This window comes from Myxine glutinosa, chromosome 1 (assembly GCF_964187855.1).
Source record: "Myxine glutinosa chromosome 1, kmMyxGlut1.1, whole genome shotgun sequence".
NCBI classification, from domain to species: domain Eukaryota; kingdom Metazoa; phylum Chordata; class Myxini; order Myxiniformes; family Myxinidae; genus Myxine; species Myxine glutinosa.
In genome coordinates, this window is record NC_136261.1 from 427067452 (window position 1) to 427211630 (window position 144179).

Below are 144179 nucleotides of genomic sequence, written 5' to 3' on the forward strand. Positions count from 1 at the left end.
CCCCCCTCCTCCACATGCACACCCCAACCCCTCCCCACACACACACATATCCACCCCCCCCCCACCCACACATCCACACACACACATCCCGACAAACACATCCCTACACACACATCCCCTCACACACATTCCCACACATCCCCCCTTCATACACACACACACACACACACACACACACACACACACACACACACACACACATCCCCCTCCCCCACACGCACACCCCTCCACACATACACACACATATCCAACCCCCCCTCCTCCACATGCACACCCCAACCCCTCCCACACACACACATATCCACCCCCCCCCCAACCCACACAGACATCCATACACACACATCCCCCCACACACATCCCCCACACACATCCCCCCACACACATCCCTACACACACATCTCCTCACACACACACACATCCCCACACACAAACCCACACCCACACACACATCCCCCCCTTCACACACACACACACACACACACACACACACACACACACACACACACACACACACACACACACACACACACACAAACACACATCCAACCCCCCTTCTCCACACGCACACCCCTCCACACATACCCCCCCCCCCCCACATACACACACACACACACACACACACATCCAACCCCCCTCCTCCACACGCACACCCCAAACCCCCCCCCCCCCACATACACACATATCCACCCCCCCCCACACCCACACACACAAGCACCCCCCACACCCCTCCACACATACACACACACACCCCACCTCCACACATAAACACACACACATCTGCCCACCCCTCCATACGCACACCACAATCCCCCCCCCCCCCCCGCACACTCACACACAAATCCACCCCCACCCCCCAGCCCCCCCCCCACACACTCACACACAGACAGACATCCACACACACACACATCCACACATCCACACACACACACACACACACACACACACATTCCCACATGTGTATACACCCCCACCCCCACACAGACACACACACACACACACACACACCCCACCTCCACACATACACACACACACATCTGCTCCCATTCCATACGCACACCCCAACCTCTCCCCCCCCCCCCCCGGACGGGGACACACACACACACACACCCACACACACACAGACATCCACACACACGCACATCACACATCCACACACACACACATCCCCCATCCCCCTCCCCCCCCCACACACACACCCCACATCCTCTCCCACACAAACACCATCCCCCCCCACAACCCACCCCACACAACACACACACGCATGCCCCATCCCCCACCCACATACACATCTCGTTTTTTCATTTCTGTTCCTTACAATTCTATCCCTCTCTTCACACACACACACACACACACACACACACACACACACACACACACACACACACACACACACACACACACACACACACACACACACACACACACACACAATTGTACAGTATCGGTTGTCCTAAAGTTAAATAATTTAAAGGATTGTTGTAAATGATGTTAATTTTACAACATCCCATATTCAACTTAATGTAAATTGTAAACCTCAAACATAGTTTCTCTACCTAAAGCAAGAGCCTTAACCCGTAAGCAATTGACTAGTTTCCCGACTGCACGGATCATCAGCTGGGTAACGTTCTTCCTCGAGGTTTCATCCTTCCAGCCCAGGACCTCTCCAAACGGCGGATCCACAACCTCGATCATGGATCCACATCAATTGATGGTAAATTAGTGGATCCACAACCTCAGTTGTGTCCAGGCAGTCAGTCAACCCATCAATGCAACCTCACTTATCCCAACTTTACTTGCAATAGGATTTAATGTGTTATCATATATTCATAACTTTCCTTACACACTCTATAATATGATAATGTCATTAAATCATTCACATCTTACCCTTCAACACATCAATCGACCAAACAGCATGACCACACACCTACCTTTCTATCAAACTGCACTTCGAATGTTCAAACTGTCATTTATAACGGTTTTTGGCATGCTGCCGTATCCTAGCAACCACTGATTCCTAGCAACATTAATTTGTCGTATATTTAATTATTATATTGTACTGTATTTACATAAAGATCTCATGAATAACATTATATTGTACTGTACTTGTATTATATTGTACTGTAATATAATATTATATTGTACACGTCGAATGTTCAAACTTGTCATTTATAACGGTTTTTGGCATGCTGCCGTATCCTAGCAACCACTGATTCCTAACAACATTGATTTGTAGTATATTTAATTATTATATTGTACTGTATTTACATAAAGATCTCATGAATGATATTTTTACTATTCGTATTGTATTTCACTAATTCGATTTGGTGTCGTTTTGTGATTTTAAAGAAAACTTTTAATCGACCGACTGTAGCTCCCTGCGCTAACATACGTCTGACTAGTTGTTGTAATCTATTGGCCAGTTCAGAGCTGTGTGTGGTTGCTCTCAGTCCTAATTATTTCACCTGCAACCGTACCATAAAATAGCTTTTTGGGAATGTTGCTGTCTAAGAAAGGCATTCGGACAATGTGGAATGGAAATGCATCTCGTTTATCAAATAATTTGGTGTGAAATTTATTATTATGGATGTCAATTTGTAATTCCAAAAAGGAAACTGAAGTGGAAGTTTGGTTTTCCTTTTTTAATTTAAGGTCTTTTGGATATATGTCACCATGAAGCTGCTCAAATATAAATCCATCATTAATTGCCAACAAATCATCAATGAACCTGAAGATGTTTCCGCATCTTCGTGCAGTTGTTAATTTATTCCTGCACATGTTCTGGACCCAATCAAACTCGTACATGTGCAGAAACAAATTTGCAAAGAAAGGGGCGGATCCGAACCCATGGGTATGCCCACTGTCTGCTGGAGTATCTTGTTGCCAAATGTAAAGAAACTGTTGTTTAGCATAAATCGAATACTTTCTTTGAGTTTACTTTTTGAACAACTGCATGAATATTGATTATCCTTTACAGACCAGTGTGCTCTGTTTTGATATTCATTAATGTATACTCTATTACCTCCTGCAAATGCTTTATCTATTGCTCTGTCCAATGCGGTTACCAGCTTGTCATGTGGAATGTTTGTGTACAATGTGGAAAAATCAAAGGTTGAAAGACATTTTGCTTTACCCTTGTTATTAATGTTGTGGACACTGTCGATTACCGGTTTGGAATTGTCAATGATCCAGAATTTCTTAATACCAGAATAAAACTTCACTTTTTCATGGTAGTTTTTAAAGCATTTATAGATTAGTTTTATTTCATTGCCGCTGTAATACTGCCCGACAAAGGTTTCAAACTGCATTCTCTGCTTGCGATGATGAACCTCATCTTACAAGGGTGTTTGTGCATTTTTGGGATCCAGTAAATGAATGGTAATTTATGGTGTTTATCCGGAACTAGCAGTCTTCTCACCATTGAGTGATTTGTATGGTGTTGTATCAAGTCTGTTTTGTTATCGTTACTTATTTTGTAGATCTTTGAAATTCCCGTGTCGAAGCCCAATTCTTCCAAAAGTGTTTGAATGTGGAATGTTTTACATACAAATGCAATATTATTATTTGCTTTGTCAATTGGAACAATAACACATTGTGTTTGAAGCTGCCTTAAGCAATCACGTGTCTCTGGATTGTTTAAAATTGCCTTCGGATTATTGATTCGAACTTTTCTTTTCAAATCAACAACTCTCCTTTTCACATGTTTCTCCACCTCCTCCAACCATAAAGCCATTTGTGTGTTTGGTACTTTATGTTTATCAATTTGTTCTCTCATCCAATCGCCCAGTCCCGTCATTGTAAGTTCCATTGCTTTATTCCAGTTTATTCTTTTATTTTCTCTATAATTTGGTCCCTTTGTAAGTAATGCACGTAATCTTTTATCTTTCACTATTCTGAGATCACCTGTGATGACGTGTTTATGATGTGGATCTTTGAATGTGGAATGTTCACAATTACAATGACGTGTGTTATTTAACCATTCCTCCACATCTATAGATTGCACAGTGTCCTTGTAGTTGAAGATCTTTCCCCGAATTGAATTTCCCAAAGTGTACACAACTCTTGGTCACTCTCTCTGTTGTATTGTTTCTGGAAGTTTACTCCACACTTCCTTATGTTGAAGTATTTTCTCGATATTTATCATTTCCACCCCTTTGTTATCAAACATAATTTTGATGATATCATTGTCTTTTCTACGATCCACTTTTTTAGGTTTCTCTTTGTACATTTTATGATCAATCATGTCCAGAATTGCTTCCATGTGTTGGATTGGGAGTTCCTCTTGATCGTCCTCTTCCATTAATCTGTTCACGATTTGCCAAACTTCTTTCAGTTTTTTTTTTTTTAAAGTATTGATCTTAATTCTGCTGCCGTTAAGTAATGTGCAGATATTGGATTTGTTAAGATCTAACCATTCATTTACAATTTGTTGTGGTGTGTCTATAATTGGACATTTACGTCCATAGTTATGTACACTGTGTCTCTGAGAGTCTCGTGGTAAGGTGTTAAAAACAGAGGCGATGATGTTTTGTCCATTTTGCTGTGTATATGTGTCATTAATTCTTTCATTTAATCCATAAGGGTAAGCAGTTCTTAATTCTTTAATCCAGAAAAGTTCTCTGCGCTTACGTAATTGTGTTATTGTTTTATCTTCCATCCCATTCTTTTTACGGCCATTTCCGCTTATCTTTTCTATAACCTGAACACTGAAGCTCGCATTTTCACAATATCCAGAAGTAAAATGATGGGTAAGTAGTGGACAACCAGTAGTTCGATCTGGGTTTTTCATGCCGCTCCTATGTGCATTCATTCTCACATAACATCTCTGCATTGTTTCACCAACATATTGCATCGCACATTTGCTACAGGTCAATAGGTAAACTATATTTGAGGTTTTACATGTAATTAATTCTTTGGTTTATTTTAACTTGTAACATCTAGTCTAGCCGTTACTGTACAATTAATCATATTGTTTGTGGTAAATATAAGACAAGTTTTGCAATTGCAAATCCCACATTTACGCACTTTGACTTCGGACAAGTGTTCCTGATTGGCTAACCCAGAATGGCCACCTCCTACAGCCTGGATATCTGAGTTAACTACAGCATTACCTTGTCGAGGAACACAAATCCTCTAAGGAGGGTTAGTCCCCAGGGAGGCTAGTTCAGCTGGGGGCTGCCCTGCTTTACCTTTCATTTTGTATCATTTCATCATTTTCATGTTTTGAAATGTCGTTGAACAAACATAAAATATCATATAAATGTAGTTTAACAAACACATTAAAATCACATCAACATAGAAGAAACATATAAATATATGAGAAACAGTATAGTGGATTTTCCACCAAAAGATAATGACAAATTATCTTTGTAAAGTGAGACTTTGTAAAGAGACTGTGGAAAGTGGTTTTGTTCATCATGGTCATTTGTTTTGTTCAAAGTTCATCAAAGACACACACACTCTTACCTTTGGACACTGCTCGATCGATACGTTTTCCAGACTAAAGTCCAGGTGCGCTAAAAACGAGTTTGTTACCTGGTAAAAAGTCAGCCAAGTTTTAGGAATCCTTTTTAGCGTCACACGAATGTAAGTACAGGTGGGCATCGTGGGGAGTGGCGCATTTATTGTATATCAATAAATTATAAATAAAAAAAACGGGGAATATCAATTAATTATCTCATCATTTCTACCTCAAATTGAGTGCTACGTCACATAATGTCGGACATGAATTTACATTGATCATTTCACAGGGAATCACAGGTAATCACAGGATTTTTTTGATTCGATGAAAACTGTTATAATGCAAATATACAATGTATTATGCAAAAGTACAATGTATTATGCGAGTATCCTTGATGCATGTGTACACGTCACGAGATGTTGTTACGGGTGTTAACTTGTTGCACCGTAACACATACACCGCCTAGTGAGTGATAATGGCATGCATGGCAATACAGTGGTGACGTACTTCCTGGCTGCACGTTAGACATGACTTGCTTGAACTGACATCGGCTCCGTGTCGGCTGGATCTGAAACATCCTGGGTTTTGTAGATCAGTTTTAAAGTTCATCAAAGATACGGGGTTGGCAGTGTGAGTCTCTAGTTTTTCTAGTGTAAACCTCCTGGTTGTTTTGTTTGGATGTTAGGGTGCGTGGCGTATATAGAGCCTCGCGGCTCTGAAAGCGCCATTAAACCTTAAAAAAGAAGAAGAAAGAAGAAGGCTCCATGTCCTTTTCCACAAGCGGCTGATAAAGTGATCCGTTCTGATCTTCTGAGGAAAAGGTGTGTTCGAGATTCTCATTTTATTGTTAATACTGAGAAAGATCTTCCGTAAAACGATCATTTGAAGTGATTCTTCATCATATTAATAGAGAGATTGTGGCGGACACAAAAGCCCACTGGCGTGGTGACATCATTCCGCGCACCAAGTGGGCGGTGGCCACTCCCGAGGGGTAGGCGTGGCCTCATGATATACACCGGGCACGCAGCCCAGAGCGCGCGAGTGTTACAGTGAGCTCCTGAAATAAAGACGCTTATAAGTTACCGCTTGTCCACTTCCTCCTTGCTCGCAAGCAGCGCGCGTAACGCTGCGCTTTACTGGTGACCCCCTTGACGTTGGATCTGCCGGAGCGATCCTTCCACATGCGACGCCATTGCCATGGCCAATTTCATCAAACTTCCCGAATTTTGGGAGGCTCAGGCCGAAGTCTGGTTCGTCCAGGCTGAAGCCCAATTCCAGCTTCGGCGCCTCACCGGCGATGACACGCGCTATTGCCACGTCGTCGCCTCCCTCGGGCCCGGCACAGCCGCTCGAGTTGTGTCCATCCTTCGCCACCCACCGGACGGCCACAAGTACGAGGCACTCAAGCGGCTACTCCTAGCCACGTTCGGCCTCACGGACGACGCACGGGCCGACCGCCTCCTGGATCTCCCCGAGCTCGGTGACACGCGCCCGTCGGTCCGAATTGACCATATGCTGTCACTGTTGGGCGACGAAGCCCCCGGTTCTCTATTCCGGGCGCTTTTCCGTCGCCAACTTCCAGCGCAGGTTCGCCTCGCGTTGGCCGGGACCGGGCTAACGGAACCCCGAGCATTGGCAGCCGAGGCGGACAAGTACTTCGCCGCTTCGGACACGTGGGCGAGAGTCGGCTTGGCCATCACGGCCCTCGTGGCTGATGCTGCTGATGCTGCTGCTGATGCTGCTGATCCACAGCATCAGCTTATACAGCATACGCAGCATGCTGATATGCACCTCGTGACTGCCGCCACGCCCCGCCCACCGCCGCGGCAAAAACCGCCACCGCGGGGAAACCTGCCAACTCCACCGGCCTGGCGGAGCCAGCCGCGCTCCTCCAGCTCCACCACCTGGTGCTGGTTCCACGCCAAGTTCGGCCACGAAGCTCGGCAGTGTCATCTGCCATGCTCCTTCAACAGGTCGGGAAACGCCTGGGCCGGCGCTCAATAGTGGCGATGAGCGCCGGCCGTTCGAGCAGCCTGCTGTTCATAACGGACACCTTCTCCGGGCGCCGTTACCTGTGCGACACGGGAGCGCAGGTGAGTGTCGTTCCCGCCGGCATGTCAGACAAGCACGCCGCGGGTGGGGGCCCCGCGCTGCTTGCCGCGAATGGGACGCCCATCCGTACATACGGAAAACGCTGCCTCTCTCTGCGGTTCAGAGGGCAGGTTTTCCGATGGACGTTCGTCACCACCAACGTGCCCATGGCACTGCTTGCTGCGGACTTCCTGTGCGCTAATGGGCTCCTGGTCGACGTCAAGCGCAGACGTCTTGTCCAGGCCGAGACGTTCAGCTCGCTCGCTTGTGCGTTGCCCAGCTCAACGAGCCGCTTGCCAAGCGGCTTGCCGAACGGTTCGGTTCCGGCCACGTTGGTCTGTACGCTTCCGGCAGCGGACGCATTCACCCGCCTCCTCGCCGGCTTCCTGGCCCTCACGCGGCCCACCTTCTCGGCGGGGGCCGTCAAGCACGGGGTGGCCCATCACATCCCCACCGTCGGGCCACCGGTCTACGCCCGGGCACGTCGCATCGAGCCGACGAAGCTGGCGGTGGCAAAAGTGGAGTTCGCTACCCTGGAGCGACTCAGCATCGTTCGGCGCTCAGAGAGCGCTTGGGCGTCGCCACTGCACATCATGCCGAAGCCCGGCAGGGGATTGCGACCGTGCGGGGACTATCGCCGTCTCAATGATGCCACGACTCCCGACCGCTACCCCGTCCCCCACATTCAGGACTTTTCCGCCCGTGTGGCGGGCATGTCCTTCTCGAAGGTGGACCTCATACGCGGCTACCATCAGGTCCCCGTCAGGCTGGAGGACGTCCCGAAGACGGCGGTCATCACGCCATTCGGACTCTTCGAGTTCCTGCGCATGCCCTTCGGTCTGAAGAATGCGGCTCAGGCGTTCCAGCGACTGATGGACAGCATCCTGCGTGACTTGGATTTTGTCTACGTCTACCTGGACGATATCCTCGTCGCCAGCACGTCCCGCGAAGAGCACCTACGCCACCTCTGCACGCTCTTCGAACGCCTGGGCTAGCATGGCCTGATTGTGAACCCCGCAAAGTGCCGGTTCAGCGCCACCATAATCGATTTTCTGGGGCACCGTGTCACCAGGCACGGAGCCGTCCCCCTGCCGGCCAAGGTGGAGGCGGTGAAGGGGTTTCTGCACCCCCGCACGATCAGAGGGCTGCAGGAGTTCCTGGGCATGGTGAACTTTTACGACCGGTTCCTGCCCCGTATCGCCCAGCTCCTGCGCCCCCTGCACGAAGCTCTCCGAGGTAAGCCGGGCAAAGGCGACGTTACCTGGACCGAGCAGATGGACACGGCGTTCAGGGGCGCGAAGCTCGCCTTGGCTAACGCCACCATGCTCGCGCACCAGGCGCCCGATGCACCGATCGCCCTCACCACCGATGCCTCGGACTACGCAGTGGGCGGGGTGCATGAGCAATGGGTGCGTGGAGCTTGGCAACCGCTGGCGTTCTTTAGCCGGCAGCTTCGCCCGCCCGAACGCCGTTACAGTACCTTCGACCGCGAGTTGCTCGGGCTTCACTTGGCGGTCAGGCACTTCCGCCATCTTCTCGAGGGCCGTGCGTTCACTGCCTTCGTCGACCACAAGCCACTGATCTTCGGGATGGGCAAGGTCACCGAGCCGTGGTCGGCCCGGCAGCAGCATCACCTCTCGGCCGTGTCCGAGTACACGACGGACATCCAGCACGTCGCGGGGAAGGACAACCCGGTGGCGGATTGCCTTTCCCGGGCCGTCGCCCACGCAGTCCACCTCGGCATCGACTATGCCCGGATGGCAGCGGACCAGGCCGCTGACCCCGACGCCCAGGCCTTGCGGACCGCCGTCACCGGCCTCCGCGTCACCGAGTTGGCGTTCGACGGCGTGGGCACGGCCCTCTTGTGCGACGTCTCCCTCGGGTGTCCTCGCCCCATCGTGCCCACGGGCTGGCAGCGCCAGGTGTTTGACGCAATCCACGGCCTGTTCCACCCGGGCGTGAGGGCCTCCCAAAGGCTGATCGCCGACAAGTTCGTCTGGCATGGCCTCCGGAAGGCCGTCCGCGGCTGGGCCAGGACGTGCCTCGCACCAAGGTGCACCGGCACACCCAGGCCCCGTTGGCTCCATTCACGGTGCCGGAACGCCGGTTTGACCACATCCACGTGGACATGGTGGGACCTCTGCCCCCCTCGCAGGGTTTCACCCACATCCTCACCATGGTGGACCGCACCACCCGGTGGCCAGAGGCCGTGCCCTTGGCGTCGACAACGGCGGCCGATGTCGCGCAGGCTTTCATCGCCACCTGGGTCGCCCGGTTCGGCGCCCCCTCAGACATCTCGTCCGACCGCGGCCCCCAGTTCACCTCGGAGCTCTGGGGGGCGGTCGCGCAGAGGCTCGGGGTCCGGCTGCACCGAACCACGGCCTACCACCCCCAGGCTAATGGCCTGTGTGAGCGATTTCACCGCTCATTGAAGGCCGCGCTCCGGGCCACCCTCCGCGACGGTGGCTGGGTCGACAGGCTCCCCTGGGTCCTGCTGGGCCTCCGGACGACGCCAAAGGAGGACCTGCGCGCATCTGCGGTGGAGTTGGTCTTCGGGCAACCGCTGCGGGTGCCGGGCGAGTTCCTCCCCGACTCCACAGCACCATGGTCCGCGGCACAGCAGCGCTCCGCTCTGAAAGAGACCACCCAGAGGTTCGCCCCTGTGCCAACGGCATGCCACGGGCACCCACCGACGCACGTCGCCCCGGAGCTTCGCACAGCGGAGTACGTCTTCGTCCGCCACGATGCACACCGGACACCACTGCGGCCACCGTACGACGGGCCTTTCCACGTGCTGGAGACCGGGGCGAAGCACTTCACCCTGGACATCGGCGGTACTCCTGACCGCGTTTCGGTAGACCGCCTCAAGCCGGCCCACCTCGACGTGGACCATGGACCATCCACCGCCAGTGGCCCGACCCCCACGTCGGGGCCGCCCCCCTGCGGGCGGACCCCCGTCACCGCCCAGCCCCGCCGCCACGCCACCCCCCGGTCCTGCACCCATCCCAGGGGCAGCCAGGGGCATCCCACCTGGCATCCCTGCACCCCGGACGACGCCGATCGCCAGGGGGCGCTTTGGCCGGGTCATTCGTCTGCCCCACAAACTGGCCCTCCAGGTGCGCGGGAATTCTGGGGGGGGGGGGCACGTGTGGCGGACACAAAAGCCCACTGGCGTGGTGACATCATTCCATGCAACAAGTGGGCGGTGGCCATGCCCGAGGGGTAGGCGTGGCCTCATGATATACACCGGGCGCGCAGCCTGGAGCACGCGAGTGTTACAGTGAGCTCCTCAAATAAAGACGCTTATAAGTTACCGCTTGTCCGCTTCCTCCTTGCTCGCAAGCAGCTATAAGATAGAGCGAACATTATTCTACTTCATTACCTTTGAAACTAATCCTGGTGTTGGCTTCATGGTTAATGTGGCTGCTTTAAGATGTTACTGTTCGGGTGACGTCGTTTAAATAACACAAGGTGGGTTGACTCAGCGCGTCATCCTTTTGAAGTCGGCAAAATGAGTACGAGCCTCCTGGAAACATGGGGCACTGCATCAGCGTTGGGGGAAACTGGAAATGGGTTGTTTTTGGGGGAAATGGTCCGAGATTATGGTGACATAAATAATCAATTTTCAACCGATTCACTTGATGTGTGTTTAGATATTGTTGCGGATATGGGATTTGCAACCATCCATATCCGCTTGTAAATATTCCCCTATTTCCTCAATACTTCCCAACTATCCCCAATCCCCCATTCCCTAGTTCCATTTTCTGTAAACAACACTCTGTAGACCCGACCTCCCCCTAGTTCCCCCATTAAATGTCGTGCCCAGGTTCACCGCATCTCATGTAAGACAACTATAGGACATCTTACTAGTTATTCTTAGTCTATGTCAGTTAAGGACTCGTTTCCATTAATTCTGACCCTTCGTTGCACCAGAATGTGATTGTATGGCACCGTTAGGAAGTTTAGGACCTCCCAATACCTCCCCGCAGCTCTTCCTCACGGTTCAGCAACAACAACAACAACAACAGCAACGGCAGCGGCGTGCACAGGGAGTGCGTGTCCTCACTCCGGCTTGGTTGGTAGGGGGTGTTGGGAGGGCATGAGGCCTTCCCAACGAGCTGCCATCGAACATGTGCTCGACGGGGTTACAAAATAGGGGCTCCCTGTCAGCTCCACGTCAAGGGCGGAGCCCGGTAACCCCCGCACCCAATGGTAGCGGCGGACCGGCCCCAGGGGGGCGGAGCCAACCAGCCGAGGGCATGTCACTCCCCGCTGAGCATGCGCAGGAAGAGGGAGGTGACGTCAGATGCGCGCTGAGCTTGGAGCAAGCAAGACGTACCCTCCGAGCGCTGTGAGGCCTCCCCGCATCTTCTGGACTGGACCGTGCTTTATCCTGTCCCCGAGCCAAGGTGCACCTTGTGTCGTCGAACTACCTGTCCCTCCCTGCCATCAATCCCTGTGTAAGTCAGCCTTGTTCCGTTTGTCTGTGGTCTGTCTGGGGTAAGATAAGACGGTAATTAAGTGCCCATCTCTTCTGTGTCTTTACCTCACTCTGCCTTGTAATCTACCCCTTTTCTCCACCACTGTAATTATACCCTCCTCCGGAGGTCTTGAGAACTGTACCCCTTGCGTCGTTTCCTCTTTCCCAGTCGTCGTGTCCTTTCTATCGTTGATTTGGCATAGCGCGATTTGGTCAATGTCTGGGTGGAATCGGGGTCTAGTCGGGGAATAACTGTTCGGTCGTGGCAATACCACCACTCGGTAAATAACATCTAAACCGCGTCCGTAACAATTGGTGTCGGGAGTGAGATACGGACCCGAAGCGTGCTTAACGCGCTCAAAATTACAAGTAACCGAAATTTGATTTTGTTTTACAAAAAACCCGAATTTTGAAAGTCGCGCTATGGGAGATCAAGACTGCTGGGTTCCGGTAGAGGAGAGTGAGGCAGGGTCGATCCAGGACCAAATTGAGGGACATGAGAGCGAAGCAGTGAGGGCGGCAGGTTCGCAAAATGGCATCCTCGCGCACGAGGTTACGGGCGCGCAAAATGGCGCCTCGCACATGGCTACGGCGACCGCGCCCGCGACCGTAGCAGCGCCGCTGGTGGATTTGAACCTTTTTTTTATACAAATGAAGGCCCTTATGGACAAGAATAGCGAAGAAATGGAAAGCAGAATGATGGGGGTAATGGGGAACCGGATGGATGCTCAGAGTGAGCAAATGAGGGCTGATAGTGAGCGATTGGGGGGCAGAATGGGGGGCAAAATGGGAGAAATGGGGGAACGGCTAGAAACTAAATTAGAGGGGTTAGACAATGGGATAGAAGGGGTGAAACATGGGTTAACGGGGGTAGAAAACAGAATGGCCGCTCAAGAGAATCAAATAGAAGGGGTGAAACATGGGTTAACGGGGGTAGAAAACAGAATGTCCGCTCAAGAGAATCAAATAGAAGGGGTGAAACATGGGTTACTGGGGGTAGAAAACAGAATGGCCGCTCAAGAGAATCAAATGGAAGGGATGAAAAAGGGGTTAGAGGGGTTAGAAAACAGTATGGAAGGCAAATTGAGGGACATGAGGGACCAAGCGGAAAGGGAAGTTTAAAAAATGGGGCAGCAGATAGAGGGGGTCAGAATGGGGGTAGAAACTAAATTGGATGCTCACAGGGAGGAAATGGAGCAGATGAGGGTGGCATCTGGGCAGGAGATGCAAGTGATGGGAGAGGAGATCAGAAGAGGTGTGAGTGAGGAGGTCGGAGGAGTGCGCGAGGAGGTGAGGCACTGTAAGGAGCGCATGGAGAAGGAGGTGAGAAAGGGGACTGTAAAATTGCAAGGTGGTATAGAGGAGTTGACGCTGGGAGTAGAACAACTGACAGTGGGACAAAAGGAGTTGGGGGATCAGGTAAAGAAGAACACAGCGGTAATAGAGGGTTTAAAATCGACACAGAAGGAGATGAAAAAGGACGTAGGGGTAATTAAAAAAGAGTGTCAGACGGTACATGAGGACCTGACGAGGAAAATGAACAAGGTGGTAGAGGTGATGGAGGTTAAGGACCGGCAGGTGAGGACGCACATAGAAACGGTCAAGGTGGCCTTAGAGGACGAGCTTGAGGAGACGCACCGGGAAATAAAAGAGGTGAAGCAGAAATTAGAAGAAGTGGAAGAAGGGGTAAGCGAAATTAAGAAGCGATGGAGAGGGGATAAGAAAGAGATCAAAGAGGAACTAAAATAATTGGTCCAAAGTCTGTGTTTGGATCGTGATGATGTGCTCATTAACCGGATGAGGGATTCGCAGGTGATGGAGGAGAAGCGAAGAGAAAGAGGACCCGGTGTAAGTGGTGACCAATATGGTCGTGCGTATGATGCGCCAGGTGATTTAATAAGCTTGGGGGTCGAGATGGACCCGGGTGTTCGTGAGAGGCCGTTGGTGAAGTGTGCGACAGGTCTGGTGTGCGAAAAAGGAGGTGTGCGAGAAAGTCCAACTCTGGGGTGTGTGAGGAAAAAGTGCGTGCCAAGGAGTGAGGGTGCTGTCGAGAGTGAGTCGGTCGTAGCGCGTGTGCGAGGGAGCACATGGAAGCGTGGAGTGAGGAGTGTTACAGAGGATGTAACGGAAGAATGCACGCCTGTGGTGAGTGTTACAGGGGATGTAACAGGAGAGGATGCGCGAGCAAGGTGTGTAATGGACGGGTGCATGGGGAAAGAGTGCGCTGTCAAAAGTAAGGAAGAGTGTACACCTGTGGTGAGTGTTACAGAGGGTGTAACGGGAGAGTGTGCGTGAGAAAGGTGTGTAACGGATGGGTGCATGAGGAAAGAGTGCGCTGTCGAGAGTAAGGGTGAGTGCGCTGTCAAGAGTGGAGGTGAGAGTAGTAAGAGTGACACGGAGCGTCAGTTGGTTGTGACAGGTGAGAAAGGAAGCACACCTGGAATGGTAGAGCGTGCGTGGGAATGCACGCTGGAATTGGTAGTGAGGCACGTGGTTGGGTGTGCGAGTGAGAGCACACCTGTGATCGTCACAGAGGAGGTGACCGAGGAGGGGGCGTGAAGAGGTGTGTTGGTGAGGTGTGCGAGTGACGAATGTGTGCCAAGGTGTTCGGTGGTCAGGTGTGTGACCAAGTCTGTGAGTGGAATGAGTGTACCTGGGTGTGTAAGAGAAGGTGCAATGACCAAGAGCAGGGAAACGGCTGGATGTATGAGCGAGAAAGGGGTAGCGTATGCGTGTAAGCATGCAGGTGAGGCATCGACGGTAACTGGGTTAGCGGTTAGAGCGACTTATAGCCGAATCGGGCCCTCGGTGCGTGCCGGGCTTAGCGTGCCGCGAGAACCAGCGGGGATCCGAGCCACGGCGGGTTCGAAAGGACCGCCGTACATGATCCACGCTGGGCCTCGCTTTGAACGGCCGCGTCCGTGCTCCACTAGGCGGAGCGGGCAGCCCGATAGGAAGGGTCGTCATGGCGACCACTTTTTGTTGAGGCATTCCGGCAGGTCGAGATCGGGCCATGGGATGGCTCCGTGCCGAGATGGTGCGTGGGACCTCAGCCCGGGTAAACCTCCTTCCCTGCACCGAATGCGGGACGTATCCAGCCGCTGGCACCAAACAACCCGCATTCATGGCTTGGCTGTACGAAGCCAAGCTTTAGAAGTGAATTGGCGCACCGAGAGGCATTCGTAAGTAGACTGTAATGACGAGGATAGTGTTTTGGCCCCGAAATTAGAAAAACAAAATTTGATGATTAGCAAAGGATTGGCAGTAATGATTGGCAGATGATGGGTAGTGATTGGCAAATTTTTTATTTGTTGAAATTTGATGTGCAAAATTGGTAGTGGGAGATGCCCGATGTGGTGGGATGGCAACTCTGTCATCCCTCACAAAACGGGGGCAAATGCGCTATAGATTATGGGGTGTATGGCAGTGAAAACTAGCCCGGGTGGGTTAGGATATTGTGTGTAGGGCCCTAGAAGATGACATTAGGTAATGTTAAGGTTAGTTAGTGACTGATACCTGTAGTGGGGACGCAGGTAGCTTAGTGTGGATGATAATGACGTGGGAGCGCAATAGTTTAAAGGGAAGACGGAGAAGCGCAAGTTTCAGAGGGGAGTAGTTAGATGAGATGATGCTGTGTGAGAACTGGACAGGTGTGTGGAGCAGTGTATGAGTAGTGAGTGTTGTGGATCAGCGCAAATGCGCTTGGGGGAGAGAAGGGTGCAGGCGGCACCAAGTATGAGAGCACAGGTGTGCAAGTACAGGTGTGTGGAATATATGGAGCAGAGAATGAGTGGTGTGGAGAGAGTTGGAGTAAGTGGTACGGAGTGGTGTGCATGGTGCGAAGGTGTGGATGGGGGAAGAGTGGACCCCTTTTCACGAGTACCCGGAGAGGGTAGTTTAAAGAATAGTTAGAAGGTTTAGGTAAATTGTGGTTGGATATTGGCATTTGTGGTACAGTTGCAGAATGGTATTGTGGATGGGTGCATTGGTGTGGTGAAATTGGCTGGTCGTGTGGCCTGTTAGTATGAGTGTGAATGGTTGGGCACTCCGCCACTGTTAGATGTCAGCCAGGTGAGGCCGCAGGTGGGCTCTGGGAGCCGTTAGTGTCAGTGGGTGCCTGAGGATCCTGGGTGTGGATCGGGCAGCCCGTGCCAGAGAGGGCACTGAGGGGGTGACAGTGCGAGAGGGCCTTCCCCAGTTAGTTAGGTTAGGGTGAGGAGCAGGTGAGCTCGGTAGGCAACAACAGTGGTGGAGGTGTGCAGGTGGGCGGACCAGCTAGGAGCGTCACACGACCCAGCCACCGAAATTGTGCGGGGGCACCGAGTGATGAATCGGGGGAGTGAGACCCAAACTTGAGAAGCACCACAGTTTGGTCAATGGGAATTGGTTTTTAGAACCCATAGTGTAAGTTGGCCAATGGATTGGCAGGGAAAGACCCCGGGTAATGTAAAGTTGTTAAAGTCATTTAGGAAATAGTTAGGATTGATGAACCTGTCGCACCATACGCAGCCACTTACCTGAGGTGATGATGATGACTCCACACCTGTGTTTTCTTTGTTTTGTGTTGCAGGAGAGAAGAATTGCTGTTTGGATTTGTGAGACGCATCACGACGTGGATGAGACATTGGGGTGATTCCATCTCTCCCTCCTTAGGAGGGACTGATGATGAATTGGTGATGGCAGATTTTGATGTTGAATTGGTGATGGCAGATTTTGATGAGAGTTGGAAATGGCAAATTTGATTGGTTAGGAGGGAGAGAAGACGAATTTGGTTTATGGGAGGAACGGGGAAGACAGTAGGGACATTGGTGATGTGTAAAGTAGATGTTTATGGGTAGTGTTGTGTTTTGTGGATACAGTAAGGGGTAAGGGAGGGGCAATGTAGGTCACCTGGTGGCAGGGGGGGGGGGCATACGGTAGGAACATACCTGTCTCACCTGGTTCCCATGTGCCCCCAGTGTGCATTACCTTACATTGCGTGCACTTTTGCGCCCTTACCACCTTACTCACTTGTCTTCTTTTGTCTCCCACCTCCGAGGATCTGGCTTTGGGGCAGAGAGTGAGGAGAGAGAGGTGCTGGCTCCGCAGTTGTGGGCCTGTACTTCCGCTGCTTGCTGCCTGGATCGATACACCATATGGACCGCAATTTTTGTGGCCGCCCACAATGGACCGCAGTTCTTTTGCGGTCAAGCACCACCCGTGGATGGACCTCTGGGTCAACGTGGCACCTATGCCATACAGGTGAACCACTTTTAGTTGGCCCCCCTGACGGCCACAATTCAGAAATGGACGCGGTTGGCGCCTATCTTTATTTCTAAAGAAGCCAGAAGGCCAAGTGCACTCCATGAAGGCAAGACCAGCGGCAGAACATCGGCCGGCTGCGACACCACCGGTGACCATGGACACTTAATTGTGCATTTTTATGAACACTTTATTGGTGCACCGGATGGTGCTGACTGTGCGTAATGGGGTGGTGCTTTTGGTGCTTGGACGGTGTGCTCTGCACATTATTAAAGGCCGTAGGGCCACAGGGCACTCGTGGGTTGGTGTATCGATGCTGGCATGCGTGCTCTCCCTATGCATAACATCTGCATGTGTTCCTCAAAGAACAGGTCCTGGATCGTAGTGTAAATATCAGTCTTGTATAAATGATGCTCCCTACCGGCTGTATGTTTAGTTTGAGGATGCTTTCCGCAATTCGGTTATCCTGTGGGTGTGTTTCTGTTAGGAGAAGGGTGCAACGTCGCAGGGGGACATATTTACTCATTTGTGAACATCTGTAAAACTGTCGCACTCAGGGTTGAGTTAATAGTAGAGGGAACTACATCTGAGTGCCACACTAAAGTAGGTAAAAATTTATCGGGTCGGGTCGCCCCGAGGTAGAGAAGGGTGCAATGTTGCGGATATGGGATTTGCATCCATCCATATCCGCTTGTAAATATTCCCCTATTTCCTCAATTCTTCCCAACTATCCCCAATCCCCCATTCCCTAGTCCCATTTTCTGTAAACAACACTCTGTAGACCCGACCTCCCTCTATTTCCCCCATTAAATGTCGTGCCCAGGTTCACCGCATCTCATGTAAGACAACTATAGGACATCTTGCTAGTTATTCTTAGTCTATGTCAGTTAAGGACTCGTTTCCATTAATTCTGACCCTTCGTTGCACCAGAATGTGATTGTATGGCACCGTTAGGAAGTTTAGGACCTCCCAATCCCTCCCCACAGCTCTTCCTCATGGTTCAGCAACAACAACAACAACAACAGCAACGGCAGCGGCGTGCACAGGGAGTGTGCGTCCTCACTCCGGCTTGGTTGGTAGGGGGTGTTGGGAGGGCACGAGGCCTTCCAAACGAGCCGCCATCGAACATGTGCTCGACAGGGTTACCAAATAGGGGCTCCCTGTCAGCTCCTCATCAAGGGCGGAGCCCGGTAACCCCCGCACCCAATGGAAGCGGTGGACCGGCCCCAGGGGGGCGGAGCCAACCAGCCGAGGGCGTGTCACTCCCCGCTGAGCATGCGCAGGAAGAGGGAGGTGACGTCAGATGCGCGCTGAGCTTTGAGCAAGCAAGACGTACCCTCTGAGCGCTGTGAGGCCTCCCCGCATCTTCTGGACTGGACCGTGCTTTATCCTGTCCCCGAGCCAAGGTGCACCTTGTGCCATCGAACTACCTGTCCCTCCCTGCCATCAATCCCTGTGTAAATCAGCCTTGTTCCGTTTGTCTGTGGTCTGTCTGGGATAAGATAAGACGGTAATTAAGTGCCCATCTCTTCTGTGTCTTTACCTCACTCTGCCTTGTAATCTACCCCTTTTCTCCACCACTGTAATTATACCCTCCTCCGGAGGTCTTGAGAACTGTACCCCTTGCATCGTTTCCTCTTTCCCAGTCGTCGTGTCCTTTCTATCATTGATTTGGCATAGCGCGATTTGGTCAACGTCTGGGTGGAATCGGGGTCTAGTCGGGGAATAACTGTTCGGTCGCGGCAATACCACCGCTCGGTAAATAACATCTAAACCGCCTCCGTAACAATATATTCTTGGAAAAAATGCCAGGAGCATAGAAAAGGCTTCTTTATATGTTACTAGAGACAGTGCCGGATTAAGCCTCGGCTGGCCCTAAGGCACATTTTGACATTTTAGAGAATGGCCTGAACAATTTAAATTAGATATGGGGCTCATGGAAATGGACCCCAGACAAAAGATGAACTGATTCATGAACAAAATATTTAATACATAAAAAAGACAAATATTTCATGTGAAAAGAAACTACTTTCAAACTAGTTTAGTCTATACAATTTGCAGTGTATGAATATATGCATGACAAAACACGCACAGGTTTGGCACTTTGCTTTACAGTTTACTAGATTGTTTAAAATAATAAAAATTGACGAAAACTGCTTGTCCATTTTTGTGGCCCGAATTTTTGGCTGGCCCTAAGGCACATGCCTTGTCTGCCTAATGGTTAATCCGGCACTGAGTCTAGAGAAATACCCGTGCTACGCACGGGTGGGAGGCCAACAGCAAAGATGCAATGCAGATACGGTGAATGCTAAAGCATTAAACCAATAAATTCCACATTCCTGCAGCACCTTCAGTCGCACGTCAGACATGGACAGCAAGCTCGTGAAGGACTTCCATGAAAAACGTACCTGTTCGCAAACAAACGGGGACGTTCACGTACAGAAACATCGATCATGGGTCCATGGTGAATCTGCACATGGCGATGGCAAAATATCAGAAATTGAAGGCTTTTTTATTTTAAACGATTCATATAAACATCCGTTGAATCATATCACACGCAAATCATCAAAATCTAAACAGTATCTTTAGAATTTCAATAAAAGCCACATCACTGTTCATATCGGTAAATATTATTCCATCGTGTTTCAAATCGTGATCGATACACTATGATCGTGATGATCGTGATCGTGAATCGTGATCGATAATAGTGTTCACAATCATCGTGATCGATAATAGTGTTCACAATCGCTATGTCGTATGTACTCCCGATACGTGTACCAAATTCCCGATATGTGTAACTGTACCAAATCAACAGTTAAAAGGATTTTGAGCCTATAGGTGTTACGGCCTTGGCAAGATCGATGGAGACAGCGATCTGTTAGATCTGATCCTCCTTCATGCCGAAGTGCAGATCCTCCTTCATGCCACATCCGAACGATGCAGCTGTGCAGCGATCGGTGCAGTCGTTTGTGTGGCACACAGTGCAGCGATCGGTGCAGCCGTTTGTGCGGCACACGGTGCAGCGATCGGTGCAAACGTGGACTCCCACACTGCCACATCCTGCTGATACTTGCTCCCGCATGACGTTATTTTCCCGGGTGTCGCACAAACGGCTGCACCGATCGAGATTTAACGGATGTTTATATAAATCGTTTAAAAGAAAAAAAGCCTTCAATTTCCGATATTTATCCTTTTCATTTGGGCCTCCCAATTGAAGCCCTGCCCGTAGGGCAGGTACCATTGCTAGATGTAAGAAGACGTCACAATGAACGTCATGCAAACGCGAATGTTATGCAGGAGTCCAAACCTGAGAATGCTAGAGACTAAAGCTGAAATTGGGAAAACTAAATAGCCTATTTTACTCCTGGGGATCCCAGGATTATCCATCTAAAATATATTTGCGATCTGTTCAGCAGTTTTTACGGTACCTTCAAACGGACAGACAGACATTTGGTGAATTATTGTAAGATGTGCCATCTGACATACCATAGAAAATAGGGGACATGTAAGGACATTCAGAAATCTCGTGTGCATGCTGGACTACTCTTGTATTCTTAGGAGGAACCAAGGAATGCTCTAGAAAAGTTCATATAAAGCGGCGCCCTCCATCTGGCAAATAAAATACATTTGCTTCTTCATGCAGCTGTGTGAATCAAATTGGCATTTCTCCAAATAATTAATGCTAGAAGATTGGACAGCCAGCTTAACGTGCATCTGTGGGCCCAGATTAGACAGCTTAAAGGTGAATGTGCATATCTGTAGACAATCCTACAAGCCCTTACCACATTGGACTAAATAAAAATCAAACTTCTCTGTTTCATAAAATACACAGTTTTGTCGAAAAAAGGGGATTATGTTGATATAAAAAGGTGTGTGTGTGTGTGTGTGTGTGTGTGTGTGTGTGTGTGTGTGTGTGTGTGTGTGTGTGTGTGTGTGTGTGTGTGTGTGTGTGCTAAATGTGGCGTATCATTTATTTATCATGGTAAAAGGTACATATTTCATTTATCGCTCATTTTGGGAACTCAAATGGTTAGTGTCATGTTCAAATTTGATGTGACGGTAGATACGATCTGGTGATTATGTCACGGCCGACACATTTTTGCATGGCTTCGGCACCTCAAGATTTGGCACAACACCACTGTGTACATGACTCATAATGATGCTGAAAATCAGGCTTAAGAATGAATACGTTTTAAATACGAACAAAATGCATTTTGTTCATCATACAAGACTTTATTCAAGACTATATAAAATACTTGAAAAAGAAAGGAGAAAAAAATTATTCAACCCAGATTGGCCTTTGAAACCACAATCCCCAGCTTGAAAATCTGATGCCTTATCCATTAGGCCAATAAAGGTGCGCCAATTTGATTCATAGAGCTGCATGAAGAAGTAAATGTATTTTATTTGCCAGATGTAGGGCGCCCCTTTATATTAACTTTTCAAGAGCATTACTTGGTTCCTCCTAAGAGCACAAGGGTAGTCCAGCATGCACACAAGATTTTTTTGAATGTCCCTTATTTTCTATAGTTTGCCACACGGCACCTACCATATAGAGGGGTCTTTTCTATGACCCTGGCATTTTCCCCAAGAATGCCCCTTCTTGTAACATGTTAGAATGATAAGGTAGTGCCATAGCCGCTGGATAAAATGGTGGTAAAACCTGGAATTTTTAAAAATTGACACCTTCAAACTTTCATTTAAATTCAATTGTATACTTTAATATTGTATAATACAAATCGCCTTCATAATACTTTCAAGAACCGTGATATATATCGATATTTAGCATAAGAAGGCCTGGCATGTAAGAGGCACAGGAGTGGGGGTGAAGAAGACTCTGCTAATATGGATATGTTGCATGAAGCCGATTGACACTTTGTTCTATGTTGATCAATAAAACGTCCATCTTCTGAACTGCGACTCAATGTCTGCTTGTTACAGCGTACAAGGCCATACTGGTGATGGATGAGACTGCTTCAGTAGCGCTAAACTTCTGGATTTTTTTTAAACGATCTTTAATATCATTATTTTATTAAAATTGAAGTATGTACTTGAACACTTGGTGAGGCCTCATCGAAAATATTGTTTCCAGTTTTGGTCACCACAAGTCGGAAAGACATAGCTACGATCGAAAGGGTTCAGCACAGGCCTACTAGATTGATTCTGGGCCTAGCTAGACTCAACCAGTTGGAGCACCTGAAGGAGACGGCTTTACACATTAGAAAGGAGGCAGTTATTATGAGATGTGATATATACACAAAGAATTAAGTTAAGCACCCCCCCCGTTTTTTTACAACCTCGCACATTACAAGTTTGTTGTCGTCAAAACAGTGTAATATACCCATGATATTGCTATATTTTCTGGAGAAGTGATATTATGGTCACATAAAAACATAACAATCATGCCGTTTTCAATATTTTATTCTGAATAATTTAAGGTGAAATTTTTTGGGAATTTTAGGCATATTTTCACCTCAATTTAAGTATGGAGCTATAGGTCCATCACGGACAGTGTGGATGACGTTTATGTTTTCTAACGTACAGTCATTGTTCTGAGAAGACCTCTAGCGATCTTTGCGTCAATAACGTGTGTAGGACCCACGTGATCGGATCACTGACTCAACCAATCACTTTTTTTCACTTTGATCACTCAATTTCATCAATGGATAATTGCTAATGTCATACCAATCATTATTTGATCTCACATACCTTAGAATATATGCCAATGTATACATATACACAAAGAATATATATTAGGGGGTGCTTACCTTAATTCGTTGTGTAGGGGTGCTTAACTTAATTCTTTGTGTATATCTTTAAGGTAATTAAGGGTACAGACGAAATAAGTGCAGAATATACTTCAGCAGAGACAGTGACAGGATCAGGGGCCATAGCCGAGTAAAGAAAAGAAGAGTTAATATGGCAGTAAGGTAATGGTCTTTCACTCAGAGAGTAGTTAATGCATGGTATGGTCACCTCGAAAGGCAGTGGCAACAGAATCAACATATAAGTTTAAATTAGGATTAGATAGGTACCTGGAAGCTTTTGAGATAGAAGAGTATCCGGATTTTGGCAAGACGTTTGTGTAGTTCTATTGATTTTTTTTTCTGTACAACATCGAGGCTCCTGTAAGACCTAACACATTAAACACACATTAGCACATAAAACAAAAAAAACATAACCAGACACATAAAACAATAAAGGGAGTGGGAGACACGATGAGGGAGAGAGGGAAGCACACAAGCACAACAGTAGGAAACTCTGGATCTCTGGCCTCTGGAACAAACTCCCTCACTCTCTTCAATCCCACTCCACCGTCCAGGTCTTTTAAACAGCTGTTCACCACCATCTCTTATCCTCCCCCATCCAAAACCTTGATCTTTTCTACCCCCGCTAATTTCGGTCCCCTTGTGTTATATACCTCTCCCCCCCATCCCCCTTCCCACGCCTACTCCTCCCAAGCCCTCTCCCTCCCACACTTCTCCCTGCTCTCAAATGTTGTGGTTGTGTGCTTCCCCTTCTCTCCCCATATTGTCTTCCGCTCCCTCTTTTTGTATATTTTGTTTGTCTGGTTGATTTGTTTGTGAAATAAATGTTAGCTCTTCCACGAGCCTCGATTCAGTATACTACAAAAAATATTAAAAAAAAAAAATGAGACATCGGGAGATCTGTGGAAGGAGGAGGGGCAGGGTGGGGGAGGAGGAGGGAAGGGGTACACAGAACAAAACAAATTGATACTACTCGGAATTCCAGGAATGAAGTCGGAGATTGAAATAGGTGGATTTAGGGTGCATTAACGGGGGTAGAGAAGATCAAGGTTTTGGATGAGGAAAGATAAGAGATGGTGGTGAACAGCTGTTTTAAAGACCTGGAGGGATGAGTGGGATTGAAGTATGAATTGTGAGTATGGATTATAAATGGATGGAATTGAAGTATAGATTGAGATTGTGTGCATCTGAGTGAAGTGGTGTCGTGTCTGCGGGGGGAGGGGAGGGGGGTGGTCTCATCAAGGGGTGGTGTGTGATCGATGTTGTCTGTTTGTGATCTAAGAAGGGGCATTACCCAAACCTCACCCCACCCAGCCACCTCTGTTGAAAACAAAACAAAACACAAAAAAACCCCTTTTTTTCTTTTTTTAAATGAAAATAATTAAAATAAATGTATTTCCCCATTTGTATTTGACGCGCTTGGGATATCTCTGGTCATGCCACATCATCTAAGGCACATTTCTCCCCTCATTCCCCAAATGAAATTGCATTGTTTTGGGGGATAAACTTGAAGTGGCGCAGCATAATGGGCCGAATTGTCTCGTCCAGTTTACTCTCGGTTTATTTTTGTCTCTGTATATAAAAATTCACATTCATTAGATGCTGATTGAAAAGCAAACTTACAAAATGGGACACAGCGGGTGAACCAACTGTATGCAAAAGCCCGCATTTATTGGATAATAATTTATTGGATTGTCAATGGATATGACTCGTAAAAATTCCAAACAGAGTAAGGAAAATAACATGCATAACCTTTTCTTTCTTAACACAGGCATTGTATCCCTGGCAGGTCATCGTGAAATGGAGAGCTTCTTAGAATGGCTCAAGTCCCGAGGCCTGAGAGCAGAAACAGCCCAAGCAGTGATCGATAAGCTTGGAATTGAGAATCAGAAGGTTATTCGAGCTTGTACTGAGTCGGATCCATTGCAGACCGAGCTCCTCTCTCTCGCCAAAGAAAAATTACAATTTGCAATGTATGCTGACCTCTGTAAATTTATGAATTCTTTTTCTAAGCTGCAAGATGTCCAGATTGCGGGTTCTTCTCTTTTGGGAAGTATTTCCATCAACTTGGAGAATGTTATTCGGGAACTTTCCAGTTTCTGTGAAAAGATTTTTGGATCCCCAAATGTGCACCGGGACAACGTTTCTGATTTCTCTGGAATCGGGTTCAGTGATTTCTGCAGTCTCCGCTCTCATGATGATGGATCAAGACCCACGTCTGGTAAGTAACTTTTTCAATACAACATCACATGTCAACAAATATCTTGGTCTGCCACCATTGTTTTTTTTTGTGTACTTTTAACTTGTGTAATCTCTCTTGGTGCAGTTTTGTATTGTCTAGTATGAATGTATTTTTGATTTAGGTTACAAGATAAATTTTACCTCACCTGGAACATATTTACGGGGAGCTTTAGGGAATGGCGCGTCATCAGTCCGTCCTTAGACACTTGCAACTTCTTCTCCGAAACTGCTGATGGGATTGTGACCAAACTTGGCTAAGATTATATTTTGTGTGTTGGAACTCAAGTTTGTTCATGGTATTAATAAATAATCGAGGTCTCGGGGGGTCTACCGGGGGTCAAAGTGGGTCCAGGTTTGACCCACCCAGGCCCCAAAATTAGAATTACGCAAACGATTTTGATGAAACTTGACCTCAACGTTCATCACCTGTGATGTACCAAAGTTTGTTCAGGCATTTGAAAAATCGGGATCTATTTCCCCTATTTTTTTTTTTGGGAAACGGCATTAAATTCCATTAGTCCATGGGCTGGGGTGGTTTCTGTGTGACTTTTATGTGCCCTAAGTTTCTCTTCATATTATTGAAGTAGACCATGTGGGACATCAAAAAAGTGAGGGTGGACATCTGGGAGCCTGGTCGGATTTGAGAAAATGACGTCACAATATCAAGCTTTTGCGTTCATGAGGCGACCAAAAATTTGGGGTAGGGGAAACTAAAATGCTTATAACGCCACAACCATACATGATATAACTGCAAACTACCATTCAAAATATTTGTTTTTATTCACTCTATATGTGACAATATGTAATTATCTGATTATTATGCAAATTTGCTGTCCAGAGGTCAAAAGGTCATGGAAATCGGGGGTTGCTTAAAATCTGACCCACCAGAAGAAAAATGTGAGTTACAGGCTGCCTGTACTACTTGAGAATGTTTCCTGGCTGTCAGAGGTTGCCAAGACATATCTCGATCACATGATATGCATTGTATAAGAATTAACCCTTTTGTAATGTAAACATCAACTTTGATAAATGGTGCTATTTCAGACATGTCAGAAATTCCAGTTTTCCCATCGTCTAAGTGTACATTATTCATACCATACAGGTTGGTGATTGTTTTGTAAACCTCTTTTAGATTATTAATATACATATTAGCAGAAGACCCAGAGGAAATGACTTCTTGCTATTTTTGACAACGATGAACCATTTAACCCTTTTATTTCAGTTGTTTTAAAATGGGCAGAGGTTGAGTCCTCTATTTCTAGTCAGTTCTCATTATCTCCAGTCATTTGAGGCTTCTTTGGATTCCGACAATAGAGTAGTTCCACGTGGTTCTGTTAGAGGGCACTACCACTGATTCTAGTATTGACAGCTTGGTGGCAGCACTGTATAAGTGCATTTCCTCATGGGTGAAAGTGAAAGTAAAAATTGAATCAACATTACAATCTTCAATTTGACAGACAGTTCTCATGTTTTAACACACAGACTACTTGTGGTAGGTGTTTTTATCTACAGAAAGGCTTAAACAAAATCAGTAGTATAATCAGCCTTCACTACACACCAGTGCACACATGCATACCCCATCAAGTACAGGAATGTAAACAGGCTCGCAAATGGTCGAGCAGTAACGCTGCCTGCCCAACGCAAGACTGACTAAACGTCTGTCCGATCTTCATTATCCCAATAGCATGTTTGTCCGATCTACATCAGGTGGGGTTCCCTCTATCTTGAGGACATGCACAAACTCCCACAAACAGCACCTGAGATCCACATAGCATTCCAAGAGGGCAAATTTGCCATAAAGAGGACACCTGGGACTTTTAGAGCAACTGGAGCAGACATGGCGCTGGAGCAAACGATAAATATGTCCAAGAAAGGCACCTCGGGGATAATAGGCAGCACAAAGAAGAAGAAATACGTTGCAATGTGGGACATAATCTACCATGAGATGCTGGCAATTAGTAATCTTTTCAGAGAACTAAGTGGAGTTACAACCCAGTACCAGTAAGATGTAAACAACTCCTTCAGCAAATATGAGACTGAAACCGGGGAAAGAAACGTCCAAGCAATTCTAACTGTTATTGAAAACAAGGAGAATCCTTTCAGGAAAGATGCCACACAGCAAATACTTCACAATATAATGACACAGGAAGTAATGACTGACGAAATCCGGAATCAGCTGCTTCAGGTAAAAGCAATTGGGACCACAGCCAATGAGAAACTACGTAAAGAACGGTTTGTTGAACAGTCGGCTCAAATATTTCGGACCATTCACAGAACAAATCTGAAAACTTTCAAGAGTATCCACGCACTCCCAAAAGGACAAGAGGCTTCAGGAAAGTCACAAACACAAAGGGAAGATAAACATAGGCAGCGTGTCATTGAAATTGCCCGTGCCCGAGGGAGATCCATGACAGACCTTCTAGAATATGACTTGACGTCATCTTCTTCGCTTTTTGACAGCCAGGGTCTTATGTCAAAGAGCACCAAAAGTGACCTGATGAATGAGATTGCAAAGAAACATTCAATTGATGTTCTGGATGATTCAACAGACATGCAGGTTGGGTGTATAGCGGATGTCATGGCTAATGTAAGGAAGATGACTGCCAAATAATTTACTAACTTCGGTGAATTTAGTGGAGGCATTGTAGACTACATACAGAGATCTGCAAAGGGAGCTGATCGAATAGATTATATCTTTGATTCATACTTTGACATTTCAATCAAAAACTCGGAAAGAAAGCGACGAGAAACCATCTCCCTGATTGAACTGAATGCAGTCAGTGAAGATACACCTTTACCAGTTCAGATGGAGCGGTTCTGGCCAGCTAACAGGAACAAGCATAATCTTGAGATTTTACTGCACCAGACAGCCATAAAGCACGCGCGAGAGACCCCTTCAAGCCTGAAGGTATTTGTGAGTGGCTTTTCAAGTGAATCTGTCGAAGTCCCATGTCTTTCCTGTGTGATGGCTATTGCAGGGACATTCCAGAACTCTGCATTGATATAGAGGAAGCAGATACACGAATTATACCCCACGCCTTACATGCTGTGGAGCACGGAATACAACGACTTGTGGTGTTATCCCAGACACTGATGTATTTGTGCTGTTGCTCTTTTACTGGGATGTACTGCATGAAAAGGGCCTTTATGAACTGTGGTTGAAAGCTGGCAGTGGAAACTCTACCAAATATATTCCAATACATTCTCTTGCGTCATATTAAGGGCCTGACCTATGCAAAGTCCTTCCCACTGTGCATATGCTCACTGGGTGTGATTACACCAGCAAGGTTGGCACAAAGCAAGCGGCCCTTAAAGCAAACCCAGTAGACTACCTTCAAGGATTTGGTTGTAGCCAAAATGGACCTTCTGACGATGAGGTTGAGAGAGCGGAATCATATATAGTGAAAGTCCTAAAGAATGGAACTACCTGCACAACAATGGATGAACTCAGGGATCATAATTATCACCACAGCAAAACCCCACTCGAGAAGTTGCCACCTACAAGCCATGCCATAAAGGCCCATATTCTAAGGGCATATTATGCTACATATGTGATGACATCAATTCTCTCTGCAAATACGACTGAGTTGAATCCTCTCCTATACGGATTTGAAGAGGAAGATGAACTTCTCCATCCAGATAAGGCCATCAGACCCATTCCCGAGGAATGTGCTGTGCACTGTACTTGCTTGAAATGTGCGACAGAGAGATGTGCATGTCGAAAGAGTGACCTGCATTGTTGCAAGTTCTGCAAGTGCCAAGGTATGGGAGACGAGAATGTTTGCTGTAAAAATACAGCTGGTTGTATCTAAAACCGAACAGAACTCATATGTGACACTTACAGCTGCGTGGAAATGTACTCCTGGCATCTACATGTATTCCTTCTCCCATTATCAAATTGGCATGATTTGGAATAGTGACTACAGTCAGCAGTATACCTTCATTTGGATATAAAAACCTAGACTGTTACAAAAACTGAGCAAATTCAGCAGTTTATTTTTGCTGAATGGACTAATGATGTTCCGAACCCCCGCCCCCCCCCCCCCTCTACAGGTGGTTGTTTTAGGACTTAGTGGGTTAACGACATGGGAATATTGTAAGAAATTAGTAAATTAAGTGATATTTAGGCTTAAATAAATAAGTAGTTGGTGGTAGATCATATTCATACTGATGAAAATGTTCGATTACTTTATTTTGTGGCATGTGTCTTCCGCTGCAAAGGAAAATCAGCTTTTCTGAAATAGCACCATTTATCAAAGTTGATGTTTACGTTACAAAAGGGTTAATTCTTATACAATGCATATCATGTGATAGAGATACGTCTTGGCAACCTCTGACAGCCAGCAAACATTCTCAAGTAGTACAGGCAGCCTGTAACTCACATTTTTCTTCCGGTGGGTCAGATTTTAAGCAACCCCCGATTTCCACGACCTTTTGACCTCTGGACAGCAAATTTGCATAATAATCAGATAATTACATATTGTCACATATAGAGTGAATAAAAACAAATATTTTGAATGGTAGTTTGCAGTTATATCATGTATGGTTGTGGCGTTATAAGCATTTTAGTTTCCCCTACCCTAAATTTTTGGTCGCCTCATGAACGCAAAAGCTTGATATTGTGACGTAATTTTCTCAAATCCGACCAGGCTCCCAGATGTCAACCCTCACTTTTTTGATGTCCCACATGGTCTACTTCAATAATATGAAGAGAAACTTGGGGCACATAAAAGTCACACAGAAACCACCCCCAGCCCATGGACTACATGGTGGTCCGTGTTTAACGGTGCATTTAAGTTATCTGCATTCAGAAAGTAGTTTGTCACCTCTCTTTAGCCATGGAAGGTTTATCCTTGTTATCTCACGCTTTTTGAAAAATATGAAGAACCTTCATCGTAGTCATATTGTGATCAGCTCTGACCATTCGTTTGTCTGTCAATCATGCTGTCTCCTCCTGAACGGTTGTGTAAAAATTCACTTACTTTGTTGTTATGATCACCACGTGGCAATAAGGTGCAAGAGTATTCAGAATTATTTTGACCCCGCACCCTGGGTACATTACCAAAAATAGGTCAATACCCCTGGCGCTCACCTGATGGAACAAGCCACCAGGGAGGGGCAACATGCCATATTACACTGACAAAAGGTATTTTAAACCAGTTTCAATGGTTGCAAGAAGACAGGGCAGCATGTATAATTATACTAACATAATCATAATACTTCAAACAAACAAAGAAAAAAATACCTATTTGAGAGGCAGCCCTTCCCCTCCTCCCACCCCGCATACCTTCACAGACCCCAATTATTCTAATGCCTTGAACCAGGGGTTCTTTACCTTTTTTGAGTCATGCCCCCCGTTTTAGAATCTGGTGAAAGCTATGGACCCCTCCCCAGAAAAATGCACATAAGCACATAAACACAAAATTTTGCATACAATGAATAAATTTTATTGCATTGGAAAATTATTTCCTTCACAAACCGTCCTAATCAGAATTAAAAAAAAAATCTTTACAAAGAATATATCTCACTTTTTTCATGCAAAAATCAATGACCATTTTCTGAATAAAATGAAATGCATCCAAATTGTGCAAATTAAACAAAAAATACACACAAAACAAAACAAAAACACATTTTTCGTGACTCGGTCAAAAGGCAACAACAAGGGCATGCTCAAAGGAATTGTTCACTAAACCTGGGTGGTTGGTACATGATATGTCAATATGAGCATACATTAAGATAGAGTCCCCTGAAATATGAGACAAGCTCACTGATTCTACTCCGAATTCATGATAATACCCGGGTATGGGGGATGTAAATATCTTCGAATGGAAAGAAATGGAGAAAAACATGGTACCCCAATATTTATATTCACAGTGTAATGCATCATTTATCTATTAAAATATGGATGAAAGATAGACAATATATTGTAATGTAGAAAATAAATGCAGATAAAAACATGGCAAGCGGGAAAGGAAAATCAGAGCCAGTGCGTGACTGGTCTGTGATCTACATCACATCACATCACATCCACCTGCGACGCAGGTAAATTGAAAAATTATATTGATGGGTAATTGAATATACAGTATAATTATATAGGATAAAAAACATGGATCTGAAGACACTGTAAAGTATTAAACCTCATCACTCATCAGTATATGAGAAGATTCCTGAGTCGTGACAAGCCGTGGAAAGTGAGAAATAAGCACTTGATTATGGAGTGGCACTGGGTGGCGTGTCGTGCAAACGATGATACCAAACTGTAAACACGAGGTCCAGCGGCCAGCGCGAAAATCTGGGGCAGGGGCCATTTTCTTCAATTTATATCGACCGGAACTATTCTGGAAGTCATAACTTCACGACGATGACGACTGTATATTACCTGACTGTACACTCAGTATCATCCCATTTCAACCTACCTTACAGATCTACTAGTCTTCAGCAAGAAATAATAAGTACATAACATCCTGTACATAGACAAAAAATAAAACTTTTTATAAAAAGATAGCGAAAATAAATTATAAATAATTTTTATGCGCCTGGTTCATGGATCCCCTGAAGCCCATCCACGGACCCCAAAAGGGTCCATGGACCACAGGTTAAGAACCCCTGCCTTAAATAAATAATTGGAACATCATCAGTGATTAAGGTTGTGGTGAGGTTTCATTGAAATTGTGCATGTAGTTTCAGAGAAAAGAGCAAATAACTACTTTGGGGTGGGGGCAGGGGGAGGGGCAACATGCCAAATGTACCTTAGACCCCGATTGGTTTTTTTTAAATGCCGGCAAACAAATGTTGGTACATCACAGGTGATGAACGGAACTTTGTGGTCAAGTTTCATTGGAATTGCATGTGCAGTTTCTTACACGAAAGCAATTACCTATTTTGGGGGCAATCCCCCCCGCCCCTGCACTCTGTAGATCACCTCATGGCCCGGTTTTTTTTTAGCTCACCTGGAACGAAGTTCAGTGGAGCTTATGCGATGGCGCGTTGTCAGTCAGTCAGTCAGTCAGTCAGTCCTTCCGTCAGTACATAAACACTTGAAACCTTTTTTCCAAAACCACTGATGGGATTGCGACAAAATTTGGCAGAAATGATCTTTGTTGTGTTGTGACTAAAGTTTGTTCACGGCATTAAAAAAAAGTCGGTGTCGAAGGGGGTCTACCAGGGTCAAAGTGGATCAGGTTTAACCCCCCGAAATAGGAATTTGCAATTTCCTCTGAAACTACACACACGATTTTGAAGAAACTTGACCACAACCTTCATTACCCGAGATGTACCGAAGTTTTTTCACGGCATTAAAAAAATCTGCCCCTTTGGAGGTTTATGGGGAGGGGAGGAGGCTCCCCCAAAAATAGGTATATGCTTTCTTCTCATAAACTATAGACACGATTTTGATGCAACCTGACCACAACCTTAATCACGCATGATGTACCAATGTTTGTTCAAGGCATTAGAAACATTGGGGTCTTAGGAGGTATATGGGGTTGGGGGTAGAGGGGCTTTGCCCCCCAAAATAGGTATTTTTTCGGGTTTGTTTAAAGTCTTATGATTATGTCAGTTTGATTCTTCATGCTGCCCTGTCTTCTAGCAACCATTGAAATTGGTTTAAAATAACCTTAGTCGGTGCAGTATACTGTTTATTCTACCAGGTGTGTGCCAGGTGTATTGCTCCTATGTTTGTTTTAATGCCGTGAACAAACTTTGGTACATCACGGATGATGACGGTTGTGGTCAAGTTTTATCGAAATCGCGTGTCTAGTTTCAGAGAAGAAAGTAAACATCTATTTTGGGGGGTCAAACCTGGACCCACTTTGACCGCCCATAGACCCCCTCACACTTCGATTTTCATAGTGCCGTAAACAAACTTCGGTACATCATGGGTGTGATGAAGGTTGTGATCAAGTTTCATTGAAATAGTGTATGTTGCTTCAAAGGAAAAAGCAAATTGCTATTTTGGGCGGTCAAACCTGGATCCACTTTGACCCCTGGAAGACCCCCTAAGACCCTGATTATTTTTTTTAAGGCCGTGAACAAACTTTAGTCACAACACAACAAAATATAATTTGTGCCAAATTTGCTCGCAATCCCATTCGTGGTTTTGGAGAAGAAGTTTCATGTGTTTATGGATGGACTGACAGACTGCTTGATGGACGGACGACGTGCCCATTGCATAAGCTTCACTGAACTTTGTTCCAGGTGAGCTAAAAATGGAATACCAAAAGGTAGAATACCAAAAAATGTAATTATAGGCACATTTTAAAACATTTTTTATGTAACCTTGTATATGCAATCAGCATTGGGGGACACATTAAATATATAAGCTTTTTCTCTAACTTCCGGTTCATGCCCCAGGATTTAGCATCAGGGTCAAAATGGAAAGGAGACCCTCAAAATTTAATATTGGGTCATTCCTTGTGGAACTTGTCGCCATCTTTTAACAAAAAAACTTTCATTTGAAAACAAACTCCAACCCCAATACTCCAACTGGTCCATCAAAGCAAAAATGTGGATTTTTTTTCCCAACAACAATTTTGTCTTTCTTCTCATGAAAAGACTTATTTAATTCTGAAATGCTTATCTAAATCTAAATCAAGGATTGAGTTGTAATTAACTAAATTTCAGTAACTGCAGTTTGCACATCGACCATCTATGTGCAGTTATCTTCTCTTTTCCACCATGTTGTATCTTCTCTTATCTACCATCTCTTTTCTTTTTTTCTTTTTCGTATACAAGATCGAGGCTCGTGAAAGAGCTAACATTAATCACACAAAACGTCAAACCGACATATAAAACATATAATAAGGGGAGCGGTAGACTAGATGGGGAGAGAGGGGGAAGGACACAAACACAACATTTGAGAGCAGGGACATCGAGAGGTCTGTGGGAGGGAGAGGGCTTGGGGGGATGTGGGAGAGGTATAAAACACATGCATACTGCAAGGACATCCAGGAAAGAGGTTGGAATTTCAAAAAAGTGGATCTGGGGTGAATTAGCAGGGGTAGAAAAGATAAAGGTTTTGGATAGGGGAAGATAGGAGATGGTGGTGAACAGCTGTTTTAAAGACCTGGAGGGAGGAGTGGGATTGAAGGGAGTGGGGGGTTTGTTCCAGAGGCGGGAGAAAAGAGGAATGAAAGAGTGAAGGTGAGCAGAGAGCCTTGATTTTGGCAGTTTAACCATAAGAGGGTTCCTGGCAAATCTTGTGCGACCCTTCGGAATATATGGGGAACAGAGCACAGAGTGAGCTGGGGGAGCAAGGCCGGAGAGGAGTCGGTAGAAGACAGTAAGACCACCAACTTGCCTCCGGTGAGTGAGTTAAAGGCGCTCGGAGTTAGCTTCATCGCGGGAGATTCCAATGATTCTGAAAGCTTTGGTTTCAACAGCGTGAAGCAGAGCTAGGTGTGAGGCAGGTGCACCGGCCCAGAGGGGAGAACAGTATTCCATTGAGCTGCAGATGAAAGCCTTGTATGTGGTGAGGAGCTCAGGTGTGCCAAGGATCCACCATCTCTCATCTTCTCTTATCCACCATGTCTTATGTTCTCTTATCCACCATCTCTTATCTTCTCTTGTCCACCATCTTTTATCTCCTCTTATCCACCATCTCTTATCTTCCCCCATCCAAAACCATGGTCTTTTCTACCCCCGTTAATACAACCCAAATCCACCTCTTTCAAATTCCGTTTTTTTTCCTGAAAGTCCTTGTAGTGTCCATTTGTTTTTCTACTCCCCCCCCCCCCCCCCCCCAACACCAAACCCTCTCCCCTCTCCCTTTCACAGATCTACCACTGTCACTGTTATTTATTGTTGGTGTGCTTCCATCTCTCTTCCCGTCTTGTTTCCCAATCCTTTTATTATATGTTTTATGTATTTTCTGTTTATGTCTTTGTGTTTTATGTGTTGCTCTTACACTCATAAGAAGTAGCTTCCTCATAAGTTTTGGAGCTGGCTAATTAGCAATGTCTTATTTTGATACATGTGCTGGGAGGAGGTTGCAGTAAAGACGTGGACCAAATATACTATAACGGTGTAGTGATTCTGTGATATTTAGATCATCCTTTTCTTCGACTGAATAAATGTCCTATTGACATGATTTATATTTGGAGGTTTTTAACTTTGTGTCCTGCAAAAGACTGACACTAAATTGCATGCAGGTGATGTCTATCCTGTGAAAGTGGAATGCACACAAAACAACAACGATTCTTCCGTCTCAGAAGCTTTGAGATATGCTTCTGCAAAGGAAGAGTCAGATGTTCCTTTGACAAATAGCAGTGCTGCCTGTTCTGCAACTGGTGAGCAGAAACCTACAAAATTACCATTTAGGGCTGAATTTGCGAAAGGCACTTAGTGAGCATCTTGCAAACAAACGTGTAAACCTTAAGTGCTGTCAAAACTAGAACAGCACTCTGCAGAGCGCATTCCTCCGCCAGGCTGAACAGTTTGTTTTGTATCCCACTGATAGGCCGGATCTGGATTCGGACCTGAACCAAAATCTTTTCAGCTTGGTCTTGTCACCTAACCAGCTCGTCCACCAAGTTTAGTCATAACTCGTCCATAACTTTTTGAAATATTATGTTGTATATCACTTTTTACCCGATCTCTCAATGGTGAAGAATCGCATAAAAATTAAATAAACTTCGTATCCGAATCCATATTCAGATCTTCACCAAAATCGAAACCATTAGTCCTTGTAACACATACAACCTGTCCACCAAGTTTCATCCAAATCAGTCCATAAGTTTTTGAAATATCGTGCAATATATCGGTTTTAGCCCAATCACTCGATGGTGAAGAATCACTTAAAAGTCATCACCTGGTGTTGGCCAAATGGTTAGGGTGGAAGGCTTGGGATCCTAACGTCCTGAGTTTGAATCCCGTTGAATTAACGCCAGTTGGGGTTGACTCAGCCTATCATCCTTCCGAGGTCGGCAAAATGAGTACCAGATAACTGGTTATAGAGAGGCATTGCATCAGCGGCAGATGCACCCACTGAAAATGATGCAACCAGCAGCAGTGTGGCTGTACACCGAACCACCACCACCACCACCACCACCTTAAAATCAAATTATTCTCGTATCTGAATCCATATTCAGATCTTCACCAAAATCGAATCAATTAGTCCTTGAAACACACACAACCTGTGCTCCAAGTTTCGTCCAAATCCGTTCATAACTTTTTGAGATATCGTGCTATATATCGTTTTGGGTCCCATCTCCCAATGGTAAAGAATCACTTTTAAAATACTACTAGCCGGATCCGAATCCGGATCTTCACCAAAATCTAATCATTTCGTCCTTGTCACATAAACTACCTCTCCCAAATATCGTCCAAATCCGTCAATAAGTTTTTGAGATATCTTGTTCACAGACAGACAAACAGACAGACAAACGTACAGGGGTGAAAACATAACCTCCATCCACCTTTGGTGGCGGACGTAAATATCTTAGGACGTGCACACATAATCCGCCGGTCCAGATCGCAATTTGTGAAGGGAGATAAACAGCCAATTAGTTGTACGTGTAGAAACATCTGATTAGCCTGTGACACGTCGAACATATCTCGAACATCCAATTTCAATGATGCAATTGTATCGAATCGCAGCGTCACAGACAATTGTTGAGATGGATTAGGTTGATCCAGTTGATCTTACACAAGATTCAGCAGCGATCAAAATGATTGCTTTGAGAGTCTGAAAGGCTGGACAAATTTAATATTGCCACATTTCTTCAGAGGATTGTATCTATCCTAAAATAATCTCAATGCACGTCGGTGAACTTCCCTATTACTACCCGCTTCTTCCTCCTCTTGAGCGAATTCAAGCACTCCTAACACATCTATACGTTATTCACCATCCCATGTTAACTACCAATCACAAGTCCTGCAATGCTTGCTTCAAGTCCTTCAACACACTCTTAAACATGCACTTGCCAACATTTAAAGTTTTGTTGTTATTTAAACGCTTCTGATTAGGTTTAGATAGCGCATCAGATAATCACTCTTTCGCGATTGGCGACTAACTTTGAACTGGTGATCATCACACATTAGCGTTTTTACACACGTCTAATTCTTCAACACCTTTCGTAAATTCAGCCCTTAATCTTTTGAATTCAGAATACCGCATATTCCAGCGTACATGTCGAGGTCTTCTTCTTTAATGGTATTGACCTGAAACATCTGCGGTATTCACTCATACCTGACAGATCTCTCCATACACGTTGCTTCTAACAAACCAGACTTGATCTGCTTCACAGAAACTTTCCTCCTTCAAGATGTCTCTGACTCCTTAGTAGCTCTCCTGATTACTCCCTCCTCTGGTACGATAGACCTGAGCCTCGTCCTGGTGGCAGAATTGCTCTCCATATCAGAACTCTATTCCTCACTCTCCCTGCACTGCCCTCACTCCACCACACCTCAGGAGTGTCTCCCTCCTCCAAATCCTGGTGGCGTCTAGCCAAATCTGTTTTTGTTGTTTGTTCCCCTTCCATCTTCTCCCTTACCTCAAACGACTACACAGCTGACACCACACGTGAAAACGCTGAATGCCTCTGTGTTTGCCTCAAAATCTTGTCTCCCAAACCCTCGCTCTCTGTACCCACCTTAACCAGTCGTAATCACTTGCTCCTGGACTCTGTATCCTTCTCTCCCGACAAGGTGAAGTTTCTGTCAAACCTCGACTCTGATTCTGCAACTGGACCAGATGGCATCAGCTCACGGATCCGAAAATCCTGCCCTGCCACTCTATCACATCCTCTCTCTGTTCTCTTCACCTTCTCTTTTGCTCAAGGTCATCTGCAATCTGCCATCTGCTTGGAAATCAGCCAACATTAATGCTTTACACAAAAAGGTGCAAAAACAGATCCCTGCAACTACAGACCAATCAGCCTACTCCCAAACATCAGCAAGGTCATGGAATCCATCATCGCATCTTCTAGTAAATCCTTCCTCATCTCCATTGGCTTGATCTTTGATGAATCAATTTGGATTCAGACCAGGCTACTCTACTCTCGACATGGTGCTTGCTGTCTCAAACAATTGACGGATGTCCTCAATGCCAAACAGGAAATCAGAGCCGTCTCCCTTGACATATATTGTGCCCTCGATATGGTCTGGCACCCCACCCTGCTCACCAAAGTCTCCTCGAATTGTATCCATGGAAATCTCCTTGCATGGCTGGCGGACTTCCTCTTCAGTTGCAGTCAATGTACACTACTCACAATAAGTTAGGGATATTGTGGGAGTGAGTTGATTTTTTTTATAGGGGTGTGTGTTTCACTTCACTGATTTTTGGGATAGGCAGACCATTGTATGTGGGCTATGGAATCACCTTGTTTTGTGTTCTGTATGAAATGTGCTCACTGTACACTTTGTTTGTACTATGGGGGTCAATACTCAAAAACTCAAATTCACAATCATGGTCAAAACAGCATACATTTGTCCATATCTGGGGTTATAAAGACAGGTATTGTTGAGGAATATTGCCCAGTACACCATTCGACCAACAATGCATACACGACGTCGCTTAACAGATGAGGAACGCCACCTAGCCATAGCCCGCCTGTGTGTTGGCAGTGGGCAGTCTGATGTCGCCGTCGAATTTGGCGAGTCACAGAGTGTCATCAGCAGGCTGGCTACGAAGCATACAGCCACTGGCAGCATTCGGAATCGACCCAGGAGTGGAGCTCCACGTGTCACCGATCGGAACAACGACCAGTACCTGAGGACCTACACTCTCCGGCACCGAGATGTGAGCACTCCGCAGCTTCAATCACGTTTGCGAGAGGCCAGGGGTACCATGGTGTCCAGACAAACCATTCGCAACAGACTCCACTGCTTTTGGTTGAATGCTAGACGTCCATTGCAGGTGACGCCACTGACGGCAAGACACCGTGTTAACCGTTTGCAGTGGGCACAAGATCACATCACGTGGACCATGCAGCAGTGGTCCTCCGTCCTGTTCACTGATGAATCCCGGATCACCTGCACAGAAAAGATGGCCGCCGACGTCCCTGGATTTGCGAAGTGAACGGTATGCCAAGGTCAACATGGCCCTGAGGAACTGCTTTGGAGGAGGTGGCATAACAATCTGGGCAGGCATAACCAGTCAGTGCAAAAATGGAACTGGTGTTTGAAGATGGGACAGTTACTGGCCGTTCTTACCTGCGGGAAATCATAGACCCCATCATCATCCCCCAGTACACTCAACGTACCCCAGATTTCATCTTCATGGATGACAACATGCCTCGTCACCGAGCCAGAATTGTCACAGCTCGTCTTCAGGAAGTCGGTGTTCCTCACATGGAGTGCCTGGCCTTGTCACCCAACCTGAGCCCAATCGAGCATGTCTGGGACCAACCACGTGACCTAGCTGAACACCGCGTGGTGCTGGTGGAGGAGTGAAACGCACTTCCGCAGATCAACATCATGAGGCTGGTGAGGAGTATGAGGAGTCGGTGTCAAGCGGTGATCGCTGCGAATGGTGGGAACACACGCTACTGAAATCCTGAATTTGTGGTTTTGGGGGTATCACCCATATGACGTGATTTGTTGTAACCAATAAATATTGAAATCAAGAATGCTGTGTTTTTTCACACTCATTAATAACCATATAATTAGGACCAACAACTTTTTTCAACATAATTAATACACAAAATCAACCACACTGAAGAACTTGCCATTATCCCTAACTTATTGTGAGTAGTGTATGATCCTGAATGGAATTCTCTCATCTCCCCTTCCTGTGCAGGCTGGAGTTACTCAAGGAAGAGTTCTGGGCCCTGTGCTTTCTGGTCTTCATCAATGATCTCTCCGAATCTGGAAAATACTCTATCTCTTTACTGATGACTCCACTCTCTGCCACTCCATATCTCAACACTGAGATCGGCAGGCGGCATCCTCTTCACTCTCTGTGGACTTTTCTCAGATCTTTCCTGACAAAAGGAAAGATGTTTTTTGACTTCACTCTCTGCGGAAGAAGTTCTGTCACTCAAGCATTTGGGTATCACCAACAGCCATGAGCTTTCCTGGGAAAACCACATTTCCATGCTGGCCGACAAAGCATGTCGCCGACTGGGCATCCTCCGTCGTGTGCAGTCCTTCCTTCGCACCTTTGAGTTCCTCACCACATACAAACTTTCATCTGCAGCCTGACGGAGGACTGCTCTCCCTTCTGGGTTGGTGCTCCTTCCTCACACCTAGCTCGGTTTCACGCTGTAAAAACTGAAGCTTTCAGAATTATTGGTATCTCCCACGATGAAGCCGATTCTGATGGCCTTTCACTAGCTCACCGCAGGCAGGTTGATGGTCTTTCTCTCTTCTACCGACTCCTCTCCGGCCTAGCTCCCTCAGCACCTTCTGTGCTCTGTCCCCCAAATATTCCTTCAGGCCACACAAGATCTGCCTGCAACCCTCTTATGGTTAAACTGCCAAAATCAAGACTCTCTGCTCACCTTCACTCCTTCATTCCTCTTTTCTCCAGGCTATGGAACAAACTACCTCACGCTCTTCAATCCCACTCCTCCCTCCAGGTCTTTAAAACAGCTGCTCACCACCATCTCTTATCTTCCTCCATCCAAAACCAGAATCTTTTCTACCCCTGCTAATTTCACCCCAGATTCAATTTTTTGAAATACCAACTTCCTTCCTGGAAGTCCTTGTGGTGTCCTTGTGTTTTCTTCTTCTCCCACCCCTCCACCCCCCCTTTCCCACAACTCCTCCCCCCCAAGCCCTCCCACAGATCTCCCGATGTCCCTGCTCTCAAATGTTGTGTTTGTGTGCTTCCCCTTCTCTCCCCATCTTGTCTACCAGTAGGTGATAAATGTTGCTTCTGGGACACCTCCGTTTAACATGGGAAATCCCTATCTAATGTCATTTACCCCCCTGTTTTTAAAAAAATCATAAACACCTCTATTTCTCCCTCTATGAACCTATAATCCTTCTCGCCTTATGAACCTATAATCCTTCTCGCCTTATGAACCTATAATCCTTCTCACCTTATGAACCTATAATCCTTCTCACCTTATGAACCTATGATTTTCTTCCTTTATGAACCTATAATCCTTCTAGCCTTATGAACCTATGATCATTCTCACTTCCATGTAAATTTTACCCTATTCCCCCCACTACCCCCTTAATGTAGTTCCTTAGACCACTCTGCTAATGAGCCTATAAATATATTATCTCTTTCTAACTTTTTTAAGAGTTCCATTCTCCTATAGAACTCATCCCCATCAAGTATATTTATAAAGTATACAGGTTCCTTAACCTTTTGTTGTGAAAGTATAAAGTGGTATGTTTCACGGAGGGTTCTTGTTTGACCTCCTCCTCTCCCACATACCATTTTAAAATTATAATATTTATTATCCGATTGATAACCATTAAAGTTCTCACTCCACTCTAATATATTTTTCTTCCCACCCTCCATTACCCCACTTAACAAATGAATACGTTTATCCGTCTTGAGAACCTTCTGACCAGTGATTCTCTCAACCTCTTGAATCTGATATTTTTCACATTCGTTATGTTTTCCATTTATATACCAAGGTTGATTACACCTCCACTCTTTAGTCTGGTTGATACTTGGTTCTATCATTTATATAATAGTAAAAAAGGTGGCGGTAGCCCGTTAAAATCCCTAACCCCCCTTTTTAACTTATCACTTATATATATATATATCTTATATACTTATATAACCATAAGGGAGACGATCAATTCCATTTTCTAAAATAAACCTCTTATCATCAAAAGCCCCCAATGCTTTCTTATGTGTGGGCGGGGTCTTTGTGGGTGTGGTCTGTGTGGGTGTGGTCTGTGTGGGTGTGGTCTGTGTGGGTGGGGTCTGTGTGGGTGGGGTTTGTGGGTGGGGTCTGTGTGGGTGTGGCTTATGATTTTTTTTTTTTTTTTTTTTTATTACTACTAATTAAATTAGCTAATCTGGGTGGATGAAAGTATGGATGGTTGTTGTTTAATGAATTATCAGTTTTGTTTTTTGTAATTCTTGTGAGTAAAATGAACCCAAGATTTCTTCCCAATTCATATCATATAATTTGTAAGTCCAAGGCATAGTATCCATTACATCAACGATTTTGAATAATTCATTAGTCCATCTCTTTGTATAACCTTTCTCAAAATGACTTTTCCATCTGTATATTCTTACAATATCACCAACTTTGAACTTGGGCTTTCTCAAATTAATCTCCTTTTCATATTCTAATTTTGTAAATGTTTCTGATGGTTTTGATTTTGTTGATGAATGAACTGTATTATTGTAATTATCTACAATATCCTGAATAAAATACACCCATTTTTGGGAACCGAGTTGTGTGAATTTTTTATATAATTTCTCTTTTAAAGTACGATTAAAACGCTCAATAACAACTGCTTTTCCTTCATTAAAGGTGCTGTATAATTTAATACCCTCCCCCTTAAGAAATTTCATAAATATTTTGTTATAGAACTCTGTTCCCTCATCGGTCCACAGTTTCTTTGGTTTTCTTTTACTTTTATTAAATATCTGTTGGAAGGCTAACTTCAGAGTATAACCTCTCTTGTTTTTCAAAGGAACAACCCAAGCAAATCTACTCCTCAAATCAATAACGGTTAAAGCATACTTGTATCCCTTATCATTTTTTAGTTCGATTAAATCAGCGGACCATATGTGGTCGGTGTATTTAGAATAAACTTTCCTTCTTTTAAACTTTGTGATTATAGGTTTATGTAATTCATCAGCCAAAAGCTCCTCAGTCTTGATGACATCATGAGAGCCTAATAGTTTTTTGAGGGTGAATAACCAAGGCCAAGTTTCAATTTAGCATTTATCAAATTTCTCACAATAAACCTATCAACTTTCTCTCTCAACGTTGGATTTTGTATCAAAGACAAATTATACAACATTTCTCTGTCGGCTTTATGTTTTTCAGTCAATGTAGTGGTTTTCCCATAAGCAATATCATGCTTCATACACACTTCATCAACCCTATTTGTAGGTTTAGACCAAGGTTTAGGATTGTCAGCCTCATCTAATCTTTTATCCAAGTTTGTTCCTGGGCCACAGAAAGAATACCCTGGAAGGTGTAATTCCCCTGGAATTCCAGTTGTTGTAAATTTGCTACCTGACAAAAACTTTTGTATGTCTCCTCCACTTTTAGGAGAGATGAATTGACACTTTTTAGAACCACACACTTGACATATTCCTTTTTGATAAACTCTATTATTTTTAGCTTTAACATAAGAGATATTTTTAGATTTAGTTTTCTTTTTACATTTGAGACAATAACTCATATTTATTTATGAGAAAAAGTTCTACATAGTGCCAAAACCTTTTTGGTTTTCAACATATACATTTCTATCTTGATTTTTAAAACATAAAGAATCCTTAGAAATGACTTCACTCTCTCCTCCATTTATTTACAAATAAAACTAACTAAAGTCAATAACACCAACATCATCAACTATATGTTGTATATCTGCGCTCTGAATTCATTATAGCAAATTTAAAAACCAATAAGTTCGGAAGAGTCATTAATTCTTTATTTTCCTCTTCAGTGCGTTGAGATTTATTTATTTGTCGTAATACCTTCAATCTTTCATTAATCTCAGGAATGGTCATATTTTTATATTTTTCCTCCCTCTCCTCCTCCTCCTTTTTCTCCCTTTCCTCCCTCTCCTCCTTCTCCTTTTTCTCCCTTTCATCCTTCTCCTCCTTCTCCTTTTCCTCCCTCTCCTCCTTCTCCCTTTCCCCCTTCTCCTCCTTCTCTCTTTCCTCCTTCTCTTCTTCAACTCCTTCCTCCTTCTCTTCTTCAACTCCTTCCTCATCCCTTGCTACCCTTGAGTTTGAACCCCAAAGAATATTATACATATACTCATCTGGATTTTGAGATATTCTTGTATCTATAATTATTTTTCTCATAATAGGATACCAATAAGATTTGTTGACGATTTCTAAAAGAGTTTTATATTTCATAACTTTGAGAAGTTCATTTTTATTTAATATTTTAAACAAGTCTCTATTTGTGGGTTTAACAATATCAGTATAAGGCCAGTTTTTAATGACAAAATTCCCATGTATATGCTCCAAATCATAAGGTATGTAATACCGAGCACCCTTTTCTTGTAGGTATCCTTGAATACAAAAATTATAATTCTCTTGTAGTCTTCTTCCTGCCATTTATGTATCAGAAATATATGTGAGATTAATATTATGACAGGTAATACCACCCCATCTTCCCACTACCAAATCGGTTTGTATTCCTCGGCTTTCTATCCTTATCTCATTACCTTCCTTCTTTGTCATGCGAACCATCGCTATACTATCATATATTTTTCTTTTCTTAAAATCACGTATTTGTTGTTTGCTAATTGTACTTCCACATAAATCCTTATCTTCACCAAGTGGATAATATTCTTCTTTACGAGACTGATTTAAATCATGTAGGTCTTCTATGTTTATTGAAAAAGACCAATTATACCCTAAATCAGGCATATCATACCCCCATTTATTAATTCGCATATTAACTAAATGTCCTTCTTTATAAAATTCAATTGTAAGCAGGTAGTTAAATTCAATAAGGAAAGGTGTATGGTCAGTATAACCAGGTGTTGTGGTTGTAAATTTTACTTGTTTAACAAAACGTGCTGTTTTCTTTAAAAATATATATTGTGATAAATCACTTAATCTAATTAAGTCATTCGCATCTGTAGGGTTTGGATAATTGATTAATTTATAAGTATTCTTCATATTAATATTTTTACTTACACTATATTTTTGTCGTTCAGCCTGTGCCTTTGTATAATAATTTGATAAATCAATATCCTGAGAGGATTTTCCAAAGATAGAACCATCTTTTCCAACATAAGTCATTTATATTAGATTAAAAATGATATCATAAAAATTTTCATTATTGTTGAGTTTAAATAATACATATAAACATAATTGACCACAACATTTAGAATTAATTTCTTGAACTTGAAATGTTTGATAAACACCATTCTGTAAGAATTGTATTACTTCAACAGGTGGTGGCATACCATAACTATCAAAATAATATTTATCCTGACTATTATGAATACAAACCCAATGAGAACCATTCTGTGTGTCTAAATTCATAATAATATTCTTTGTATTCTTATTTATATGTATTAATTCATCTCTCATACAAATAACCACATTATCAATTTTTAGTGTTTTACAATACTTAGCGAGTTCTATATTTGACGTTGTATTCTTTCCAAATTGTTTAAACCATTTATCCATTTATTTATGAGAAAGATACAATCCATTACCCCGTTTAGTTAGTTTAACACCCGCTTGAGCGATAGAGGAAAGCATATCTCCAACTAACAATCTAGCTTTATCAGGTAGACTTTCAAGTTTTTGAGCAAAATCTACAATTACACCACTTCCACTAATTTGTTTCTCCAACTCCTTGTTATGTCTTTCCAATTCTTTTTGAGCTTTTAGTTGTGCCTTCCTTTCGTTAGCAGTTTTTATCGCTGCTGAAATACCACCAGTCAATGCTCCCGCCGCACTTAAACCAGCAAATAAAGGAATTAGAAATGGGAGAAATCCTCCTCTTGACTCGTCTATTGAATATTTCTTTAACATAGGTTTTGTCATTTTAATTTTAAGTGATCCAACATCATTTAGTGTTTTCACCTGCTCTCTTGTGAGTAAAACATCAATTCTTACAGCTCCTTTTCTTTGAAATGTATTAACATTAATAATACAAGGCTTTTGATTTTGAATACAAGATGTTAATTTATCAAGATTGATTTGATTAACATATACCCCTACCATTTATTTATGAGAAAAAACCTATGTGATATTAATCATAACACCATTATCTGTATTAATCTGTAATTCTGTTTCCTCCAAAAGCAAACAATAAGCATCAACTTCTTCATTCTCTCCTCTTTCAATGTATAGAGAAGTATCCACTCTATTAGACTTTATAGTTTCCTTTTGAGAACTCAGGTCAATTGTGTAGATTGTATAAAGTTTTTGAAACGCAACCATATCCAAAATAGGTTCATTATTACCGTTGCTTTCACACACCTTTTGGTAAGACTTGTAGGCTTCCGCATAATCATTTTTTTCCCAATCAATTTCCAATCTATCTCGCGGATAAAATGTCCCATCAAGAGAAACCCGAAGTTGTTTCACCTTAGCATTATCACTCAGGGCATTATTCTTATTAGTACCGTCCTCTCCATCTGGTTTCTTAAAAATGAGCCATAGGTATCGTGGCTTTCCTTCAAGAACACCCAAATTCCAAGTGTAGGTAGTGTGTTCCAGTTTAACGTGTTGACATCTTCTTTTAAGGTATGATACATTTAGCGGTTTCTTTGAGTTAAGTCTTCTATTTAACATCTCTTCCGTTTTAAGATTAGGAGTATATTCACTAATATACCAACACAAATCATTAATAACAAATTTATTATTGTCGCCAAAAGCATTTTCAACCCCAAAAAGCAACCTATTTACATTATCATTCCTTTGTAGTTGAAATCTAATTTTAAGCCCATACAAAACTTTATCATAATCACAAAATCCAAATATACCTTTCAGAGGTACTGCTACCGTAAAACTATTCTCTGCTTTTGCGTCATCATTATACATTGACTTCCTTTGACTATAACCAGGGTCTGCGTTTGTTCCTGTTGACATATCAGGAATAAAACCTTCAACAGCTCCCTTACCCATTCTATCACTAAACGAATATAGTGTAAATTTCATCATTTCAGATGTAGCAGAGACATAATCAACCGCTTCAACCTCTTGTGTTCCAATATACAGGCGGACACTGTCAAACATTTTCCAGAAGAAATCATTTACGAGTGTAGCATTAGTATTATTCGCAGCCTTAGTGAATTTAACTTTACACAGCAAGAAACTATCAGCTATATTCAAGTAAGTTTGTTGATTATTTATTTCAAAACTTTTTGTTCCGTTTGAATTCCAGTCTGTTCCTGTTATAGCATTTACCTTAAAATAGTCTTCCTTTTTAGTGGAGTTTGAAATGATAATCGTATCATCCAAATCATAGATACTATCAATCGCTTCCATACTTGTATTTATATAGCATTAAAATTGTTGAAACCCTGACCCAAGTATTTTAATGATTTTTTGTCGTTCTTGTGAAGATAGTTGAGTTTTACCTTTTTTAATTTCTTTGATTGCTTGTAATTTATGAGACTCCTTTTGAGCATCTTTTATACTCTTTATAGCACCCGCAACTGAGCCCACGGCAGAAGCAGTTGAACCAATTAGGTCTTTATGTTTAAGGATGGTTGAACCAATACCCATTAGAGTATCAATTATCCCATCTCCTTTATTTCTAAATTGATGTCCCACACCCCGTTGTCTCTTTGGTTTATAGTATCCTCTCCCAAGAAACATACCTTCACCCTTATAGTATGGTGAAAGGAACATCCCATCCCCTGTAATTATTTTATATTTTCCCAACTCGTGTTTTCTCACAATAACCATTATTTATTTATTGAAAAACTTCACGTAGGTGAATTCTGATGGATATAATTTCATCATTAAAGGATATCATACGATTATCTTGGTCGGTTATCCTAAAATTTACTCTGTATATGGTTTTTCCTGACACAGGTAAATAGACAAGATTTTTTGGTTCCATATTAAATTTATAACCAATCGGGGTTGAGTATGCGCTGAATGAAAATATTGTATTTGTTCTTATTCCATCGTTATAAGCACCATCAATCAAATCACAATGAATTAATACTGAATTTATACCGGAGGATATTTGAATGACATTATCACTGTAAAACGTTCCGTTAGTTTCAACCTTTTTTGAAGAGAAACCCAATAGCTCTCTAAACGATTTTTCAATGGTGAAATCAACTTTATAATTATTTTTAAGTTTAATAGTTGATTTTGAAGTGTGTTTTTGAATATCTATTACAATATTTTTTGGTTCATCACCTTTTTCTTTCATAAGGCGAGAGACTTCTGAAGATATTTGAGAAATCTCGTAAGCACCGGGTGAAACGGTTATAGTTTTATATCCACTTCCTGGATTATAACTAAACTTGTTGTTTTTCTCTGTGATATTAAACAAGGTATTATAAGTCTCCATTGACAACAAAGAAGCCTCATATTCTTTTTTGGGGTCAAGTTGTAGTGGGTAAGGGAATGAAGCTGTGTAATCACTCGTTGTGAAATTAAAACTAAGAATTGTGCTTCTCATCTTATTTAATATCTAATAAAATATCTTTGTATTGACATTTATTAATTATTTTCATATTCATCAACTGATCTAAAATGGCGGATGCTTCATTAAAACAATTGTTGTTTCCAGCCTTCTTACTACCTAACAACAATAATAACCTATTAACTAATTGTGATGGGTCATTTGGAAGAAAACTAACACCCGAACCAAGCTTACTTAAAGCATCAATAATATGTTTCTCCTTCTCATTCTTCTTACTTTTACCAGCAACAGAAACTCCATAATCAAGTGTGTTTAGCAACTCAATATACTCTCTATCTTCCTCTCTTTCCATTTCAAGCGGTTCATCAAAATAAGGTGAATTAGAATGTCCATCTTTTGTTAGAAGAAACATTAATCTTGGGGTTAATTCAACATTTGGTTGGTCAGAACTTAAGAACACCAATTTATCATTAAATATCAATAACTTTTCTTTCACAAGATGGAACTGTGCTGGTTCTTCTGTTGGAATGAGACCTGCTCTGGTTTTTGAACCCTTCAAATATTCATTGTTTTGAAGAGCTTCTACAATATAATTGGAAAGTTTATTTACCTTCTCAAGATGCCGAAATAATCCTTCATCATCATATTCTAATTCTCCAAGTTCTTGCTCTGTCATTTGACTAAAATCTTTGAGCATTTGAAATTTTTTTGGAGTAAATTCTACCATGGGAACTGTAGGTGAAATCGTTTGTTGAGTTTTTAAAAGTGGTTTAAAAAATTTCTCTTGTTTTCTTTCAAAGGCTTCTTCACCAGTTAGTTTCTGTCTCCTTTTCTTCTTTATGTCTTCCTGTTGCTTTACAACTTTTGAAAGCAACTCTTGATGTTCTTTAAACTTTCTTACTCTTTCTTCGGTATTCATTTTCTGTATTTATTTATTGAAAAATATCATTTAGTATCTCATCTTGTTTCACAACAATATATTTATATTTTCCGATCGTGTGTTTCATATTATTTTCAAATTCCTTCTTACTACGTAATGTAGAACAATTATCTCTCCAAAAATTATTTGTATCTATTGAATTTAACTTAAATAAAATAAAAGTATTAGCATTGTTTCTTATTGAGCGCCGAGGGAGTTGAAAATATGACTGACTAAGATAAATACAATTACAAGAAGAATGTCTCCCTCTTGTATAGTAGCTATCCATTACTGTTTGGTTTCTCTCATTAACACAATCATCAAAGATAACGAGGTTCTTTTTTGATTTATCTAAATCTTGAGGTGAAGGTATATCATCCGTATTATCACTGAGAATACAAGTTATGGGTTTTAGTTTTGATTTTGATTTCTGTGTATCACAAAATAATTGTATTATATCATCAATATTATAATCATTTAGTTTGTTTTGAAGTTTAAATAAACCGATAATGTCTTCCTTTTTAAGACCCGCATTAAAACCCTGTGAGAGTAGTTGATACTCAGGTTGAAAACTTGACTTTGTAAAAATTATTAAATTATCATAATCTAAAAAATTAGGACTAAGGAGCATCTTTAAAAGTAAACAGGTTTTTCCACATCCGCTTGAACCGACTATTAGACATCTCAATGAATTTGGAAGATTTTTATGGTTATTAAATTTTATCTTATTTTCCCAAACAGGTAAAAAATCATTCATTTATATATTTGGAAAACAAGTCATCTAACTTTTTTTGAGTTTTTTGAGAAACTCTATATTTTATCCTGAGTTCAGGTTTAATTTCAAAATAATCCATTATTTTGTTTATATAGTATCTTGTATTAACATTTCCATTAAAATTATTTTGAATAATAAATATCATTAAACCCTTATACATTTCCTCAATACAAATAGTCTCTTCCCTTGTAAGAAATGGTGTATTATCCCCATAATACTTAACATTCATCTCTCTTATTAATCTTGTAAAGTAATTCATTTTTGGTTCTAATTTAAAAGAGTTATATATTTTTCTATATTTTTTATTATCATTAATTAGAAGATAATCACAGAAAATACATTGTTTATATGCTTCTGATTCTGTATTAAGCCCCACTCTACCACAAGCCGGACAATTCTCTAATTTATCATATGGAGAGTCTGGAAATTCTAAATATCCTTCAGAATTTATCATATTTATATAGTAAAATTATACTTAAAACAAAGTGCCTTTTTTAGAGGCTTTTTTAAAGATGAAACTGTGCTTAAAGTAAAACACCTTTGAGCTTTTCAACTCGTTTTATGTATATAACTTTACTTAAACTAAACGCAAATTTATTAGCTAATAAATACAATGTTTCAAAACACAAAAGACAAATTTCAATCAATCTCTACTTCGGTGGAAGATATAGAAAAATATGTCAAAGATGTTAAATTGAACAAAGATAAATATGGAAATTTTTGGATTAAACCCATAATGGAGAATAACATGTGTCCTTTTATTAAATTTACAGGACAAGCTATGTTAATTAATAACTCTATTAAAGTAAATTTGACAAAAGTTTCTCCACTACTACTAACAATTTACTCAAAGCTTGAAAAGATCATTGATAAAGAAGCTTTGAAAATGAATGATAAAACCATCAACGATTCTAGAGGAAACATTTGTATATTCTTTAATAGACCCAAAGATGTGGGTGAAATTAATAATATGAATATTAGTGGTGAACTATCATTCCGTACTCTGATTATTAGAGATTATTTGAAAATAACATTTAATGTAAAAAATATTGTGGTTATTAGTTCTAATGAAAGAAAATATATAGATATTGATGGAAGTTTAATGGTATGTAAATGAGTGATATTAACAGTCAATACTCTGAGAGTTATTATACTGAGAGTCTAGGATCTGAAGATAGTTATGATACTAATAGTTTGTGTTCAAATGATAGTTATGAGAGTAGCTTTATTGATGACTCAGATAGTGAAATTGAAATTGATGAACTAGAGTATCTAAACTTTCTGGCTAATACATAGACGCTTTACTTTAAGTAAAGTTATATACATAAAACGTGTTGAAAAGCTCAAAGGTGCTATTTTCTGGCTTTCTGGGCCCTGTGCTATTTCTGGTCTTTATCAATGACCTCTCCGACTCTCTGGAAAATCCTCTCTATCTCTTTGCTGATGACTCCACTATCTGCCGCTCCATTCCTCATCCCTCAGATCGGCAGTCTGCAGCCTCCTCACTCTCTGCAGACCTGGACAAAATCACAGACTGGTCAAACAAGTGGAACATGTCTTTCAATCCTGACAAATCTCACACTCTTACAATGTCTCTCCGAAAGGACCGACTGGACAACCCTCCCATCTACTTTCTCAACAATCCTCTCCAAGAAGTTCTGTCGCTCAAGCTTTTGGGTCTCACTATCTGCCATGATCTTTCTTGGGAAAACCACATTTCCAAGCTCGCCTCCAAAGCCAGTCGCCGACTGGACATCCTCCGTCGTGCGAAGTCCTTCCTTGGCACACCTGAGCTCCTCACCACATACAAGGCTTTCATCCGCAGCTCAATGGAATACTGTTCCCCCCTCTGGGCTGGTGCTCCTGCCTCACACCTTGCTCAGCTTCACGCTGTTGAGGCCAAAGCTTTCAGAATCATTGGAATCTCCTGCGATGTAGTCAACTCCGAGGGCCTTTCACTCACTCACCGCAGGCAGGTTGGTGGTCTTTCTGTCTTCTACCGACTCCTCTCTGGCCTTGCTCCCCCAGAGAGGAGTTGGTTTGTCTTTTTTGTGATTATTGTTAGCTCTTTCACGAGCCTCGATCTTGTATACAAAAAAAAAAAAAAAAAAAAAAAAAAAAAAAAAAGGTGTTTTACTTTAAGTAAAGTTATATACATAAAACGAGTTGAAAAGCTCAAAGGTGTTTTACTTTAAGTAAAGTTATATACATAAAACGAGTTGAAAAGCTCAAAGGTGTTTTACTTTAAGTAAAGTTATATACATAAAACGAGTTGAAAAGCTCAAAGGTGTTTTACTTTAAGTAAAGTTATATACATAAAACGAGTTGAAAAGCTCAAAGGTGTTTTACTTTAAGTAAAGTTATATACATAAAACGAGTTGAAAAGCTCAAAGGTGTTTTACTTTAAGTAAAGTTATATACATAAAACGAGTTGAAAAGCTCAAAGGTATTTTACTTTAAGTAAAGTTATATACATAAAACGAGTTGAAAAACTCAAAGGTGTTTTACTTTAAGTAAAGTTATATACATAAAACGAGTTGAAAAGCTCAAAGGTGTTTACTTTAAGCACAGTTTCATCTTTTAAAAAGCCTCTAAAAAAGGCACTTTGTTTTAAGTATAATTTTACTATATAAATAAATATGATCAAAGCAACGTATTGCGATGTTTGTGAACAAGAATATAAACAATACAAAAGACACCTTAAAACTAACAAACACACATTTAATCTACTTCACCTACTATCTCCTATTCAGAAGGAAACAAAACACTGTTCTGCATGTAATAAAAATATCCTCAAGAAAGGCTTCGAAATACATCTTAAAACAATTCTACATTCATCAAATTTTATCACAACTAAAAACTCTGATGGCGCATTCAAAGAACATATTAAAATAAGAGTCTTTAACTTCAAACCTCCTGAACCAGAGTCTATAGTTGATGCTGTAGAAATAGTTAAACCTGTTGTTCAAACGTTGATTGAAAAAACACTAAAAGAAATGAAACCACTTAAATTTTATATGGGAGTAAAATTAGAAATGACAAAGGACGAAGGAGTTATAGATACACCATACATGAGAACTGAGCCACACTTTATATCTTCATATCAAGATTTTAAAACATCAGGAGTCTATGATGAACTTATTAAACAAGAGCAAGATGTGGATAATTCAATCGTAGGAAGTGGATTCAATATAGGAAAAATTATTTACATAGACATTCATATTCTTAAATCAGATCCTCTAAAAGCTTCTTCCTACATTGATTTACCCAGTGTTATCAAAAATAGAAAAGCAGTTATCAATATCAAAAATAAAGACAATAAATGTTTTCTCTGGTCTATTCTAGCACACTTACATCCTCCACATTTTCATGATGAAAGAGTATCTCATTATAAAAAATATGAGAATACATTAAATACGAAAGATCTAAAGTTTCCGATGGCTTTAAATGATATTCCTAAATTTGAAAAGATAAATAATTTATCAGTTAATGTTTATGGTCTAACAGAAACAAACAGCATTCAGGTTTTAAAGCTTTCTGACAATTGTAAACAAACTCATATTAATCTTCTATATTTTAATTCAGAGGAAAATTCACATTATACATACATTAAAGATATTGCTAAATTAATAAAACCACAAGTATGTAAAAGAACAAATAAAATATATATTTGTTTGCGTTGTCTTAACTTCTTCCATACACAAGAAAGATTAGATAAACATTCAAATTATTGTGGTGAACATAAATCAACGGTAATCAATATGCCTAAAGAAGGCTCAAATATCACATTCAAAGATGAAAAGAAAAAGATCAAACATCCATTTGTTATATATGCTGATTTTGAAAGTATTCTAGAAAAAATAGATACTGCTTCTCCAGATCCAAAAGATTCATACACAAATAAATATCAAAAACATACTCCTTGCGGTTTTTGTTATTATATCAAATCATCCGTTGGTGATAAATATAACAAGTTAGAGGAGTATAGAGGCTCAAATACCCCAGAGGAGTTTGTGAAACGACTAGAAAAAGACTGTGTCCGATTAACCAAGATAATGAGAGAAACTAATAAACCAATGTCCTTGACAAGTGAACAGAAAAGGGAATTTAGAAAAAACAATGTTTGTCATATTTGTGAGGAAAAAATTGGTGAAGGTCTAAAGGTTAGAGATCATTGTCATCTCACTGGTAAATATAGAGGTCCGGCTCATCAAAGTTGTAATATTAATTATCAACTCCCCTCTTTCATTCCTGTCTTTCTTCATAACAATGCTCATTATGATACGCATCTATTTATTAATGAACTTTCAAAGACATCTGGACACATTTCAGCAATTCCTAACACAGATCAGAAATACATTTCATTCACAAAAACAATTCACACATCTCCTATTACTCATATCAGATTTCTTGATACATTTAAATTCATGGCAAGTCCATTGGCTAACTTGGTTCAAAATCTAAAAGAGTTTCCATGTCTTTCAGAGTATTTTTCAGATAAAGATTTTCTAACACAAAAGGGAATTTACCCCTATGACTATATGGACTCATTTGAGAGATTCAATGAAACACAACTTCCTTTAAAAGAAAATTTCGATAACAAATTAAACAACAGTCATATATCTGATAAAGATTATGTACACGCACAAAATGTTTGGGAAAAATATAACATCAAGAATCTTGGTGAGTATCACGATTTGTATCTCAAAACTGATGTGCTTTTATTGGCCGATGTATTTGAAGCCTTTAGATCTGTTTGTCGCACTGGATATGGATTGGATCCTGCTCACTACTACACAGCACCTGGATTGGCTTGGAGCGCGATGTTGAAAATGACAAAACAAGATTTGGATTTGATAACCGATGTCGATATGCTTTTGATGATTGAAAAGGCAAAAAGAGGTGGAATTTCACAAGTATGCTCGAGCAGCTACGCAAAAGCAAATAACAAATATCTTCCAAATTATGATTCAACGAAAGAGAGTTCTTACTTGATGTACTATGACGCAAACAACTTGTATGGCTGGGCAATGTCTCAAGCTCTTCCTTATGGGAAACTAAGATGGGTAAAGGAAAAAGACTACACAAAGGTTTTACAAGATGTATGTATCTCTACACAAAAACAATTGGATGATTCAAAGGTTGGTTATTATTTTGAGGTTGATTTAAAATATCCTGAAGAACTTCATATCAAACATAAAGATCTTCCATTTGCTTGTGAGAAAGAAAGTCCAAAGAAAGAATGGTTGAGTGATTATCAACGATCGTTTGATATAGGTGAATCAACAGAAAAATTACTTACTACATTATATAACAAGAAAAATTATGTACTACACCAAAGAAATTTGCGACAATATTTATCAAAAGGTCTAAGAGTAGAGAAGATCCACAGGGTTCTAAAGTTCAATCAAAGTCATTGGTTAAAGGGGTACATTGATTTTAATACACAAAGAAGAACAGAGTCAAAAACAGATTTTGAGAAAGACTTTTATAAATTGATGAATAATGCGGTCTTTGGTAAGACCATGGAGAATGTGAGGAAAAGACAAAATATCAGACTAGCAACATCTTGGGAACAAGCATCAAAATTAATTAATAGACCGAGTTTTACTAGAGCTGAGGTCTTTACTGAGAACTTTTGTGCGATCCATTTGGTTAAAGAGAGTATTGAAATGGACAAACCTATTTACATTGGAACATCAATTCTTGACTTGTCAAAGTCATTAATGTATGATTACTTTTATATTAATCTAAAATCAAAGTATAAGGATAATGTGTCATTGTTGTATATGGATACTGATAGTTTTATTTTGAAAATTAATACTGATGATGTTTATTCAGATATGAAAAAGGACATTAATATCTATGATACAAGTAATTACAGTCCAGAGAGTGAGTTGTTCTCTTCTAAAAATAAAAAGGTGATTGGAAAGTTCAAGGATGAATTGGGAGGAAATGTTATGAGTGAATTTGTGGGATTGAGGTCGAAGGCTTATGCTTATAAATACATTGTGAATAACGTTGAAAAGACTGATAAGAAGTTAAAAGGTATAAAGAAAAATGTCATTAAAGAAACAATAAACTTTAAGGATTATTATAACTGTTTAACAACAAAGAAAGAAGAGTTTAGAAAGATTAATGGAATAAGAAGTTATAAACATCAATTATATTCAGAAGAGGTGAATAAGAAAGCATTGGGGGCTTTTGATGATAAGAGGTTTATTTTAGAAAATGGAATTGATCGTCTCCCTTATGGTTATATAAGTATATAAGATATATATATATATAAGTGATAAGTTAAAAAGGGGGGTTAGGGATTTTAACGGGCTACCGCCACCTTTTTTACTATTATATAAATGATAGAACCAAGTATCAACCAGACTAAAGAGTGGAGGTGTAATCAACCTTGGTATATAAATGGAAAACATAACGAATGTGAAAAATATCAGATTCAAGAGGTTGAGAGAATCACTGGTCAGAAGGTTCTCAAGACGGATAAACGTATTCATTTGTTAAGTGGGGTAATGGAGGGTGGGAAGAAAAATATATTAGAGTGGAGTGAGAACTTTAATGGTTATCAATCGGATAATAAATATTATAATTTTAAAATGGTATGTGGGAGAGGAGGAGGTCAAACAAGAACCCTCCGTGAAACATACCACTTTATACTTTCACAACAAAAGGTTAAGGAACCTGTATACTTTATAAATATACTTGATGGGGATGAGTTCTATAGGAGAATGGAACTCTTAAAAAAGTTAGAAAGAGATAATATATTTATAGGCTCATTAGCAGAGTGGTCTAAGGAACTACATTAAGGGGGTAGTGGGGGGAATAGGGTAAAATTTACATGGAAGTGAGAATGATCATAGGTTCATAAGGCTAGAAGGATTATAGGTTCATAAAGGAAGAAAATCATAGGTTCATAAGGTGAGAAGGATTATAGGTTCATAAGGTGAGAAGGATTATAGGTTCATAAGGCGAGAAGGATTATAGGTTCATAAGGCGAGAAGGATTATAGGTTCATAGAGGGAGAAATAGAGGTGTTTATGATTTTTTTAAAAACAGGGGGGTAAATGACATTAGATAGGGATTTCCCATGTTAAACGGAGGTGTCCCAGAAGCAACATTTATCACCTACTTCTACCGCTCCCCTTATTATATACTTTGTGTGTCTGTTTGATTTTTGGTGTGATAAATGTTAGCTCTTTCACGAGCCTCGATCCTGTCTGTATGCAACAACAACAAAAATACGATAAGAGGAGAGTTTCATGATCAGGGCGGGGTGCTTGACAATGACCATATCGCAGGCATGAAATATGTCAAAGGAGACGGCTCTGAGTTCCTGTTTCGCATTGAAAGGACCTCCATCCATTGTTCAGTCAGGAGAAGCAGCATGTCCAGATTAGAGTGGCATGGGCTTGATCCAAAATGATGATCAGAGATCAATCCATTAGAGAATAGGTAGATTTAATATCAGAAGAGATGATGGATTCCATGACCTTGCTGATGATTGTGAGTTGGCTGATTGGTCTGTAGCTGCAGGGATCTGTTTTTGCACCTTTTTTATGTAAAGCAGTAATGTTGTCTAATTTCCAAGCAGATGGCAGATGACCTTGAGTAAAAGAAAAGGTGAGGAGAACAGAGAGAGGGTGAGATAGAGCAGCACAGCAGAATTTTAGGCCATGTGGGCTGATGCCATCTGGTCCAGAACCCAGCTGCACACAGAGTCCAGGAGCAGCTGGGTTCCACTGGTTAAGGTGGGTACAGAGAGCTATGGGTTTGGGACACAAGATTTTGAGGCAAAGAGTTGAGACATTTAGCTTTTTCACGTGCAGCGTCAGGTGTGTAGCCATTTGAGGTAAGGGAGGAGATGGAAGGGGAACAAACACCAGAAACAGATTTGACCAGTTGCCACCAGGACTTGGAGGAGGGAGAGATATTATTTGCTGGCACTCCTGATAGTAGACACAAACTTGATCAGAGCTTTGTGAAAGGAAATTTTGAGAAATTTTTAACATCAGTAAATTCCAGAAAAATTTATGGATGAATTTTACAATCTTTATTTTATTTAAATTGGATTTAAATACATGGACACTGTTGAACTCAAATCGCCTTCTTGTTACTTCCACTAACCTACAGTTGAGCAGTACCAAGACATGTGAAATAGGGTAATGTGGGAGACTGCTTCAATAGCGCTTCACATCTGGAATTTTTCTTTTTAACAATCTTTAACTTCATTATTATATTTATATTGAAGTGTACATTCCATTGCTTGACATGTTCTATGAACTCTCAAGATGGTTGTCAATCTCATTTCCCTGCAAAAGACTGACGCTGATTTGTACACAGCTGAGGTCCTTCCTGTAAATGTGGAAGGCAGACAACACAACAACAATTCATCTGTCACAGAAGATTCAAACTGTGTTTCTGCAAACGAAGGTTCAGAGGATATTCACCTGACAAACGGAAATGCTTTATGTTTTGCAACTGGTGAGTGTAAATGTAAAAAAAATTAACATAGAATCTTTTATGTGTAGAAAATGTGCAATTTTTGGAAATGTTTTAAATATTTTGCATTTTGATTTTGACAAAAAAATATAATGTGTTCTTTGTTTCTGTAGAACAATCCAGAAGTAATATGGGACAAATATGGCCCAGTTGCAGCTTGTCAGTGAGGAAGAAGCCTCTCCTGAAGAAACAATCACCAGATCAAGACTCACTTCCTCTAAAATACAGGTGCATGTCTGGGCCTTGCAACACCAAGATTAATATTAAATTAAACAAACACAAAAAAGTTCGAGAAAGGCAAATGTGTAACAAGTGTAAGGTGTGCAGAATGGATTTTGCTTCAATGAGTAACATCAAAATACACATGAGAACCCACACTAGAAAACATCTTCACAAGTGCTCGATATGTGATAAAGGTTTTTCTCGAAACGGCAGTTTGAAAAGGCATATGAGGCTCCATACAGGAGAGCAACCTTACAAATGCACGATATGTGATAAAGGTTTCTCTCGAAAAGGCTATTTGCAATCGCATATGAGGATCCATACAGGAGAGCGACCTCACAAATGCACGATATGTGATAAAGGTTTCTCTCATAACTTCAGTTTGAAATCACATATGAGGATACATACAGGAGGGCAACCTCACAAATGCTCGATATGTGATAAAGGTTTCTCTCATAACTTCAGTTTGAAATCACATATGAGGATACATACAGGAGGGCAACCTCACAAATGCACGATATGTGATAAAGGTTTTCCTCAAAAAGGCCATTTGAAATTACATTTGAGGATCCATACAGGAGAGCGACCTCACAAATGTTTGGTATGTGATAAGGGGTTCTCTCAAAACTGCAATTTGAAAGAGCACATGATGATCCATTTGGGACAGCATCCTTACAAATGCTCGATATGTGATAAAGGTTTCTCTCGAAAAGGCATACAGGATCCATACATGAGCCATACAGGATCCATACAGGATCCATATAGATCCATACACGGTTTCAAATAGATCCATGCAGGAGAGCATCCTTATAAATGCTCGATATGTGATAAAGGTTTCTCTCGAAAAGGCATACAGGATCCATACATGAGCCATACAGGATCCATACAGGATCCATATAGATCCATACACGGTTTCAAATAGATCCATGCAGGAGAGCATCCTTATAAATGCTCGATATGTGATGGAGGTTTCTCTCGTGAAGGCCATTTGAAAATGCATGTGATGATTCATGCAGGAGAGCTGAAATCTGAAATACCATGTTATGAAAAATGAGATCAAGAGGATTTCGAAATTGAAGAAACCTGAAATTGTACCAGTAATAGTCGGAGCAACAGGGAATCCGGATGATCAAGAAAACCCTAACTGAGTTCTTAAAAATCATTCTGGGGAATATCACGACAAACAAGCGATAGGTGGATGCTGTCAGAGGATCATTGAGTATTCTAAAACGAGCCCTTGGAACAAAGCTATGAGAATGAAGTTTCACAATCTGGTTCATGAATAATAATTATTTACCAAAAAAGGAGGTGGAGATTTTGAGTTCTGGAAGAACTGCTTCCCACCTCCTAAAACCTGCCAATGGAGATAACAACCAATGAGAGCATTTTTACAAATGTTCTATTTGTGACAAGGATTTTATTTGAACCAAGGAAACGGATCTTGATCTTCTATAGTGCAACCCACGCTGAAGTACTCATATAAAAAGTGCTCTGACTGCAGGAAACGTTTTGCTGAGAGAGGTTTGTTAAATTCACATTGCATTACCCACACTGGGTTGTACGTGCCCCCCTTGAGAGCGATCCCCAGCAGTAGGTTTCAGCAGTAGGTATTCAGTGAACCAGGAAGGAGAAAGCTGTCGTGAAAGCGTACAGCCCTTTCTGCATATACCTTGTAATCACAACTTCACAGAGTACCATCTGTAACCCTTAACAATCAGCCGGCACCCCAAACCTCTGATGAAAGCCATACGGCTATCTCTCACCAGAATATGCACAACAATGACTGCAAATTGGTGTCAGAGGGCAAGAAGAATCTCAAAATGCTAACACCATCTGTGTCCTCAAACTAAGTTTAAGTAAAATTTATTAATTTGGTTCTCTGTATTCTCAGAATAGAGAATTGTTGAAACATTGATGCCAAAAACTCAAATGGTAACAGAACTTAATCCCTCAATCTGATCTTGGATTTCATCGTGCTTCTTTCAGGGTCTTCCTTTCATTCTTAGATTGTAATTATTGTCTGTCCTTGCCATGAATCCAGCCAAGTTCCATTTGAGTTTTTTGATTGTTACCAGTGTTTAGGAATTTTGTTTTCTATCTGATTTAGTTGTTTTTCTTGTCCCTTTTGGTTGTGCTCAGATGGCATCTTTCGATGGCAGTTTGAACATCAATTTTTACTCAATCTTTGCGGTAGTCCATGTTTCATTGCCATGTGTGATGTGGTGAGAAAACCCTTGTTGTAAAATTGTTTATCAGAAGAAGACTCCTGCCTATATTTTTCATGAAACTTGAATTTGTGAAGCATTTCACAATAAAGAGAAGTCCTCAAAGCACAAATGCACTGTCTGTGTTATTGTGAATATATAATGGCACATTATGATCAATTTATCAATCAGTGGAGAGTTTGGAGTTGTCCATATTCCCCAAAAGTAATCCTCATCAAACCAGTTGAAAACCTCGCATGGATTTACCACCATGACATAACTGCACTTCATGTCATCAATGATTGCTGCCAAGCAGCTCAGTTACACAGGTCCCAATGTGGATGGCCACACAGCTGGTTGCTGCCACATTTTTCTCAACATCAATGTTGAAGCTTCTTCAATTGAGGGCATACATTTGAACACAGACTTACAAAGAAAAGAAGATGGGCATGGACCCTTCCCTCACCTCCACTCCCCAAAAGGTTGAGATTCAAGTCTATTTGGCCATTGACCAGACCAAGTAGTAATTATTATTCCAAAAACTAAAACAAGAAATTTTCAGAAACAGATATATGAACCTTTCAAGAGCATTAATTGGATCCTCCGAAGAACACAAGGGTAGTCTGGCATGCATACAATATTGTTTGAATCTTTCTTCTTTTCTATTGTTTAGCATTTTCCACAAGCTATGGAATGTCTCTTCTTTTCTATACTTTGCTACATGCCACTGTAGAGTCAGATATTATTTGAATAATTGTAATCGGAATAATTCTAATTCTAATCAGAATTAAAATAATGAAACTATATAGTGGGGGGGGGGGGGGGGGTACTCATTTTCAAGCTCGTGTGCAGTTCATGTTGATTTTGGGCAACCACTATAAATGTTTTTTTTTCTGTTGACCTTAAGTGACCTTGACTCAAGGTCAAAATTCAAACGTCATTAGAGTGACCATACTTCATTCAAAGTATATCGACCTTGGCACCATAACGTGGCAAATTTCACAAGGAACATTGATTATGACATTTGTTTTGTCATTTGGCCTCTCAGATGTTTGCAATATGCAAATTAATAAGCAAATGACCTAATTAGAGAAAAAATATGCAAAATTAACATATAGTCTTCGCCATACACGTAAATCCCATCACTTCACATTATTATTGAATGCCAATCATTAGTTACCATCTCAAATGTGTTCTGCTGTTTCCGAAACTGGAAAAATATTGTTGCGGATTCGGGGTCTGCACTCCCGTTACCAAGGGGGGGGGGGGTTAATCCCCTTGTCCTTTAAGCTGGCCATCCCCCGATCCTGGAAACTATAACGCTCCTCTGCGGTCAAGATTGGCCAGGGTTATTGGTCAATGGAGGTCCCAAATACCTGCGTGCCAATCTCTCCGCAAAGCAGGGAGATAATTCCCGCTCGAACCACGGATATGATGGTAATTGCCAAGCGGTTTAGCAAGCCGCAGCCCGAGCCATTAATAAAAGGGCTAAACCTGATTAAAGCGGTTCCAAATCGGGCCACAGGTACTCAATGGAGAGAAAAGACGGAGACGATCGAATAAGGAGAAAACAGAAAGAACAGGGCAATTTATTAACAATTGGTACAATTAGAAGAGGAAACGAAAGAAGGGAATGTACAAAGAAGAAGAAGAAGCAGACAGGGCAACCTTATACAGTCTTAATTAGCACGCCCAGGACAACATAAACAGACTTAAACAAAAGGAGTAATGGTGTCAGGGAAGGAAGGTCCAAGCAGAAGGACGGCTTGGGCTCCGGCTCCAATCCAAGCTCCACTCCGGTCCCGATCCACGTTCCAGCTCCCCGGCAAAACCCGGCAGATAGCGCTGCTCCTATATTGTTGCACGCGAGCGGACCTTACTTAGCGGGGTTCATATGTTGGGGAAGTAGGCTATGAGCCGAGGGGTCGACCATGCTCAATCAGAGGGAGGATGGCTAACAGTTATTTTTGGCAAGGCCAAGGTCCCTAGTGCTGAAAAAAAAGTGATAGCAGTGTGAAACTCTTAGCCGTATCTGTGTTATCATCACATTTGTCAGATCACCCATTTATCGCTTTTCGGGTCATTTTTCCCGCTTAAGATTTAGGGGGTGGGGTTAGTGTTTTTGGCTCTCAAATAATATCACGTGTATATATCAGCTAGTGTGGTATATCAGGTAAAAGGTTATTGAATTACCTTTCAAATGATGTATAGAAAGTGCCTGTGTGATCTATAGTAACCTCTTTATGATTATTAAAACATAATTATTTCCACCAACTCTCAAAACTTCATCACAAAATCCCCAATTTTAGGAACAAAATAGGCAAAAACAAAAGGTATGTAAAAGGTATGTTTCGATTTGAGACACACATACAGTATAATTAGAGTCAATATCCTCACACATATGATCATGATGTGCTATGAAATTCAATGCAATATGTGTAGACATGCTAATACGAATGTTGTCATCAATGTCAATATTTTCATTATATTTTACTAGGGCGTGCCCGTACTATATATATATCTAAAATTATATCCCCCCCTCTATTTACATTAAATGGTTTGGTCCATACGGGTTTGGTCCCGTACGTGCGTGCAAAAGAACATGCGTCCAAACAACAACAACAAAAAAAAACTTTGAAACCACGTGGCAGTAACGACCACAGAACCCCCCCCCCCCCCTCTATTTGAAATGGTTTGGTCCATTGGCAACTTTGAAACCACGTGGCAGTAACAACCACAGAACCCCCCCCCCCCCTCTATTTACATGAAATGGTTTGGTCCATTCGCAAAGCCAAAGCGAACGGCTTGCGAGTACGGTGACCATACCTTGGGAACCACTTGTCCGATTAATTTCAAACCTTGAAAAGGCACATCCTCGGGTCCCCAGCAATATATCTGGCAAGTTTCAATTAGATCGGACCCGTGGTTGTCGAGAAACAGCGGTCACAGACAAACACACACACACACACACACACAGACACACACACACACACACACACACACACACACACACACACACACACACACACACACACACACACACAGACACACACACATACACACAGAGATTACTGGAATTATAGATAGATGTGATTTGCAACCATGACAGCGGTGCACGACATCTAATGTATTTCTCTTTGTAGATTTGTTGGTGCAGAATACATTTTTAAGCAACTATAGCAACTGATGCTAATTTGTAGTAGTGGTGGTGGTGGTGGTCTCATTCGATATTATGTGTCTTTCCAGGTGAGACGGTGGTGGTGATATTGGTGGTGGTGAAACAGAGTGTACTGCAGATAGACAATTGAACAAATACTTGCAATGGAGATTGCGATCACTCAGAAAGTTCCCAAGGACGTTTGTATCATTCATAAGCTATCGTTAGATGTCAAACCAGAAGATCCGCTCATAAGCCCTCAAACATTCGATTCGTGGACTACATTGCTGGATGCGGCCAAAATACGGAACCATGCACCCATTCTCGACCTTGCACAGTCGCTGCCAGAGAAGGAGATTCCCCGAGTATTCTACCACAGGCAGTGCAGGAGCGTGTTCACCATGAAGCGAGATTTGGAAGCACTGAAACGAAAAGCTGAATCCAATTTAACCGACGATGCTGCTGCAACATGTTCAGCGAGCAAGAGACAAGCCAGAAGGGCATCTTCGGAATCACGCATCTATGAACCGGATTGTATATTCTGTGGAAAGACCAAGTGGTGCAAGGGAACGTCATCCCGTGAAAAGTTGAGCAAGGCTGTTGATCTGAGAGCAGATGAAACACTGCGAAACAGCGCCGTGCGTAAATGTGACACGAAAATCATGGCTGCCACAAGTAGAGACATTGTGGCAGCTGAAGCACGATACCATTTCTCTTGCTACAGAAGTTACACGAGACCAAGCACTAAAGATGCACATGACAGAAACACGGCCGCCACAAACGAATCTGACTACACTGAAGAAGAAGCATACAATGAGTTGCTAGTATACATCCGGAACCATATAATCCCGAATAAGGAAATTGTTAGGATGACAACGCTGGTAGAGCACCTATAATCGATAATGACATCAAGAGGGTTGCATGGGATAAGAACTGCTACAAGAAAAAACCTCGCACGGAAACTGGAAACTGATCTTGGAAATAGCGTTCACATCTTTCAAGACAAAAGTGGAAAAACTGATTGTCGTACCTGATAATGTAACACTACAAGATTTTGTCAAAGAAATACAAACACTTAAACAACAACTGAGCATTTGGAAAGGGAAATCATCAAACATGTCCAAAGTCATTGATCAGACATCGACACACATCAGATCGATGATAAGGAAGGATAACAAACCAACTCCATGGCCCTATCATCCAGCCGACGTCGACAATGACTCTTTCGTCGTTCCCGTCTATCTCCAGCGCTTTATGCTTGGCCTCTTGACTGGAGATCCGGAAAACGGGCTTCCATCAAACAGGGTCATCATGCTGATGCAATCTTTCAGCCAGGACATTATCTATGCAGTGAGCTGTGGACAACAAAAGCCTCCGAAACACATGTTGCTCCCATATGCAGTTAAGACTCTCACAGGGAACGTATAACTAATTCGCACATTGAACCATCTTGGACATGCAATATCCTACACTCAACTGGAGGAAAATGACACTGCACTATGTCTTCAAAAACTTGCAGCAAACCTAAATGAGCAAACAGTCCTACCAAGCAGCATCCAGCCGTATGTATTCACAAACTTGGCATGGGATAACATTGATAGACTGGAAGAGACGCTGACCGGGAAAGGAACAACACATCGAGTCAATGGCATTGCAGTGCAGGCCAAAATGCATGGACCACACCTTCCAAAGGAGCCACTTCCGAAGATCGAGAAGCTCAAGCAAAGAACAGTCTGCATAACAGAAGAAACACTGCCTGTCTACATTGCAGGTGAACGTGTTGGGCATCATCCACTACAAACATTATCAACAGCTGCAGCGGAAAACAAGATGGCTATGGAAGTTGCTCAAATCAAGAATCTTCTTTGGGACATTGCCCATCAGGTGGACCCAGTAACACAAAAAACACCAAGTTGGACAGGATTCAACATCACCGTCAGGGCATCTATCAGCGTCTCTCAGGATATTGTTCGATATATGCCTACAATAAATGCACCAGCTACAGAGATGTCCACAGTCGCAGAAATCTTGAAGCAGTCTGAAAGCGTCCGACAGATCCTACACTTGCAGGACATCGTCGTCGTCATGGATCAGGCCCTGTATGCTAAGGCTGCCGAGATCGTCTGGAAACACACAGACACATATGCTAACATCGTACTTCGCCTCGGCACGTTCCACACAATCTGCAATGTGATGTCGATTCTTGGTGCTCATTTCCAAGATGCTGGTCTTAGAGACTTTTGCATGTTCGGCAGAAGACGATGAAGAAGACGACGACGATGACGAGGATAACTTCTGAATTGTAGAACTGTATGGAGAAAGATCATGTACATATGTGTAACAAATATGGTGTACGCTGAATTGATAAGTCGTGTACTTTATGGTATGATGTCTATAAATATATGTTGCTTAAATAGAAAGTACATTGTTTTCCTTTGGTTTACTTTATGTATAGCTGGTAATATAAGAGAACCATACAACACTACAAGACTAAAAACGTTTGCATGAATATGATGTAAATTATCTCGCCAAGTTAGGGTACATCAGGATACATACATATACATGGAGTAGGTTAATCATCACATGCATCATACGTCTGTTGTATATTCAAGAACACCACATACAGTTTGGTCATAATGCCTTCATATTTTTAGAATTAGACATTTCTGACACCAATTTCAGTACTTTTTGGCCTATATATGGCTGACATCCCAATATTATATTGTTACAGACACGACTTTGATGGTATGGTGGGCCGAGCGGGATGGCCGCCGTATCCGTACAAGTTACCCCGATTGCACCCGGGGTTGACTAATCGCGCTATGCTAGACCAATGAAGGAAAAAGAAGACACCCGGCTGGGTTATAATGACACAATACGACACCAACGTTTCGATTCTCAAGTATATTCGTACGGAAAAAGGTTAGATTACAGGGGCTAGAGGTATATTACAGGAAGACAGGCACTTAGACACACTCTTATATTAACCCCGGACAGACGACAGACACACGGGACAAAATGCTGACTCACACGGGGGTTGATGAAAAGGAAAGGCAGGTCGCGATGGCTCAAGGTGCACTCTTGGCTCAAAGCAGGGTACACGGTTCGGTCCAGAGATGCGGGGAGGTCTCGTCGCAGCGCTCAGAGGTGACGTTCTTTCTCAGGCCTCTCCAAACTCAGGCGCATCTGTTTCAGCGCTCGCAGGTCCGTCTTTCTCCAGCTGGGGGCGAATCTGACGTCACGTCCGGCAAGCGGCTGCGTATATCCGGCGGGGAGTGACACGCCCTCGGCTCGTTAGCTCCGCCTCGTGGAATCGGCACGCTGCTTCTCATTGGGTGCGTGCGGGGGGGTTACTGGCTCCGCCCCCGACGAGGAGCTGACAGCCAGCCCCTTCGGGGTAACCCCGTGGAGCGCATGGTCTGGAGCTAATCGAGCCGGTGTGAGGACGCATCCTCCCCCGCTCCGCCGCCATCCCCTCTGTTGTTGTTGTAATTGTTGTTGTAGTTGTTGTTATTGTTGTTGTTTGGGGAAGAAGATGGGAGGAGGTATGGGAAAGGTCCTAAACTCACTACTGATGCCATATAATCACATTCTGGTGCAACGAAGAGTCATAATTAATGGAGACGAGGCCTTAACTGACATAGATTAAGAATAACTAGGAAGATGTCCGAAAGTTGTCTACGTGTGGTGCGGTGGACCTGGGCACGACATTTAATGGGGGAAGAAGGGGAAGGTCGGCTCTACTGATTGTTATTTACATGCAATGGGACTAGGGAATGGGGGATTGGGGAAAGTTGGGGAGTATTGGAGAAAATAGGGGAATATTTACAAGCGGATATGGAGGCCAAATTCCATATTCGCAACATTGCACCCTTCTCTACCCTCGGGGCGTCCCGACCCGATAAATTTTTACCTACTTTAGTGTGGCACGCAATGTAGTTCCCTCTACTATTAACTCTACCCTGAGTGCGACAGTTTTACAGATATTCACAAATGAGTAAATATGTCCCCCTGCGACGTTGCACCCTTCTCCTCACAGAAACACACCCACAGGATAACCGAATCCGGAAAGAATTCGCAAACTACACATACAGCCGGTAGGGAGCATTATTTACACGACTACGCTGCTATTTACACTACGATCCAGGACCTGTTTTTGGAGGAACACATGCAGATGTTATGCATAGAGAGAGAGCGCGCTTGCCAGCATCGATACACCAACCCACGAGTGCTCTGTGGCCGACGGCCTTTAATAACGTGCAGAGCACCCTTCCCGAGCATCAACAGCACCACCCCACCACCAATCGGTGCAGTCACCATTGTTCATTGGTATAAAAATAAATTCGACAACCCCTAACCCTGCAGGTGTCTCTTGCTCTTCTTGTGGTGCACTTGGTGGTGTTAATTAACAGTGGTTCACCTTTATGGCATAGGTGCCACGTTGACCCATAGGTCCATCCCCGGGTGGTGCTTGGCCGCAAACGAACTGCGGTCCATTGTGGGTGGCCACAAACATTGCGGTCCATATGGTGTACCGATCCAGGCAGCGAACAGCGAAAGTGCAGGCCCACAACTGCGTAGCCAGCACCTCTCTCTCCTCTCTCTCCACCCCAAAGCCAGATCCTCGGAGGTGGGAGACAAAAGAAGAAACAAGTGAGTAAGGTGGTAAGGGCGCAAAAGTGCACGCAATGTAAGGTGATGCACACTGGGGGCACATGGGAACCAGGTGAGACAGGTACGTTCCTATCGTACGCCCCCCCCCACCAGGTAACCTACATGGCCCCTCCCTTACCCCTTACTGTATCCACACAACACAACACTACCCATAAACATCTACTTTACAAATCAACAAACATCCCTACTGTCTTCCCCGTTCCTCCCATAAACCAAATTCGTCTTCTCTCCCTCCTAACCAATCAAATTTGCCATTTTCAACTCTCATCAAAATTTGCCATCTCCAACTGCACATCAAAATTTGCCATCACCAATTCATCATCAGTCCCTCCTAAGGAGGGAGAGATGGAATCACCCCAATGTCTCATCCACGTCGTGATGCGTCTCACAAATCCACAGCAATCTCATTTCCTGCAACAAACAAAGAAAACACAGGTGTGGAGTCATCATCATCACCACAGGTAAGTGGCTGCGTATGGTGCGACAGGTTCATCAACCCTAACTATTTCCTAAATGACTTTAACAACTTTACACTACCCGGGGTCTTTCTCCGGCCAAACCATTGGCCCTCTTACACTATGGGTTCTAAAAACCAATTCCCATTGGCCAAACTGTGGTGCTCTTCAATTTGGGGTCTCACTCCCCCGATTCATCTCCCGGTGCCCTCGTACAATTTCTGGGCTGTGGCGTGTACCTCTCCCAGTGGGTCTACCCACCTGCACACCTCCACCACTGCAGTTGCCTCCGAGCTTACCTGCTCCTTGCCCTAACCTAACTACCTGGGGAAGGCCCTCTGGCACTCTCCCCACTCGGTGCCCTCTCTGGCACTGGGCTACCCGGGTCCATCCTCCGGATCCTCGGGCCCCATCCACAACTCTACCGGCTCCCAGAGCCCACCTGCGGCCTCACCTGGCCGACATCCTCACAGTGGTGGAGTGCCCAACCAACTACACACACTAACAGGCTACACGCCCAGCCATTTCCACAACACTAATGCACCCATTCACAACACCATTCTGCAACCGCACCACAAATGCCAATATCCATCCACAATTTACCTGTACCCTCTACCTAACACTTACACTACCCGCCCCGGGTACTCGTGAAAGGGGTCCACTCTTCCCCCATCCACACCTTCGCACCATGCACACCACTCCGTACCACTTACTCCAACTCTCTCCACACACCTGTACTTGCACACCTGTGCTCTCACACTTGGTGCCACCTGCACCCTTCTCTCCCCAAGCGCATTCGCGCTGATCCACACACTCACTACTCATACACTGCTCCACACACCTGTCCAGTTGCACACCTGTGCAATCACACCTGTTCAATTCTCACACACACAGCATCATCTCAGCTAACTACTCCCTTCTGAAACTTGCGCTTCCCAGTCGTCCCTTTAAACTATTGCGCTCCCTCGTCAGTATCATCCATACTAATCTACCTGCGTCCCCACTACAGGTATCAGTCACTAACTAAACTTAACGTTACCTAATGTCATCTTTCTAGATCCCTACAATATAACCTAACCCACCCGGGCTAGTTTCCACTGCCATACACCCCATAATCTAGTGCTCCTTTGCCCCCCCATGGGAAGGATGGTGGATTTGCCATCCCACCACATCGGGGGTCTCTCACTACCAATTTTGCACATCAAATTTCAACAAATCAAAAATTTGCCAATCATCTGCCAATCACTGTACCATTACCAATCATCACTCTGCCAATCCTTTGCCAATCATCAAATTTCGCCTTTTTCTAATTTCGGGGCCAAAACACTAACCTCATCACCCAGTCTACTCACTACTGCCTCTCGGTGCGCCAATTCCTGTCCAAAGCCCGGCTTCGTAAAGCCAAGCCATGGATGCTGGTTGTTTTGTGCCGGCGGCTGGATGCGTCCGGCACTCGGTGCAGGGACGGGGGCTTACCCGGGCCGAGATCCCACGCATCACCTCGGCGTGGAGCCATCCAATGTCCCGATCTCGACCTGCCGGAATGCCTCAACAAAAGGTGGTCGCCATGACGACCCTTTCTATCAGGCTGCCAGCTCCGCCTAGTGGAGCCTGGACGCGGCCGTTCAAAGCGAGGCCCGGCACGCACCGAGGGCCTGCTTCGGCTAAAAGTCGCTCTAACCTCTAACCCGTGTAACGTCGATGCTTCACCTGGACGCTTACACTCCGCAGCCCGTTCCTTGCTCACACATCCAGCTGTGCCCATGCTCCTCGTACCGTTCCTTACACACCCAGGCACACCCATTCCACTCACAGCCTTGGTCACACACCTGACCACCGAACACTTTGGCACACATTCGTTGGTAGCACACCTCACCAAAACACCTCTTCGCGCCCCCTCCTCTGTGACAATCACAGGTGTGCTCTCATTCGCACACCCAACCACGTGCCTCACTACCAATTCCAGCGTGCATTCCCACTCACGCTCTACCATTCCAGGTGTGCATCCTTCCATCCCAGGTGTACATCCTCGCTCACCTGTCACAACTAACTCACGCTCCATGTCACTCTCACTACTTTCACCTCCATTCCTGACAGAGCACTCACCCTTACTCTTGACAGCGCACTCTTTCCTCATGCACCTGTCCGTCACACACCTTTCTCGCGCACACTCTCCCGTTACACCCTCTGTAACACTCACCACAGGTGGACACTCTTCCTTACTTCTGACAGCGCACTCTTTCCTCATGCACCTGCCCGTCACACACCTTTCTCGCGCACACTCTCCCGTTACACCCTCTGTAACACTCACCACAGCTGTGCATTCTTCCTTGCCTTTGACAGCGCACTCTTTCCCCATGCACCTGTCCGTCACACACCTTCCTCGCGCACACTCCTGCGCACACTCTCCCGTCACACCCTCTGTAACACTCCCCACAGGTGGACACTCTTCCTTACTTCTGACAGCGCACTCTTTCCTCATGCACCTGTCCGTCACACACCTTTCTCGCGCACACTCCTGCGCACACTCTCCCGTCACACCCTCTGTAACACTCACCACACCACGCTTCCATGTGCTCCCTCGCACACGCGCTACGACCGACTCACTCTCGCCAGCACCCTCACTACTCCTTGGCACGCACTTTTTCCTCACACACCCCAGAGTCGGACTTTCTTGCACACCTCCTCTTTCGCACACCAGACCTGTCGCACACTTCACCAACGGCCTCTCACGAACACCCGGGTCTATCTCGACCCCCAAGCTCCTTAAATCCCCTGGCGCATCATACGCACGACCATATTGGTCACCACTTACACCGGGTCCTCTTCCTCTTCGCTTCTCCTCCATCACCTGCGAATCCCTCATCCGGTTAATGAGCACATCATCACGATCCAAACACAGACTTTGGACCAATTCTTTTATCTCCTCTTTTATCTCTTTGTTATCCCCTCTCCGTCGCTTCTTAATTTCGCTCATCCCTTCTTCCACTTCTTCTAATTTGTGCCTCACCTCTTTTATTCCCCGGTACGTCTCCTCAAGCTCGTCCTCCAAGGCTACCTTGACCGTTTCCATGTGCGTCCTCACCTGCCGGTCCTTCGTCTCCATTACCTCTATCACCTCGTCCAACCTCGTTGTCAGTCCCTCACGTACCATCTGACATTCCCTCTTCGTCGCTACCAAGTCATCTTTTAGTTCTTTCTGTGTCGCCTTTAAACCTCCTAATACCGCAGTGTTCCTTTGAACCTGCTCCACTGACTCCGTTTGTCCCACCGTCAGCTGCTCCACCTCCTGCGTCAGGTCCTCTATGCCCCCTTGTAACTTTACAGTCCCCTTTCTCACCTCCTTCTCCATGTGCTCCTTACAGTGCCTCACCTCCTCGCGCACTCCTCCGACCTCCTCACTCACTCCTCTTCTGATCGCTTCTCCCATCACTTGCATCTCCTGCCCAGATGCCACCCTCATCTGCTCCATTTCCTCCCTGTGAGCATCCAGTTTGGTTTCTACCCCCATTCTGATCCCCTCTATCTGCTGCCCCATTTGGTTAACTTCCCTTTCCGCTTGGTCCCTCATGTCCCTCAATTTGCCTTCCATACTGTTTTCTAACCCCTCTAACCCCTTTTGCATCCCTTCCATTTGATTCTCTTGAGCGGCCATTCTGTTTTCTACCCCCATTAACCCATTTCTCACCTCTTTTATCCCGTTGTCTAACCCCTCAAAATTATTGTCTAACTTCCCAAATTTCTTGTCTAACTCCTCAAAATTATTGTCTAACTTCCCAAATTTCTTGTCTAACTCCTCAAAATTATTGTCTAACTTCCCAAATTTCTTGTCTAACTCCTCAAAATTATTGTCTAACTTCCCAAATTTCTTGTCTAACCCCTCACCAGTACCCCTCGCTTCGTCCCTCATTACCCCCATTTGGCCCTCTAATCGCTCACCCTGAGCATCCATCCGGTTCCCTATTACCCCCAATTGCTCATCCAATCGGTCACTCAATCGCTTTCTATCAGCCCTCATTCCCACCATTTGTTCCATAAGAGCCCTCATTTGCAGGAGGAAAAGGTTCGAATCCACCAGGGGCGCTGCCGCGGGCGTGGACGCCGTGGCCACCTCGTGCGTGACAACGCTATTTTGCGACCCTGCCGCCCTCACTGCTTCGCTCTCCTCGCGTCCCTCAATTTGGTCCTGGACCGACCCTGCTTCACTCTCCCCTACCGGACCCCAGCCGTCTTGATCCGCCATAGCGCGACTTGCAAAATTCGAGTTTCGTAAAACAAAACAAATTTTTTTTTTTTCGTTATAATTTCGTCGAGCGCAGTACGCGCTCCGAATCGATTTTCCCTCCCAAAATTTGGGCCTAATAAATTTAGTCCCGGGTTCGAATTCCACTCCTCGACACCAATTGTTACAGACACGACTTTGATGGTATGGTGGGCCGAGCGGGATGGCCGCCGTATCCGTACAAGTTACCCCGATTGCACCCGGGGTTGACTAATCGCGCTATGCTAGACCAATGAAGGAAAAAGAAGACACCCGGCTGGGTTATAATGACACAATACGACACCAACGTTTCGATTCTCAAGTATATTCGTACGGAAAAAGGTTAGATTACAGGGGCTAGAGGTATATTACAGGAAGACAGGCACTTAGACACACTCTTATATTAACCCCGGACAGACGACAGACACACGGGACAAAATGCTGACTCACACGGGGGTTGATGAAAAGGAAAGGCAGGTCGCGATGGCTCAAGGTGCACTCTTGGCTCAAAGCAGGGTACACGGTTCGGTCCAGAGATGCGGGGAGGTCTCGTCGCAGCGCTCAGAGGTGACGTTCTTTCTCAGGCCTCTCCAAACTCAGGCGCATCTGTTTCAGCGCTCGCAGGTCCGTCTTTCTCCAGCTGGGGGCGAATCTGACGTCACGTCCGGCAAGCGGCTGCGTATATCCGGCGGGGAGTGACACGCCCTCGGCTCGTTAGCTCCGCCTCGTGGAATCGGCACGCTGCTTCTCATTGGGTGCGTGCGGGGGGGTTACTGGCTCCGCCCCCGACGAGGAGCTGACAGCCAGCCCCTTCGGGGTAACCCCGTGGAGCGCATGGTCTGGAGCTAATCGAGCCGGTGTGAGGACGCATCCTCCCCCGCTCCGCCGCCATCCCCTCTGTTGTTGTTGTAATTGTTGTTGTAGTTGTTGTTATTGTTGTTGTTTGGGGAAGAAGATGGGAGGAGGTATGGGAAAGGTCCTAAACTCACTACTGATGCCATATAATCACATTCTGGTGCAACGAAGAGTCATAATTAATGGAGACGAGGCCTTAACTGACATAGATTAAGAATAACTAGGAAGATGTCCGAAAGTTGTCTACGTGTGGTGCGGTGGACCTGGGCACGACATTTAATGGGGGAAGAAGGGGAAGGTCGGCTCTACTGATTGTTATTTACATGCAATGGGACTAGGGAATGGGGGATTGGGGAAAGTTGGGGAGTATTGGAGAAAATAGGGGAATATTTACAAGCGGATATGGAGGCCAAATTCCATATTCGCAACAATATATACTATTTTTAGACCAATAATGGTATAAAACTATATACATGTTGTCGGTCAAAAATCGTAAAATGTAAATCAATATATTGTTGCGGATATGGCATTTGGCCTCAATATCCGCTTGTAAATACTCCCCTATTTCCCCAATACTCCCCAACTATCCCCAATCCCCCATTCCCTAGTCCCATTGCCTGTAAATAACACTCTGTAGAACCGACCTTCCCCTTTTTCCCCCATTAAATGTCGTGCCCAGGTTCACCGCATCTCACGTAGACAACTATAGGACATCTTGCTAGTTATTCTTAGTCTATGTCAGTTAAGGACTCGTTTCCATTAATTCTGACTCTTCGTTGCACCAGAATGTGATCGTATGGCACCAGTAGTGAGTTTAGGACCTCCCCTTACCTCCTCCCATCTTCCCCATGAAACAACAACAACAACAACAACTACAACTACAACTACAACAACAGAGGAGAATGGGGGCGGCGCGGCGCGGGGGAGTGTGCGTCCTCACACCGGCTCGGTTAGCCGCCATTGACCATGCGCTCCGACGGGGTTACCACGAAGGGGCTCCCTGTCAGCCCCTCATCAAGGGCGGAGCCGGTAACCCCCCGCACGCACCCAATGAGAAGCAACGGGCCGATTCCATCTGGGGCGGAGCTAACGAGCCAAGGGCGTGTCACTCCCCGCCGGATATACGCGGCCACTTACCGGATGTGAGGTCAGATGCGCCCCCAGCTTGGAGAAAGAACGTGACCTTCCAGCGCTGAGTGAGACCTCCCGTATCTTTGGACTGGACCGGGTCGATTTTGCCCCTGAGCCAAGGTGCACCTTGAGCCATCGAAGACCTGCCCCTCCTTGCCATCAATCCCCGTGTGAGTCAGTTTTGTCCCGTTTATCTTTCGTCTGTCGGGGCTAGATAAGACTGTGTCTAAGTGCCTGCCTTTCTATGCTGTCCCTCTTGTCGTTGTAATCTGACCTTCCGCCCTAATATAACCTCCTCTGGAGGTCTTGAGAACTGAACCCTTGGTGTCGTGTCATTTTAATCCAGCCGTTGTGTCTTTTCCATCATTGATTTAGCATAGCGCGACTTAGTCAACGTTCGAGCATAATCGGGTAAACTGTGCAGACGCGGTCATACCAAACCGCTCGGTAAACTAACATCCACAACCGCGTCTGTAACAATATCATAAGAGCGGAAAGATATACATTTATGGATTTTAGGTCATGGTTACAGAAACTACTGTATATTGGATTTTCTCATCTTTATCAAGGTGTATGATATTTAAGGCCCAAATTTGACTTTAATCATACTGTGTGTTTCTCAAATTCAAAAATTCATTTAATATCCGCCAAACTGAATTTTTGCCTAATTTTGTTTTCATTAGGGATTTTGTGATAAATTTTTGAGGGTTGGCGGAAATAAATATGTTTTAATGATCATAAAGAGGTTACTATATATCACACAGGCACTTTCTATACATCATGTGAAAGATAATTCAATTACCTTTCACCTGGTATACAACACTAACTGATACATATAGGAGATATTATTTGAAAGCCCCAAAACGAACCCTACCCCCTAAATCTTAGGCGGAAAAATTACCGAAAGCGTTATTGGGGTGGTCTGACAAATGTGATGATAACACAGATACGGCTAAGAGTTTCACACTGCTATCACATTTTTTTCAGCACTAGGGTCCCTGGCCTTGCCAAAAATAACTGTTAGCCATCCTCCCTCTGATTGAGCATAATGTCGAAAATCTGAGGGTCTGGCTCATAGCCTAATGGGGTGAAAAGACTGGGAAAAGAGAGAACGAAAGTTATTGGATCACAAACGACGGACCGCTGAGAGAAAATCAAAGCCTCAAGGTTGTACAGTGTACACTGTACAAGGCCTCAATACATGACACGAATTAACACGATTTTCAATACAGGTATGAAAGATTTGCACCGGAAATCTTCGTCGGGACACAATATACGTACAGTCGTACATACACCATAAAATAAATACAGTTATAACGAAAATACAAATGGGACCAATTACTTAACTTCGATTTCGATGGAGAGCATGGAGAGCTGCGAATAAACGAAACCTCGCCAGTTAGACCGGAAACGGAAGTCCTCAACAGAAACGGAAATGGAAGTCCTCAATGGAAGTGCTTTGTCTTCCTTCACCACTCATGGACCGTGGTATTTGTGTGCCGAGGGGAAAGTGTGCAGGTGCCGCAGTTGTGTGCATGCACCCTTGCTGCTTGCCTGCCTGGACTGGTACACCACCTATGGACCACACGTTCTGTGGCCAAGCCCACCATATATGGACCACACGTTCTGTGGCCTGGCCCCTCTGCTGGCGCGAGCCATTGCTGCCAGCAACTTGCTTGTGGACCACGGTCAAGGTGGCACCTATGCCAAGCATGTGGACCACCTTAGTTGGCCCCTGCTAGCCGTAATTTTAAAAAAGTGGACGCGGTTTGTGCCCTTTTTTATTGGTTAAATAGGCCGCAAGAAAGAACATCAAGGCGCCAAGAAACATCGGCCCAGCAGCCATCGGCCCAGCTGAGAAGACGCCAGTTTATTTTTGAAAAATGTATGACTGTACTTATGGTGGTGCTTATTGGTGCTTTTCGTGCATGGTGGTGATTTTTGTGTTTTTTTTAGTGCACCTTATTATTTGATTGTGCATTTCTGTGCATGTGGGTATGGTGTATCAGTACAGTGCAGTGCATGACCTTTCCTCCTATCAAAAACATCTGCTTTTGCCTTCCCAAAAGACAGGTCCTGCGTGTAGTTTGTAAATAATCAAATTAATAGTAGTGTCTTTGTAAATAATGCTCCCCACCAGCTGTATGTTTAGTTTCAAAATAATTCCGCAATTCGGTTAGTCTGTGGGCGTGAGTCTGCCAGGTAGAATGCAATGCAGCAGGCAGGACATATATAGTTTTAAAAATGTCACACTCAGGGTGAGGTTAATACGAGAGGGTAACTACACCTAAGTGTCACACATAATTGTAAAAGATATCCCTTGTGAAATGGCCCGGGATGGACCTGGAGAAAGGGAGGGTGCCGTGTTACGGTTTTTTGAACTGGCACTTGTAAATAATAATCCATTGTAAATAATTCCCTGTAAATATTCCCATCTACAATAGGTTAAAGGTCGCACCATAATTAGTCCATATACAACACTTAGGGCACCATAGGAACTTCTCTAGTTATTTCATTAGTATGTGTTTCAGGCAAGGCTCTGTTTCCAATAGTTTGACTCTGCGTTGCATTTAATTAATTAAGATAGGTCCATTTTTTTTTCTCTCTCTCTCTCCCTCTCTCCCCTCTCTCCCTCTCTCCCTCTCTCCCTCTCTCCATCTCTCCCCTCTCTCCCTCTCTCTCTCCTCTCTCTCCCCCTCTCTCTCTCTCCCTCTCTCCCCCCCTCTCTCTCTCTCTCCCCCTCTCTCTCTCTCTTCCCCTCTCTCTCTCTCTGTCCCTCTCTCTCTCTCTCTCTCTCTCTCTCTCTCTCTCTCTCTCTCCATCATGCGCACCTACAGGCGGGGGTTGTCTCTCTCATGCTGTTACGCGCCTTAGCACTTTGCTTGCTAGCAGCGTTCACTGCATCAAATCGCCATTGCGCACGCGGTCAGGCTGGCGAAGAAGGGCAGAGCACAGGGAGGAGGTATGGCCCCCCCCGTCGGCTCATCATCAAAGGTGGAGCCAGCGAGCACTCGCCGACCTACCAGGGCTGAGGTAAGCTCGCTAGTGGGCGTAGCCCTATGAAGGTGGCTTGATTTTTAACACGCATGATATAAGCGCGAGCACGAAGCCCTGAAAAAGGACTGCACGGAGAGAGCTCGAGATAAGAGATATGCAGAAATACGGAGAGATCCGCCAAGATTACGAGCTGCGCCGAGAGCGACCAACTGCATCGGACTGCGCCGGCGATTTCTCCTGAACTGCAGCACATTATGAACGTTAAGAGAGAGAAAGCCGCATACCTTTAGGCTATGAGCCAGACCCTCAAATTTTCGACATTATGCTCAATCAGAGGGAGGATGGCTAACAGTTATTTTTGGCAAGGCCAGGGACCCTAGTGCTGAAAAAAATGTGATAGCAGTGTGAAACTCTTAGCCGTATCTGTGTTATCATCACATTTGTCAGACCACCCCAATAACGCTTTCGGTAATTTTTCCGCCTAAGATTTAGGGGGTAGGGTTCGTTTTGGGGCTTTCAAATAATATCTCCTATATGTATCAGTTAGTGTTATATACCAGGTGAAAGGTAATTGAATTATCTTTCACATGATGTATAGAAAGTGCCTGTGTGATATATAGTAACCTCTTTATGATCATTAAAACATATTTATTTCCGCCAACCCTCAAAAATTTATCACAAAATCCCCAATGAAAACAAAATTAGGCAAAAATTCAGTTTGGCGGATATTAAATGAATTTTTGAATTTGAGAAACACACAGTATGATTAAAGTCAAATTTGGGCCTTAAATATCATACACCTTGATAAAGATGAGAAAATCCAATATACAGTAGTTTCTGTAACCATGACCTAAAATCCATAAATGTATATCTTTCCGCTCTTATGATATATTGCTTTACATTTTACGATTTTTGACCGACAGCATGTATATAGTTTTATACCATTATTGGTCTAAAAATAGTATATATAATATTGGGATGTCAGCCATATATAGGCCAAAAAGTACTGAAATTGGTGTCAGAAATGTCTAATTCTAAAAATATGAAGACATTATGACCAAACTGTATGTGGTGTTCTTGAATATACCACAGACGTATGATGCATGTGATGATTAACCTACTCCATGTATATGTATGTATGCTGATGTACCCTAACTTGGCGAGATAATTTACATCATATTCATGCAAACGTTTTTAGTCTTGTAGTGTTGTATGGTTCTCTTATATTACCAGCTATACATAAAGTAAACCAAAGGAAAACAATGTACTTTCTATTTAAGCAACATATATTTATAGACATCATACCATAAAGTACACGAGTTATCAATTCAGCGTACACCATATTTGTTACACATAGGTACATGATCTTTCTCCATACAGTTCTACAATTCAGAAGTTATCCTCGTCATCGTCGTCGTCTTCTTCATCGTCTTCTGCCGAACATGCAAAAGTCTCTAAGACCAGCATCTTGGAAACGAGCACCAAGAATCGACATCACATTGCAGATTGTGTGGAACGTGCCGAGGCGAAGTACGATGTTAGCATATGTGTCTGTGTGTTTCCAGACGATCTCGGCAGCCTTAGCATACAGGGCCTGATCCATGACGACGACGATGTCCTGCAAGTGTAGGATCTGTCGGACGCTTTCAGACTGCTTCAAGATTTCTGCGACTGTGGACATCTCTGTAGCTGGTGCATTTATTGTAGGCATATATCTAACAATATCCTGAGAGACGCTGATAGATGCCCTGACGGTGATGCTGAATCCTGTCCAACTTGGTGTTTTTTGTGTTACTGGGTCCACCTGACGGGCAATGACCCAAATAAGATTCTTGATTTGAGCAACTTCCATAGCCATCTTGTTTTCCGCTGCAGCTGTTGATAATGTTTGTAGTGGATGAGGCCCAACACGTTCACCTGCAATGTAGACAGGCAGTGTTTCTTCTGTTATGCAGACTGTTCTTTGCTTGAGCTTCTCGATCTTCAGAAGTGGCTCCTTTGGAAGGTGTGGTCCATACATTTTGGCCTGCACTGCAATGCCATTGACTCGATGTGTTGTTCCTTTCCCGGTCAGCGTCTCTTCCAGTCTATCAATGTTGTCCCATGCCAAGTTTGTGAATACATACGGCTGGATGCTGCTTGGTAGGACTGTTTGCTCATTTAGGTTTGCTGCAAGTTTTTGAAGACATAGTGCAGTGTCATTTTCCTCCAGTTGAGTGTAGGATATTGCATGTCCAAGATGGTTCAATGTGCGAATTAGTTCTACGTTCCCTGTGAGAGTCTTAACTGCATATGGGAGCAACATGTGTTTCGGAGGCTTTTGTTGTCCACAGCTCACTGCATAGATAATGTCCTGGCTGAAAGATTGCATCAGCATGATGACCCTGTTTGATGGAAGCCCGTTTTCCGGATCTCCAGTCAAGAGGCCAAGCATAAAGCGCTGGAGATAGACGGGAACGACGAAAGAGTCATTGTCGACGTCGGCTGGATGATAGGGCCATGGAGTTGGTTTGTTATCCTTCCTTATCATCGATCTGATGTGTGTCGATGTCTGATCAATGACTTTGGACATGTTTGATGATTTCCCTTTCCAAATGCTCAGTTGTTGTTTAAGTGTTTGTATTTCTTTGACAGCATCTTGTAGTGTTACATTATCAGGTACGACAATCAGTTTTTCCACTTTTGTCTTGAAAGATGTGAACGCTATTTCCAAGATCAGTTTCCAGTTTCCGTGCGAGGTTTTTTCTTGTAGCAGTTCTTATCCCATGCAACCCTCTTGATGTCATTATCGATTGTAGGTGCTCTACCAGCGTTGTCATCCTAACAATTTCCTTATTCGGGATTATATGGTTCCGGATGTATACTAGCAACTCATTGTATGCTTCTTCTTCAGTGTAGTCAGATTCGTTTGTGGCGGCCGTGTTTCTGTCATGTGCATCTTTAGTGCTTGGTCTCGTGTAACTTCTGTAGCAAGAGAAATGGTATCGTGCTTCAGCTGCCACAATGTCTCTACTTGTGGCAGCCATGATTTTCGTGTCACATTTACGCACGGCGCTGTTTCGCAGTGTTTCATCTGCTCTCAGATCAACAGCCTTGCTCAACTTTTCACGGGATGACGTTCCCTTGCACCACTTGGTCTTTCCACAGAATATACAATCCGGTTCATAGATGCGTGATTCCGAAGATGCCCTTCTGGCTTGTCTCTTGCTCGCTGAACATGTTGCAGCAGCATCGTCGGTTAAATTGGATTCAGCTTTTCGTTTCAGTGCTTCCAAATCTCGCTTCATGGTGAACACGCTCCTGCACTGCCTGTGGTAGAATACTCGGGGAATCTCCTTCTCTGGCAGCGACTGAGCAAGGTCGAGAATGGGTGCATGGTTCCGTATTTTGGCCGCATCCAGCAATGTAGTCCACGAATCGAATGTTTGAGGGCTTATGAGCGGATCTTCTGGTTTGACATCTAACGATAGCTTACGAATGATACAAACGTCCGTGGGAACTTTCTGAGTGATTGCAATCTCCATTGCAAGTATTTGTTCAATTGTCTATCTGCGGTACACTCTGTTTCACCACCACCAATATCACCACCACCGTCTCACCTGGAAAGACACATAATATCGAATGAGACCACCACCACCACCACTACTACAAATTAGCATCAGTTGCTATAGTTGCTTAAAAATGTATTCTGCACCAACAAATCTACAAAGAGAAATACATTAGATGTCGTGCACTGCTGTCATGGTTGCAAATCACATAAAATATAATGAAAATATTGACATTGATGACAACATTCGTATTAGCATGTCTACACATATTGCATTGAATTTCATAGCACATTATGATCATATGTGTGAGGATATTGACTCTAATTATACTGTATGTGTGTCTCAAATCGAAACATACCTTTTACATACCTTTTGATTTTTGCCTATTTTGTTCCTAAAATTGGGGATTTTGTGATGAAGTTTTGAGAGTTGGTGGAAATAATTATGTTTTAATAATCATAAAGAGGTTACTATAGATCACACAGGCACTTTCTATACATCATTTGAAAGGTAATTCAATAACCTTTTACCTGATATACCACACTAGCTGATATATACACGTGATATTATTTGAGAGCCAAAAAACTAACCCCACCCCCTAAATCTTAAGCGGGAAAAATGACCCGAAAAGCGATAAATGGGTGATCTGACAAATGTGATGATAACACAGATACGGCTAAGAGTTTCACACTGCTATCACTTTTTTTTCAGCACTAGGGACCTTGGCCTTGCCAAAAATAACTGTTAGCCATCCTCCCTCTGATTGAGCATGGCCGACCCCTCGGCTCATAGCCTAATAGTGCCTAAGCCTTTTTGCTTAATGACAGTTATAATGATATACAAGTACACATTCCCATAAATAAATACAAAACAATTCGCACACATTTGAACACAAATAAATCAAACAATTCCAGAAGTGTACGAAGTTGGTAGTAAGGCTTCTTCTTCTTCCTGAACCGTATCATACTTAAATCAGAAACGTGATGGACGGCACATTCACCAGCATATATTCAACAAAAAGGTGATATTGAAGGAGCTGTGCTCCCACGTAGTCGGAAGAATGGACGCGACAAAAAGCTGGAATTCGTCCGAGTTTCTTTATTGTCACCAAACAACTCGGGTACTCTGAAAAGCCCGTTTATCGGGCAGCAATATATATACACACATTATCCCGGAGCGTTTGCCTGGGAAAGGCGAGAGCGGGCGTGGCCTGGCGTGCCCAGGCATGCCCGGGCATCCCGGCCGAGGCCTGGCAAGTTGAGCGCGGGCCTGTCCGGGTGTCCTGGACGAGCCCGGCATGGTGATCGCTCCGCGTCCTTGGTAGGTGCAAGGCGATTGTGTAAACCCAACGGTAGCCGCTACACACATCCCCCCACAATCGACTTGCACCAGCAGGGTCAATTTGAGGGGGGTCCTGATGACCTGGCCGAAGTGACCCCTGGTGGGTCATGGGGGGGGGTCCGGTGTGGTGGTGGGCAGTCGAGTGGGGGGCACCGTGGACGGGGGGCGGCCTCGCCGTGGCGGAAGGGCCAACCATGGCGGTTGGTCGATGTCCACGTGCGCCGTCTTGAGGCGGTCCACCGCAATCCGGTCCGACCTGCCGCCGATGTCACTGAAGAAAGACTTGTCGTCCCGTCCCAGGACCCGGAAGGGCCCGTTGTACGGCGGCCGTAGTGGCCCCCGATGTGCGTCATGACGCACAAAAACGTACTCCGCTGTGCGAAGCGCTGGGGGGACGTAAGACTGGGGGTCACCGTGGTGGGATGTTGGCACGGGGGCAAACCGTCGGGTGGCCTCCTGGAGGTCTGAGCGCTGGTGAGCTGCGGACCAGGGATAGGTAGCGTCGGGCACGAATTCGCCCGGGACGCGTAGCACCTGGCCGTAGACAAGCTCGGTGGTGGATGCCCGGAGGTCCTCCTTGGGGGGCCGTGCGGAGGCCCAAAAGGACCCACGGCAGCCGGTCGGCCCAACCGCCGTCTTGAAGGCCGGCCATGAGCGCGGCCTTCATGGAGCGGTGGAATCGCTCACACAACCCGTTGGCTTGGGGGTGGTAGGCCGTAGTACGGTGGAGCTTGACCCCCAGGTTGTGGGTGACTGCGCCCCGCAGCTCGGAGGTGAACTGCGGTCCACGGTCCGATGAGATGTCCGCCGGTGCGCCGAAGCAGGCGACCCAGGTGGCAATGAAAGCCTGCGCCATGTCGGCGGTGGTGGTGGAGACGAGGGGAACGGCCTCCGTCCACCTGGTGGTCCTGTCCACCATGGTGAGCAGGTGTGTGAACCCCCGTGATGGGGGGAGGGGCCCACCAGATCCACGCTGACGTGGTCGAAACGTCGTTCGGGCATGGTGAAAGGTGCCAGCGGGGCCTGGGTGTGTCGGTGGACCTTGGCCTGTTGGCAGGCTGTGCAGGTGCTGGTCCAATCGCGGACGTCCCATCGAAGGCCGTGCCAGACGAATCGCGCCGACACCAGCTTCTGGGAAGCTTTCCGGCCTGGGTGGGAAAGGCCGTGGAGTGAGGCGAAGATGCGGCGTTGCCAGGTAATGAGGGCACGATGGGGCGTGGCTGGCCTTGGGAGACGTCACAGAGCAGGACAGTGTCCGCGAAGGGGCTGTTGGCCAGGCGGAGGCCCATGTCTGCCGCCCGGAGGGCTTGCACCATGGTGTCGGTGGTTTGGTCCGCCGCCATAAGCGCGAAGTCCACGCCGAGGTGGACCGCGTTCGCGCTGGCCCGAGAAAGACAGTCGGCCACGGCGTTGTTTTTGCCGGCGACGTGCCGGATGTCCGTGGTAAACTCCGACACGGCGGAGAGGTGGCGCTGTTGGCGGGCTGACCATGGCTCCGTGACCTTGGCCATTGCGTAAACCAACGGCTTGTGGTCGACGAACGCCGTGAAGGGTCGGCCCTCCAGGAGGTGGCGGAAATGGCGAACGGCCAGGTGTAGACCGAGGAGCTCACGGTCAAACGTGCTGCATTTGAGCTTGTTCGGCCGGAGCTGCCGGCTGAAAAAAGCGATTGGCTGCCAAACCCCGTTCACCCATTGCTCATGTCCGGCGCCCACCGCGTAGTCGGAGGCATCCATGGTGAGGGCGATGGGAGCGTTGAGCACCGGGTGAGCGAGCAGTGTTGCGTCGGCGAGGGCCCGCTTTGAGCTTTGGAAGGCCGCGTCCATTGCTGCGGACCAGACGATGTCGTGCTTGGCCGGCTTGCCCCGGAGGGCTTCATAGAGGGGCCGCATGAGTTGAGCAGCGCGGGGCACGAAGCGGTGATAGAAATTCACCATTCCCAGTATTTCCTGCAGGGCCTTTATGGAGCGGGGACGTAGAAACGTGGTGATGGCCTCGACCTTGGTTGGCAGCGGCACGGCCCCGTTCTTGGTGATGTGGTGGCCCAAAAAATCAACGGCCGTCGTGCCTAAGTGGCATTTGGCCGGGTTGACGATGAGGCCTTGCTCGCTGAGGCGCCCGAACAGTGTTCGGAGGTGGAGGAGGTGCTCGGCCCGGGACGTGCTGGCGACGAGGATGTCGTCCAGGTAAACGAAGAGGAACGGCAGGTCACGCAGCATGCCGTCCATCAAGCGCTGGAACGCCTGAGCCGCGTTCTTGAGGCCAAACGGCATCCGTAGGAATTCGAATAAGCCGAACGGCATGATGACGGCCATTTTATGGACGTCGGCCGCCCTGACAGGTACCTGGTGATATGCCCGTATGAGATCGATTTTTGAAAAAATGACCCGTCCTGCCAGACGGGTGGAGAAGTCTTGGATGTGCGGGATCGGATACCTGTCGGGGGTGGTAGCATCGTTAAGGCGGCGGTAGTCGCCACATGGGCGCCAGCCGCCCCCTGGCTTTGGGATTATGTGTAGTGGCGAAGCCCACGCACTATCGGAGCGCCGCACGATGCCGAGGTGTTCCAAAGCGTCGAACTCGGCTTGGCCATGGCGAGCTTGGCTGGGTCGAGGCGGCGGGCTCTGGCATAGACCGGCGGGCCCGTGGTTGGTATGTGGTGCTCGATCCCATGTCGTACTGCGATGGCCGAAAACGTCGGCCGCGTGAGGGACGGGAACTCCGTGAGCAGGCAAGCAAACTCGTTCGCCGCTGGGAGGGCGCATGCCAGCTCGGTCGGAGCGGAGCTGCTCAATGTGCATCCCAGGGAGCTGAAGGTCTCGGCGTTGATGAGGCGATGCCGTTGGACGTCCACCAGCAGTCCGTGTGTGCAGAGGAAGTCGGCGCCTGGCCGAGCCATGGGCACGTTTGCGGTTACAAACGTCCAAGTAAAGCGTTGGCCGCCGAAGCAGAGGGTGACGTTGCGCAGGTCGAAGGTGCGGATGGCCGATCCGTTGGCCGCAACCAAGGAGGGGCCGCAAACCGCGGACTGCCTGTCCTGATCAGAGGCGGGTATGATGCTCAGTTGGGTGCCGGTGTCGCACAGGAAGCGCCGTCCGGACGCTTTGTCCATGATGAAAAGTAAGTTGCCTGTGTGGCCGGCGCTCATGGCTGGTAAGGAATGCCGGCCCGGCCGTTTCCCGGCCTGCCGAAGGTGCATGCGGGTCGGCATGTCCAGGCCTTCTGTCCGAACCTGGCATGATAGTACCACCACGCTTGGTCAGGTGGAGGCCCCGGTCATCGTGCTGGAGGTGTTCGGCTAGGCGTTGTGGCCGCCAATTGCGTCGGCAGTTCGGTCGTCGACCGTGCCAGGTGCTCGGGCGTCATGGGTGTTGCGTCGGACGGCGGTGGGCCCCAGGTCGCTGCTGCAATGCGTTGGCCTGCCGTGGAGATCTTGTCGGCTTCCCTGGCGAGGGCGCGGGGATCCGTGATCGTCGTGCTTGCCAGGGCGAGGCGTACCGGGCTAGGCAGCTGACGGAGGAACAGCTCCCAGAACAGGAATGCCGGAGAGTGCTCGCTGAGCAGCGAAAGCATGTAGTCCATTCGCTCGGACGGGCGCGTGTCGCCGAGCTCGGGCAGGTTGAGCAGGCGCCATGCGCGTTCCGCCGATGGGAGGGCGAAAGCGTCGAGGAGGAGCTTTTTAATCGCGCCGTATTTGTCAGTGGCTGGCGGGCTCTCGAGGAGGCTCAGGGCGTGGGCCGCGGTAGCTTTACCGAGCGCTGCTACCACATGGTGGAAGCGGGTGTCGTCGGCCGTGATGCCTCGCAGGGCGAACAGGGAGTCCGCCTGGGCAAACCAAACCGCCGCGTGAGCCTCCCAGAAGGTAGGCAGTTTAAGGGCAACTGCCGTGTCCATGTCAGTAGGTCACCAATGAAGGAGCTGTGCTCCCATGTAGTCGGAAGAATGGACGTGACAAAAAGCTGGAATTCGTCTGAGTTTCTTTATTGTCACCAAACAACTCGGGTACTCTGAAAAGCCCGTTTATCGGGCAGCAATATATATACACACATTATCCCGGAGCGTTTGCCCGGGAAAGGCGAGAGGGGGCGTGGCCGGGCGTCCTGGACGAGCCCGGCATGGTGATCGCTCCGCGTCCTTGGTAGGTGCAAGGCGATTGTATAAACCCAGTGGTAGCCGCTACAAAATGATGATTTGATATTTGTGATGGATTCTGACTTTGATGTAATTGCTATTCCATTATGTTTGCTCTCATTTCAAATATGTTAATGTTTCATTTTCCATTGAGCAATGCTAGGAACTCCAGCTATAAACGCTGATATACTTTACTCGGGGTATAAATACAATAATAATAATAATAATAATTCATTTATTTTGTATAGCGCTTTTCCAGAAGCCCAAAGGCGCTTTGACAGAGTGGAAAACATAATGCATAACAATACATGAAAACAACAATTGCAAAAAGACAAGAATCAAGAAAACAAACAGCAGCGATATACGGCATATATATAAGACAAGAATCAAAAAGACAAGACAAGAATCAATAGGGAAATATTTAAAGCAAAAGGAGGGAGAAGGAGAAGAGATAGTCAGGGGTTAAATGCTGTGGGTTGAATGTTGAATGCAGCGTTGAACAGGTGGGTCTTTAGTGATGTTTTGAATGTGGTGAGTGAGGAGGAGTCTCTGATGGTGTGAGGTAGTGAGTTCCAGAGGGTGGGAGCAGCGATGGAGAAGGCCCTGTCCCCCCAGGATCTGAATTTGGTCCGGATGGAGGGGGTCAGGAGGTTGGTACCAGCAGAGCGGAGGTTGCGGGTGGGAGTGTGTCTGGAGAGGAGGTCAGCCAGGTAGGATGGGGCCAGGTTATGGAGGGCTTTGTATGTCAAGAGGAGGATTTTGTACTGGATTCTCTGGGGGATGGGGAGCCAGTGAAGCTTGTAAAGGACGGGGGTGATGTGGTCACGGGTCCGGGAATGAGTGAGTAGACGGGTAGCGGAGTTCTGAATGTATTGGAGTTTATTGGTGATTTTTGAGGGTGAACCATAGAGGAGGCTATTGCAGTAGTCCAGACGGGAGGTGATGAAGGCGTGGATGAGGGTTTCTGCAGCCGTGGAGGAGAGGGATGAGCGGAGACGGGCAATGTTTTTCAGGTGAAAGAAGGCTGACTTTGTGATCTGTTTAGTGTATTTGTCGAAGGAAAGGGTTTGGTCAAAGATGACGCCAAGATTCCGGATGTGAGGGGAGGTGGATACTGGGATACCGTCGATGTTGAGGGCAAAGTTATGGGTGGATTTTGTGAGCGTTTTTGGGCCAATGATGATTATTTCAGATTTATCACAGTTAAGCTTGAGGAAGTTGATTTGAAGCCAGGATTTTATTTCAGTGATGCAGTTTGTCAGGATAGAGTGGGTGTCGGTGGAGACGGACTTGGTGGAGATGAAAAGCTGGATGTCATCGGCGAAGCAGTGGAATTGGAGACCATGACGGCGGATTAAGTGACCGAGCGGGGACAGGTAAAGGATGAAGAGGAGGGGGCCAAGAACTGAACCTTGGGGGACACCTTGGGGGAGGGGAGCAGTGGGGGATTTGCAGTTATTGATGGAGATGAACTGGCATCTGTCAGAGAGGTATGATTTAATCCAAGAGAGGACAGTGCCGGTGACGTTAAAGGTGGATTCAAGTCGGGTGAGGAGGATAGTGTGATCGATGGTGTCAAAGGCAGCGCTGAGGTCGAGGAGGACGAGAATGTTGAGGTTGCCAGCGTCAGAGGAGAGGAGAAGGTCGTTGGTGATTTTGAGGAGAGCAGTTTCAGTACTGTGGTTGGAGCGGAATCCGGATTGGAATGTTTCATACAAGTTATTGGCAGAGAGATGATGTTTGAGTTGAGTGGCTACAGCGCGTTCCAAAACTTTTGACAGAAAGGGTAGGTTGGAGATGGGTCTGAAGTTGTTTAGGGTGTCAGGGTTTAGACCAGGTTTTTTTAGAATGGGGGTAACAGCAGCAATTTTGAGGGAAGGTGGGACGATGCCTGTAGACAGGGAGGAGTTTATTGTTGCAATGATAAGTGGAGAGAGAGCAGGGAGGGAGGCTTTGACAAAGCTGGAGGGGATGGGGTCAAGAGTGCAGGTGGCAGTTTTCATTCCTATGAGGAGTTCAGAGAGGTCAGTAGGAGAGATTGGGGAGAACCGAGACAGGGGATGGCAGGACAAGGGGGGGCAGGTGGTTGGAGGGGGAGCGGGTGCGGCGGTGGTCAAGCTGTTGTAGATGTTGTCAATTTTGCGTTGGAAGAAAGAGAGGAAGGAGATGCAGTTGTCTACTGTGAATGACTGGGTGGTGGTGTTCAGGGGGCGGAGGAGTTTGTTTATTGTCGAGAAGAGTGCTTTTGGGTTTCCGGAGCCAGAGTGGATAATTTGAGAGTAGTAGGCAGAGCGGGCGCGGGAGAGGGCATCTTTGTAGTGTTGTATGTGGTCCTTGTAGGCTTGGGAGTGAACTGTGAGACCCGTTTTATTGCGGAGTCTTTCAAGTTGGCGAGCACGAGTTTTCATCAGGTGGAGTTCAGGGGTAAACCAGGGAGCAGAATGGGTGAAAGAAACTGTTTTGGTTTTTACAGGCGCAAGCTGGTCAAGGCAGGAGGAGAGAGTGTGGTTGTAGTAGTCAGTGAGGTCGGAAGGGGTGTGGAGGTCAATGAAGGGAGAAGTGGACATTTTTTCAGAGAGGGTGGATGAGAATGAGGTAGGTGAAAGAGCGTTTAGCTTACGGAAGTTGATTGTGCGATAATGCCTTGGTGTTGGGGCGGGGATGTTGATGGTCAGAGTGATGGCTAAGTGGTCAGAGAGGGTGAGGTCGGAGCCATAGAGATGGTGCAAATTTAATCCAGTGGAGCAGACAAGGTCCAAAATGTGACCACGGATATGGGTAGGAAAGTCGACATGTTGAGTGAGGTTAAAGCAGGTGAGTAAATCAGTGAAGTCAGTGGTTATTGTGGAGTCAGTGGAGTCCATGTGGATATTGAAATCACCAAGGAGGAGGATTGAGGGGGAGAGGGAACATAGCTGGGTCAGAAAGTAGGAGAAGTCAGACAGGAATGATGGGTGTGGTTTGGGAGGGCGGTAGACGACAGCCATGACTGACTGCGTGTGACCAGAGAGTTTTAAAGCCAGGTGTTCAAAAGATGGAGCAGATGAGATGGAGATGAGGTTGGTCTTGATGTCTTGACGGTGGATAACGGCAATTCCACCACCTCGGCCCTCCGAGCGTGGTTTATTGACGTAGGAATATCCATTGGGTGTGGTGAGGTTGAGTGTGTAGTAGTCCAGAGGTTGTTGCCAGGTTTCGGTGAGACAGAGAAAGTCCAGTTTGTTATCCAGGATGTATTCGTTCAGGATGAGGCATTTATTGTTGAGGGACCGGGTGTTGAACAGGGTGAGCTTGATGTTGTTTTGAACAGCAGGGATGAATTCAGGTGATTTAGCCAGGGTTCGTAGGCAAGAGGTGCGATCGTGTGGGTTGCTGTGACCAGGTGCGCTGGGACGAAGAGTGAGAGTGCGCTGAGCCGACCAGAGGACGGGGATGGAGTGACCTGATTGCAAATAAACAAACTTGCGACCGGAGCCACGGTGAATGTACCTGGGTCGTCGGAGGAGTCCATTTGATTTGATGGCAGAGATGCATGATGGGGTGGAGCGGGTATTGAGCAGAAGAAGCCTTGCGGCGGAGTACTTCAGAGCCATGCCAGGCAGGAGCGAAGGGACGAGTACGAGGCCAAGGTCGAGGAGGCAAAGCGGCAAACGCAGCGGCAAACGCAGCGGCAAACGCAGCGGCAAACGCAGCGGCAAACGACTGCAGCCGCTAATCAAGACCACAGCGGCAAACAAGGCCACAAGGCCACCAAGACCACAAGGCCACCGGCAAACAAGGCCACGGCCACAAACAACGGGAGCGGGCCTTTCGATTCCGTATTCCGTACCATCAAAAGCAGATTCCGTTATCCAGCCGGAGAACACGCGGCACGTGCGGGTGTGAAAAGGCAGGACAGGTGTGAGATGTCAGGTCAGAAAAGTAGAAGCAGACCCTGTACATCCATCCAGTCGGAGAAGCGGCGAATATGCAACGCCAGCGTCCTCTCCATACAAATACCTCTCCATACAAATACAAATACAACTTTGTCTGGGGGGTAACATAGGCTATGTGGCCACTGCCTCATGTGGAGTTGTGAAAGACCGGGAGAGGGGCGTAAATTATCTTTGTAAATTTGTACCGTGTAGCGCCACCTGGTGATGGTGGCAGAGGGTATTACAATTTCCTTTTCTTTTTTTTTTACCTGGGCAACACTGAGGTTGGAGGGCATTGGAAGATAACACTGAGGTTGGAAGATAAGAGATGGTGATGAACAGCTGTTTTAAAGACCGAGAGGGAGGAGTGGTTTTGAAGAGAGTGAGGGAGTTCGTTCCAGAAGCAGGAGAAAAGAGGAATGAAAGAGTGAAGGTGAATATAGAGTCTTGATTTTGGCAGTTTACTCATAAGAGGGTTGCTGGCAGATCTTGACCGACCTGTAAGAATATTTGGGGGACAGAGCCCAGAGAGAGCTGGGGGTGCAAGGCCAGAGAGGAGTTGGTAGAAGACAGAAAGTCCACCAACCTGCCTGTGGTGAGTAAGTGAAAGGCCCTCGGAGTTGGCTTCATCACGGGAGATTCCATTGATTCTGAAAGCTTTGGTTTCAACAGCGTGAAGCCGAGCTCGGTGTGAGGCAGGAGCACCATCCCAGAGGGGAGAACAGTATTCCATTGAGCTGCGGATGAAAGCCTTGTATGTCGTGAGGAGCTCAGGTGTGCCAAGGAAGGACTTCGCACGACGGAGGATGCCCAGTCGGCAACTGGCTTTGGAGGCCAGCTTGGAAATGTGGTGTTCCCAGGAAATATCATGGCAGATTGTGAGACCCAAGAGCTTGAGTGACAGAACTTCTGGGAGGGGATTGTTGATAAATAGAAGGGAGGGTTGTCCATTCCGTATTTTCGGGGAGGCAGAGTAAGAGTGTGAGATTTCTCAGGATTGAAAGACATGTTCAAATTCATCATTCAATTCAATTCTTCAGAGGATTACATCTATTCTCGAAGATTCTCGATGCACGTCGGTGAACTGCCCTATCACTGTCCTCTTCTTCCTCCTCTTGAGCTTATTCAAGCACTCCTAACGCATCTGTACGATGTTCCCCATCCCATGTTAACTACAAATCAAAAGTCCTGCAAGACTCTCTGCTCACCTTCGCTCTTTCATTCCTCTTTTCTCCCACCTCTGGAACAAACTCCCACACTCTATTCATTCCCAATCTTCTCCCTTCAGGTCTTGAGAGTCTTGAAAGTCGATATATATTATTTCCTGGCTCTCCTGAGGGTAGACACACACTTGTTCCGAGCTTTGTGAAAGGAAATTTTGAGACACTTCTAATGCCAGTCAATTACAGAATCTTTTTGATGAATTTTACAGTCTTTATTATATTTTAATTGAATTAAATACTTAAACACTGTTAAACACAAATCACCTTCTTGTTACTTCCACTAACCTCCAGTTTAGCAGTACTTGGACATGTTAAATAGGGTGGTAATATTGGTGATGTAGAAGAAAGACTGTTTCGATAGCGCTTAACATGCGGAATTTTTTTTTTTAACAATCTGTAAATTCATGATTATATTTTAATTTAAGTATACATAATTCCAAGGTATAACATGTTCAATGAAATCTCAATCTGGTTCTTTCTTTTTTAATATCTTTTTTATTTTCTTTTTTTATATAATATCTCATTTTCCTCTAAAAAAAAAATGACTTATTTGTACACAGGTGATGTCTATCCTGTAAGTGTGGAAGGCAGGCAACACAACAACAATACATCTGTCACAGAAGATTTAATAATAATAATAATAATAATAATAATTCATTTATTTTGTATAGCGCTTTTCCAGAAGCCCAAAGGCGCTTTGACAGAGTGGCAAACATAATGCATAACAATACATGAAAACAACAATTGCAAAAAGACAAGAATCAATAGGGAAATATTTAAAGCAAAAGGAGGGAGAAGGAGAAGAGATAGTCAGGGGTTAAATGCTGTGGGTTGAATGTTGAATGCAGTGTTGAACAGGTGGGTCTTTAGTGATGTTTTGAATGTGGTGAGTGAGGAGGAGTCTCTGATGGTGTGAGGTAGTGAGTTCCAGAGGGTGGGAGCAGCGATGGAGAAGGCCCTGTCCCCCCAGGATCTGAATTTGGTCCGGATGGAGGGGGTCAGGAGGTTGGTACCAGCAGAGCGGAGGTTGCGGGTGGGAGTGTGTCTGGAGAGGAGGTCAGCCAGGTAGGATGGGGCCAGGTTATGGAGGGCTTTGTATGTCAAGAGGAGGATTTTGTACTGGATTCTCTGGGAGATGGGGAGCCAGTGAAGCTTGTAAAGGACGGGAGTGATGTGGTCACGGGTCCGGGAATGGGTGAGTAGACGGGCAGCGGAGTTCTGAATGTATTGGAGTTTATTGGTGATTTTTGAGGGTGAACCATAGAGGAGGCTATTGCAGTAGTCCAGACGGGAGGTGATGAAGGCGTGGATGAGGGTTTCTGCAGCCGTGGAGGAGAGGGATGGACGGAGACGGGCAATGTTTTTCAGGTGAAAGAAGGCTGACTTTGTGATCTGTTTAGTGTATTTGTCGAAGGAAAGGGTTTGGTCAAAGATGACGCCAAGATTCCGGATGTGAGGGGAGGTGGATACTGGGATACCGTCGATGTTGAGGGCAAAGTTATGGGTGGATTTTGTGAGCGTTGTTGGGCCAATGATGATTATTTCAGATTTATCACAGTTAAGCTTGAGGAAGTTGATTTGAAGCCAGGATTTTATTTCAGTGATGCAGTTTGTCAGGATAGAGTGGGTGTCGGTGGAGACGGACTTGGTGGAGATGAAAAGCTGGATGTCATCGGCGAAGCAGTGGAATTGGAGACCATGTGCATTTAAAATGTGATTCTGCAAAGGAAGGTACAGATGATATTCACATGACAAATGGAAGTGCTTCCTTTTTTGCAACTGGTGAGTGGAAATGTAAAAAATTAACATAAAATCTTTTGTGTTGAAAAAATATATAATTTTCGGAAATGTTAAATATTTAGCATTTTGATTTTGACAAAAAAATGTGTTTTTTCTTTCTGTAGAACAATCCAGAAGTAATATGGGACAAATAAGGTCCATTCACAGCTTGACAGGGAGGAAGAAGCCTTTTTTGAAGAAACAATCATGAAATCAAGAATCACTTCCTATAAAATACAAGTGCAAGTCTGGGCCTCACAACACCAAGATTAATATTAAATTAAACAAATGCAAAAAGGTTGTAGAAAGGGGAATACGTTTTCAGTGTAATGTGTGCAGAATGGATTTTGCTTCAATGAGTTGCATCAAAATACACATGAGGATCCACACTTGAAAGCACCACCACAAGTGCTCTGTCTGTGATAAAGGTTTCTTGACAAAAAGCAATTTGAATAAACATATGAAGATCCATACAGGAAAGTGACCTCACAAATGCTCGATATGTGATAAAGGTTTCTCTCGAAAAGGCCATTTGAAGTCACATATGAGGATCCATACAGGAGAGCGACCCCACAAATGCTCAATATGTGATACAGGTTTCTCTTGAAAAGGCCATTTCAAATCACATATGCGGATCCACACAGGAGAGCGACCTTACAAATGCTTGCTGTGTGATAAAAGTTTCTCTCAAAAAGGCCAATTGAAATTACAAATGAGGATCCATATAGACGAACGACCTTACAAATGCTCGATATGTGATGAAGGTTTCTCTCGAAAAGGCGATTTTAAATTGCTTATGAGGATCCATACAAGAGAGCGACAATACAAATGCTCAATATGTGATAAAGGTTTCTCTCGTAGCGGCAGTTTGAAATTACATATGAGGATCCATACAGGAGGACGTCCTTACAAATGCTCGATATGTGATAAATGTTTCTCTCATAGCGGCAATTTGAAATTACATGTGAAGATCCATACAGGAGAGCATCCTCACAAATGCTCGATATGTGATAAAGGTTTCTCTCAAAAAGGCATTTTAAATTAGGATCCACACAGGAGAGCGACCTTACAAATGCTCAATATGTGATCAAGGTTTCTCTTTTAGCAGCAGTTTGAAATTGCATATGAGGATCCATACAGGAGAACAACCTTAAAAATGTTCGATATGTGATAAAGGTTTCTCTCACAAAGGCAATTTTAAATTACATATGAGGATCCCATACAGGAGAACAACCTTACAAATGCTCGATATGTGATGAAGGTTTCTCTCATAGCAACAATTTGAAATTACATATTAGGATCCATACAGGAGAACAACCTTACAAATGCTCGATATGTGATAAAGGTTTCTCTCACAAAGGCAATTTGAAATTACATATGAGGATCCACACAGGAGGACAACCTTACAAATGCTCGATATGTGACAAAGGTTTCTCTTGAAAAGGCCATTTCAAATCACATATGCGGATCCACACAGGAGAGCGACCTTACAAATGCTTGCTGTGTGATAAAAGTTTCTCTCGAAAAGGCCAATTGAGATTACATATGAGGATACATACAGAAGACGACCTTACAAATGCTCGATATGTGATGAAGGTTTCTCTCGAAAAGGCGATTTTAAATTGCTTATGAGGATCCATACAGGAGAGCGACCTTACAAATGCTCAATATGTGATAAAGGTTTCTCTCGTAGCGGCAGTTTGAAATTACATATGACGATCCATACAGGAGGACGTCCTTACAAATGCTCGATATGTGATAAATGTTTCTCTCATAGCGGCAATTTGAAATTACATGTGAAGATCCATACAGGAGAGCAACCATACAAATGCTCGATATGTAATAAAGGTTGCTCTCATAGCAACAATTTGAAATCACATATGAGGATCCATACAGGAGAACTGCCTTACAAATGCTCGATATGTGATAAAGGTTTCTCTCGTAGCAGCAGTTTGAAATTACATATGATGATCCATACAGGAGAGCGTCCTCACAAATGCTCGATATGTCATAAAGGTTTCTCTCATAGCAACAATTTGAAATTACATATGAGGATCCATACAGGAGAACAACCTTATAAATGCTCAATATGTGATAAAGGTTTCTCTCATAAAGGCAATTTGAAATTACATATGAGGATCCACACAGGAGCACAACCTTATAAATGCTCGATATGTGACAAAGGTTTCTCTCAAAAAGGCAGTTTGAAATTACATATGATGATCCATACAGGAGAGCATCCTCACAAATGCTCGATATGTGATAAAGGTTTCTCTCAAAAAGTCAGTTTGAAAATGCATATGAAGATCCATGCAAAAGAACTGAAATCTGAAATGCCAAACAAATCTTGTGGGAAAAGTTTTTTTACCCATACTTGATTATATGTTCCCCCCTTGTAAGGGATCCTCAGCAGTCAGCAAGGTATTCAGTGAACCAGTAAGGTGAAAGCTGTCATGAAAGCATAAGTTCCTTTCAGCATATACCTTGTCAGCACAATGTCTCAGAGAACCATCTGTTACCCCTGACAACCAGCCGTTACCCCAAACGTTACATTGGGTGTCACCAGAATGTCTGCACACTGGTGCCAGAAGACAACAATAATCTCAAAATTCTAACCCATTGTGCGTCCTCAAACTAAGTTTAAAGAAAATTACAGCTTAAAAAATATGTAAAATTTGTTAATTTGCTTCTCCATTTTCTCATGATAGAGAACTGTTGAAAATTTGAAACCAAGAACTCAAATGGTAACTTAACTTAATCTCTCAATCTGATCTTGCATCTCATCATGCTTCTTTCAGCATCATCCTGAGGTTGCCAGTTTGTAATTCTTGTATTTGTCCTTGCCATGTCTCCAGCCAAGTTCCATTTGAGTTTTTTGATTGTGACCAGTGTTTAGGAATTTTGTTTTCAATCTGATTTTGTTGTTTTTCTTGTCCCTTTCTGGTTATGCTCAGATGGCATCTTTCCATCGCAGTTTTTACATCAAATTTTACTCAATCTTTGCTGTAGTCCATGTTTCATTGTCATGTCATGATATGGGGAGAACACCCTTGTTGTAAAATTGTTTATCAGAAGAAGACTTCTGCTTATGTTTGTCATGAAACTTGGATTTGTGAAGGGTTTCGCAATAAAGAGAGGTCCTGAAAGCACAAATGCAGTGTTTGTGTTATTTGTCCCCTGCTGGTGTACATCGGACAGGACTATAGGTTTGCACTCCGTCCCTCCGTCTGTCAGTCTGTCAGTCTGTCAGTCTGTCAGTCCGTCACGCAAATAACAGTTGTCCGGACTTTTTTTCTAAACTCTTAACGCTAATGATTTCAAACTTGGTACATGGTTTCCTCATGATAAGTTACAGATCAAGTTCGAAATTCACGACGTTTCGGTCATTTTTGACAAAGTTATGGCACTTTGAACTTTGATAATTTCCCCAACAGTTTCCCGGATGACATACTGCCGGTAGGGGACATGTATTGCAGCACAATACTCAGAATGCTTGTTACCCTGTGCTCGCGAAGCGAAAGGCAGGGTTAAGCATTCGGGTACGTCACATACGTACGTGCGTGTCTGCATTTTAAAATTTCATTTTCTTTGCAACCGTTGGTCCGATTGACATGAAATTGTTGCGAAAGGAGGGATTCCTCCTGCCGAATATTTTAGTGTATATTATGATGTCACAGGTCATGTGGTATGGGCGCCATCTTGGAAAAACCAAAAAACGTTGCACCTCCATATCTCAAAAACCGCTGCACATAAATATTTGAGACAGGTCTCATTGTAAAGAACTCTCCATGCGGAATATAATATGTGAATGATAACGTTTGACAGGGAAGCGGTGCATGATAACGGTGCTGCTGTTATGACATAATTTGACAAGTAAAAAAACTTTATCCGATCAGGATGAAATTTCTTAAGCATCTTCTCGGTATAAATTTATGCAGAAATAAAATTATAATGACGTAGGTCACATAGTTCGGACGCCATATTGTTTTGAGTGAAAAGCCTGAAAAACCATTAAAATTAAATTTTCTCCAAAACGACTGAACAGATCGAGGCCAAAGTTTGCAGGCAGAATGGCATACCCATGACGAACAAAAAGGTCAGCGTGCATGACGTCATGCGTCACATGGTTTCGGAGTTATGACGTTTTTAAAAATAAACTTTTAAAACCTCGCTCATCCCTCACTTTTGATCCTATCGAGGGGAAACTTCACAGATGTGTTCAACATCTCAGTCTGCTAAAATGACCTTTTGGAATTTGCGATAGGTGACGTGGTTTGGCAGATATAAATACATAAATACTTAAACGAAAATATTTTAAAAATTATAACTCTTGAACCGCTTCATTGATCGACGTGAAACTAATTATAGTAGAGGTAATGAATTGGAACATGTGTGCAAAATTTCAAGATGATTGGTTGGACGGACTGGAAGCCAGAAGTTGTTTTTTGCCTGAAGAAGAAGAGTCCTCTCTAGTGGGCATGGAATTAATTATCACACTGCACATGACGAGCAGGCAAAGTACGAAGCGACCTCATGGGGTCAGTTTGACCTCAAATATAATTGTGATTTCAGATTTGTCAATCGCTGAGGGATACTAACACATGACCAGAACGGATTTGGCGAAATTCTGACGATTTTTGACGAAAATATAACATTTGTGTCTGCAATTCAGTAAAGTGAAGTGTGTGACGTGTCAACATTTAAAAAAATTAAACGTGGCTCATTGTCAATAACTCCATATGGGGAATAGGTGTTGTTAACGATGACCTCATTGGTGTCATAAATATGACGTCATAATTCGACAGGGACAATGCTTAGTCTGATCAGTTTGAAATTTAATTGAGCATGATCTATGCAACAATTATTTAGAGAATATATATTTATGATGTCTTCGCTCACGTGGTCTGGCAGCCATATTGGATAAAAAAAAAAGAAACGTTCAAAAATAGAAGAGTTGGCTGATACCAAGTTGACTGCACAGGGTAAGTATTCTATGAACACCATCTAGTTGTGAACATAACATGGCACATTATGATCTATTGTCTGTCTTTGGGGAGTTTGGAGCTGTCCATATCCTCATATGTAATCCTGATCAAATCGAGAGTTGTTCACCAAAACAGTTGAAAGCCTTGCATGACATTTACCATCATGGCATGACTGCACTGCATGCCATCACTGATTGCTTCCAAGCAGCTCAGTTGCACATGTCCCAACGTGGAAGGCCACACAGCTGGGTGCTTCCACATTTTTCTCAACATCAATGGCAATGCATTGTTAATGGAAGGAATACATGAACAAAGAGGGAAACTCACCCCCTCCCTCTCCTCATCTCTCTCTCATCAATTCTCTCATCTCCTTTTCCTGACCAAGCTGGAGTTCCTCAAGGCAGTGTTCTGGGACATGTGCTTTTTCTAATCTTCATCAGTGAGCTTTCTGACTCTCTGGAAAATCTTTATCTTTTTGTTTATGACTTCACTTTCTGCCGTTCCATCGCTCATCCCTCAGATCGACGGTTCCGGACAAAAAGCAGCGTCTTAACTCTCTGCACACTTGGACAATAATTACTAGCTGGACATTCACATCGAACATGTCTTTCAATCATGACAAATCTTACACTCTCACCTTGTCTCTCTGAAAAGACCATCTGGAAGACCCTTACATCTAGTTTCTCAACAATCCTCTGAATAAGTTCTGTTACTGAAGCTTTTGGGTTTCACTATCTGCTGTGACCTTCCTGAGAAAGCCACATGTCTAAGCTGAACTCCAAAGTCAGTCGCCAACTGGGCATTCTCCATCCTGTAATGTTCTGCCTTGACACTGCTGAGCTGCCCTGACAAAGCTTTCATCTGCAGTTTGTGGGAGTACAGCTCTTCCCTTTTGGCTGGTGTTCCTGCGTCATACCTCGTGCAGCTTCATGCTGTGGAAACCAAATCTTTTATGATTGTTGGTACCTCCCATGATGAATCTGATTATGAGGGCCTTTCACTCTCTCACAACAGGCAGGTTGGTGGTCATTCTGTCTTCTTTCGACTCCTCTTCGGCTTTGCACCCTCTGCATCCCAAATATTCCCGCAGGCTGCACAAGGTCTGCGTGCAGCAAGCCTCTTCTTGTGAAACTACCACAATCAAGACTCTCTGCTCACTTTCACTCTTTCATGCCTCTTTTTCCACCTGTGGAACAAACTTCCACACTCCACACTCTTTTCAATCCCACTCCTCCCTCCACGTCTTTAAAACAGATGTTCAGCACCATCTCATATCTTTCCCCATCCAAAACCTTAATCTTTTCTTCCCCCGTTCATCTATCTTAAATCCACCTCCTTCAAATTCCAATTTCTTTACTGGATGAGAACGAACATGAGGGATATTTGTTGTTTTCCCAGGAAGAATTTGAGTATGGTGACGGCCTGCACATATGGAAACTGGTTCCTCCTATCGATTCTGCACAGTCTGGTTGACTGTTTATATTTGTGATCGGCTCAGTTCTGGAAACAAAGAAAAAAATGACTCCATTGGTACTACTATATCTAACCATCAACTCTGAAATTACGTTTAATCCAATTATTGGGTCTATTTTTAAACCGTTTTTAAGCTTAAACTCTGCTTCAAAACACCCTTCAAATGGAATGGGGCTTCCATTTTCAGCGTTTAATCACAATCCATCCTGTAGGATTTCTGTAGGACTCGTGTTAAAACGGTGGCAAGTTATCTTGTAGCCAGTCTCTGCTTGCTTTGCTTACTTGGGAACGAGTATCCCAAAGGGCCTGAACGTCAATGTTATTCAGTTTACAGTGCATTATAGGTTAACCGCAGTCATACACTGACGAACATCGACATTATTTAATGGTCAATCAGCAAAACTGAAACGGTGATTTATTTTGAAAATTGGAGACACAATTTTCTTTGTATTTTATCGCTCGATCCCACCTTTGCTTCCTTCAACACTGAGGGTGTCACCTGGGAGAAGAAGAGCAGAGCGTTCCCCTTTCGTAGACGACGATGATGATGGCAATATCCCCGCTGAGCAGCGTCGAACTGCCCAGCAGAAAACTACCATTCTGGAACTTATGCTTGGTCAAATTGCAAACTACTGCTCTGTGATATCCCGTAACACTATAGTCCGAAACTCCACATCTGTAGCCAACACATGGCAGTCGATTCGACAATATTTTGGATTCCAGTCGACGGGTGCAAACTTTATTGACTTTGCAGCGATATGCCATAACCCCAAGGAGTGCCATGAAGATTTGGACCAGTGCCTGATGGCATTTGTGGAGGATAACTTGCTCCGAGAGGATGGTGGCACTTCCCACCATGACAAGGTCATATCTGAAGATGAGGAGCTATCTCCCTCATTAGAGACCTTTGTTGTGCTCACATGGCTTCCTCTTGTCCACAGTGGGCTCCCCAGACTTGTCAAACAACGTTATGAAGCTGGAGATATCACAGGTGCTCGACTCACTATTAAATGAGCTCCTCACTGCTGAAGATGCAAAGTCCATGCGTATGTCAACGTGTCGACCGCAAGTCCCCCGCCAGACATTATTCCCATCGCCAAATCCCAGGCAAGTCCTTTCGGGGACTCTCCCCAACAAAGTTGTGAAGTCCTGTCCCCTTTGCAAACAAGTGCGTCGTGCTGATTATAGTAATTTCCTCAGTGAATGTCCTCATCTCCCCGAACGAGATTGTCGGTGTATTGCAAGAGCACGCCGAGTGGCTGGCATATTGGAAGAGTCAGACAACGAGTTTGGAGACCTAACAAATGCCCATGTGGTCAAAGGTGTTGTTGACGTAAGTTACCCAGAACCGCGCACTTCCCTACGTGCTCAGGTCTGCCCATCTCCATATCTAGACACCTTCGATGGCCACCACACAACCCGAGATACCATCGATAGTGGTGCCACGGGTAACCTGATTCGCGCATCCACTGCAAGCAACTTAGGAGCCAAGATTTAGAACAGTGCACAGTACGCTCATCAGGCAGATGGGTCTTCCCCACTTCAAATCGTTGGTGAAACCAGACTTGCACATAAGTTACCCACTTGCACATAATGCCCTGTATAAATATCGACTCCGCCTTTCTGCTCCAAATACTGTTATATGCCAGAAGAGCACTATCATCTTGGGCTGGATCTGGTCGAAGAGTACTATCCAGGCCAGCTCACATTGCGTGGATACTCTCCACGTGCTCGGCTCCTGAGAAGGTCAGAGGAATGAGATCCTTTATTGGGGCATAAAAGGTTCTGGCTCGTGTTATCCTTGTTATCCTTGGTTCTGGCTGCTCAACATTGCTGCTATCACCCTTGGATGACGATGTGACTGGATGCCACACTGGACAGGGTTTTGTGGACTGACGAGTTGCAAGCTGCCTTCCACAGAGCCCAAGCCCTTGCCTCCAAGAAGCATCAAAACCACCAGACCCCCATATACCCCCAATGAGCTGTGCACACCTGCCCACAGTTCTGAATCCTTACCAATCCCTATCAGCCAAGCACCGGATCACAACTTCATTACACCCCCAAAGCTTAACACCCATCAACCAGATCACTTCCAATCTGTTGAGTCCATCGGTGACACCAAATAATTTGTGTTCTCCGAAATTAATTGCGAGTAATTGCGAAACACGTAAACAAAACCGAATACCTATATCGATTATTATAATAATCTATCTATAATTCCAGTAATCTCTGTTTGTACGTTTGTACGTTTGTCTGTGACCGCTGTTTCTCGACAACCACGGGTCCGATATACTTTTAACTTGCCAGGTATATTGCTGGGGACCCGAGGATATGCCTTTTCAAGGTTTCATATTAATCGGACAATTACTTACCGAGCTATGTCCAAAAAACGATTCAACCAATCAGAGAGCAGCGAACTATCGCGTGTGCCGAACGTGGCGGACACACTCTGCCTCGGATGGCACATTTGAGAGCGTATTCATTTATTTCACGTTTGCAAACTATGTTGGCGTTAAACTATGTTTTAAAACTAATAAAAACGAATTTGCGATTCATTCGCTTTCCTGCGCGTTTGTGCACGCGATGGCGATTTCTTTACCAAACTCCGGAAGCCGTTCGCTTTGGACCAAACCATTTCATGTAAATAGAGGGGGGGGGGATATAATTTTAGATATAGATATAGTACGGGCAATGCCCTAGTAATAATAATTCATTTATTTTATATAGCGCTTTTCAGGAAGCCCAAAGACGCTTTGACAGAGTGCAAAACATAATGCATAGCAAAACATAAAAACAATTTCAAAAAGACAAGAATCAATAGGGAAATATTCAAAGCACAAAAGAGGGAGAAGGAGAAGCGATAGTCAGGGGTTAAATGCTGTGGGTTAAATGTTGAATGCAGTGTTGAACAGGTGGGTCTTGAGTGCTGTTTTGAATGTGGTGAGTGAGGAGGAGTCTCTGATGGTGTGAGGAAGTGAGTTCCAGAGGGTGGGAGCAGCGACGGAGAAGGCCCTGTCCCCCCAGGATCTGAGTTTGGTCCGGATGGGGGGTGGTCAGGAGGTTGGTACCAGCAGAGCGGAGGTTGCGAGTGGGAGGGTGTCTGGAGAGGAGGTCAGCCAGGTAGGATGGGGCCAGGTTATGGAGGGCTTTGTAGGTCAAGAGGAGGATTTTGTACTGGATTCTCTGGGAGATTGGGAGCCAGTGAAGCTTGTAAAGGACGGGGGTGATGTGGTCATGGGTCCGGGAATGGGTGTGTAGACGGGCAGCGGAGTTCTGAATGTATTGGAGTTTATTGGTGATTGTTGAGGGTGAACCATAGAGGAGGCTGTTGCAGTAGTCCAGACGGGAGGTGATGAAGGCGTGGATGAGGGTTTCTGCAGCCGTTGAGGAGAGGGATGGACGGATTAAGTGACCGAGGGGGGACAGGTAAAGGATGAAGAGGAGGGGGCCCAGAACTGAACCTTGGGGCACACCTTGGGGGAGGGGAGCAGTGGGGGATTTGCAGTTATTGATGGAGATGAACTGGCGTCTGTCAGAGAGGTATGATTTAATCCAAGAGAGATGTTAAAGGTGGTTTCAAGTCGGGTGAGGAGGATGGTGTGATCGATCGATGGTGTCAAAGGCGGCACTGAGGTCGAGGAGGATGAGAATGTTGAGGTTGCCAGCGTCAGAGGAGAGGAGAAGGTCGTTGGTGATTTTGAGGAGAGCAGTTTCAGTACTGTGGTTGGAGCGGAATCCGGATTGGAATGTTTCATACAGGTTATTGGCAGAGAGGTGATGTTTGAGTTGAGTGGCTACAGCACGTTCCAAAACTTTTGACAGAAAGGGTAGGTTGGAGATGGGTCTGAAGTTGTTTAGGGTGTCAGAGTTTAGTCCAGGTTTTTTCAGAATGGGGGTAACAGCAGCAATTTTGAGGGATGGTGGGACGATGCCTGTAGACAGGGAGGAGTTTATTGTTGCAATGATAAGTGGAGAGAGAGCAGGAAGGGAGGCCTTGACAAAGCTGGAGGGGATGGGGTCAAGAGTGCAGGTGGCAGTTTTCATTCCTATGAGGAGTTCAGAGAGGTCAGTAGGGGAGACTGGGGAGAATTGAGACAGGGGTTGGCAGGATAGGGGGGGCAGGAGGTTTGAGGGGGAGCGGGTGTGGCGGTGGTCAAGCTGTTGTAGATGTTTTCAATTTTGCGTTGGAAGAATGAAAGGAAGGAGATGCAGTTGTCTACTGTGAATGACTGGGTGGCAGTGTTCAGGGGGCTGAGGAGTTTGTTTATTGTAGAGAAGAGTGCTTTTGGGATTCCGGAGCCAGAGTGGATAATTTGAGAGTAGTAGGCGGAGCGGGCGCGGGAGAGGGCATCTATATAGTGTTGCAGGTGGTCCTTGTAGGCTTGGGAGTGAACTCTGAGACCTGTTTTATTGCGGAGTCTTTCAAGTTGGCGAGCACGAGTTTTCATCAGGCGGATTTCAGGGGTAAACCAGGGAGCAGAATGGGTGAAAGAAACTGTTTTGGTTTTTACAGGTGCAAGTTGGTCAAGGCAGGAGGAGAGAGTGTGATTGTATTAGTCTGTGAGGTCAGAAGGGGTGTGGAGGTCAACGAAGGGAGAAGTGGACATTTTTCCAGAGAGAGTGGATGAGAATGAGGTAGGTGAAAGAGTGTTTGGCTTACGGAAGTTGATAGTGCGATAATGCCTTGGTGCTGGAGTGGGGATGTTGATGGTCATAGTGATGGCTAAGTGGTCAGAGAGGGTGAGGTCGGAGCCAGAGAGATGGTGCAAAATTAGTCCAGTAGAGCAGACAAGGTCCAAAATGTGACCACGGTTATGGGTAGGAAAGTTGACATGTTGAGTGAGGTTGAAGCAGGTGAGTAAATCAGTGAAGTCACTGGTTATCGTGGAGTCAGTGGAGTCCATGTGGATATTGAAATCACCAAGGAGGAGGATTGATGGGGAGAGGGAACATAGCTGGGTCAGAAAGTAGGAGAAGTCAGACAAGAATGATGGCTGATGGGTGTGGTTTGGGAGGGCGGTAGACAACAGCCATGACTGACTATGTGAGACCAGAGAGTTAAAAAGCCAGGTGTTCAAATGATGGAGCAGATGCGATGGAGATGAGGCTGGTCCTGATGTCTTGTCGGTGAATAACGGCAATTCCACCACCTCGGCCCTCCGAGCGTGGGTTATTGATGCAAGAGTATCCATTATGAATTATGAATAAACATAAACATTATGAATGTTTAATTGTCCTGGAGAGATTATTTTACCTTCAAGTGAAATTACCTTCAGTACAAGAACTCCATGTTTTTAATAACCAAAAATACCTGTTCAGAGATTGTACCAAAGAAGGTATTTTATCTCTCCTAAGGGAATGTGCTAATTCTGGGTTATGATTACCTGGACTCCGCTTAGACCATTAAACAGCCTCCAACTTGGTGTCTTCTGCTGCAAAATGGATCCACACCTGCTTTGCATTTCTCAAATCTGCTTCTCACCTGAAATATGTTTCTCTCTCTCTTTTCCAGAGTAATTAATTTTCCTTTGTTGTGAAATTTTGTTTTTTCCCAAATGTTGCTCGAGAATTCTCACCTTTGTGTAATTCCCTGCTATCTGATCCGGACTCGTACAGAACTTCACACCTGTTACACATCAATGTTCCCACCTTCTTCAAAATGAGAATATCCAGCGAGGGCTTCGGGAGTCGAGCACAAGGGTCATGTACCTTGTGTTGAACTTCTCTGTGCCGGTAAAAACAAAAATTCTTTAAAATCTAAAAATCTAAAAAATCTCAAAAAAAAACAACAAAAAAAACTCTTTGATGTTTCAACTCGAGTCAATCAATTTTACTCTGAAACTGATTGTATGTTCTTCCACAACAGGTAGTGTGACTCATCAATGTGCGTACCGTCCCTCGAATGCACGTTAAACGGGAATACCGTCTGCCGACATGAGTTGGTGGACGTCATAGGCCATCAGCCAGACCCCCAAAATAGGGTCCATGGGTACCAAAATGAGGGAGTAAGCCTAATATTGATTTTTGGATAGGTCTTTACCCCTAGAATATGAAAATATGTGATAGCAAATTCAACCATGTAGCTAAATGGGTGTTATCACCTCATTTTCAAAATGGCCACCAAAATGCATGTTTTTCTATTAAAAACACCATGTTTCATATTCTTGTAGGAATTTGTAACAAATAGCATTGCGTTTTGAGATGTTTAAGACTTTACAACTCTCTTAAAGTATGAAATACATCATCTGAACTTTAATCCAAGAAGATAGAATCCAATATGGCGCCCAATTTCACAAAATGGCTGCCATCATAGCAACAACTTTATGCACAAAATATGCACGAAAATAACTGGCATTCAGTAGATTTGCAAGTATACACATGGAAAAAAGTATCGCACCACCACGTATCGCTCCGACCACCGTTCCTACAGATAAAAAAAAGTAAACAAAACAACAACAACGTTAAATTTTGTATGTAAAGTGGCGGCCATTTTGAAAATATGTGATAACACACATTTAGCTACATCGTTGAATTTGCTATCACATATTTTCTTATTCTAGAGGTAAAAACCTTGTCAAAAATCATTATTAGCCTTACTCCCTCAATTTGGTACCGGTTGACCCCCCTAGCTGATAGCCTATCAAATATCCCACGGTTTCCTTCGTGAAGAGCAGGCGAACTATCGCCGGCATCCTGAACAAATTACAAATTCCTGACCTAACCTGAAGGAGTGCAGGGGGTGCCCAGTTGAACCTCCGTTAAGCGCCGCGGAGCCAGCAGCCTCAGGGGGGAACCCACAAAGAGGCGCCATCCACAAAGAGGAGCCATCCACAAAGAGGAGCCTCCCACAAAGAGCGACCACCCACAAAGAGCGGCCACCCACAAAGAGAAGCCACCCACAAAGAGGGCTCATCCACAAAGAGGGGCCACCCACAAAGAGGAGCCACCCACAAAGAGGGCCCATTCACAAAGAGGAGCCACCCACAAAGAGGTGCCATCCACAAAGAGGCGCCACCCACATCAGCTAAAGCATCTTGAAAGTCCAGTTGTGCAACATACACGTTTCCAATAACACGAGTCATGTCTCTCGGCTGCCAATCGCTTCACTGACGGTTTAATCAAAGATCTGATGTTGCACTTCTCAACCACATGGTAAATCTCAACCACATGGTAAATCTCAACCACATGGTAAATCTCAACCACATGGTAAATCTCAACCACATGGTAAATCACAACCACATGGTAAATCTCAACCACATGGTAAATCTCAACCACATGGTAAATCTCAACCACATTGTAAATTACAACCACATGGTAAATCACAACCACATGGTAAATCTTAACAACACTGTAAATATCTGTCTGTAAATGTAAATGAGGATGAAAAACACAGTGAAACACGAGAAAAACGGAACTTTCGTGGCTGAGCTGTTGTTGTTGTTGTTGTTGTTTGCGTTGTTGTTGTTATTGTTGTTTGCGTTGTTTGTGTCCTCCTTTCATGTCCGTCACTTTATTCTAAAATCATAAATGGTTCCTGCTGCCATACATTAAACATCTTCGTGGGGCCCCTCATCCAATTCAGAAAGATAGACGGACTTGTGATATAGAACTCTGTATCTTTATGTTTAAACAGACATTGATTGATTTTTTTCCCAAGTATAATCGATCATTCGGGGACCAGGTCTATAAGAGACTGGATCTCCTATTGTTATTGGACTTCTTATTTATCGATCATTTGGGGACCAGGTCAAAAAGAGACTGGGTCTCGTATTGTTGTTGGACTTCTTATTATTAATCGATCATTAGGGGACCAGGTCTATAAGAGAATGAGTCTCCTATTGTTATTGGACTTCTTATTATGAATCGATTATGTGGGGACCAGGTCTATAAGAGAATGAGTCTCCTATTGTTATTGGACTTCTTATTATGAATCGATCATGAGGGGACCAGGTCTATAAGAGACTGGGTCTCCTATTGTTATTGGACTTCTGCTTATTTATCGATCATTTGGGGACCAGGTCTATAAGAGAATGAGTCTCCTATTGTTATTGGACTTCTTATTATGAATCGATCATGAGGGACCAGGTCTGTAAGAGACTGGGTCTCCTGTTGTTATTGGACTTCTTATTATTAATCGATCATTCGGGGACTAGGTCTATAAGAGACTGGGTCTCCTATTGTTATTGGACTTCTTATTATGAATCGATCACATGAGGGGACCAGGTCTGTAAGAGACTGGGTCTCCTGTTGTTATTGGACTTCTTATTATTAATCGATCATTCGGGGACCAGGTCTATAGGAGACTGGGTCTCCTGTTGTTATTGGACTTCTTATTATGAATCCATCATTATGGGACCAGGTCTATAAGAGACTGGGTCTCCTATTGTTATTGGACTTCTTATTATGAATCGATCATGAGGGGACCAGGTCTATAAGAGACTGGGTCTCCTATTGTAATTGGACTTCATATTATGAATCGATCATTTGGGGACCAGGTCTATAAGAGACTGGGTCTCCTATTGTTATTGGACTTCTTATCATGAATCGATAATTTGGCGACCAGGCCTATAAGAGACTGGGTCTCCTATAATTGTTATTGGACTTCTTTTTATTAATCGATCATGAGGGGACCAGGTCTATAAGAGACTGGGTCTCCGATTGTTATTGGACTTCTTCTTATTAATCGATCATGAGGGGACCAGGTCTATAAGAGACTGGGTCTCTTATTGTTATTGGACATCTTATTATGAATCGATCATTAGGGGACCAGGTCTATAAGAGACTGGGTCTCCTATTGTTATTGGACTTCTTCTTATTAATCGATCATTAGGGTACCAGGTCTATAAGATTCTGGGTCTCTTATTGTTATTGGACTTCTTGTTATTATTCTTTCCACCGAATTTTGTGAAATCTGTCGCGTCGGCACTGTTGCTCTGATCAAGTTGAAACTTTCCAGGAATGTTGGGTCAATAGGAATTGATGCCATCTTTTTTCAGAATTTTGATTTTGCAATCACCATGGCAACAAGCTTGGATTTCAGTGAAAACTTTAAAAAAAACTTCTTCTCCGAACCCGCAAATGCTCTCGATTTGATTATTGTCAGGTTATTATCGACCACCCATGTTGCAAAAATATGAATACAATGACGTCATCGCTGAAGCGGTTTGGCAGTTACGTTGAGGTCCAAAAAATATTTTTCATCCTATTAACACAAAACACATTTTGCGGTATCTATGCACCAATAAGAACTTGAATATGATTTTTTTGTGATTGGTCACATGGTCTGGCAAGGAAAATAAAGCAAAATTGATGATGTCATATGTCACATGACAAGGCGGCTATATTGGATTTCACGAAAACCTTTAAAATGCATCTCATCTACATTTTTCGATCAATTGAGTTGAAACTTGGGCTACTTATAGTATGCCACTTGATTTGATGTGTATCCTCTAGATGACATCATATGTCCCGTGACATGGCGGCCATATTTGATTTCACGAAGAACCTCTAAAATCACCTCTTCCTTCATTTTTCGGATCGATTCAGTTCAACCTTTGCGTAATCGGGTCCGGGCTACCGTTGTCAAGGACGTTGTTGCACACTTGTCCAATCAGATTGCGGCATCTTGGTCCCCGGGGCCGATGCTCACAGTATGTAAATATTGACCGATGCTCACAGTTTTAGTTTCTTCTTGTTTCCATACTTTTTCACAGTAACATCCTTACATCCTTTTTCATTGAAAAAAAAAAGAAGTTTTTATTACTTGTTAAAAAGCTTTCCAACGACCTCAATGTAAATCAAATGAAATTTACTGTGATTTATTTACTCGATTTTACGTCATTTTCTCCATCTTACGGAAGAACCTTGAGGACGTCGTCAGTCAGCGTTATCTTCATTCTTAACATACTCGACATTAGGCCCACATAAGCTATCCTGGCAATAATAAACACCGATTGACATTTGACTTAGGTCATTGTTGGCCACATATCACACTCTGGTTGGCCCATATACTCGTACTATCCGATCAAGTTTGGTTACAATTGGTACAGGCAAAGCCGAAATATGACAATACATTGCCCATGATGGTGTGGAAAGACAGGTGCACACAGAGACAGAGACAGGCAGACAGAGCTGGTCATTCTAAGACTTCGCTAAACCCTCCGGAACCAACATTTGAATCAATTATTTGCCTGAAGATCTGTCACCATATTATTAGCCCTCCAATAGAAAGGGCCCCCACATGAGGTTTGCAAAGAGCCCCCCCACCCCCCACATGAGGTTTGCAGGGGTCCCCGCACGTGAGGTTTGCAGAGAGCCCCCCCCCCCCCACACGTGAGGTTTGCAGGGGGCCACTATTGTGGAAGTTGTGCTCATGCATATGCTAATGAGGGACTGATGACACATTGCTGTGGCGTATGTATAATAAAGTAGTTCCATCATGGCTGCTCAATGAACGGGTGTGTCTCAATCATTCCCGGGCTTTCGGTGACTGTTAAATCAGTCGAATTGTCGTTAAATCTGCAGTTATCGTTTTGGAGATCATTCTGGACCATGGCGAAGTTTAATCCACCGGTAAACTTTGACTTTTCAAAGCCTGATGGATGGCCCTGGCTGAAAACGGCAGTTCGATCGATACTCCAAAGGGTATCGATTTTATTATTAATTATTATTATTAATATTATTAATATTAATATTAACAAAAAGCCCTTTCCCTCCCACAGATCCTCCGTTGTCCCTGTTCTCTGCTGTTGTACTTGTGTGCTTCCCTCTCTCTCCCCATCTTGTCTCCCGCTCCCTTTATTGTATGTTTTGTGTGTCCGTTTGTCCTTTTTAACTCAACTGGACTATGTCCAGCTGAGTTTTTGCGACACCCAGTGTCCGTCGACCGTCTGTCGTCTGTCTGTCTGTCGTCTGTAAACAATTCGACGTCTATGCTCTAAAAGTCACAAATATTGACCGAATTTGATGAAACTTGTTATGCAGCATCTTTAAGACATAAACCAGTTTGGGATTGCATTTGGGCGTTGCACTCCCAAAAATGGGCTCGTCGTCCGTCTGCCGTCTGTCTGTCTGTCTGTCCTCTGTAAACAATTCGACGTCTACGCTCTAAAAGTCACAAATATTGATCAAATTTGAAGGAAACTTGTTATGCAGCATCTTTAAGACATAAACCAGTTCGGGATTGCATTTGGGCGTTGCACGCCCAAAAATGGGCGTGGCAGGGCGGACATATTGAAAAAAACAATATTTGTCAATCTGGTACTTCCTAATGTAGCTAGAAGGCTGAAACTTGGTGTGTAGACAGTATGTAACAAACCCCAACACATATATTACGGGTATATATACCGGTGACGTCATAGGGCACATGACATGGCGGCCATATTGGATTTGATGAAAACATTTAAAATGCATCTCTGCCTTCATTTTACGATTGATTGAGTTGAAACTTTGACCACGTATAGTATGGCACTTGATTGGATGCATATCATAACGATGACATCATAGGTCATGTGACCTGGCGGCCATATTGGCCATATTGGTGGCCATATTGGCCATATGCTAACCATATTGATACAGACCAGTTGAGTTCAGGTTCCCTGGAACCTCTCTAGTTTGTGATTGATGTTAGCTCTTTCATGAGCCTCGATCTTATATACAAAAAAAGGGACGAAACTGAGCAGAGAAACGGGGGAAGTCCAAGTGAGTACCCTTATTCATGCAATGGGTCCGGAGGCAGAAGATGTGTGATCACCTTTACCTGTGCACCTGCTGTTGATGGCGACCATCCTGGTGAAAATGAGAATGACTTACAGATGGTGTGAGGAAATTTGATGCCTTTTTAATTCCCTAATGTAACGTGATTAATGAAAGGGCTGTTTTTTTGGTCATTGACACAGCAAGTGGATGAGTCTGTGGAAAAATTTGTGCGGCACCTTTACACTGGTGCTGAGTACTGTGGTTTCCATGATAAAAATGAGGAAATCCGGGATCTACTGGTGTAGGGACTGGCTGACAAGAAACTCACCTTGGAATTACAACTGAAGGCAGATCTCAATTTGGAAATGGCAATTCAGATGGGAAGAAAACGAGAATTCGTTATACATCAGATGGGTCTTAAAGAGGACCACTCAACTGCTGTGGAAGAGGTGAGCAGACAAAAGCAAAAATCACACAACGTTTAAACCTCGTCCCATGACCAAGTGTACTCGCTGTGGAGGTTTTACACATGAGGAAAGTCAGACGTGTTCAGCTGCCAAGGCAAAGTGCTGCAGGTGCATGAAAATGAGGCACTGCAGAAAATGTTGTCACGGCAGGGAAGCTGATGTCCTTGCGGAGATTGACATTGGCAGGTTTTCATTTCTTGTCTCTGCTGTCTCTCTTTAGTAAGTCTCCCACATTCAAAGCAGTCCAGATCTTTGCAGCAAATGTCACGCCAAGCTGACCTGTTTGTGTCTTGATGTTCCCGGGTGATGACTGGAATGGCACAATGTTTTTTTTTTGTTTTTTTTGTATACAAGATCAAGGCTCGGGAAAGAGCTAACATTAATCACACAAAAAGTCAACCGACACTTAAAATACAAAATAAGGGGAGCGGAACACAAGATGGGGAGAGAGGGGGAAGGACACAAACACAACATTTGAGAGCAAGACACCGAGAGAAATGTGGGAGGGGGAGGGCTTGGGGGAGGTGGCAGAGGTTTCAAACATATCAACACTGCAATACCTTCCTGGAAAGAAGTTGGAATTTCAAAAAAAAAAAGTATCTGGGGTGAATTAGCGGGGGTAGAAAAGATCAAGGTTTTGGATGGTAGAAGATAAGAGATGGTGGTGAACAGCTGTTTTAAAGACCTGGAAGGAGGAGTGGGAATGAAGGGAGTGGGGGGAGTTTGTTCCAGAGACGGGAGAAAAGGGGAATGAAAGAGTGAAGGTGAGCAGAGAGCCTAGATTTTGGCAGTTTAACAATAAGAGGGTTGCAGGCAGATCTTGTGCGACCTCTAGGAATATTAGGGGGACCGAGCACAGAGAGAGCTGGGGGAGCAAGGCCGGAGAGGAGTCGGTAGAAGACAGAAAAACCACCAACCTGCCTGTGGTGAGTGAGTGAAAGGCCCTCGGAGTTAGCTTCATCGCAGGAGATTCCAAAGATTCTGAAAGCTTTGGTTTCAACAGCGTGAAGCCGAACTAGGTGTGAGGCAGGAGCACCGGCCCAGAGGGGGGAACAGTATTCCATTGAGCTGTGGATGAAAGCCTTGGATGTGGCGAGGAGCTCAGGTGTGCCAAGCAAGGACTTTGCACGACGGAGGATGCCCATTCGGCGACTGGCTTTGGAGGCCAGCTTGGAAATGTGGTTATCCCAAGGAAGATCATGGCAGATAGTGAGACCCAAACGCTTGAGCGACAGAACTTCTTGGAGAGGATTGTTGAGAAAGTAGATGGGAGGGTTTTCCGGTCGGTCTTTTCGGAGAGACATAGTAAGAATGTGGGATTTGTCAGGATTGAAAGACATGGTCCACTTGCTTGACCAGTCTGTGATTTTGTCCAGGTCTGCAGAGGGTGAGGATGCTGCAGACTGCCGATCTGAGGGATGAGGAATGGAGCGGCAGATAGTGGAGTCATCAGCAAAGAGATAGAGAGGATTTTCCAGAGAGTCGGAGAGATCATTGATGAAGACCAGAAATAGCACAAGGCCCAGAACACAACCTTGGGGAACTCCAGCCAGAACAGGAGGGGAGATGAGAGAAATCCATTCAGTGCCACACGTTGCCTCTGACCAGAGAGGAAGTCCGCCAGCCATGCGTGGAAATTTCCATGGATACCATAGGAGGAGAGTTTGGTGAGCAGAGCTGTGTGCCAGACCGTATCGAAGGCACGTGATATGTCAAGGGAGACGGCTCTAATTTCCTGTTTGGCATTGAGGACCTCGATTACATGCTTGAGTCTAAACATAACGACATCCTTATCTCACATCCTTTATCCATCACATGACTGTTTACCCAATTTATTTTGACCGTAGAGAAAGCGCTATTGGGATTCTGTGTGAGTCCATGCATGTGACGTGTCCTGACTGGCGAACCATGGCTTGCATCAGGAAATACTCAATTCCTTGGATACGGCAGCAGTCTAGGATTGAGGAGTGAAGTATTCCGTCTCACAATGTGTTGCCAAAAATCTTACGAAGGCAGCGCATATGGAATTGATTGAGGCATTTGATATGGCGACGATGGGGTATCCAAGATTTGCATTCACGTCTTGATGTTACTTCGTCGGCAATCATTGCATATTTAGAGAGGATACCTCCAAGGAAGCAGAACTTGTTTCCAACTTTGAGTGGCGTGTCATCAACGGAAATGAATGGGACAGTGTTCGCACCTTCTGTTCTCAGCTGAAACACAGCCTCAGTCTTCTTGAGGCTAATCATAAGGCCACAGCGACGACCAGATTGCGCAAAGCAGTTGACAATAAGTTGCAAATCTTTGTATGATCTGTCTCGCTTCTTCAATCCTCCCGAACATTTCAGGCAATCCTCTACAGGTTTAGACTCAGACATTGGACTCTAAACTCCTATTTACATGGGATCGGAAATATTGGCGCCTTCATTGAGAAAGTCGTGTGCTTTGATTAAAACATGGACAGATGCGATGCATTTATGGCGGTAATTGCAATCGCCGAGGGGAAAAGACCCAACCTGTTACTGGTGTTTGTGGGTTGAAGGGGTTGTTTGCAGAACACGTCACTCCTAAACCCGTTGTGACTGCATAGCGACACATTTTGGATGGTCAGCCAAGTTGACGATGAGTCCTTGGCTGACTTCATAATACGATTGAAGCAGCTTCCTTCTCCATGTTCCTTTTGGAGAATTTCTACATCAAGCCCTAAGAGACAGACTTGTGTACGGACGTCACCCGAAAATGCCCAGAACACAAACAAAATTGTTATCAAAGGCAGTTTTATCTTTTGAAGGTGCCAAAGGAAAATGTTTGGTGGAAGAATTAGCTGGTAAAGCTAGCAAGGAGCACATGGTCAGCCAAGCAGCAAGAACCGATGAAGGAGCAATTAACCGACTTCAGCGGGGGAGGAAGATTACACCAGCCGAGCAAGTGGAGAGAGCGCCATTTTACGGATTTTCGGGATGTACATTCAGAAACTGTGGATCACCGGGACATACATGCAGAAGCTGTGGATCACCGGGACATACATGCAGAAGCTGTGGATTGTCGGGACATACATGCAGAAGCCGTGGATCGTCAGGACCTACATGCAAAAGCTGTGTATTGTCGGGACATGCATGCAGAAGCTGTGGATTGTCGGGACGTACCTACAGAAGCTGTGGATTGTCGGGACATACATGCAGAAGCTGTGGATTGTCGGGTCATACATGCAGAAGCTGTGGATTGTCGGTACGTACCTGCAGAAGCTGTGGATTGTCGGGACATACATGCAGAAGCTGTGGATTGTCGGGACATACATGCAGAAGCGGTGGATTGTCGGGACCTACATGCAGAAGCTCTGGATTGCCAGGACCTACATGCAAAAGCTGTGGATTGTCAGGACCTACATGCAAAAGCTGTGGATTGTCGGGACATACATGCAGAAGCTGTGGATTGTCGGGACATACATGCAGAAGCTGTGGATTGTCGGGACATACATGCAGAAGCTGTGGATTGTCGGGACATACATGCAGAAGCTGTGGATTGTCGGGACATACATGCAGAAGCTGTGGATTGTCGGGACATACATGCAGAAGCTGTGGATTGTCGGGACATACATGCAGAAGCTGTGGATTGTCGGGACATACATGCAGAAGCTGTGGATTGTCGGGACGTACCTGCAGAAGCTGTGGATTGTCGGGATATACATGCAGAAGCGGTGGATCGTCGGGGACGTACATGCCGAAGCTGTGGATTGTCGGGACGTACCTGCAGAGGCTGTGGATTGTCGGGACGCACCTGCAGAAGCTGTGGATCGTCAGGACCTACATGCAGAAGCTGTGGATCATCGGGACATACATGCAGAAGCTGTGGATCGTCAGGACCTACATGCAAAAGCTGTGGATTGTCGGGACATACTTGCAGAAGCTGTGGATTGTCGGGACATACATGCAGATGCTGTGGATTGTCAGGACATACATGCAGAAGCTGTGGATTGTCGGGACGTACCTGCAGAAGCTGTGGATTGTTGGGACATACATGCAGAAGCTGTGGATTGTCGGGACGTACCTGCAGAAGCTGTGGATCGTCAGGACATACATGCAGAAGCTGTGGATTGTCGGGACATACATGCAGAAGCTGTGGATTGTCAGGACATACATGCAGAAGCTGTGGATTGTCGGGACGTACCTGCAGAAGCTGTGGATTGTCGGGACATACATGCAGTAGCTGTGGATTGTCGGGACATACATGCAGAAGCTGTGGATCGTCAGGACATACATGCAGAAGCTGTGGATCGTCAGGACATACATGCAGAAGCTGTGGATTGTCGGGACGTACCTGCAGAAGCTGTGGACCGTCAGGACCTACATGCAGAAGCTGTGGATTGTCGGGACGTACCTGCAGAAGCTGTGGATCGTCAGGACATACATGCAGAAGCTGTGGATCGTCAGGACATACATGCAGAAGCTGTGGATTGTCGGGACATACATGCAGAAGCTGTGGATTGTCGGGACATACATGCAGTAGCTGTGGATTGTCGGGACATACATGCAGAAGCTGTGGATTGTCGGGACGTACCGGCAGAAGCTGTGGATTGTCGGGACATACATGCAGAAGCTGTGGATTGTCGGGACGTACCTGCAGAAGCTGTGGACCGTCAGGACCTACATGCAGAAGCTGTGGATCATCGGGACAAGCATGCAGAAGCTGTGGATCATCGGGACAAGCATGCAGAAGCTGTGGATCATCGGGACATACATGCAGAAGCTGTGAATAATTGGGACATCGGTGCATGTGCTGTGGAGGAAATGACTGCCCTGAGAGGTGTCTACGAAACTTTAACTCATTGTAGATAACAATTTAACTTTGTGTTGTGGCGGACACGAAAGCACTGACGTGGTGACATCACCCCGCACACCAAGTGGGGGTGGACCACGCCCGGGAGAGAGGCGTGGCCTCACGATATACACGGGGCACGCAGCCCTGAGCAGCTCAGTGTTACAGAGAGCTCTTGAATAAAGACTCTTACAAATTACCGCGTTGTCCGCTTCCTCCTTGCTTACAAGCAGCGCGCGTAACACCGCGCTTTACTGGTGACCTCGACATTGGATCTGCCGTAGCGATCCTTCCAAACACGACGCCATTGCCATGGCCAACAATGCGATGTCGGTTAAACTTCCCGAATTTTGGGAGGCCCAGGCCGAAGTTTGGTTCATCCAAGCCGAAGCCCAGTTTCAGCTTCGGCGCCTCACCGGCGACGACACGCGCTACTGCCATGTCGTCGCCTCCCTCGGGCCCGGCATGGCCACTCGAGTTGTGTCCGTCCTTCGCCACCCACCGGACGGCCACAAGTACGAGGCACTCAAGCGGCTGCTCCTAGCCACGTTCGGCCTCACAGAGGACGTACGGGCCGACCGCCTCCTGGATCTCCCCGAGCTCGGCGACACGCGCCCGTCGGTCCGAATGGACCATATGCTGTCGCTGTTGGGCGACAAAGCCCCTGGTTCTCTATTCCAGGCGCTTTTCCGTCGCCAACTTCCAGCACAGGTACGCCTCGCATTGGCCGGGACCATGCTAACGGAACCCCGAGCATTGGCCGCCGAGGCGGAAAGGTACTTCGCGGCTTCGGACATGTGGGCGAGAGTCGGTGCGGCCGTCGCGGACCTCGAGGCTGATGCTGCTGCCCACCTCGTGGATCCCGAGGCTGATGCTGATTCACAGCATCAGCTTACACGGCATACACAGCATGCTGATATGCACCTCGTGGCCGCCGCCATGCCCCGCCCACCGCCGCGGCAAAAACCGCCACCACGGGGAAAACCGCCGGCTCCACCGGCCTGGCGGAGCCAGCCGCACTCCTCCAGCTCCACCACCTGGTGCTGGTTCCACGCCAAGTTCGGCCACGAGGCTCGACAGTGTCATTCGCCATGCTCCTTCAACAGGTCGGGAAACGCCCGGGCCGGCGCTCGATAGTGGCAATGAGCACCGGCCGTTCGAGCAGCCTGCTGTTCATAACAGACACCTTATCCAGGTGCCGTTAACTGTGCGACACGGGAGCGCAGGTGAGTGTCATTCCTGCCGGTACGTCAGACAAGCACGCTGCGGGCGGGGGCCCCGCACTGCTTGCCGCGAACGGGACGCCCATCCGTACATACAGAAAACGCTGCCTCTCTCTGCGGTTCGGAGGGCAGGTTTTCTGATGGTCGTTCATCACCGCCGACGTGCCCATGGCATTGCTCGGCGCGGACTTCCTGTGCGCCAATGGGCTCCTTGTCGACGTAAAGCACAGACATCTTGTCCAGGCCGAGACGTTCAGCTCGCTCGCTTGTGCGCTGCCCAGCTCGTCGAGCAGCTCACTGAGCGGCTCACCGTGCGGCTTGACAAGTGGCTTGCCGAACGGTTCGGTTCCAGCCACGTTGATCTGTACGCTTCCGGCAGCGGACGAATTCACCCACCTCCTCGCCGGCTTCCCGGCCCTCATGCGGCCCACCTTCTCAGCGGGGACCGTCAAGCACGGGGTGGCCCATCACATCCCCACCGTCGGGCCACCGGTCTACGCCCGGGCACGCCACCTCGAGCCGACGAAGCTGGCGGTAGCAAAAGCGGAGTTCGCTACCCTGGAGCGACTCGGCATCGTTCGGCACTCGGGGAGTGCTTGGGCTTCGCTGCTGCACATCGTGCCGAAGCCCGGCACGGGATGGCGACCGTGTGGGGACTATCGCCGTCTCAATGACGCCACCACCCCCGACCACTACCCCGTCCCCCACATTCAGGACTTTTCCACCCGTTTTGCAGGCATGTCCTTCTTCTCGAAGGTGGACCTCATACGCGGCTACCATCAGGTCCCCGTCATGCCGGAGGACGTCCCGAAGACGGCGGCCATCACGCCGTTCGGACTCTTCGAATTACTGCGGATGCCCTTCGGTCTGAAGAATGTGGCTCAGGCGTTCCAGCGGCTGATGGACAGTGTCCTGCGCGACTTGGATTTTGTAGACGTCAACCTGGACGATATCCTCGTTGCCAGCGCGTCCCGCGAAGAGCACCTACACCACCTCCGCACGCTCTTCGAATGCCTGGGCCAGCATGGCCTGATTGTGAACCCCGCAAAGTGCCGGTTCGGCGTCGCCGAAACCGATTTTCTGGGGCACCGCATCACCAGGCACGGAGCCGTCCCCCTGCCGGCCAAGGTGGAGGCAGTGAAGGGGTACCCGCGCCCCCGCACGATCAGGGGGCTGCAGGAGTTCCTGGGCATGGTGAACTTTTACCATCGGTTCCTGCCCCGTATCGCCCAGCTCCTGCGCCCCCTGCACGAAGCTCTCCGAGGTAAGCCTGGTAAAGGCGACGTTACCTGGACCGAGCAGATGGATGCGGTGTTCATGGGCGCGAAGCTTGCCTTGGCTAACGCCACCATGCTCGTGCACCCGGTGCCCGATGCACCGATCGCCCTCACCACCGAAGCCTCGGACTACGAGGTGGGTGCGGTGCATGAGCAATGGGTGCGTGGAGCTTGGCAACTGCTGGCGTTCTTTCGCCGGCAGCTTCGCCCGCCCGAACGCCGTTACAGTACCGTCGACCGCGAGTTGCTCGGGCTTCACTTGGCGGTCAGGCACTTTCGCCATCTGCTCGAGGGCCGTGCATTCACGGCCTTCGTCGACCACAAGCCGCTGATCTTCGTGATGGGCAAGGTCACCGAGCCGTGGTTGGCCCGGCAGCAGCGTCACCTCTCGGCCGTGTCCGAGTACACAACGGCCATCCGGCATGTCGCGGGGAAGGACAACCCGGTGGCGGATTGCCTTTCCCGGGCCATCGCCCACGCAGTCCACCTCGGCATCGACGATGCCCGGATGGCAGCGGCCCAGGCCGCTGACCCCGACGTCCAGGCCTTGCGGACTGCCGTCACGGGCCTCCGCGTCACCGAGGTGCCGTTCGACGGCGCGGGCACGGCCCTCTTATGCGACGTCTCCCTCAGGCAGCCTCGCCCCATCATGCCCGTGGGCTGGCAGCGCCATGTGTTTGACGCCATCCACGGCCTGTCCCACCCGGGCGCGAGGGCCTCCCAAAGGTTGATCGCCGACAAATTCGTCTGGCATGGCCTCCGGAAGGCCATCCGCGGCTGGGCCAGGACGTGCCTCGCGTGCCAGCGCGCCAAGGTGCACCGGCACACCCAGGCCCCGTTGGCCCCGTTTACGGTGCCGGAACGCCGGTTTGACCACGTCCACGTGGACCTGGTGGGACCTCTGTGCCCCTCGTGGGGTTTCACCCACGTCCTCACCATGGTGGACCGCACCACCCGGTGGCCGGAGGCCGTGCCCTTGGCATCGATGACGGCGGCGGATGTCGCGCAGGGTTTCATCGCCACCTGGGTCGCCCGGTTCAGCGCCCCCTCAGACATCTCATCCGACCGCGGCCCCCAGTTCACCTCGGAGCTCTGGGGGGCGGTTGCGCAGGGGCTCGGGGTCCGGCTGCACCGAACCATGGCCTACCACCCCCAGGCTAACGGCCTGTGTGAGCGATTTCACCGCTCATTGAAGGCCGTGCTCTGGGCCACCCTCCGTGACGGCGGCTGGGTCGACAGGCTCCCCTGGGTCCTGCTGGGCCTCCGGTCGGCGCCGAAGGAGGACCTGCGCGCCTCTGCAGCGGAGTTGGTCTTCGGGCAACCGCTGCGGGTGCCGGGCGAGTTCCTCCCTGACTCCACTGCACCATGGTCCACAACACAGCAGCGCTCCGCTCTGCAGGAGACCGCCCAGAGGTTCGCCCCGGTGCCAACGGCACACCACGGGCACCCACCGACGCACGTCACCCCGGAGCTTTGCATGGCGGAGTACGTCTTCGTCCACCATGATGCCCACCGGACACCACTGCGGCCCCCGTACGACGGGCCTTTCCGCGTGCTGGAGACCGGGGTGAAGTACTTCACCCTGGACATCGGCGGTACTCCTGACCACGTTTCTGTGGACCGCCTCAAGCCGGCCCACCTCGACGTGGACCATCCACCGCCAGTGGCCCGACCCCCGCGTCGGGGCCGCCCCCCTGCGGGCAGACCCCCGGCACCGCCCAGCCCCGCCGCCCCGCCGCCCCCCGGTCCTGCACCCATCCCAGGGGCAGCCGGAGGCATCCCAGATGGCATCCCTGCATCCCAGACGCCGCCAGTTGCCAGGGGGCGCTTCGGTCGGGTCATCCGTTTGCCCTGCAAACTGACCCTTCAGGTGCGCAGGTATTCTGGGGGGCGCGTGTGGTGTACACGAAAGCACTGATGTGGTGACATCACCCCGCACACCAAGTGGGGCTGGGCCACGCCCGGGAGAGGGGCGTGGCCTCACGATATTCACGGGGCGCGCAGCCCTGAGCAGCTCAGTGTTACAGTGAGCTCTTGAATAAAGACTCTTACAAATTACCGCGTTGTCCACTTCCTCCTTGCTTACAAGCAGCGCGTGTAACACCGCGCTTTAGTGCATCATTAATTTTGTTTTTTGCAATTTTGACTTTCATTGGCTGCCATTACCTATGACGTCATAAGCTTTAAACATTTCCTCCACAACTGCTGAATGGATCAAATCAAAATTTCCTCTGTATTATGAACTCCCCATGTAAGAGGAAAAATGTTTCTATGATGAATTTATTGTCATGCATTTTTGCGATAAACATACAATGAGAAGTACTTTGACAGGAATCTTATGATAAAAGAGCAAATATTTATGGTCATGTGTGTTTATTTGCGACCAAGACGTCTTCTTCTTCTTCAAGTAAAAATTAACACCCAAAACACAGTCCGTGAACTCTTTATATACGTTCAGACTGCTGAGACCCCTCAGACTTTTGACGACCCTTTAAGTCCCCCAATACTCTTAGGACCACCAAGACCCCTAAAGACACAAAATACCAGTAAAGACCCAAAAGACCATGAACACCCAAAATACCCCGAAGACCCAAAACACCCAAAACACCCCGAAGACCCAAAAGCCCCTGAAGACCAAAAAGACTACGAAGACCCCAAAGACCCCGAAGACCCAATATACCCTTAAAGGCCCAGAGGATCCAAAAGAACATGAAGACCTAAATCATCATGAAGACCCAAAAGATCCTGAAGACCCAAAATACCCTGAACACAAAAAAGACCCTGAAGACCAAAAATACACCGAAATGGTCAAAGATGCCTATCCCTCTAAAACGACGTGTGGTGAGGTGCTCGGAGAGCGCTGAGTCACGCTGGTACTGGAATAATGGACTGGAATACTCGGTAATTGTGCTTCTCCAGGATACAACAGAGATCATCTGGATTCTGGTCAGGTGTACCAGATACACTGAGCTGACAAAGCTAAAGACTCTGCAAATCGGTTTTGTAATTTATAAAATAATCGGGTTAATCAAAATAAAGTCCCCCGTAAATATTTGCTTCAGCCTGTGATTAGCATAGGTGAGTGGCATATATAGAGTCTCGTGACTCTGTAAACGCCATATAAACCCAAAAAGGACGACAGAAGAATAAGAATTCTTTATCTTCGCTTTTATTTTCGCACTGTAATGTGGTGGTGACACTCAAATTGCAGGGGTCACAAACAATCTTCCTACGAAGAGGAAGAGGAACGGTTGCGAAAACAGGAAGTAATCAATAACGATGAAGAACTTCCGGGTTAATTCATTGCATACCTCGTGCTGCAGCTGAGACAAAGGTTCATCTCATCTCATCTCATCTCATCTCATCTCATCTCATCTCATCTCATCTCATCTCATCTCATCTCATCTCATCTCATCTCATCTCATCTCATCTCGTTTGTTCGGAGATTCCCATTTTATTATTAATACCGAGAAATATCTGAAAAACGTTTATTTAAAGGTAAAATAATTTTCTGTTCGTTGATGACGGGAATGACGATAAGTTAAACGAGTTTTTATTAAATGTATGTTGAGGTATTTGATTGTTCATAAATTAGGTGTTTTTCACTCGTTTTGTTTTATTCACTGCATTGTTTTATATGACGTCATCACTAAACTTCATACAACGATGGTTAAACCTCATTCTTCCTTTTAACGACAATCAAGGCAGAAAGTTTTTATAATTAACTTGTATATCCAATGTCACCTCTAAATGAGGAGGTGTTGTAAAGGTTATATATGATTGATGGATGAAGGATCAATGTAGCGTTGGTATGGAAAAAAAATGTCGGTCCCATCTGCAACATCCAAAACTAAACTTGGACTATCTTCTCCAAAAAGTCGTTCAGACCAGAGATTCTCAACCGGTGGGTCGCGACCATCAGTGGGCCGGAACGTGCAACCACGTGGTCCGCGGACATCATACCCACCTGAGGAGGCAGGTGATTCGTTTACCTCGTGAGTGTTCTGAAAAAATACCTCACCAAAAAAAGTTGTATTTATGTTATTGTTTTTATTTATGATTGGAATGAATGTTTAAAATGATGCTGTTTAAAATGAAAATATAGAGAGATTGAGTTTTTTTTCTTGTTTTTTTTGGATACACGATCGAGGCTCGTGAAAGAGCTAACATTAATCACACAGAAAGGCAAACCAACACATAAAACAAATAACACGGGGAGCTTTAGACAAGATGGGGAGAGAGGGGGAAGGAAACAAACACAACATAAAAGGGCATGGACGTCGAGAGATCTGTGGGAGGGAGAGGGATTTGGGGGGGTTTGGGGGTGAGGCATGGGAAGGGTGGGGGGGGGGGGGGGTTGGAGAGGTATAAAACATATGGACACTGCAAGGACTTCCAGGAAAGAAGTTGGAATTTCAAATAAAGTGGATCTGGGGTGAATTAGCGGGGGTAGAAAAGATCAAGGTTTTGGATGGGGGAAGTTAAGAGATGGTGGTGAACAGCTGTTTTAAAGACCTGGAGGGAGGAGTGGGATTGAAGGGAGTGTGGGAGTTTGTTCCAGAGGCGGGAGAAAAGAGGAATGAAAGAGTCAAGGTGAGCAGAGAGCCTAGATTTCGGCAGTTTAACCATCAAAGGGTTGCTGGCAGATCTTGTGCGACCTGTAGGAATATTTGCGGGACAAAACACAGAGAGAGCTGGGGGAGCAAGGCCGGAGAGGAGTCGGTAGAAGACAGAAAGACCACCTACCTGCCTGCGGTGAGTGAGTGAAAGGCCCTCGGAGATAGCTTCATCGCGGGAGATTCCAATGATTCTGAAAGCTTAGGCTTCAACAGCGTGAAACAGAGCGAGGTGTGAGGCAGGAGCACCGCCCCATCGGGGAGAACAGTATTCCATTGAGCTGTGGATGAAAGCCTTGTATGTGGTGAGGAGCTCAGGTGTGCAAAGGAAGGACTTCACACGATGGAGGATGCCCAGTCAGCGACTAGCGTTGGAGGCCAGCTGGGAAATGTGGTTTTCCCAAGAAAGATCATGGCAGATAGTGAGACCTAAAAGCTTGAGCGACAGAACTTCTTGGACAGGATTGTTCAGAAAGTAGATGGGAGTGTTGTCCAGTCGGTCTTTTCAGAGAGACATAGTAAGAGTGTGAGATTTGTCAGGATTGAAAGACATGTTCCACTTGTTTGACCAGTCTGTGATTTTCTCCAGGTATTCAGAGAGTGAGGAGGCTGCAGACTCCTGATCTGAGGGAAGAGGAATGGAGCGGCAGAGAATGGAGTCATCAGCAAAGTGATCGAGAGGATTTTCCAGAGAGTCGGAGAGATCATTGATAAAGACCAGAAAAAGCACAGGGCCCAGAACACTGCCTTGGGGAACTCCAGCCTGAACAGGAAGGGGAGATCAGAGAAATCCATTCAGGGCCACACGTTGACTATGACCAGAGAGGAAGTCAGCAAGTCATGTGTGGAGATTTCCATGGATACCATAGGAGGAGAGTTTGGTGAGCAGAGCTGGGTGCCAGACCGTATCGAAGGCACGTGATATGTCAAGGGAGACAGCTCTGATTTCCTGTTTGGCATTGAGGACCTCCATCCAATGTTGAGACAGCAGAAGCAGCATGTCCAGAGTATAATGACCTGGTCTGAATCCAAATTGATGATCAGAGATCAAGCCATTGGAGAAGAGGAAGGATTTGATATCCGAAGCAATGATGGATTCCATGACTTTGCTGATAATTGGGAGCAGGCTGATTGGTCTGTAGTTGCAAGGATCTGTTTTTGCACCTTTTTGTGTAAGGCGGTAATGTTTGCTGATTTCCAAGCAGATGGCAGATGACTTTGAGCAAAAAAGAGGGTGAAAAGAACAGAGAGAGGGTGAGATAGAGCGGCAGAGCAGGATTTTAGGACCTGTGGGCTGATGCCGTCAGGTGCGGTGATGCCGTCCCTCATGTCAGCCCATGGGCCGACGTGAGGGTTTCCATCCCTAACATTTGCGGATTTGGTGTTTGCCGTTTCACCATTGACAGTGCCAGCGTGACTCAGCACGCTGTGCGTGCCTCACCACACGTCGTTTCAGAGGGGCAGGCATTTTTGACCATTTTGGTGTATTTTGGGTCTTCATTGTGTTTTGGGTCTTTCAGGTGTTTTGGGTCTTAGGGTCTTTTGGGTATTTGGTGTCTTCAGAGGCTTTTGGGTCTTAAGGGTCTTTTGTTTCCTCTGGGTCTTTAAGAGTCTTTGGGGTGTTTTGGTTTATTGGGTTATTTAAGGGCCTTTTGGGTCTAAAGGGTCTTTAAGGGTATTTGGGGTATTCAGGGTACGTGGGGTCTTCAGGGTGTTTTGGGTCTTCAGCGTGTTTTGGGTCTTCAGGGTGTTTTGCGTCTTCAGGGTGTTTTGGGTCTTCAGGGTGTTTTGGGTCTTCAGGGTGTTTGGGTCTTCAGGGTGTTTTGGGTCTTCAGGGTGTTTTGGGTCTTCAGGGTGTTTTGGGTCTTCAGGGTGTTTTGGGTCTTCAGGGTGTTTTGGGTCTTCAGGGTGTTTTGGGTCTTCAGGGTGTTTTGGGTATTTTGGGTATTCGGGGTCTTTTTGGTCTTCAGGGAGTTTTTGTTAATTGGGTTATTTAAGGGTCTAAAGGGTCTAAAGGGTCTTCAAGGGTATTTGGGGTCTTCAGAATCTTTTTTGTCTTTAGGGTATTTTGGGTGTTTGGGGTCTTCAGGAACTTTTGAGGCTTCAGGATCTTTTGGGTCTTCAGGATCTTTTGGGTCTTAAGGGTCTTTTGGTTCTCATTGGTCTTTAAGGGTCTTCTGGGTGTTTTGGGTCTTCTGGGTGTTTTGGGTCTTCTGGGTGTTTTGGGTCTGTTAGGGATATTTTCCAACAGTAGTGTGTAATAGATGAACCAAAAATTCAATGTCAGAAGAGAGTCACAAATTTTAAATCCCGAGGAGGACAACACTTTCTGTCTTCAAGAAATACACAGCAAGAAAACAATGACCCTTATCAAACCAAGGAGAGCATGGTACAATTCACCAAAACACACAAGGAATATTTACAACAAATCCTAGATCAAAGTCCAGAGTGAAAATCCTGGTACAGTAGGGATGCACAAAGAAATATCATACTAGCATGCACAGTATACAGTTAACATACAGAATCAACCAGCCAAGTGAAGTATCCTGGCTATTGGTCTTTCGCTCTGATTTTTTATTCAGTTTCAAGTGGGAGGAGCAAGTGGAGGGGGGAGGAGCGAAGAGAGGGGAGAAGAACAGTAGGATTGGTTGGGCAAAGTTTGGGTGGGAGGGAGTAGGTGTCGAGGATGAGGTTGCCTCCCGCTGATAGCAGGTTTGCATCCCAAATTCTTTAATGCGGTTTTCTGCTTTTCCATTGTCTCCTGCAAAACACCTCAGAGCCCCGTCTCTCTAATCCCTTCAAGAACATCTGAAGGTCATTCTCAGTGAAGTGGATATATCTTTTACTCATTTTCGACACGACAAGAACAAAGACCATTTACTTATTTCAAAGCACATTTTAAAAACAATATTAACCTTAGTCACAACCAAATAATTACAGCGCCTCCATTATTAAAACTATACCAAATGATTTACCATTCAAATCCTACTGCAATCCCACAAAAGATTTTACTGAGAAGCAGAGAGCCAGAGAGGGCTAGCCTCCATGGATTTTCTATAGCATTTTTCATATTTCAGACTAACCCTTATCAAATACTAATAAGCTATTTTGATTCAGTGTTTAATTATCGTTCTTGTTGAGAGATTTTCCTGAGAACGCTGGCAATTTCATTGAAACTAATTATTAAATAAACTCCTAAGTAAGAAAGAAAAAAAAGCGTCTGCTGAACTGTCTTTACAACGGTCAGCGCAGAGCGATTTATCCGCCTCCATTGTTCGACTCTGAAATAATTACCAAGTACTTTGCATTTCACTTATCTAGTTCAGACTTCGTGCTGAGTCGATTACTCACAGTCACAATGAAAGCTTGCTCACCGAGCACATTGGTAAACAAACCTTGATGATCCAGCAATTACCTAGTTAGACATTATGGCATCAGTTATATTATTTAATTATTTACAAAGAAAACAATATCTTTTATCCAATAAGACAAACTCGATCCAACCTTACATTATTTGGAAAAACCCTATTTGTAATATTATTTCCCTCAGTCATTTATGACAATATGTGCTCCGCCATTGCCTCCACTAAGAATTTTTACTCTTCTCGAGCCACGATTCTGGGCAGTGCCGGAGATAACTTGCCAACTGCAGGGGGATCCCAAATTTGCATGGAAACCACAAAAAGACACCTGCAGACTAGGAATGGAGGGTTGAGGCTCATAGAAATTGCTTGCGTCATAAATTTACACTTCCACAGGTCTTTGGGGTCTTTTGGGTCTTTTGGGTCTTTGGGATGTTTTGGGGCCTCGGGATGTTTTGGGTCCTTGGGATGTTTTGGGTCCTTGGGATGTTTTGGGTCCTCTGGGTGTTTTGGGTCCTCTGGGTGTTTTGGGTCCTCTGGGTGTTTTGGGTCCTCGGGGTGTTTTGGGGCCTCGGGGTGTTTTGGGTCATCGGGGTGTTTTTCATCCTCGGCGTGTTTTGGGTCCTCGGCGTGTTTTGGGTCCTCGGCGTGTTTTGGGTCCTCAGCGTGTTTTTTTGGTCCTCGTGGTGTTTTTTTGGTCCTCGTGGTGTTTTGGGTCCTCGGGGTGTTTTGGGTCCTCGGGGCGTTTTGGGTCCTCGGGGCGTTTTGGGTCCTCGGGGCGTTTTGGGTCCTCGGGGCGTTTTGGGTCCTCGGGGCGTTTTGGGTCCTCGGGACGTTTTGGGTCCTCGGGACGTTTTGGGTCCTCGGGGTGTTTTGGGTCCTCGGGGTGTTTTGGGTCCTCGGGGTGTTTTGGGTCCTCGGGGTGTTCTGGGTCCTCGGGGTGTTTTGCGTCCTCGGGGTGTTTTGCGTTTTTGGGTATTCAGGATCTTTTTGAGCCTTATGGCCTTGAAGGATATTTTGGGTCTTTGGGGTGTTTTGGGTCTTTGGGGTCATCAGGGTATTTTGGGTCTTCAGGAGTCTTGGTGGTCTGAAGGGTCTTCAGGGTATTTGGGTCTTCAGGAGACTTGGTTGTCTGAAGGGTCTTGGGGGAATTAAAGGGTCGTCAAAGGTTTGAGGGGTCTCAGCAGTCTTAACGCAATTAAGAAGGTTAATTAAGGAGGTGGTAATTTTATTTGAAGAAGCAGAAGACTACATCGTTGCATATAAACATAACGACATACATGTCGACATACATTACCATATACGTTTGCTCTGTTATGATAAGAAAAGTTTAACTTCCAGCACAGCGGAGACTCCTTGGTGCAGGTGTGTGAGACAATTTCAGTGAGAGGAAAATAAAAACAGGTTTTATATGTACATGTAGCGGTTACCGCTGGGTGCACACAATCGCCTTGCACCGGCCAGGACACGGCCAGACGCGCCTCTCCCGGGCATGCCCGGACTCACTGTTCCCGGGCACGCCCAAACCTCCCAGGCACGCCCAGTCTCGTCTTTCCCAGGCATGCCCGCTCTCGCCTTTCCAGGGCTCGCCCAGAACGCCCGGGCATGCCCGCTATCGCCGTTCCAGGGCTCGCCCGGAGCGTCCGGGCATGCCTGCTATCACCTTTCCAGGGCTCGTCCAGAGCGCCCGGGCACGCCCAGCCTCGACTTGCCAGGCCGCGTCCAGCACGCCCAGGCAGGTCCAGACTCGCCTTTCCAGGACTCGCCCTTGACACCCGGGCATGCCCGGTCTCGCTTTTGCCGGGCAAACGTTCCGGCATAAATGTGTAGATATATGGCTGCCCGATAAACGGGCTTTTCAGAGTACCCGAGTTTGATACATTTAATAAAGCAACACGGACGAATTTCCGTCTTTGGTCGCGTCAATTCTTTCGACTCGCGTTGGAGCACAGCTCCTTCATTGGTGACCTACCGACATGGATACGGCAGTGACTCTTAAACTGCCTACCTTCTGGGAGGCTCACGCGGCTGTTAGGTTCGCTCAAGCGGACTCTCAGTTCGCCCTGCGAGGCATCACCGCGGACGATACCCGCTTCCACCATGTTGTGGCAGCGCTCGGTTCTGCCACCGCGGCCCGCGCCCTGAGCCTCCTCGAGCACCCGCCGGCTGCTGACAAGTATGACGCGCTGAAGACGCTCCTCCTCGACGCTTTCGGCCTCTCCCCGGTGGCACGTGCACAGCGCCTGCTCGACCTGCCCAAGCTCGGCGACACGCGCCCGTCCGAGCGCATGGACTATATGCTCTCGTTGCTCGGTGAGCACTCTCCGGATTTTCTGTTCCGCGAGCTGTTTCTTCGCCAGTTGCCTCACCCGGTATGCCTCGCCCTGGCTGGCACGTCGATCACAGATCCCCGCGCCCTCGCCAGGGAAGCCGATAAGATCTCCTCGGCGGGCCAGCACATCGGCACGGTTACCTGGAGCCCGCCACCGTCTGAGGCGACGCCCACAACGCCCGAGCGCCCTGCGCGGTTGGAGGCCGAACTGCCGGTGCAACTGGCGGCCGCCACGCCACACCGACCGCTTCCGACACGATGGCCGGGGCCTCCACCTGACCAGGCGTGGTGTTATTACCATGCCAGGTTCGGACACAAGGCTCGGACGTGCCGGCCTCCGTGCACTTTCGGCAAAGTCGGGAAATGGCCGGGCCGGCGTTCATTCCCAGCCATGAGCGCCGGCCACTCGGGCAACTTGCTGTTTATTTGGGACAAAGCGCCCGGGCGGCGTTTCCTTTGTGACACCGGCGCCCAACTGAGCGTCATACCCGCCTCTGAGCAGGACAGGTGGGACGCAGCTTGCGGCCCCTCTTTGGTCGCTGCTAATGGCTCGGCCATACGCACTTTCGGCCCACGCGACGTCACCCTCTGCTTCGGCAGCCAGCGCTTTCAGTAGACCTTTGTGACCGCCAGCGTCCCCGTGGCTTTGCTGGGCGCCAACTTCCTCTGCGCGCATGGGCTGCTGGTCGACGTCAAACGACGTCGCCTCGTCCACGCCGAGACCTTCAGCTCCCTGGCGTGTACGATGAGCAGCTCCGCGCCGACCGAACTGGCATAACGCCCTCCCGACAGCGAACGAGTTCGCTCGCCTGCTCGCGGAATTCCCGGCCCTCACGCAGCCAATGTTTTCAGCCATCGCAGTGCGGCATGGGATCGAGCACCACATACCCACTACGGGCCCGCCGGTCTATGCCAGGGCCCCCCACCTCGACCCGGCCAAGCTCGCCGTGGCAAAGGCCGAGTTCGACGAGTTGGAGCACCTCGGCATTGTGCGGCGCTCCGATAGCGCGTGGGCTGTGCCACTGCACATCGTGCCAAAGCCGGGGGGCGGATGGCGCCCGTGTGGTGACTACCGCCGCCTCAACGATGCTACCACCCCCGACAGGTACCCGATCCCGCACATCCAGGACTTTTCCGCCCGTTTGGCGGGACGGGTCATCTTTTCAAAAATGGACCTGATATGGGGATACCACCAGGTACCTGTCCGGGCGGCCGACGTCCGGAAGACGGCCGTCATCATGCCGTTCGGCCTGTTCGAATTTTTGACACCACTGCACATCGTGCCAAAGCCGGGGGGTGGATGGCGCCCGTGTGGCGACTACCGCCACCTCAACGACGCTACCACCCCCGACAGGTACCCGATCCTGCACATCCAGGACTTTTCCGCCCGTTTGGCGGGACGGGTCATCTTTTCAAAAATTGACCTGATACGGGGATACCACCAGGTACCTGTCTGGGTGGCCGATGTCCCGAAGACGGCCGTCATCACACCGTTCGGCCTGTTCGAATTTTTGAGGATGCCGTTTGGCCTCAAGGACGCGGCCCAGGCGTTCCAGCGCTTGATGGACGGCGTGCTGCGCGACCTGCCATTTCTTTTTGTCTATCTGGATGACATCCTCGTCGCCAGCACATCCCGCGCCGAGCACCTCCTCCACCTCCGAACACTGTTCGGTCGCCTCAGCGAGCACGGCTTAATTGTCAACCCGGCCAAATGCCACTTCGGCGCGACGACCATTGACTTTTTGGGCCACCGCATCACCAAGACTGGGGCCGTGCCGCTGCCGACCAAGGTCGAGGCCATCACCACGTTCCCGCGTCCCCGTTCCATCAAGGCCCTACAAGAGTTCCTTGGCATGGTGAATTTTTATCACCGATTTGTGCCCCGCGCTGCTCAGCTCATGCGGCCCCTTTACGAGGCCCTCCGGGGCAAGCCGGCCAAGCATGACATTGTTTGGTCCACGGCCATGGACGCGGACTTCGCGAGCGCAAAATGGGCCCTCGTCGACTCAACGCTGCTGGCTCACCCGGTGCTCAACGCGCCTATCGCCCTCACTACGGACGCCTCCAACTACGTGGTGGGCGCCGTCCATGAGCAATGGGTGGACGGGGTTTGGCAGCCACTCGCTTTTTTCAGCCAGCAACTCCGGCCAAACGAGTTAAACTACAGCACGTTCGACCGCGAGCTGCCCGGGCTATTCCTGGCCGTTCGCCATTTCCGACACGTCCTGGAGGGCCGCCCGTTCACGGCTTTCGTCGACCACAGGCCATTGGTCTATGCAATGGCCAAAGTCACGGAGCCGTGGTCGGCCCGCCAGCAGCGCCACCTCTCCGCCGTGTCGGAATTCACCACAGACATCCGGCACGTCGCCGGCAAAGACAACGCCGTGGCCGAGTGTCTTTCTCGGGCCAGCGCGAACGCGGTCCACCTCGGAGTGGACTTCGCGCTCATGGCGGCCGACCAGACCACCGACGCCTTGGTGGAGGCCCTCCGGGCGGTGGACACGGGCCTCCGCCTGGCCGACATCCCCTTCGCGGGCACCGTCCTGCTCTGCGACATCTCCCAGGGCCAGCCTCGCCCCATCGTGCCTGTTTCCTGGCAGCGCCGCATCTTCGCCTCCATCCACGGCCTTTCTCACCCGGGCCGGAAAGCTTCTCAGAAGCTGGTGTCGGCGTGTTTCGTCTGGCACGGCCTTCAACGGAACGTCCGCGACTGGGCCAACGCCTGCACGGCCTGCCAGCGGGCCAATGTCCTCCGCCACACCCAGGCCCCGCTGGCACCTATCGCCGTGCCTGAACGGCGTTTCTACCACGTCCACGTGGACCTGGTGGGTCCCCTGCCCCCTCACGGGGGTTCACCCACCTGCTCACCATGGTGGACAGGACCACCAGGTGGCCGGAGGCCGTGCCCCTCACCTCCACCACCACCGCCGATGTGGCGCAGGTGTTCACCGCCACCTGGGTCGCGCGCTTCGGCGCACCGGCGGGCATCTCGTCTGAGCTTTGGGGGTGCGGTCGCCCGTTCGTTGGGGTTCACGCTGCACCACACCACGGCCTCCGCACGGCCCCCAAGGAGGACCTCCTGGCATCCGCCGCCGAGCTCGTCTATGGCCAGCCACTCCACGTCCCGGGCGCATTCGTGCCCGACGCTACCAGTCCCTGGTCCGCCGCTCGCCAGCGCTCGGACCTCCAAGAGGCCGCCCGACGATTTGCCCCCATGCCAACGTCCCGCCACGGTGACCCCCAGTCCTACGGCCCCCCGGCGCTTTGCACAGCGGAGTACGTCTTTGTGCATCATAACGCGCACCGGGGGCCACTCCGGCCGCCGTACGACGGGCCCTTCCGGGTCCTGCGACGGGGCGACAAGTCATTCATCGTCGACTTCGGCGGCCGGTCGGACCGGATTTCTGTGGACCGCCTCAAACCGGCGCACATGGACGTCGACCGACCACCACGGTTGGCCCTTCCTCCACGGCGAGGCCGCCCCCCGTCCACAGTTCCCCCCGCTCGACAACCCACCACCACATCGGACCCCCCCCCTCCAGGGGTCGCTTCGGCCGGGTAATCCGGACCCCCCTTAAATTGACCCTGCCGGTGCAGGTCGATTCTGGAGGGGCGTGTGTAGCGGTTACCGCTGGGTGCACACAATCGCCTTGCACCGGCCAAAACACGGCCAGACGCGCCTCTCCCGGGCATGCCCGGACTCACTGTTCCCGGGCACGCCTGAACCTCCCGGGCACGCCCGGTCTCGTCTTTCCCGGGCATGCCCGCTCTCGCCTTTCCAGGGCTCGCCCAGAACGCCTGGGCATGCCCGCTATCGCCGTTCCAGGGCTCGCCCGGAGCGTCCGGGCATGCCCGCTCTCGCCTTTCCAGTGCTCATCCAGAGCGCCCGGGCACGCCCAGCCTCGACTTTCCAAGACTCGCCCTTGACACCCGGGCATGCCCGGTCTCGCTTTTGCCAGGCAAATGTTCCGGCATAATTGTGTATATATATGGCTGCCCGATAAACGGGCTTTTCAGAGTACCCGAGTTTGATGCATTTAATAAAGTAGTCAGGCAGATAGGTGTATCCATCATAAGAATTGTGGGTTTAGACGTTCAAGCATGAAATTTGGCACAGTCATAGATAATAATCTAATGAATAATTCCAGATATGGACCCACCGCGAAAACGTCCTATGGTAGCCATGGCGGCCATTTTACAAAATGGCCGTTTTGACCGCGATTATTTTTTACCGGAAGACACAAATGCTTCTTTATGTTCTAATGAAATGAATCTAGATACAAATATATGCCATAATTGTATTCTCCAAATGACCACAATTTGCATTTGTATTGCCAGCAATGTCAATTAACCCACCAAGCACTGTAACAGTAACCTATATTACTAGATAGTTCCAGTTTGATCTTGTTTATACGTCACAATTTTCTCCACCACACTGGCACAAAGCGGTACATTTCAAACTAGCTTGTTTGCACTTGCATCGTCCCTTGCAACCCTTTTTGCATTTACAACAAATCAGCTCCCTTGATGAAATGCTGGCTTCAGGAAGCATGGACCACAGGGGTTTCCAGTTGTGGGGATCGATCCATCCCCAATCCCCAGGTGAGGGCAGATCCATAACAACCTTGAGCATGTTTCCCCAGCAGTGGCCACCTGTGTACACAGCCCTCTTGATTTGTTGTACCAGGGCTCCTCTGGTAGGGGGAATAGCTTGCATGGCTCGTCCTTTCTTCGTGAAGAGTGCCTGTCGAGCTTCGTCTATGTTGACGAGATTGCTGGTGCGATCGTAGAGAAGAATGGTGAACCGCTCGAGCACTGCCACAATGTCATCAGAGATGTCTGCTGTCCCCGTGGAGAGATGAACTAACGCTGGCGTCAATTCGTCAAATACTTTCCAGGTATCCCAGGCTGTATTCTTGCCCCGTGTATTAATGACGAGACTGTGTCACACCCTGTGTATGCATTGAACATCGGGAGGGCCTGTGACCTATCTGGTCCGACGAATGCTGCAATTTCATGTGCTGGAATATACCTGAAGTGCTGGCCTGTCCCAAAGGCCACCCAAAGCTCCTGGATTTTGAGTTTGGTTGTTGCTGCCACAGCCAATACCACTATATCTGTATCCACCGTACACAGAAGAATTTTCTGAAATCCATCACGGACTGCATCCGCGAGATGTATCATCATTCGTGTATCAGCCTCCTCATGGTCACATGGGGCAAGATGACTGGTGTCGCATGCGGGAATGCATGTCACATCTGAACCATCCGTGGTGACTATCTGCTTATCTGATACAAGATGTGTGATGTGTTTTGTCAAGAAGGCAAACAGTTCTGTTTTGTTTGCATCAATTCTCAGGAACTGCTGCCAATTTCCTGGAAGAACAGTGGATCCGTCAACTCTCCTTCGAATGCCTTTCCCATGTTTGTCCCTGGCTTGAGATTTCAGGCTGTTGTCACGGTACTGGTCCCAGACAATATCCACACGACAGGCTCTTTGCAAGTGACCTTGTATGTGTGGCAAGAATACTTTCAGCGCATAATCATCAAAAGTTTTGGCAGCAACTGGTTTCAGGACGTTCACCAACACTGCCCCGTCAAGGATAGTGACGTCAGTATCTGGTTTTGGAGCAGCACACATTTTTTCCTATCTATAGACACCAATGAGAAGTATATTTCGGGGGGGGTGCACGAGACCCCTATCTAGCCACTAGACTAAAAGCGGCCATTTTGTAAAATGGCCGCCACGGCTACCATAGGACGTTTTCGCGGTGGGTCCATATCTGGAATTATTCATTAGACTATTATCTATGAGTGTGCCAAATCTCATGCTTGTACATATAAACCCACAATTGTTACACCTATCTGCCTGACTAAAGCAACTCGGACGAATTTCCATCTTTGGTCGCGTCAATTCTTTCGACTCGCGTTGGAGCACAGCTCCTTCATACATGTGTATTTAACAAGAGGATCAACTCTGACCCTGAACGTGACATGAGTCTGATGTTGTACGTGTAAATTATGCCAACACATCACATTCAAACTAGAATAGCATCCATGTGCTACTCAGGTCTTTGAAGACAGAGATTTGTGGTCACATATCCATGGATTTAAGGGTGGCCGATACAGCTTACACAATTATTTTTGGCTCATCAGGATAACGTACTGGCAAATCATTTATTTGTGACCATGCTTCACATCCATTTTCCATATGGATGGAAAATGCCGAGCGGATTGGAAGAACCAAGAAGATAGGAAGAACAAAGCAATTTATTAACAATTTACAGACAGAAGAGGAAACGAAAGAAATGTACAAGATAGAAAGAGGAAGAAGAAGCACACAGGGCAGCCTTAAACAGTTTTATCTTATTCCCTGGACAAACGGGCCCATCTCAGATACTCACACGGGGATTGTAAATGGTAGGGTGGAACAGGTTGATGGTCACCAGCGTGTCCAGGCTCCAATCCGGTTCTGGTCCACGCTCCGGTCCAGCGGACGAAACCCGGCAGGCAGCCCCGCATGTAGCGTAACGTGAACGGACAATTATATAACGGGTGGAAGGCTGGTGTCCTGGCGGCGTTCGTAATAATTGCACACTCATGCCAAACACCCCATCTCCAATGTCCTCCTTTGAACTCCCAATGCCAGCAAGCCCTCTTGGATCAAGGCAGGTACCCACAAGTCGTCTTTTATGAGCACCGCTGCATTAATCCTATTTTAACGAGTGCCTTCCAACAAGTGCTTTGCGAGAGTCCTTCTCAATGCGCATTTACAACCAGTCCTGTTAAATCAATCTTTCACTGGAGTGCTCCGCGAGAGTCCTGTACAACGCCAATCGTACGACGCAGTCCTCTTGCAACGCGCGTTTCCAACCAGTCCTCCCAAAGGGCTTTGCGTTCGCGCTTTTATAAGTCAACCAGCCATCGCTCCGCCAGCCCAAAAGCCATGCCTATCAGGTGATCTTACTTCAGCCCTGGTTGGCTGGTCATCGCTTACCGGCCCCGCCCTGATGGTGGGTTTACGTGGCCACACCTCAGTTATTGTGCTCCGCCTCCTTTCTCTGGCTTTACCTCGTGGCTTATGGCGGCATTGAACGAGCGCACGGACAGCGAAGGCTGCTGGCAAGGTGCGTAACAATTTGGAGGGCCGTGGGGTACAGCCAGGAGGGTGCGTTTAATGGCGTCGCTTGGAGAGGGAGGCTGTCAAAATGGATGAATGGGGCATATTGCTTATTTGATTGACACAATGCAGATTCAACTATTGGAAACATGGCCTTATCTATACACATGCTAATGAAATAACTGAAGTCCTATGGTGACCTACGTGTTGCTTGTGGCCTTTCTATGGGGTGCTACCTTTAACCTTTAATAATGTCATATTTACAAGTGTGGGTTCTCAAAACCGCAACACTGCACGCCTCCTTTTGCCAGGCTCGACCCGAGCAGAAACATCAGGACTATATTTTACCTCTACATGTGACACTTAGGTGTAGCTTCCCTCTACATTTAACCTACTACCCTGAGTGCGACAGTTTTAACAATAGATATGTCCCCCCAGCTGCATTGTGTCCTACCTAACTGACTCATGCCCACAATTAACCGAATTACGGAATGGTTTTCAAACTAAACATTTAAGCCGGTTATTTAAGCCGGAGCATTATTTACAAGACTACTATTATTTACACTGCAACCCAGGACCTGTCTTTTGTGGGAAAAAGCAGAAAGATTTTGAAAAGAGGAAATGCCAATCGCAATGCACTACACTGATACACCATACACCCATATGCACAATAAATGCACCATAAAAAAAAAAATGCATGACAAGCACCAGCAATGCACAAAACAAACATTTTGAAATAATGAATGATGTCTTCTTGTGCTTCTCTGCTGGGCCGATGTATCTTGGCTTGATCTTCTTGCTTGATGTTAATTTAATAAAAAGGGCACAAACCGCGTCCGCTTTTTTATTTATGGCCAGCAAGGCCAACTCAGGTGGTCCGACTGCTGGGCATTGATGCCACTTAAAAACAGTGGTCCGCAAGCCAGATACTGCTGGCAGCAATGGTCTGTCCCAGCAGTGGTGCCAGGCCACAGAACGTGTGGTCCATAGGTGCCAGGCCACAGAACGTGTGGTCCAAAGGTGCCAGGCCACAGAACGTGTGGTCCGTATGGTGTATCAGTGCAGGCAGGCAGGAAGCAAGGGTGCAGGCAGAAAGACTGCGGCCGCACGGTTCAGGGCACCTGCACAAAAGACCATGGTCCATGAGTGGGGAGGCAGACAAAGCAGAGGTTAGCGGGGGCAAGGGCGCAAGTGTACACATCAAAACAAGGCAATGCGACATGAAGGGCGTGGGAAAGCGAGCTGAGAAAGCTCGTCCCTACTCGTACGTCACCCCCCCCCCCCCCCCCTGTCAGCCTACATTACCCTTGCCCTTCCCCGTATTTACACAACTTACAAATTCCGTCTTTACTGTCTCGTCCCCCATATCTCCCCTAAACCGAATTAGTTCCCAATCCCTCCCAAGAAGGAAGGGATGGAATCACATACAATGTCTCACCCATGTCAATATGCGTCTTTCATTCCATATAGTTCACAAAATCTGGTGTGGAGTCCTATCACCTTGGTGAGTGGATGCGGATGGTGCGAAGAGATTTTCTCATAACTATTCTTCTAAATGACATTAACTCTCTTTACTCTACCGGGGGTCTTGCCCTGCCAATCCATTGGCCACTTTACACTATGTGGTTCTAAAAACCAATTCCCATTGACCATACTGTGGCGCTCTCCCAATTTGGGGTCTCACTCCCCCTATTTTCCATCTGTGCCCTCGCACAATTTTGGGGCTGGGTCATGTGGCACTCCCAGAAGGTCTACTTACCTACGCACCTCCGCCACTGAACGTCGCCACCCGAGCTTGCCTAGCTCCTCACACCCTAACCTAACTGGGGAAGGCCCTCCCTGGCACTTACCCCCTCGATGCCCTCTCTGGCATTGGGCTACCCGGGTCCTCTCCTGGGTTCCTCGGGCCCTGCTGAACTCTACGCAACACTACCTGGCTCCCAGAGCCTACCTGCGACCTCACCTGGCTGACAGACTACCAGTGGCGGAGTGCTCAATAACCACACACACTCACAGGCTCACACGCCCAGCCATTCCACTTCACATATGCACCCCTCTAAGCAATACTTTGCTACTCCTCGCACCACAGATGTCAATATCCAACCAAAATTTACCTACTCCCTCTACCTAACTTTAAACTACCCTCCCTGGGTATTCGTGAAGGGGTCCATCCTTCCCCCATCCACTCCTTCGCACCTTGCACTCCACTCCACTCATCCCACAATACTCACTCCACACCATTTATTCCACACACCTGTTTCCATACACCCCAAATCTCCACTTGCATCCTATGCAAGTCATTCACTCAACACCATTACACTCATCCACAATACCCTCACAATACATCACTTCTCCAAACCATTGCCTCATTCGCTCAGATTTTCCCACACTCCAATTCCTCATTTCAACATGCTCACCAGCAAGACTCTCATTCAATTCCTCATCTGATAAACTACACCACAAACACACTGCATCATTTAATCTAACTATTTCCCCTAATACTGGTGCTTTCCCTGTCATCCCTTATACTAAGCACTCCCTCGTCATTATCATCCAACTACTCTACTCTACATCCCCACTACCTGTACAATGTGACTACTTAACTCTCAAGTCACCTATCGTCACTTCTAGGTCCCTAACGATTATCCTAACCCGCCCTTGGCGAGCTTTCACTGCCAAACCCCATAAACCATAGCTCATTCACCCCAAAAAGGGATGTGAGGGATGGTAGAGCTACCATCCCTCTACATCACTATCGCCATTACTACTACAACTAGTTCATTTAACTTGAGCCTCTCGGTGCAGGAATGCATTTTCACTGCTCTGCTTCGAAAAACTGAGCAATGCGTGCGGATGGTAAATTTCCTGTTGGTTGGGTACGTCCGGCATTTTCGATTCTGGGGAGGAGGCATACTCGGGCTGAGGTCCCATGGTCCATCCCGGCGCAGAGCCCTTCAGTCTCCGGCCCGATGACCCAACCTCCCCCGGTCGGAACACCGCGCCCGCCAGGGGGCGAAGGTCCGACCTGGCCTTTCTCCCGTGGATTCGTGCTGCTCGCGGCTACGACGCGGCACCGACCATACAGGGCGAAGCCTGGCCCGAATTGTGCACAGCTCTCTTGCAAGAGCACCGTGGCCACAATCCACGCCGGCCCCCGCAGCACACAAAGAACACCATGCCCCGAGAGCTCACGTCGGCTGTACGTCGGCCGAAGCGCTGCCCCGGTCAGCGTCGATGCTTGAGTCGCATTCTAATATTCACACCTCACGACCCTTCCTATACTCGCACATCCCGGTGCTCCAGTGCCTCCCATACATCCCACACATTTCGTTACTGCACTCTCTCTCCGTGCACTCTCTTCCGTTCCATACTCAGGTGCACACCACTCATGCGCACTCTTTCCTTCCACACAAACCATTACGCACTCCTCTCGTGCACCTTCTTGCGCATTCCACTCTGGTACGTACTCCGTACCACGCGTGGGTGTGCACTCTTGCATCCACCCACTCAGCGCACACCTACCCACGGGTGTGCAATCCCCTGTCGCACATGGATAATGCGCTATAATGTGTATCCCCGCACACTCTCCATAACCAACTCAGGTGTGCATCCTCGCACACTCTCTCCATCTATCTCACACTCTGTATCACACTCACTCTCACACAAACACTCTGTTGTACACTCTCCCTCACTTTCACACTCTGTTGTGCACTCTTCCTCACTTTCACATTCTGTAACACTCTCGCGCTTCGGCGCCATCCACACACGCACGCCACCGCGCCATTCCAATTCACACAGTGCACCACGGACCTTCCAAAAGCACCCGGGTGACGCCGGGATCCCAAGCGCGCGAAAAAACTTTCCCGCCAAGCCTTTTCATGCCATATACAGCCCGGATTACCTTCGGGATCCTCTTCTCCACACGCACCTGCAAATCTTTATTTGGGATTAGGCAGCACGACATCATGATGTGAACACGGACTTTATACAATTTCCATCTTTTCCTCCCGCGATTGCTCTTCTAATTCCGCCGTCTTCTTAATCCCAATTTCAACTATTCATTTTACTTCCTTATTAAGCTCGACGACCGCTGGCGCACATAACATCAAATTTTCCAATTCAGCGGTCGTCGGCTTTTCTATTCCCCGTGTCGCGATTTCTATCCCGGTCCACGTGACTTCGCTTTGGTCCAACTCACTTTCCCCAGGCTTCTCAAGTCGCGCGACCCCGTCGCATACCATTGTGCCTTTCCCGCTCAACCTGTGGTCTATGTTCTCCCCAAATTTTTGTATGCGGTCACCCATTCTGTTCCAAGCCCTTCAATTAGATTTCCCATATCATCCATCTTTTCCTCCCAATTTGCTCCTGTATTTTTCCACCCCCAATTGTATGGCTGCCTGCAGCTGCGCAATGAGGTCCTGCAGATCCATCCCTCCCACTTGCGCAGCGGGCGCGGCCCTCGTCGCCATGTGCGAGGTGCCGCCATTTTCTTTACAGCTGCCACACCCTTTTCTGCTTCCATTTCTTCCCGGGGGTCCTGGGTTATTTCTAGCTCCTTCTCATCTACCCCCACCGGCATCCGATCGCCTTGGCTATCCATGGCACGATACAAAATTTAGATGTTAATACAATTTCGGCCGCTCGTAATTTTGACCAAATTTGTTCAGATATAAAAAATTTGGTTCGGGTCCCAAATCCCACTCCCCGACACCAATTGTTACGGCCAATATGCACAATTGGTGTCCAAAATTTGGTCTAAAAAAGTTAGTCCCAGGTTCAAAATCCCATCTCCTGACTACCAATTGTGGCAGATCTCAAACGTCGGCTCTCCCCATATCAAGGGGGAGCTAATCCCCTTGCCCTTTATCTTGATGAAGTGAGTCCTGGAAGTTATAACGTCCTTCCCGGCATGGCGTTAGGTAGGGTTTGTTAGGCCTAGGGGTTCACTACTACCTAATTACTAACGCTGACCAGAAACGAGGGAATAACTCCCACTCGAATCACAGATATGGATGGAAAATGCCGAGCGGATAGCAATCCGCGATCCGAGCTGTTAACAAATGACTAACCCTGATTCTAAGCAGTTGCGATTGTGCCACGCTTACCTAATTGGAGAAAAGACTGATGCGATCGGATGGAGAGGAAACCAAGAAGATAGGAAGAACAAAGCAATTTATTAACAATTTACAGAAAGAAGAGGAAACGAAAGAAATGTACAAGATAGAAAGAGGAAGAAGAAGCACACAGGCAGCCTTAAACAGTCTTATCTTATTCCCTGGACAAACGGGCCTGTCTGAGACACTCACACGGGGATTGTAGATGGTAGGGTGGAACAGGTTGATGGTCACCAGCACGTCCAGGCTCCGGTCCAGCGGACGAACACTGCAGGCAGCTCCGCGTGTAATGTAAAGCGAACGGACAATTATATAACGGGGGGGGGGGGGCTGGTGTCCTGGCGGCGTTCATAATAGTTGCACACTCGTGCCAAATGCCCCCTCTCCAATGTCCTCCTTTGAACTCCCAATGCCAGCGAGCCCTCTGGGATCAAGCGCATGTACCCACAAGTCCTCTTTTATGAGCGCCGCTGCATAAATCCTCTTTTAATGAGCGCCTTCCAACAAGTGCTTCACGAGAGTCCTTCTCAATGCGCATTTCCAACCAGTCCTGTTAAATCAATCTTTCACTCAAGTGCTTCGCGAGAGTCCTGTACAATGCCAATCATACGACACAGCACTCTTGCAACGCGCGTTTCCAACCAGTCCTCCCAAAGTGCATGGCGTTTGCGCTTTTATAAGTCAACCAGCGATCGCTCCGCCAGCCCAAAAGCCACGCCTATCAGGCGATTTACTTCAGTCCCGGTTGGCTGGTCATCGCTTACCGGCCCTGCCCTGATGGTGGGTTGACGTGGCCACACCTCCATTCTTGTGCTCCGCCTCCTTTCTCAGGCTTTACCTCATGGCATATGGTGGCTTTGAGCGAGCTCACGGGCAGCGAAGGCTGCTGGCAAGGCACATAACTATTGGGAGGGCCATGGGGTACAGCCAGGAGGGCGCGCTTAATGGCTTCGCTTGGAGAGGCAGGCTGTCAAAATGAACGAATGGGGCCTACTCCTTATTTGATTGACACGACGCAGATTCAACTATTGGAAACATGGCCTCATCTATACACATACTAATTAAATAACTGAAGTCCTATTGTGACCCTACGTGTTGCTTGTGGCCTATCTATGGGGTGCTAACTTTAACCTTTAATAATGTCATATT

At 46.1% G+C, this 144179-nt stretch overlaps 1 protein-coding gene across 2 annotated transcripts; it reads left to right on the plus strand.

Moving 5' to 3' along the window:
• Window positions 1–6226: 6226 nt before the first annotated feature.
• On the plus strand, window positions 6227–61214 carry LOC137418249 (uncharacterized). 2 transcript variants are annotated; one of them, XM_078770664.1, is made up of 6 exons: window positions 6227–6279; window positions 24828–25259; window positions 35428–35565; window positions 58497–58637; window positions 58769–58883; window positions 61017–61214. In XM_078770664.1, exons 2-6 carry the CDS (start codon window positions 24839–24841, stop codon window positions 61039–61041), a joined length of 840 nt encoding a protein of 279 aa, XP_078626790.1. In that variant the 5' UTR covers window positions 6227–6279; window positions 24828–24838; the 3' UTR covers window positions 61042–61214. The 2 variants fall into 2 exon arrangements, with proteins under 2 accessions (XP_078626790.1, XP_078626791.1); XM_078770665.1 differs by lacking the exon at window positions 6227–6279 and having other exon boundaries at window positions 24245–25259.
• The last annotated feature ends 82965 nt before the right edge of the window (window positions 61215–144179 follow it).

What these genes read in the sequence shown, in the direction of transcription:
- LOC137418249 (XM_078770665.1), top strand. Translation starts at nt 24,737, where the DNA reads ATGGATATGACTCGTAAAAATTCCAAACAGAGTAAGGAAAATAACATG. An exon ending in TGGATCAAGACCCACGTCTG is followed by an intron (nt 25,260 to 35,427) that starts GTAAGTAACTTT and finishes AATTGCATGCAG; the next exon opens with GTGATGTCTATCCTGTGAAA. An exon ending in TCACTTCCTCTAAAATACAG is followed by an intron (nt 58,884 to 61,016) that starts GTGCATGTCTGG and finishes GGTTGTGCTCAG; the next exon opens with ATGGCATCTTTCGATGGCAG.